The sequence below is a fragment of the Callospermophilus lateralis genome, chromosome 7, assembly GCF_048772815.1.
Source record: "Callospermophilus lateralis isolate mCalLat2 chromosome 7, mCalLat2.hap1, whole genome shotgun sequence".
In the NCBI taxonomy this organism is placed as follows: domain Eukaryota; kingdom Metazoa; phylum Chordata; class Mammalia; order Rodentia; family Sciuridae; genus Callospermophilus; species Callospermophilus lateralis.
The window spans coordinates 141,110,142-141,251,546 of NC_135311.1; the positions used below are offsets into that span (position 1 = coordinate 141,110,142).

The 141,405-nt window shown below is 58.4% G+C and overlaps 1 protein-coding gene across 1 annotated transcript; it reads right to left on the reverse strand.

The window, feature by feature from the left end:
* Positions 1 to 41,420: 41,420 nt before the first annotated feature.
* On the reverse strand, positions 41,421 to 109,601 carry Ajap1 (adherens junctions associated protein 1). Its single transcript, XM_077110094.1, has 8 exons — positions 109,536 to 109,601; positions 108,581 to 108,602; positions 107,045 to 107,243; positions 91,897 to 92,690; positions 50,531 to 50,618; positions 48,316 to 48,558; positions 46,467 to 46,596; positions 41,421 to 41,901 (listed from the first exon to the last, which is right to left on the reverse strand). The coding sequence occupies exons 1-7, from the start codon at positions 109,599 to 109,601 to the stop codon at positions 46,524 to 46,526; spliced, it is 1,485 nt and encodes a 494-aa protein (XP_076966209.1). The 3' UTR covers positions 41,421 to 41,901; positions 46,467 to 46,523.
* Between the last annotated feature and the right edge of the window lie 31,804 nt (positions 109,602 to 141,405).

The following is a 141,405-nucleotide window of genomic DNA, read 5'->3' on the forward strand; positions in this document are numbered from 1 at the left end:
TGGAGGGAGGCTTCTCTATTGATTAAAAAAAACTAAGATTGGAAATCAGAGCGTCTGTCAAGGAGAGTGAGCATGGAAAGTGTGATGGTCACCTGCCTGCCTCTGTGCGTGACGTCACTGGGGGGAAATCCTGCTCGCCCCTGGCCAGCAGCCCTTGAGGGTGACATTGGCCCTGGAAGGAAGCAGCATGAATCTACTTTGTGACGCTCGCTCACTCGCCGTCTGATTCAACCTCAACTGCATCCCGTAGGAGACGATGGGGATGTGGAGGCACCTGGGGTGGCCCCAGCAGCTGCACCCGGGTGGCCTCCATCGGCCCACTAGAACCTTGGGAGGCCACCTTCACTTGCTCCCTCTTTCACAGGAGGAGCAGAGCCTGGAGTTGACCAGCCTGACCAGGACACCGCGGACCAGGCTTCCAGGCACCGAGGAAGCAGACCCTGTGTCAAGCAGAACAAGGCTGCTCCAGAGTGATCCTGCAAGGACAGCTTCGATTCGGGAGCTGAGAGCGCAGGACAGCTCTGGCCGAGGAACAGCGAGCAAGGGTGTCCGGGGCACCTGGGTGACCCCCAGCCCTTTGCTGGGAGTGAATTTGAAAATGGAAACCAGGAGAGAAAGCCATCTGCCAGTTCACCACGGTGGACCCCACAGAGGACACATCGTCTAGCAGGTCCAGCTCCTAGGAAGACCAGGCTCTGGGTCATTTCTAACAGAAGAGAGGACAAGCCAAGACGGCTCCTCACGCCAGCTCCGAGAGGTGACGGACTTCCACTTGGTGAAACTGTGCAAGGGCGTCCACCGGGCTGCGTGTCCAGGTCTCCCTCATCCCCACATCAGCCCAGTGGGGCCGGATCGTGTTCCTCCTTCTCCGATGAGGAAACCGAGGTTCAGAGACACCGCCCAGCTTTCCTCCCACGCCCACTTTCCACCCCGACTTCCGAGTCTCCAAGGTCAAATCCCACCAGTTGTGCCCATGTCAAAGCCACCTCAGTTGAGGCAGAGAGCTGGAGTTGGCTTCCCCCGGGGCAAGCCCTGCGACTTGGAATGGTGGCCGGTGGCTGTTCTGAGTAGGTCCCATCAGCAGGCTCAGGCTCCAGGAAGAAGCCAGCTCGGGGGACACCCCGGAGTGTCGGGAGTCGGAGCCTAAGCTGTGGCAAGTGCATATTATGGTGGTTGGTGAGCTTCAGCTCCCCCAGGCAGCTGACAGACAGATGGGGGCGGCTCTGTTCCCTCATCTGGCGCAAAAGCAATAGGAAGAGAAGCCTCCCCGGCCGTGAATCAACAGCGCTCAGGGCTAACTGGGCTGGCGCCCTCGGCAGCGGGCAGGCACCGGAGCCTCTCAGAGGCAGGAACAGGACCAAGAGCCAGAGCCGCCGCAGGGTGAAGTCTGCATCAGCCTCCAGAGCCTCACTGCGTCCCTGTGCTGTCACTACCGTCCTTGTTACAGATGAAGCCCAGAGAGGCTTAGTCACTTACCCTGGCTCCCAGAGCCCAGCAACCAGGAAACCACACAGGGCTTGACGCTTGACCACCCGGCTCCAGGCAAATCCCTCAGCCCACGGGCTAGTGAAAGGCAGGATTCCAGAGGTCTCTGGTGCTCTTGCTCAACTGAGTGGGAACAAGAGAGGCCAGAGCTGGTGCACCCACCCGGCCCCCGTGACTGGAGAGCCGGAGCTGCCGGCTGCAGCTGACAGAGGAAGGCAGCTGCACAGAGAGCGCTGAGAGCTTGGTTTGCTCTCTTGGTTACGATTCTGCCTTGAGCTGAATCCATCCCAAGATTTTCAACTGCATGAGCCAATAAATTCCTATTTTTTGCTTAAGACAGTTTGTGTCAAGTTTTGTCACTTTCAATAGAAGGAATCATAACTGATTCAGGATTCTCTCATTTTTCACAACTTACACAGAACATGAAATCTAAAGATAAAGTTGGCATTTAAAAGAAATCAAGATAGAAGCTGAAGACAAAACACAACACAAACCCCAAAGCAAAGCCAGGTATGGCCTCTGCAGGCTCCCTTTACAGCGGTGGAGGCAGCTGCACTACCCCACCTGCAGCCTGGGAGCAGGGCTATGCCTTTGCCTCTGGTGTCAGCTTTGGCCACACCCACTCGCAGCCTGGGGAGGAGGGCTGTCACTCCACCTGTTCCCTTCCCCATGAACAAACCTGTGATTTCCTGTGTGATTGCACAATTGGGTGTCAGGAAAATTTACTTTGACACATTTTAGAACTTCAGTCTTGGAAGTCAGCAGGAGTCTGAAACAAGAAAAGAGGTGGAATGAATGGGAAATAGGCAGCAAAAGATAAGCGTCAAGCTGTGCTTTTTATAGACCGGGCTCTGGGCTCCAAGGCCAGCCTCCACAACAGCAGGTGAGAGAAACGAGGTGATGACAGCAAGGGAGCCCCCCTGCAGGGACCACTGAGCCCCCTGGGGCTCCTCCCCCAATGATCATGGCTTCCTTGTGTCCCGGACAGCACGGTGCTTCCTCCAGAGTGATCCATCCACAGCTGACGAGCAGGTTCAGAGCTTCCCCCGAGTATCAACGTGGCTGGGGTGACGGTCACATTGGCATACTTGCTCTCCTTTTGCAGCTACTAAATCACATTTGTATTAATTCATTGATGTAAATTAGAGGTGGTTCCCTCCAACCAGGGTCGATTTCATGGCAAAAAAAAAAAAAAAGTCGAAAACTCCTTATGCTAATGTCACTTCAGCTCAGCTAGTCAGACGTGACGTTAGTGCCCTGGACACACCGAGCGGTGGTGATTGGACCCCTCTGATGACGCTGAGGATTTTGGCAGAGTTTGGAGGAAGAAGAAGCAGAGAGAAGTGGGGGTGTGGGGCAGCAGACCCCACTCTGCAGGCAGGTTCTCAGCTTGCCGGGGGCCACACTCTGTCCTCCTGTGGGTTTGCCACACGGTCCCTGTGACCGGTGGGAGCAGAGGCAGCCACAGCACCACAGATGGAAAGTTGTGACGTGACTGTCACCTCGGGCCAGGTGGCGTTCAGGGCACTGCGCGACTGGTATCAGTGTGAGTCCCGACCTCAGACTTTTCCTCCTCCCTGTGGCGGGAACAGGAAGACGGTCCACCTGGCCCAAACCCCTCGACTGAGCCGGGGTCCAGCCTGGGTCGCCTCCTCAGGTCCCTGGGCTGGGCCTCTCGGTTGGAGCCAAGGGCTGAGTTTCGAGGCCTTGGCTGAGCAGCCGCCTTCACGCATTGGGCAAGTCACATGACCCTGAGTGCCAGAGACCTCGTCTGTTAGAGGTGACAAAGCCCACTCATGAGGCTGTTGAGAGCCTCACGGCCTGATGTGTCTGGAAGGGTGCCGCTGGGTGACCCGGCCAGCAGAAACGAGTACGGACCACAGAGGAACGTGAGGCCATCACTCCATGACCAGCCGGCGAGCGGGCAGAGAGGAAGGGATCCACACCTGCAGTTAGGTCCCTGCTTGTTTGGCTTGAGAGAATCAACATCCTGGGTGTCTGAGTGATGGGCAGACCACGGATGGACGGATGGACGGGTGGACGGATGGATGCATGGAAGGAGAGATAGAAACAGGTGCACAGGTGTAAAGATCAGGTGGGTGGGGGATAGACAGGTACGGCCAGGCAGCATGGCTGACCACCCGGGCACAGGCGTCTGAATCTTTACCTTGAAACTGTCCACTGAGTGGTGACCTCTACGAACACCAGTTTTCCGTTGCTTGAGCCCAACCTTGTGTGACAATCGCCACACTGCTGGGTGTGGGGCTGGACGCTGGGCTGGGTGCTGGACAAGACCCAGTCCCTGCCCTCCTGTGGCTCAGAGCTTCCTGAGGGGACAAACCCAGCTGGACGTTCCAATGGGAAACACAGGCTTACGCAGAAGCACGGCATGATCCTGTCCCTAAATGTGACACACACCCGGGGAATGTGGAGCCTGTGGGCTTGTGGCACAGAGCAGTGTGACACGTGGTCCACACCCACAGCTCTACTCGGCCACCCCATGGCTCTGCGTACCCTCTTGCTCTCCTCAGGTGAGGACTGGGTGCCGGGGGCTGGTCTCCCCCCGGGGCTGCTTCCCTTTCCGGAGCTCCATCCTCTCCCAAGCTCAAGGTCATGGACAGAATTCGGCTCCTTGCAGTGAGTGCCGCAGCTCCTGCTGACAGCTGGGGTCCCAACTCCGGATGCCAGGCAGCGGCTGAGAATCTCCAGGCCATCCCTAGACTTTGCCTGTCATGACCACCCCCACCCCCATGCCAGGGAAGCCGCTGGGTGGACGGAGGCTTGAAGTGAACTGTGTCTTCTTAAAGGGGCAGCCCTCAGGGGCCCTTCATGGAATTGGACATGATGAAGTGTCGGGAGGATGGGTCGGCATGAACTTGTAGCTCAGCACTCCGTCCCCACGGCAGGTCCTCACCTGCTGACTCCAGCCAAGGACAGCCCAACAGGGCCCTGCTCAGACAGATGGGCAAGGTCGGCCCCCGAGCTTCACACCTTCTACAAGAGTCAAAAACAGCTTCTGCTTCAGGGACCGGACCACGAGCCAACGGCCCCTCCCTATCACAGGACGCACTGCCTGCCCTGCAGCTGGGCTGCTGAGTCCCAGGGCAGCCTGGACGGCCAGCTCAGGACCTTTGCTTCTCCCTGGGCATCCTGGCCGTCCATGGGGTCAGTGCCCATCCTGATCAGCCCACACAGCTCGGGTTCAGGGGGAATCGGCAGTTGAGAAGGAAAGACCAGCTGCCCCCATGCAGGCCCCCTGACCGTCAGCTTGCAGGGAGGGCGCCCCGTTTGTGGGGGGAGGCTGGCCAGGGGATTAATGGCGTCCCCTTCTCTCCCTTCATTAAGATGACACCTCTCTTTTATGTTGAGGGAATAAGAACTGTCTGGAGGTTTCACATCCTGACACCTCGAAATTTTTCTCTGTTAAGAATTTGAAAAATATGCAAATGTTCTGCCTAGAACCAGACACACCTTTTTTTCAAATGGGCTGGTTCTGATGAAGACGGATTGGGCTCCAGAGTAGCTGGCCTCCCCGCGCTCCATCACACTCCACCTAAATGAGATCCTGCCGTATTTTGTGCTGAGGGAGGTGTGGGTGGGAGAGGCGGATCTCAACAAATTACCTTGACACAGCGCCTTCCCAGCGTGAGCGCCTCCGAGGAGCGCACCTCAGCCCAGGTGAGCTGCGGGTGCCTCCTTTCAGATGCCCTGTCTCCACTGTGTGAATGAAGGCAGGCCGTCCACTCTACGAGGGGGCTCCTGGGGGCGCCCATGGCCAGAGCGCGTATACACTCTGGTGCATGTGGGAAGCATGCACACGTGTAACACGCACACATGCACAGTCCAGGCCACCAGCACAGGGCCCGAGACTCACGGGCACAACTGGCGGCCACCTAGAAGCCCCCGAAACTCAGCTTTGTAGGAGGAGAACTGGTTATTATCCAGCAAACTTCCTCCCTCCCCACTCCCCCTCTCTCCTCCCTCTTGCTCTCCCTTCTTCTCTTCTTTCTACCCATTTCCTCCTTCCTTTTCTCCCTCTTATCTGTCTGTACAGCCAGGATAAGCAAGGTCATGATGCTGTAACGAGTAGCCCCCAGTCTCATGGCTTAAGGGTAACAAACATCACTGCTCATTCACAGTGGCCTGAGACAACTGCACTCCTCAAGGTCGAAGCTGACAAGAGTCCTCTCCACACAGGCCATGGTCTCATTGAGACAGGAGAAAGGGGAGGTGGCAGATCACGTGCTGGTGTTCTTCTGTAGTTCGCTCACGTTTCTGCCACACTGCCCAGGCCACAGCAGGTCCTGAGGCCACTCCTAACTCGGATGGACGGAGGAATGGTGGTCCTGCCCGACACCCAGAAAGGGCAACAGAAACACTTGGCATCCACCCAGACAACACTCAGCTCCCGTGTCAGAGCTGCCACCGCAGGTAGCCTGGAGTGGGTGGCTCCACCCTGGAAATGTATTGTTTCACAGCCCTGGGGACCAGAAGCCCTGTGCACAGGTGAGCAAATCTGCCCACTCCTCTCCCCGATCCTGGTGTTGGCTGCAGTCCCGGGAGCTTGGAGACGTCTCACCCCAGCTCTGCCCTGGTCTTCACTTGGCCTCCTGAGGGCATGCTCCCTGTCCCTGTGCTCTGTGTCCCTGTCCCCTTGGCATAAGGACACAAGCGTGATTGGACAAGGGACCCCATGACTGCGACTTGGCCAAGGCACCTCCATGAAGACTTTACCTCCCAACAAAGTCGCGCTCATGAGTTCAGGGACTAGGACTCGCACCTGACTCAACCCACACACCTCCCAAGCCCCTCCCCAGGGTGGGTGCCCACGCCGGCTCTCAGGGCCAGAGAAGATGGCAGTCGATCCTGCCCCGAGGCACTCTGAGAATGTGTGTGCTTGAAGAAACGAGAAGAGAACCTTACAGCCTCCCAGGCCCTGATCCGCCATGACCCCTCCTCTGATCTTGACCAGCGGGGGTGGACAGCAGGGTCTCTGCAGGGGCTGCGCCCTCGGAGTTGGAGGTACCGTCTGTGCCAAGGGCACTGTGGGACCTGTTCCTGTCCCCTCCAGCTTCCCAGGGTGGAATCCTATCCCCAGGGTGAGGGGACGAGGGGGCAGGACTTTGGAAAGGGGACTGGGAGATGAGGGCCACCCTCATGAATGTCATTGGCACCTCATAAGAAGGGGTCCCAGGACATCCTCAGCCCTTCCCCTGCACGAGGACGCAGAGGGAAGGTGGCCACCTGTGAGCCAGGAAGGTGAACTCTAACAGACGTGGTCCAGCCTCCAGGACCGTGAGAGAGAAGGCACCGCCGTGGCCACGCCGCAGGGCCGTGGTGTGTCCCTGGCAGCAGGACAGGCCTGGGCGCAGCTTAGAGCTGGGAAGGGAGCACGCCAAGGCTCCCCTGTGCTGTGGGGCTCCAGGAACAAACGCACCCTCTGGTACCAGTGAGTGAGTGTGAGCGTGTGGGGAAGAGGTCCCAAAGGACAGGTCCCTGCCCGGGGACACCAGTGACATGCTCACACTGTCCCATAGACAGGCAGCAAAGCCAAACAGGAAATGGCACGTGTTCTAAAGTTGAAAAAGTTTAAAAAATGTGAAATTATTATGGCGATATAATTCATGGAATCCAGCACACACCAAATGCTGTCGTTCAAGTGTGTCCTTGTCAAAGAGTCACCGAGGGCTCAGTTCTCTGTTCACACTGTCTTCAGAGCCAGGCACGTTTCAATCAAAAGTAGTCGTCATGCCCAAGAGTCACGAGGGGCAGTGGCTGCTGCACTGGAGGGCGGACGGGGACCTCGGGGATGTGGCTCCAGGTGTGGCAAAGCCTTCCTGGGGTGCTCAGAGAGCGGCTATTGAGGGGGGCTGTCTCAGGTGGCCGTTCCTCTTACGCCCCTGGATGAGTGTCTGCCGTAGGAGCTGCTCTGGGCCAGGCAGGGTTCCAGGGGCAGGGCCTCCGAGGACCAGGCAGGCAGCAGGGGGTCTCCCTGCAGCACCTTCCTGCGTCAGGGTCCTGCAGATGCAGGTGCCGTGAGGTGCTGCAGCCCGGTGCCGGCTCTGGAGGGCAGGAGCAGGCCCCCCCTCCTGGCCTGTGGCCCTGTGAGACATTAACAGGCGATCGGCCGCACCCTCACTCAACCCTGTGTTTCCTGGTGTGAGCTGGAATGGAGGCGCTTGTCACCCGCCTGTTAGTACATAAGAGAGCAGATGCCAGTGGAAGGACGGCTAGCCAGCCAGAACCGCGCTGACCGCCAAGGCCCTGCCAGCCGCCTCCACCTCACTGACAGCCGTGGGCAGAGCGCAGGGTCGGGCTCCAGAGCCGTCAGTAGAACGGGGTTAGGAGACAGGTCCTGGGGATCTCTCCACTGTCGAGCCCCAGTCTCCTTATCCAGGAACTACGGATAAACAAGACTGACCCTGGGTCCTTGAGAGAGTGGACAGAGGGCCCATCATGGGCTGCCGTGAGCAGGGACAGTACAGGGACAGGCACCTCCCCCCAGGGCTTCCTGGCTGTGCAACCTGAGAAGTCTCACAGGGCCCCAGGCTAGGGTTAAACCTCAGTCACTGGTGAACGCAGGGCCTGTGTTGGTCTTCTCCCCACCCCACCCCTGGCCCGGGAATTGAACCAGGGCACCCTCCCTCAGAGCCATATCCACAGGCAGAGTCTTGCTAAGTTGATGAGGCTCTGCTGGACTTTGCGATCCTCCTGCCTCAGCCTCCGCAGCTCTGGGATTACAGGCTTGCACCACTGTCTTTAGTGGAACTGAAAATGACGAAGTCAGTTCTCTTTCCTTACCCTAAACGAGCTTCCGGGGGGCGGGGGGTGGCGGGGATTGTCACCTTGCTACCTTGCTGTTGTTCCAACCCTCGGTGTCTTCCGACTTGCAGGGGGCCGTGTGGGGGCCATGGAGGAGCAGATGAGCCTTGGGAGTGAGCCAGGAGGGGAGGAAGGCTCCTGTGCAGAGGTGCCCTGCCTGGGTCCTGCCCCCAGCGGATGTGCTGGTGCGTGGGCACCGTGCGGGAGAAGCGAGGCTGGCTTGCCGACGGAGGACGAGCCTCCTCACCACCCGCCCCTGCACTCTGCTCTCACTGCATCCCCAGGGCGCCCGTGGGGGGTGAGGATCCCAGGGAAGAAAGGACTCAGCACGCTACCCCCCACCCCCGCCCTCCCCGCCAGGGCTGGCAGCTGGGTCTGAGCTCCAGTCAGCCGACTGCAGCGCCTCCCGCTACTCAGAGCCAGGGTCCCCTTGAGACTCGGCAGATGGTGAAGGAAGCGCTCGCGGAGGCCAGCTTCAACCTCACGAAAAGGGAGCAGAGCTGCTGGCGACGCCCCGCCCCAGCGTATTGCCAAGCAAATAAAACAATGGAAAATGAGGGGAGGACATGGCAGATCCAGGACCCCACACACTAATCCGGGGGGCTTCCGAACAATCATGCAGCCATTCTTTATTGCTTGTTTTCCTCCTAATAGGGTCTAAAAAGAAAAAAAGATGATTAGACACAGTTGGAGCTATATATTTAGACTCATAAAATGTTTGATAGCAGCTCTGGAGTTTTTACTGGCAGAGTTATTTAAATTGGCTGGGATTGGAACATTGTCAAAAAGACTGAAGTCTGATGGCTGCAAACAGAGGGTCTTGGTGATCCAGAGACTCAGCATTGCGGGCCCAGCTCTGGGACTTGCAGAAGTTCCTGCTTCTAATTAACTTCTCTGCTAACGATTAAAATAAGAAAGTGTGGGCATCTGAGAAAGCAGAGCCCAGCAGGGGCCCTTGGAAACAGAAGGCAGCCCCAAGCCGACAGCCACCCCCAACCACAGGGTCTTCAGCCACAGCCACGACCAGGCCCCGCATCAGCCAGCAAGCACACCACCAGCAGCAGCAAGGACACTGACCGCCTGCAGGCCACAGTGACGTCAACAGCCACTGGACGTCACCGACAGCCTCCACAGCCACAGTGACGTCAACAGCCACTGGACGTCACCGACAGCCTCCACAGCCACAGTGACGTCAACAGCCACTGGACGTCACTGACAGCCTCCATAGCCACAGTGACGTCAACAGACACTGTGACGCCACCGACAGCCTCCACAGCCACAGTGACGTCAACAGACACTGGACGTCACCGACAGCCTCCACAGCCACAGTGACGTCAACAGACACTGGACGTCACTGACAGCCTCCACAGCCACAGTGACGTCAACAGCCACGATGACATCAGCACAGCCACCGTCACAGTGACATCATCAAGCCCCACCTCGGCCCGACCAGTGGCACCATCCACAACCACCACAGTGACATCCTGAACAACCCCATGTCCACCAACGTCCATGACATGTCAGGAGCACAGTGCAGCCAGCTCCTCATGCAGTGACATCGTCAATCCACCCACCTCCTGCAAAGGGGCCAGCACAGCTGTCTCAGGGACGCCACCGTGACAACGGTGACATCCCCACAGTGACGACCTCTTTATGGCAGTGAGGATCCGGCTCTGAGGATGGCCGTGGGGCCGCGGGGGCCGTGCCTGTGAGGAGCTCCGCCTGCCCCGGCTCCTGCAGGACGCCCTCCAGCTGTCCAGGCTGGACACCAAACCCAGCACTAGGAAAGCCAGTCCCGTGTCCTCCCCTCGGTGCCACCAGGCGGTGGCCCTGAGCAGGTGCGTGCAGCGCTTCCAGGGCCTGAACGTGGAAGCACATGAAGGTGTTTGCAGGTGCACAGCTGGGCCCCCATGGGCCATCTGTGGTGACCAGCATGGGCTCTGAAGTGGTCCCCATCTTCCCACATGGACAGCAGCTCAAGCCCCCAGAATGCAACATGGCTCCCAGAACTTTCTGCAGTGCTCTGCATCTGAGCTTCGTCTGCAGGAGGAGGTCAGGAGCCATGTGGCTCTCAGCTCTCACTCCCAGGAAACAGAGAGAGGGGGCTGACCCACACAGGTCCTGACCGTGGGGACGAGGCGGGTGTCCAGCTGCTGTGGGAATCACACGGCCCCCATCGCCCCGAGTTCACATCTCCAGGAAGTCATGCCCACCATCTCCACGGCTCTGCAAGATCTTCTCACCTGCCCAGCAGGTGTCAGACGATGTCATCTGCCTTAAATAATCAGTGGCTCAGGGGCAGAGTGCCTGCCTGGCACGCATGGGCCCTGGGTTCTGCGCCCTGGGTCCCCCCACACACTCACACTGTCACCCTGGGTTTTCCCGAGGGCTGCCTCGTGACCTGGTTTTTCAACAAAGCCCAGAGGACATGGGGGCTGCAATTGTTCAGCCTCTGCGTGTCCAGGCCAGTGCTCCTCTGCCGCTGAGCCTCCTGTCCAGGGGTGAACTGGGCAGCAGGGGAGCTGCTGTGGGGCCTTCCCTGGCTGCAGAGACCCTCCTGCTTCCTCTGCCCCCGTCCTGTCAGGAGAAGACACCTCCACACTCGGCAGCCGGCCTCGGCACCCCTCATGGTGCCCACACTGGGATTCCATGTGCAAAGAGAAGGACAAGGCTCAGGGGCCAGGGCAAAGCCAGGCTGGGCAGAGGCCCTGGGGAAGGCCTGAGGAAGAGGGGAGCCGTCAGGGGCATGTCCACCTGCCGAGGGCAGTGACGCCTTCCCTCAGCCTCTCCTCTCCAGATGCAGGTGGCAAGTGGGAGGCCAGAGAGCGCTGGCGGGCACAGACCATGGCAAAGCTCCCGACGCCACCGTCTGCACACAGTCAGGTGGGACGCACCCAGCATGGAGCTGAACCTTCCCATAGCCACGCCTCCTGTCCCCAGGCAGTGTGTTAGCCAGAGTGGCACACGTGGCCGTCCAGTCCGTGAAGTGGCCTGCAGAGAGAGAACTCATCTGCGAGAAGACCACACACTCACCACCAGCCAAGCCGCGGTGTGTGGGATACGGCTCAGGACGTGGTGGCCACCGTTAAACCAGGGCTATTTCTTATTATCTTTAACTCTTCCAGAATTGTGGAGCGTTCGGGTGGGAAGGGAAGAAGTGTCCTCCCAGAGGCTAAACCTGTCAGCCAAAGACAGTGCTCTCACTGGACAGCCTTTTAAGACTTTGGACAATAGTGATATTTTTTTTCTCATTTTAAATAAATATTCTCCAGGATCTAATTCTACGTTCACATCTGAACTTGAGGAGGGCCCTGCTCTTGGGTGCCTTGGGCTCCGCTGCGGGGAGGACGCTGAAGTCTCCCACCCTCTAGTCGAGGCCCAGCGTTGCTCGGGCCTCTGGTCTCCCCCTGCAAGGCTGGGCCACCCCTCAGCTGCCCGTCTGCGCCCTCCTCTGGGCTGAAGTTCTGGGCAGGTGGGCCTTCCTGACAGGCTGGGACACAGTGCCCAGGGACCGGTTCCATTCCATTTGGCCAACGAGTCCTCCAGGCCCCAGAAGAGCAGCGTGGCCTCTCCCCACTCTCGGGCTCAGGCCTGACTCCCTTGCACGTCAGCGCCCCAGCTCAGTGTGCACCCTCCCTTCTTCTGATGGCAGCGTCTTGGAGACCATTAGAGACCCACAGGGGTGGGCTGGTCACACCCTCACCCTGCCCTTGGCCCTTTGGCCTTGGCCCTACTGCCCGGCCCGGGAGGGTTCATGGGCACGGCTGGGAAAGGCTGAGCTCCCCAGGATCCTTCCCTCGCTCCTGTTCCGAAGCCTGACTCTCTCTAGCCGGCAGGGCCTGGCGTTCTGAGCCCTCGGACCCTCTGGGGGTGGGCACTGCAGAGAACACTTCCCTGGGCCGAGCTACCCTCTGCCCTCCGTGGCCAGCAAGCAGCGCGCTCTCGTCTGGAGCCCCTGGCCCGACTCTGCGAGCATCAGCAAGCTGCCGACCCATCTCTGCCTCTTCCTGAACATGGCCGAGGCCGGGTGCAGCTCCCGCTGCCGGACCCGGCTCCCAGCTGCGACCCAAGTCCTCGCTGCTCCTTCTCGAAGGCGCCGCCGGTCCTCATCCCTCTGGTCTCAGCGTGGCAGTTCCCATTTCTGTGACCCACTTTTCACCAGCGAGAGCAGAGTCTGCAGCACTGTCACCAGGGGGCCCAGGTGCACTGTGACAGAGCGTCCTCTCTCCTGTCCTAGTTCAGAAGCCAGCAACCCCTGGCCAGCAGGCCGTGCATGCCCAACTCACGGCCCACCCTGCGGTCCCAGGGGTGCACCCGCTGTGGAAGGACAGCTGAGCCACGGAGGGCAGACCCCAGCCAGCCCCGTGCACGGCTCTTCACCCACTGCTGTGGATGAACTGAGGTCACAAGACCCCAACACGCACAAGGACAGATAGAAATGTAGGCACCATCTGGGCAGGCGTGGCCATTGCCTGCCCAGGTAAAGTCCCCTCCTGAGGAAGACCTCAGCCATCTCCCTGGTGACGCCCGCGAGTTCTGTCACCTCCTCTCAGGTGGCGTGCAGCACAGTGCAGTGCTATCGTGAAGACGGGTGAGACACGCACAGACTCGGGTGGCGCCTGCCCGCTGCCCCTCACCTGCACCCACAAACCACCGCGTCCCTGTCTCCGTCACCTCTTTCTAGTATCACGGGTTTGGAGAGAGGCTGACGAAGGCACCTAGAGCCAGAACCAGAAGCAATCGGGCGCTCCCCCTGCGAACCCCGAGTGTGAGCTTGGGCGCGGTGCGCTGTCTGGGAAGGCGCGTGTCTCCCTGGGGGTGGAGGTTTGTGCAAGGTGTGCGTCTGTTTAGGGGAGACCGTGGCTCCCACTACAGTGAGGGAGCAAAATGACTGAGAAACCACAAGACGTGGCCCACTGTCCGGTGCTCACCCCAGAGTGGGCGTGCATGTCCTGCTGGCTGGAAGGGGAGGGGACGGTCCAGTTCCAGAAGGGCCCTCCAGTGGAGACACACAGACCCTCTCCAGCATCTGGAACTAGAACGAGAGGCCACCTGTCAACGTCACAAACCCCCAGGTAAACACCCCCAGCCTTCCACAGCCCGCTCCCTGGTGACGGGCGGCTGCCCCAGGATCCTGCCGTCAGGTAGTTAGTAGTTAAAGTTGGACTAGGACGTCACTCATGGCAGGCCCCACCATATGCCCTGCCCAGGGGGACCTGCACACGCTCCTGCACACGCCCCTGCTCGTATGTCAGTGACACCTGGACCACAGGGACCCTCTTCCATGTCCACACCTTGCACACCCACATGCTCACCTTGCACGCCCACATGCTCACCTTGCACGCCCACATGCTCACCTTGCACACCCACACACTCACCCACCACATGGCGTGGCCAGCTCCCCCTGACTCTGTGCACAGTGTAGAACCTCCTGGACACCCTCACGGTCTCAGGTGCTGCGGTGACAGGACTGAGGTGATGGCTGGCGCTGGGGCCTGCTCCAGTGTCTTGTTCTTTTCCTGGCTTTTGTGCTACGTCAGGTGGCTGCAGCCCTCGTGGGCCAGGTGCCCACGGTCAAGGCCTGTGCTGGTCCCAGGACTGCGGACACCTGTGCCAGGCCCTCCACCTGGACAGCCCTGGGGTCTCTTAAAATGACTCCTGAGGGTCAGACTGTCCTGCTCTGAGCTGAGGGGGGGGCCTGGGTCACAGTGCACTCGGTGCCATTGAGACAGGAAGTGGGTGCAGAGGAAGAAAGGTAGTCTCCGAAGAGAAGCGCCCATGAGCCCTGGGAAAGCAGAAAGCCCCATGAACCTTTGAAATGTAAAACAAGGGCTCCAGACAACCCAGCCTTGTCCACAGCCCACGGCTCGTCCTCGCCGCAGCCCGCTGCCCGTCCTCGCCAGCAAAAGGTAGCCTGATGTGGGCCGTCCGCAAGCCCAGGGGAACCTGGCCAACGTGTGTAACTGTGCCGGACTCCCCTGCACCCTAGCTACTGCCTGCTCCCCCAGACCGAGGGCCTGCCTCTCCCTCTGAGGTGGCCGGTGTCCTTCCTGAGTGGACATCCTTCCCTTCACTTTGCCCACGAGCCTCCAGATCATGTATCTGCTGGAATCCTCCATCATACATGCCAAGGACTGCCATCCTGAGCCGAGGCCCCTATGTGCTAATAGAGAAGACCACCTGCAGCCCATGAGCACAGGGTGCAGGGCATGTCCAGTTCACATCCGAAAAACCAGGCCCCCTCGCCAGAGGCCCACGGAAGGCGGGCCCCCGAGGCTGGACCCAGAGGCGTCTTGATCCTCTTGGCACCTTGATCCCTGGCGATGGATCTCCCATCCTCTGTCCCTGGGCTTCTGCGGGGCCCGGATTTTCCTACCTGTGATGACCAGGCATGGGGTCCAACACCTCAAGCTGACACCTCCGGTGGACACTCAGAAACTGCTGTCCTTCTATACCCTGGCCCAGGGCAAGTCCCCACCCTGAGAGCTCCAGGCCTGCTCTTTGCCTGGTCCCTGATGTTATCTGACCACCATCAGTGCGGCTGCGTCCTCTCTGCCCTCGGCCTTTGCTCTCAGTTCAGCCTCCTGAGCCCCCGCGGCCACCTTCGGCTGGCCTTTCTGTAACTAAATCAGGTAACACGGGACCTGTGCCCGGAGTGGAGATGTTAGCAGTCCAGGTTGGAATAGGACGTCCAGTGCCTGGCCTATGACACAGGGTGACCCAGAGTGCTCCGTGAATAGCAGCCACGGAAGGTGGGTGGCCTGTGACGGTCGCTGTTCAGTAAACCTGGTGCTGTGGAGACTCACCGCTCGGCCTGTTGCCAGCCCAGCTCGCTCGGGGCCAGGAGGTCACCCTCGCTGAGCAGGGAGTCTGGGGCCTCCCTCAAGTTCAGAGTCAGGAGCGCCCCAACCTGGCCAGTCCATCCTCTCCACCCCGGGCTCCTCTAGGAAGGCCTCGCTGTCCATGGGACGCACTCCTCCCTCCTGGGGTCACCATCAGGAGACAATCTGCAGCCCGGGGGGAAATGAATCCAAGGATGAAGGACGGGAGCCTGGGGACCTGGGGACCCTGGGGTGTAGTCCTCTCTGGGCCTCCTTCTCATGTCCATAGAGTGGGAGGGGAGGGAAGGAGAGCCCTGACCGCCCGCCTTGACATTGCCCCTCAGGAGGCGGCTCTGGCCCCACCCCTGGCCAGGGTCTTTCCCCCCTCTGGTAGGGGTCTGCACTGGCCGTCTGCACTGGCTTCACCTGGGACCGTCCTACAGGAAACAAGGGGGTAAACTGGGAGAGTGTGGGGCCACCAGGGGTCACAGAGAGGGGCCCAGTTCTGGAAGACGCCCCTGGGTCCTCTGTCCACCTTCCCGTTTGGCCACCCTTCTCAGTGTTCCTCCCACGGCTCATTCCTGGGTGAAGACCCTGTCCAAGCTCGGACTAGGGGTTCATTTCTCTTCACTCCCTCTGGGGATGGCCGGCGTCGTGCGAGTGGTCCTCCTGGCCCTGGGCACAGGCGACCTGCATGGCCTCTGTGACCACACCTGTCCTGCTGATCTTTTGGAAACTTTCAGGTTGTGGAATGTATCGTGCCACAAAGAAGGGGCATGACGCACAACTGCTTATACTGACGGACAGCTCCAGCACAGAGCCGGCGACCATCGCCCACGTGGAGATGAGCGCGTCGCCCACCCTGCAGAAGGACCTGGGAGCACTGGCCACTCCTGGTCTTTGTGGTGACTGTGTCCTTGTTTTGGATGCTCTTGCTGTAGAAGTCCCACTTCAACGGGCGTCCCCAGCCACCACACGCTAGCTGTGCCTGCCGGGGGCATAACACACACAGAATCGTGCCTGAGTCTGATCCCGTGTCTGGCTTCCTCTGTGCAGCGTCCCCTCTGTGGCCCGTCAGCTGGTTCTGTGGGGTCCTCTTCCCATGGTGCCTCCTAGTGCTCCAGAGGCTGCAGGTGCCCTGCAGGCTTCAGAGCCCTGTCACTCATTATTTTTTGCAGGGGAGTTTGGGGGATTAAACTCAGGGGCACTCAGTCACTGAACCACATCCCCAGCCCTATGTTGTATTTTACTGAGAGACAGGGTCTCACTGAGTTGCTCAGTGCCTCACCCTTGCTGAGGCTGTTTTTGAACTCACTATCCTCCTGCCTCAGCCTCCCGAGCTGCTGGGATTATGGGCGTGTGCCACCACACCCGGCCTTGTCATTCATTTTTGATGCTTGTCCCTGGAACACTCTATGCACTTTGAAAAATCAACTTTGTTAAGGTATAATTTAGAAAGAATAAAAATCATCCATTTTTAAGTACAGACTTTGATGCGTTTTGACAAAGGCGTAGACACGTGTCGCCGTCACCACAGAATGTAGAATGCTGCCGTCACCTGGGAGCCCCCCACCTGCTGCCGCACCGCCCACCCTGCTGGGGTTGGCAGGTCTGATAGGCTCTGTCCTTAGGGGCCAGCTGAGCCCGCAAACCCCGGGGGTGAAGGGCTGGGCTCTGTGTGTCTAGCTCCCCAGGAGACACCCAGGGTGTGTTCCAGGGGGATCCACTGGGAGCAGCAATGTGGGAATGGGCCAGACTCGCCCCTCGCGGGCCTCCTGCCCCATGGCCACCCAGTGCCAGCGCCAGCCCGGTGCTTCCTGAGCTCAGCCCGGAGCACCTTCCACGGCAGGAAGCCTCGACCTCTGTGAGTCGGTGGGAAGGTTTTGTTTGGTTTTTTTTTTAATTGAGTCATCTCCTAATTTTAAATGTTTAAAAAACGGAGTTGGTCATAGTGTGATTTCACAAATCACAGGGTTTATTGCCATATAAAACTGTGTTGATCTTCTTGTTTTAAAAAGCGGGATCTTCCATGTCAGCTGCAGGCCCACGGAGAATGTCTTTGGTTCTCATGACCCAGGGACTCTGGGCTCACCTGAGGCTGTGACGACCTCCACAGAGGTCAACTCGGTCTGTGGAGCATTGGCTCCAGGACCCCTGGGCCCAGGGCTGCAGATGCTCTAGCCCCTTGTGTGGGATGTCGCGGGGATGACTTCATGCTGTTCACGGCCACCTCTGGATCGCTGATCAATGCTCATGGGTGGTCACAGAACCACGTTGCTTAAGGGACACAACAGGAAAAGCACCCTACGTGGTCACCATGGACACTGCCACATTGATTTGGGGAACCTGTGGGTGTGGAGGGCCTGCCGCAGTTTATCCCAAGGCTCATACACATGGAGTCTGGGATCCCTTAAAAGTTAATTTTTTTTTTTTTTTGTACCAGGGATGATTGAACCCAGCAGTGCTTAACCTCTGAGCCACATCCCCAGCCATTTTTTATATTTTATTTTGAGACAGGGTCTCGCTGAGTTGCTGAGGGCCTCACTAAGTTTCTGAAGCTGGCTTTGAATTTCTGATCCTCCTGCCTCAGCCTCCCGAGCCCCTGGGTTAATTTTGATCTGCGGTCTCAGAGAAGAACAGGGGCTGGTATTTGTATGTGATGCTCCTTGGTTCCAGCACCATTTTTTTTTATTTTTAAAAATGTCTTTATTCCTGTATTTATTGGAACTGAGGACTGAACCCAGGGTACTCACTGAATTTCTGAGGCTGGCCTTGAACTTATGGTCCTCCTGCCTCAGCCTCTGGAGCCACTGGGACCAAGGCGTGCATCAGCACACCTGGCCACCATTGCTATTTTTCAAAAGATCACCTTTCCCGTTAAGTTGCTCTGGCATTATTAATGAAAATCTGTTACCGTGTGCAGGTGAGAGCTCATCTCCTCACCTCTGCTGTGTTCCACCGACTTGGACACGTCCCTGTAACTGGGCCACGCTGTCCTGCCTTCCATGGTTTCATGTAAAGTCTTGAAACCCAGAAGTGGTGAGTCTCCCACATTCTGCCCTTTCCCCGAATCCTTTTGTCTGGGACATTTTGCTTTGTCTTGTTTTGCGTTCCTGCACATTTTAACACCACGTTGTCTTCCAAAGGAAAAGCCTCAGGGATTGTTATTAGGATCCCACTGAATCTAGAGACCCATTTGGAAAGAATTAATATCCTAAGACTGAGACTCTCAGCTTTCCAGTGAAGATGTTTCTCTTCATTTACAGAGGTCTCTGGTTTCCTTTAGCAAGGTTTGGTACTTGTTCAGTGCCTGGTTCTCCTGTGTAGGCACATGGCCCAAACACGCGTGCGCGCGCACACACACACACACACACACACACACACAAACACACACACGATGCATACACAACTGTGCTGAGCAAACCCATTTCCTTAGGTGCCACTGTTGAGATGCTGTCGTACACGATATTCTTCAAGTTTCGTTTTCTATTTGTTTTGTCGCTGGTACGTGGAGATGAACTGATGCTGATCTTGGCTTTGTTGACCTGCCCTGGTCTGGAGGGTTTCTCTGGTCCTGCTGCACACTCGGCAGGTCCCCTGTCCACGCAGCCCGCCTTGCCGCCTCCTGTCTGTGCCACGTCCTTCCTGTGACCCTTGCCTGTTCCCCTCGAGGACCTCGTAGTCTGTGGGAAGGAGGAATAAGGATGACCTGGATCCCATCCCTGCTCTGCTCCTGAACAGGTTTCCCTGGTTAAGAATGACTTCAGGGGCTGGGGCAGGGCTCAGTGGGTGGAGGGCCTCCCTCACATGCTCAAGGCCCTGGGTTCAATCCTCAGCGCCACCAAGAAAAGAATAAAAAGAGTGATTTCAGCAATAGGCTTCTTGCTTTGCTCCGAAGACTCCCAGTTGAGGCTAGGGCCTCCTGTTTCTACTTTGCCAGGAGTTTTTAACATCATGGGGGTGAATTTTGTCAAATGCTCTTTCTGAATACCTGAGTAGGACAGTGTGGATCTCCCCTGCCAAAGTGATGGAGTGTATTAAGAGGTTGCTTGAATGTTAAACCTGCTTCCCTCCTGGATAAGACCTCTTTGGTGTGATCATCTTCCTGCAAACCTGTTTTAAAGACTTGTATTAATGAGAATATTGGTCTATGGAGCATTTTCTTTCAAAAACCCTGTTTCCTGTGTTCCCCGTCTTTCGGTTATTGTAAAAAAAAAAAAATATCTGAGATCATCAACTTAAGAGAAGGTTCATTCAGCTCACAGTTTGGGAGGTTTCCGTGCATTTTCCTGTTGCTTTGGGCCTGTGGCTGGGCAGCTTGTCTGAGGTGGGGACTTGTGGGAGAGGAAGCTGTCGCCTCATGGCAGCCAGGATGTGGGAGGGAGGAAGAGACCAGCGTCCCCTTCAGGGGCACGGCCCTGTGACCTCGCTGCCTCCCACTAGGCGCCCCCCTGGATGTCCCACCACCTCCGTTAGCACCAGGCTGAGGACCAGCCGAGCCGCACCTGCTTATCCCCCCGCTGGTGAGAAGGCTGCCCGGGGCTGGCGCTGGGTCTTCAGAGCGAGTGCTGCCACCAGCATGGTCACCGGGTCTGGAGGGTGTGCTCCCAGGTTTCCCCTGCGGATCCCGGTGCTTTGACGGGCGCAGCGTCCTCCAAGGTCTTTATTTCTTCCTGGGTTCTTCTTGCAACAAATCGGCTCCTTTCTTGTGGATTACTGACCTCACTGGCCTGAGGCCACGTCACACTGTTTTACCTCGGGGTGTGTCTTGGACTCTGACCCGGTGCCCCACGTGGTGGAGCAGGTGGCAGGAGCTGAGGTGAGGGGCCTGCGGTGGGTGGTGGGCTCCTCTGCAGTGCTTGCTGTGGATTTCCCGCGCCTGCTGCTCAGGCCCGCCCTCCCGGAGCGGGGTGTTTTCCCTTCCTGGGGTCATCCCTCCATGGGCAGGGCAGTCTGGTCAGCTGGCTTCCCCTGTTGGCAGAGCCCTAGGAGACGGAGTGCTCTGGACCTGTCCTCCTCCCTCGCCAGAGCACAAAGGGACTTTTCTCCAGTGTCCACTGTGAGAACTGGGTGGAGCTCCAGCAGGGGAAGCCCACAGGACCGTCCCCGTGCCCCTTGGTGGGAGCGTGGCTTCCATCTCCCAGACTGGTCCACGCTGAGCCCCCGGCAGTTCCCGGGAGTTCCGGTTCTCCTGCCCGGTCCTGGCTCCTGGGCGGCCTCTGTCCGGCTGCTCTGAGTCCTGCGGGAGCAGCTGGCCGTGACCTCGCCTCTCCTGGGCCTCAGCAGAGCTGCATCTTCAGTCCTCGGCCTCCCACTGTCCTCAGGATGCAGCAGGACTCCCAGGCTCGCCGCATGCTGGCCTGGGAGTCCCTGTCCTCTTTTCTGAATTCTGTTCCCTCTCTCCCTGTCCTACTTTGGGATAATTTAGTATTTTTTAGTATTCCACTTTATTTCCATCTTGGCCATCCCTCTTGAGTTCTTCGTTATTTATTTAGGGCCTGCCATATGCATTTCAGCCCGGCCTGCTCTGACTTCGACTAATAGGATCCCGTCTGGTGGAGAATTTAGCAACTTCACAAAACCAGCTTTGCATCTCCCCTCCGTCCTTTGCCGTAGGTTTTACTTCTATATTTACTGAAACTCCCCAGAAAATGACTTTTTTCTTCTTCTAAACGATGCATTATCATCTTTTAAAACGTGACGGCAAAAATACCCTCCTATTTGCTGCACGTCACCGTCTCTGGTGTTCGTCTCCGATGTCCTTTGGCATCGCTTTCTTTCAGCCAGAAAAGTTTGAACATTTCTTTGTGGCTTATCGGCCAAACTCTCTCAGCTTCTGTTGTCTTTCAAAATATCTCCTACCCCTTTGGGTTATTTTTTTAAGTCTTTTTTGAGTAGAGAATTTCAGAGGTGGCGTCCATGGTCCTGCGTCTCGCATGGCTCTGTGACAGGCCTGTGCCGGGCCTTCTCCTTACCCTGGGTGCAGGGGCCTCTCCTCCCTCTGAATGGGTCTGGGTCTTTCTCTTCTTCACTGTTTTCTCGACAGTTAGGAGGCTGGATGGTGACAAGCCTCTGTGTGGCCTTCTGTGTGTTAATCCTGGAGGATTGGTTAAGCTTCTTGGATTCATGTGCGACCCTTTAATCAAATTGGGAAACTTCCCCCTTCATCTGTTCGAATCTATTTCAACACCTGTCCACCGCGTTGGGGGTATCCAGTCACAGATACGTCACATGGCCCATTTTCCCCACAGATGACCAAGGGAGTATTTTTTTTTTTAGTCTTTTTTTCTGTGTTTCAGTTGGATAATTCGTATCTATCTTCAAATTTCCTGCCATTCTGGGGCACTCCATTAAGCTGATCCAGGGGATGTGTATTTCAGACTCTCCTACTTCTCAGGTCTAGAAGTGCCATTTAGCGCTTTTCAATGTATTCTATGTCTGTCATTATTTTCAATTCCCCTGTGAGTCCTGCACTGCAATCATTGTTCCTCTTTCCAAGAACCTTATTTGTTAGTAATTTGTAATTTCTGGTGTGCTTCTAGTAAATGAGTTTTCTCCATGAAGTTGACCACATCCTCCTTCTCCTTGTGTCTAGTGATTTTTTATTCAATGCTGAACATCCTGCATATTGCACGGTTGACGTCCTGAATATTGCACGGTTGAGTCTCTGTGTTTTGTTGTCCATTACAGACACTGAGCTTCCTTCTGGGTGCAGCTAATTACTCACGGATAAGGTTGCTCATTGGAGACCTGTTTTTCATATTTCTTGGGATAAGTCTAGAGTGGACTATAATCTATGAGAATTTAGCTCTATTTGCAAGGTGTAGCTCTGTGGCATTGAAGTGAACCATGTGTCCACTCCGTATGATCAGAGCTAGGATTCCAGGGGCCCCTCTTGGATTCCAGGAACGGCTCAGTCCCTGGCTCCCTGGAAGTTCTCTAACAACTGTCCTGGAGTTTTGCTCCCTGAGCTTGTGCTCAGCATTTGGCTGCAGCGTTCAGAGAACCTTTAAGCAGATTTCTAGAACCTCTTGACAACACAGCCCTCTGCACCCCAGTCCTTGGCCCAGGACTTCCAGCGTCAGTCCCAACTCCACTTTCTCTCCCTCTGCTCGGGCTCCCTCTCCCCACAGTCTGGAGAGCCTCTCCGGGGAGCCAGAAATCATCTCCCGTCTCCTTCTCTCTGAGACACCGTGTTCCAGGTGGCCTGCTCTCTGGTGCTCCGTGTTTCACCCAGGCTCTGGGTGACTGTGATGGCCCAGAAGCCGGGTGCCTTTTGCTCTGTCATGGAGGAAGCAGAGATCTGTCTGCCCGATGGCTCTCGAGTCGGGGAGCACAGCCAGCCTTTCACTCACTGTCTGGCCTCTCGTCTGCAATTACCTGGAGGACATTTCCTGCCCTGTTATTATCTCTGAGTCACCGTGTTCCCAGGCTCAGTCCTATCTTCCCTGCCATCAGCTCTTCCTTCCAGTCCCCCTGCGTCTGACAAGCTCAGAATCCTGGTCATCTTTAAACATGAACTTAATTGCCCGTCTCCTATTTTTAATCAATTCCAGTTTCAAGGCACACCAATTTTTCTCGAAGGTTTTTTAAAATCAGCTGCTGTCTCCCTATTTCTACTGGAACTTTGTGGGGACGAGTCCTCATCAACTCAATAACAGCTTTCAAAATGGGAGACCAAGGTGGAGGCTGGCGGATGGCCCAGGCGCAGAGGCAGGGGAATACCTCTCGTGACCAGGCTCCTCACGCTGCCATGTCTGCTCTGCACCCTGTGCCCTGGGCACTGAGAGGGCTGCACTCATCCGCTCACCGACCGCTCTCCCTCTGACTCTCCCCAGGGACCCTTCCTCTTCTGAGCTCTCTTCCCACCCCCTGCCACTTCCCCTTCCCACCCAGGGGGCTGGACGCCAGGGCCCACCAAGCTCTGACCAAGGTTCCTGCCCTCATGCATCCACGGGGCCACCAGCCTGTCACCAGCGCCTCAGCCTGGGTGATGACAAGAGTGGTGTGGCCTTGCATGTCTGTGGTCCTCTCAGTGGACGCCAAGCGGAATCAGAGGCTGCGGGAAGTCAGAGTCAGAGAAGACCCCCAGGAAGCTTGGACTGGTCTTCCCTGCCCTTTGCCGATCCCTGGTCAGAGGACAGCGGGGCTGCGTTGGGTCCCCTCAGTAATCGGGGCCCCACTCCTGGCCTCGGCAGCCTGTCCCGCCCGGAGCTGCCCTGTGACCAGAGACTGTGCCCAAATCTTCCTCTTCACAGCCCGGGCACCTGTGCAGACAGTGCTGCAGCGATCCCACCAGCAGCTCTGCAGGGCTGGAGTCCGTCTGCAGCAGAGGGTCTTCCTGTCCTGATAGAGGCTGTCACCACATGAGCAGGCATGTGTCCGGCTATCTGAGCACGGGACTTCTACAGCGTCCTGCGAGAGTGAGCTCGGGTTCCCATCACCCTCCTGGGCACCAGGAGGCTGAAAATCACAGGGCAACACGGGAACTGAGGGAGAGGCCCAAGGAGCCCCTGGTGGGCATGCTCCCAGCTCAAGGGTCCTGGCCACCAGCTGACTGCCAGCGCCCTGCTGAGGCCAGCCAAATCCTGGAGAGCTGGAGGTGCATGTAAGATGACCAGTGGCCTGTACGTCGCAGTTTACACCAAGGGGTAACGGGACCACCAACCTCCTCTCGCTCTGTCCCTTCAGGCCGAAGCTCGGGAAGCCGAGTGCTGGGCACGTGGGAGGGAGTTCCTCACCGGGTGCTGGCCCTGGTACCACCTGGTGCAGCAGTCACCGTGACGGTGCAGTCACAGAGGTAGCCACACACAGGGCGAGGCGAGAGGGACCCGAATGTCAGGACCCACGAGGAGCTGGAGGTGAGCGTGTTCTGGGAGGACGGAAGGAGAGCGTCGGGAGCACGTGCCCAGGGCAGGGCTGAGCAGGCTGAGCAGGCAGCTCAGGTGTGGGCCACAGAGCAAGTGGCGAGGGACCCAAGCCTTGGCCCCACCTTGAAGCATGGGACGTGTGGGGACAAGGGCCAGAGAGGGCGGGAAGGTGGGCAGAGGCCATCCCAGAGGGTGCCTCTGGGGGAGACGGTGGCTTCCCTGGTGGAAGACGCCTGGACCCTGGAGGCCCCGGTCTTGCGAGAGCCCAGCCCCTGTGGGTTATCTTCCCAGGTGTCGAAAGCAAGAGCAATGGGCCCCCTTATCTCAAGAGAGGACGGGGATTTATCAGATCTAACAGAAGGTCTACGGCCGCAGGAGATATGATCCCGACTCGGCCATTTGTATTTCCAGAAGTCCAGGTCGCGAGCTGTCCCTGGGCAGAAGCTCTCCAGCTCTGGGCCTAGCCAGCTCCCTGGCCGCGGTGGGATGCGTGAGCGGGTGTCCGGGAAGGGGCAGGGCGAGGCAGGCGGCCTCCCTGGGTGACCTCGGGGCCTCACACGGCCTCTGCACTTCCCTTGGTGTTCTGACACCGTCACCAGGCAGAGCACGCCTCAGCAGAGCAGGAAAGAGGACATCCTGTGGGTGGGCTTCCCCGAGTTTCCCGACTGCAGAGACAACAGGAGACCCCCAGGGTACAGAGTCGGGAGATGGCCACTGGCCTGACCACACTGGAGTGGCCCACGAGCCCCATGGCTCTGCGGAGGAGGAGTCTCCCCGAGGGGAGGTGGGGACGGTCCTGTGGGCACTCTGCTCCCTCTGTCACTGGTGGTCCACTGTCCCTGCAGCTACCCAGGAGGCGGCTCTTTCCTTGGGAAAGTGACTGAAAGATCCATCCCTGTGCGCAGATGACACACGGCCAGCGCTCCCCAGCTTGTCACCAGGACAGAAAGCAGAGGGTGGGGGCTCCACCACGCCCTCGGGCCAGAAGGGCCACTGAGTTCTGTGCAGAAACCCCTGGAAGTGGAGTTTGTGTTGGGCGTGGGGAGACGAGGAGGATGAGGAGGGACGCCAGTGGGCCAGGCGAGCTCACGCGGGGGAGCGCGTCCTCGTCCACCGGCTTGGCAGAGCCGATCTGCAGGCTGGAGCCCACCACCAGGCACCCAGCTCAGGCCTCCGCTGAGGGTCTGCTTGCTGCATGCCCACGGGGTGCACAGCGGAGGGGCAAGCGGGGAGGACTGCGTCCCCACAGAAGAAGACCTCTCTCCCAGGACCCTGTCCCCAGCTGCTTCAACCTGCAGAGGGAGGTGCCCTGGGACCCACAGAGCTCCTGAGGGCCACGCCTGCTGCCACACTGGACACGGAGTTCCGAGGTGACATTCGGGAGAAGGCCAAGCTTTAAACCGAGGAGTGAAGGGTGAGTTTGGGGTGTGGGAGGACTGGCCCCACCGTGGCACCTCGACCCTGGTGGCCTCCCTTGGCCTGGGCTGCCCCCACCAGGGGCTCTGGCTCCTCGGTCTCCAGACACCAGAATCTTCCTCACTCATGGTCCCTTCCTCTCCTCTGGCCACCTTCCTGTCAATGGGACAGGAGGACTGTGGGGTGCAGTCCAGGGCTGAGGGTGAGAGCTAAGCTGCCCTGGGAGCATCTGGGAGACTCACCCTCTTGGGCCTGGTGCCGGCTCCTGGGGTCTTGCCCCCAGCTCAGCCCTGAGACCTTCCAGCACAGACCTCAGCATCCTGGGGAGCTCCACAGACACTTGGTGCTTGGTCCCCTCCGAGGGCCCAGCCTGATGCAGGTCTGCCTCCGGGGTTGCTTCCCCTGGTGGCTCTTAGCCTGCTCTCTGGCCAGCTGCTCTGCCCATCCCTTCCACCGCAACCCAGCAAGATAGCACAGAACAAAACCGAAGCAAAACAAAACAAAAACGGAACAAAAAATCATTGTATCTGTTTTTTTATATTCTTGACATGTGCATTTGTGGTCTCTCTCTATCTCTTCCTCAGGGCCGAACAACTCAAACCTTGAGCCAACCATTTTCCCCAGTTTGCCTGAGAAAGTTCTAGGGACAGGCAGCTTGAAACAAAACCAAAACAAATCAAAACAAGAACACATTGTTTTTTGAAATGGTCACCCATTCTCTCGCCCTCCCTCAGGTGCGAGCAATTTCACTTACCCCCAAGCTTTAGGCGTCCCCCGCTCGGGCCACCAAATGCCGCAGTCTGGCTGGGCACAAAATAACTGAGCCGCCAGGAGGCACTTGTAGGTTCAAACAGGAACTACTTTATTGCCCGAACTCTCACCCGCACTCCAGGAGCACTTCCCAGGAACTCTCTCACCCTCCACCGGGCTCCAAGAGAACTCTGCAAGAACTCAAAAGTAGAGGCAGCAGGAGCCGCCCTATTGCTGGAGCCGCCCTATTGCCGGACAGCAAGGGTCTATATACAACTGAATACACAGCCTGTTTCAATCCAGCATCATCCAGTCATAGCAATTATACACAGCTTAACTTAATTATCATCATCTTAATGGCTCCCTGGAGTCACCTCTCAACCACTCCTTCTGTCAAAATGCTAGGCGCCATACCAACTCAGCTGTGGCTCTTAACAGCCCACTCTGCTTTGCTGATTCTGCCCTCTCAATGACATCTCTGGGCTCCAAAGCATAAGGGCTCCCAGCACCTGGTGGTGTAGTTCTGCCCCTGGGGGGTACAGAGAAGTCACCTGGGAGTCCAGCAGCTTGTGGCATGCTCCCCTCTTATGACATGGGGCAGTGGCAGTGAGGGGCAGCTCCTGGGAAGCCTGACACTACAGTGTGCTGGGGCTGACTGGGTGTTTGGACAGCTAGGTGCATGCACTTCTGACTTCCAATGGGTTTCCAAGGACACAGTCCCTTGGTAAGTGGAGCAGCACCTGTCCACAGCAAAGCCTGGCCTCGGTGCTCAAGAGGCAGCTCACCCCTGCCACAGAGGACCCAGCCTCCTCTGAGCCACATGGCCAGGGCTGGAGCTGGGTGTCCTCTCTGGAATCGCATCTCTGAGTGTCCTGGAGAGGCAGGCAGCCAGTGCAGCACCTCAGTCCCCTGGGGACAGCCTGCTCCTGCCTCGGGCCCCCCAGGCTGCTCCCCTGTAGCTTTCCTGATGCTGCATTGCTGAGCACCTGACTCAGGTTCCCTCCCTTCCCAACCGTGAGTCTTCTCTCCAGAACTTACCCTCTCCAAGGACTGTTGGTTGAAAAAGGCTCTCCTCCAGGAGGTCTGCCAGAGTCCCCTCAGCTACCACTGGCACAGAGCATGCAGCGTGGCCTGCAGCCAGGTGGCTCGGCACAGTGGGGAGGCACAGTTGCTGGAGTTGAGCCTTCTTGGTCCCAACAGGCTGTGTGACCTTGGGCATGTTACTCAGGCTCTCTGCCTCCGTTTCCTCGACTGTAAAGCAAAGAAGACTCGAGCAACTGCTTGCACTCCCTGGAGGGCTTCAGGACATTCCTTCTCCCCTGCAGAAGGTGGCCCCAGGGGACATTTTGCCTTCTTCATAAAGCCCAGAAGGGAGGAAGAAAGGTTCCTCCCCCTTCAGCTTGCAAAGGCAGACCCTGTATCACCAGGCAGGTGACACTCTGGCCACAAGGGCCATGGGAGAATGAGGAGAGGGGCTGCAGGAGGCTGGCACGGAGGACACCCAGCCCTGGGTTTGGATGCAAAAGGCCCATGGAGGAAACAGCCACGTGCCCGCACAGGCTCCTGGTCCTGGCTGAGAGGAGCCGGCAGCTGTTCTTGGCCCCTCCGTCGGCCCTATCTGCAAGACAGGAGCTGAGCTGCTATCCCAGAGAATCAGCTGTGCTGCCAATCAACGTGAATGTCCAGGAAAGTTATGATGATCACAGGACTGGGCTAGAGCAAAGCTCCCAGCCACCTTTCCAGAGAGTTCTGCGCTGAAGCCCTGCGGGCAGATGAGATGCGGCTGGTGGGTGAGCGTCCCTCAGCAAGCAGGGAATTAGCCTGCACTGTGTGAGGATGCTGTCACGTCGGGAGCAGCCCCGGGGTGGGGGCACTGGAGCACACCTGACTGAACCTGTCAGAAGAGCCCCCATAGACAGGACCCAGCACCGTCTCCTTCACAGAGCAAGCAGAGGATTCTGATTTGTAGACTGGAGCATCTGGCACCTGGGATTGGACAGGCAGGAAGGGGGTGGGTGAGAGGTGACGTCACCAAGGAGGGCCTGGGGGCACTGGGACCCCCACCAGGGAAGGGTAAGGCTGAGTTGGGCTGGTGCCTCTCCTATCACCCTGTGCTTCACCTTCACCTCTGTCCCTGGCCACAGGCTCCACCCCATGCCCGTCATGGGCCCTGGACATAGGAATTCACATTGACCACCCCACCAAGACCAAGGGTCCTCCTCCCCCACACACCCCTCCAGCCCGCCTTGAAGTGGAGTTTAAATATAGAGACAGCAGAACTCCTTGTAGCTTCCTGCCCATCCCCAGTACCAGATCCTTCCAAGTTGGTTTCCTGTGTCATTGATTCCAGAATGAGATGTTCATTTTCTCTTTGAAAATAACATTCAGAACCATTGGAACAAGACTCTTCAGCTCAGATAAATCACAGAGGGTGCAACGGGCGCGCAGGCTTCATTTCACTTAGAGGAGCCCTGCTCTCCTGGAAAGCACCCAGGGCTTCCCAATTGAAATACAGCTTCCTCCTTAATTTCATTCCGCAACCCCCTGCCCACTGTCAGTTTGATTTAAGTGGTAATTCAATCCCAAACTGAGCCACATCTTTCAATGGTTCTCATTATTTGTCTGCATAATGTTATCGGGCATAAGGACTTGGGCCAGGGGACACTCACGTCATGACCATCACTCAACCACAGTGCATGGTCTCTGAGCCCGGCGAGGGTCTGGGTGAGGGAATCAGATGGCTGCCTTGTTCTTGGAGTGGTGGGGATAGGATTTCTTTTCCAAGAGAAGAACAAAGCTCAGCCAGATGCCTACAAATAAAGTGTCCTTACTGTTTCTCCTCCATGATCCAAAGAAACCCAGCGTGAGGAGAGGTCCCCTGCTGAGCTGCCTTGGATACAAGAGAATTCTGAACCAGCGCAGTGCAGGCCTCGAACAGTGTCCTTGTCACCTGGTGCTCTCACCACGCCTGTGACAAGTCCCGAGGAGCCTGCAGCTTCTAATGGGACCAGAGATCCCAAGTGGTTTGCTGTCACAGGAAGGTAGAGCCTGTGCCATGGTCCATCCCATGTCATCTAAACCCTCTTGCCTTGAGTTTCATGGGAGCTTGCGTTGGTGAGGAAGGGTCCTGGTCAGTGTGTGCTGGGACTATCAGAAGACTTCTGTTCTTGGGTTCCAAGGACAGGGTGGGAACCCAGTCTCCCTTTCAGCACCACGGACAGCTCCAGGCCTGCAGCCTTTGGGGCTGTCTTTGGGCAGGAGAGCAAGCGGCCAGGAAGATGCTAGAGTGGCACACTGCAGCCTGCCTCCCCTCGCCCCTGCCTGCAGCCCCTGCCCCTTCTGCCTCACTCCCAGAAACATGGAGAGTCCAGAGAACCATGGCTCAGAGGCCAGAGATGCTGCTGCATGATTCCAGCCAAGTGCAAGTTTGAAGAGGCAGGAAACTCAGAGAGCTTTGGAGAGCAAGGAGCCTCAGGACCTGGTCAGGACAGAGGGCATGTGCAGGACTAGGTTGGGCCCTCAGGAAGCAGAGGAGCCTGGGTGGAGAAGCCCAGCAGACCCTTGGCAGGTTGCCCCGCGCCTCGCCTGCCGTGGGGCCTCCTTCCCCAAGTGTGGCAGCAGGGACTAGAGACAGCAGAACAGAGAGCCCTGCGCCTCTCCACGCTGCGGGAGCGGTGTGCAGGGGCCAGACAGGAAGTTCAGGAATTCAGGGAGGAAGGGCAACAGGAACGAGAAACCACAGTTGCAAATAAAGAGAACAAATAAGAGGCGAATCTGGCCTCGCAGCTGCTGCCTGTGGGAGCCTGTGCTCGGCACCCCTCCCCCAGGCGGGGGCTCATCCCAGCTCTCAACCTCAGCTGCGTCACCTGTATGTGACAATCAGAAGCCTCACAGGGTGCTATGCTGGGGACGGTTTCTGTAAAGGAAGCTGCTTCCCCTTCCGAGGCCCAGCTGGGTCTCCAACTAGAAACCCAGCTGCCTTGGGACGAAGGTGAGGCTGTCACTGCCCCCAGCTCTTCCTGGGATGGCCTCCAGCTTCAGGGGGTGGATAAAACTTGAAAGTCTTTTCTGACCCACCCCCCACCAGTGTCCTCACTTTTTCTTAGAATATAGAGGGAACAAAGAAAACTCAGCTCATTCCAGGACCATGTGACCTCTCACCCTGGCCCCAGCGTTAAGGACTGGCTCCCCCGACCCCTTTCTATGTAGAAGTCCTGAGCCCCAGTGCTCCGGAGCATGAGCACCTTTGGAAGCTGGGTCTCTGCAGACACAAGTTGAGATGAGGTCATACTGGACCAGGTATGGGTGGCCCCTAATCCAATAGGACAGTGTCCTTACAAAGAGGGGAAATTCAGACACAGAGGCACCCAGGGAGAATGCCGTGTGCAGATTGGGGTGATGTGACCACGAGCCAAGGAACTTCCAGAAGGTGGGAGAGAGGCCAGGAACAGGCCCGAGCCATCAGAGGGAGCACGGTCCCGCGCTCCCTGACCCGACTTCCAGACTCCTGCACTGTGAGCCTTACGTTAGTATGGCTTTAAGCCACCTTATTTCTGACTCTTCGTTTCATCATCCCTAGCAAACGAATAAACTCAGGCTAAAAAGATAAAGCGAATCTAGGAAAAGTGCTCTTTAAACACCTCATTCCCCAGAAGGGCTACTGGCTGGGGTCACTCAACGGTCCATCCCAAGAGTTGCAGCAGATCCAGTGTCTTTGACAGTGAGTGACCAGTCCATCCCCAGCTCCCTCTGGAGAAGGTGGACCAGCTGCCTGGAGCAGGTTCCTGGACCTCACTGCTGCAGCGTTTGTGGCCGGGGCGATTCTGGGGTGCGCTGTCCTGTGCACTGTAGGAGGCCTAGCAGCACCTTGACCTTCTAGATGTAGAATTCACTCCCACAGCTGGAACAACAAAAAGTCCTCAGACAGTGCCAAGTGTTCCTGTGGGAGGAGGGGGCTAAGGGTGCAGTCCTCCCAGGGGGCGGCTGTCATAAGGGACCCTGCCATTGTGTCATGGTGCATCTTAAAACCCAGAATCTCGGCTCCCAGGTTAATCCTGCAGGTGAAGCCCAGGCAACGTGTGGCTCTGGAAGGACGGAGGAATGCGGGGCACCAGCAAAACGGCGGGCCACCTCCCCAGGTGGCTCCGGCTGGGCCACAGGTTTTTACAGCAGACCCAACGTGCACCTCTCCCAGCCCGTTGATTTAGTTTTCTCTCGAGGGAAGGGAAGTGGGGAGTCTCTCTGGGCTTCCCCGCCTTCTTGGCCCTCCCTGGGGCAGGTAGGGACCCCAGCTGTGAAGACCCTCAACACGCCCCACGCACGCTCAGCCCTCTTCCTGCTCTGTGGACCTCCGGGGGCCATGCTGTACGTTGTGTTTGGAAACCCATCGTGGCCATCTCTGCCCAATTTATTCAGCTGTATTGGGGCCCCCTGTTTATTTTTTTGGCTTCAATTCAAAGGCAAGAGCTGTATGCTCTAGAAAATGGATACTAGAAACCCGATTTCCCTCTCACTGCTGAGCAAATTGAGTTTATTTTAATGGCATCCAGACTGTCGATATGTTTAACTCAGTAAATGACCAAGTGGTGCTGTTCTTTCTGCTTGTTAAAGACAGTTCTGCACCCCTGCAGCAGCGTGTCCAGGGCACTAGCCCCTCACTGACTCAGGGGAGGTTTCCCTGGGGTCATCTCACCCATCTGCCAGCCCACAGCCTCACCACTAAGGCGCTCCTGGGCGTGTATGGCAAGACGGAGGCGCCCAGGAGCTGGGGCAGTGGGGAGGGAAGCGGGGTTGTGGGGGGCTTGTGAGGGGTACCAGACGAGGTACCTGGCCCGGCTCCCTGTGTCCTGGGCCTGGAGGAGTGGCCTGGAGAGCTGCCTGGGAGCCAACGCCCTCCCGTGTGCTGGCAATGCTCTACCCGCCACCTGCAAACGCCGCCACGCTGTGTCTGAGCTGTTTCCTTTGAAGAGAAGCGGGCGAGGCCTTGGTGCCCAGCGCAGCAGACCTTGGCTGTGGGGCGTTCTGAGGTGTGGCCCTGTCTGTTCTGCTTCTGATCTCCTTCTTCCACTGTCCTGCTGCTGGTCCTCGGCCTCAGTGGTGGCTTTGCTAGGAAGGAAGAGGCAGCGAGCAGCGACGGTTCTCGGGGTGCACAAGCACTTGGCGAGGTGCTGGTCCAGCTTGGTGCCCCTTCCTGGCTTACTGGGCCTTCGGAAGCTGGGTGCCCTCTTTGGGTCTTTTTCTATCCCATGTAGCCAATGGGACAACGGACACGTCTGGCTGTGGGGACGTGTTACATCAGCCACCTCGAAAGGCACTTAGCAGGCGTGGGGACACCTGGGCCACGTGGAGGCTTCCCTGGGTCAAGGCCACCTTGTCCTCCTGCCCTTGTAGACTAGCCTCGATCCAGCTGGCCTGGGGGCAGGAAACCCTCCGCATCTCAGAAAAGGGCTTCCCTTCCACCCCTCGTGGGGGTAGGAGCCCCTCCCCACAGAGCAGGAGAAGCCCGCCGTCCCTCCAGGGTCCCGAGCACTGTGTCTCAGCCTTGGCACCACTGACCTCGGGGACCAGAGAAGTCTTTGATGGGAGCTGTGCAGGAAGGGTTGAGCAGCGTCCCTGGCCCCTCCATGCCCAGTGGTGACAACCAGAATCGCCTCTGAGGATGCCCGACGTTCCCAGGGCGGGGGAAGCATCTCAGCCCCCACTGGGAACCCTGGGCTGGAGGGAACCTGGGCAGAGATGCTCACACCCCAGCCGACCAGAGGTGGCCTGTCGGGTGTGGTCAGAGCTCGCCCTGGCCTATATACGTGCTGGTGTGTCCCCTGGTACCTGACTCTGACCGCACAGGCCCCAGGGCGCTTCTGGCCTGGGTGCAGATGCCCAGCCTGGACTCGACCCATCGTTCTGGCATGGAGTGTCTCCTGAGCAGGATGCTGCAGATGCTACCTGGCTTCTCACTACCTGTCCAGGAGGCCTGGGCACTCCCTGACCTGGGGGATCTCCAGCACCACCTGTGGCACCTTGGGGTCAGCCTGGACTCCTAGAGCCAACCCAGGGCCTGGACACCATGTGGCGATGCTTCCTCGTGGTTTACCTGGTAGAGCACCGGCTCGGAAACCGCGGAGCCCCAGGGAGGACATGGCGGACTGTGACCCAGGGCCAGGAGCTTGGATGCCGTGGTCCTAGAGGAGGTCTCAGAGAGCAGCAGCACAGAGGGAGTAAATGGATCCATTAAGGAGAACCCTCTTGAGGCCGTAGCCTGAACTCACAGAGAGGCTTTTGTCTTTTTTTATATTATTTTTTAATAGCAATATCAGAGTACTAAATATACACAGGAAAGTTAATATATATGTGTCGCATTTACAATGTTTTCCAAATACATAGCTTTGAAATACAGAAACGACTTTTAAAAATCTGGAATAAATGCCCCCCCCCCCAATCCCGTAAGGAAATGACACCCACCCGAGCCCCCTCCCCCCACCTGAATATTTGTGTTGCTCCTGTTTATTGACATGATTATGGTTTGCATTAAAGGAAAAACACAGCATTAAACACAATAATTCAACCCTTCCAAGAAGGAGATGAAGACGTGTGTCCAGAGACAGCCACAGGGGACGTGTGGTGGACATGTAAAAAGGAGCACGTGATCCGTGTCCAAGTACAAATAGACAGCCAACGGTTTATTGTATCAGAAAATAATTTAGTAAAATCAAAATAAGCTCGGTTCTGCTGTCCAGGAGCGGAGGGAGGAGGGAAGGTCCACACATTCGGCTCGAGGCCTGGGGAGGCAGCCCCTGGGCCCTGCTGCCCGGTGGTCCTGGCGCCTGGGTGAGCTGGGAGGGGCGGGGGACCACGGGCTTTGGCTGAGTTCACGTGACAAGACCTGGTGAGCTCAAGCCGGACTCCAACACCCTGGGAGTGTGCAGTGGGGAACGGAAGTGGCCCTCTGCTCCTCAGGTGTGTCCATCATCTGGGTGTCTCCACCATCCTGTGTACCCACCCCCATGCCCAGATGGGCCCAGTGTCCACGGCTTGATGGTGTGAAAGCCCAACGTCCTCCTGGCTGGCTGCCCTCTCCACCTACTCACAGAGACACCCTCAGGGTCGTGGCCAGTGCAGTCTGAGGCCAGTCAACCTGGCCAGGACGCACGGAGCGCCCCCTGGGCTTCCTCCCCTCACAGTGCAGGCTGGGGCCAGATCCAACCTGCGCGCCACTGTGTTAAGCCAGCATTGAGGGAATGGTTTCCAGAAAATTAAACAATGAGTGAAGGATTTCAGATGTTCCCTTCTGTTTGGCTATTGGCATTTTCTAAGTGTTCTGCAGTAAACACGTATTCCTTTTTTGGGGAAAAAAATCATGAAAGACTTAAAAATATATTATCGATGCACTGCCTTAAGCTTCCTCCAGCACCCAGTTTAACCCTTTCTGGGTCTCGCTTGGAGATTCCCCAGCAGCGAGAGGCACAGGGATGGAGTGACGTGTTTACAGACCCCTTGATCTCCATCCATCCATGGACTAACGGTAAATCAAATAAACGTAATCAATGAGGCCACTAAAGTTCCTTTTCAACTGGAGGGTAACCCTGCCCTGGACCCAATACCCGCCATCTTGTTTGTTGAGGAAAGTAAGAGGAATAAATGGTCCTAAGGGGACCACCAGAAAATGAGGAAAATCAAAAAGCAAAACTCTCTAGTTTTTTTAAGAAAACAACTTTCAGATGCTCCAAACTGATGATTTTCACCAAAACATAGTATTTTCTATCAAAATGTCTCCACCTTTCCCTTTCACGTCCCTCTTCCGTGGGCCACAGACTGAGTCCTCTGTCTTCACACTGACCACTGGGACATGTGACACTGAACCTATGTGTCACCCAGGTTGGAAGTTCAACTTTAAGGCTCAAAGTCATCAAGACTCGGTAGAACATTTCCAGAGCCTCTCAGTCCCTGGCTTCACGGGAGGTCACCCAACTGTGACACCGCAAATCCCAGAAAACACGTCTGCAGGTCCTGGGAGCCCAGTCCAAGGGGGGTGGGCCAAATGCCTGACCTGTCCTGCATGCTGGTGTGTCCAACCCAGCAGCCCTCCTTGTCTTCCAGGCTCCTGACGGGGAGGATTGTGCTTGCAGGTGGATGTGACACCACATCCAGGAGCACCACAGGGAGCTCACTCCCAGAACTTTCTAGGGCCATGTAAACTGGCACACCCAAGATTAAGCACTCCTGTTGCTTTGTGACCACACGTCGTAGGTGGCCACATAACCTGATATTAGGCATCCACACACCCCCAAGAGAAATGACGCAGGGGAATCCCACCCAGCAGAGACTTTGGGGACAGAGGAAATAGGTTCCTTCTGGACGTGGTGGCTGCCAGGATCTAGAAACCCTGTCAAGCGATGCTCTTGGCTTGCCACCATGTCGCACGTGGCCTTCCAAAGACCAGAACGTCACCCCTCCTCCTTCCATTCCCAAATCATCCTGCAAAGGCTGGAGGTTGGGATGGCAAGCCACAGTGGGTTTGAGATCGCCCCTGTTGGTTTAGGATGAAGGATGGAGAAGGATGGGAGGATTCCATCAGGAGTGGGACTGTGGCCTCGGGATGGTGGAACAACATGTTGGTGCCTTCAGTTCCCTACACGATGATTTGGGCCAATTATACACAGATCTCTCAAAATGCCACCTATTCTAGATTTCTAGTGGCTACAAGTCTTCCCGGGACATAATGGTACCAAAACAGAACTCAGGACTGCATAGTGTTCTTGCTTCTTTCGTGGCTAAAGCTATCCCTGAGTCTCTGGAAGCGATAATTTTCCCATTATCTGACATTTGCCAACTCAAAGCTATAAGCATCGCCACTACAGAATTTTATTGCAGAATTTCAAAAATCTGGCAAAAGCTAAGGAGCCAGGTGACCGGCTGGGTTTCACCTGCATCAGGACGGAGCTTCCAGGGGTTGTCTTGGGTATTCAGTTCTACATGGGAACGCTAGTCTCCAGGACATTCCATGTAAGAGAAAACCCACCGGAGACAAAACTCATTTACTTATAAAGGAGAATGTCCTACACCCCGATGCTGTTTGCATGCACGCCTGCTACGGAGCCGACGTTGTGCTGTGTGATTCAAGAGACTGGCTGACAAGAGCCACCGCAGCCCTCAGGGAGGCTCAGCCACTCCCCGGGCTCAGCACAGGAGCCCAGTCTGTGGCCCATGTGCCTTCTGATTCCAACCTACAGAGGAGACACCACAGCTGCTGCACGTTAGCGTCCCCTGCCCCACGTCTCGCTCTCTCTACTCCAAATGGCCTAGATGCACAAGCTGGCCGCACTTACACTGTGCCTTACACCAGGCCAGTAGGACTCAGGCCTGGGTTCAGACGGGAGGACTCTTGTCAGGAGGACAGGGCAGTGGAACTGCTGGGAGGATTGACGTCACACTCCCAGCACCAACACGGGCTGCATTAACACGAGCTGACCACTCCCCTGGGTTGTGTTCACAACTGGCTGCGGCCGTGTGCTCACAGCTGGACTGTGGATCTATCTCAGGTGTGTAGGGCAACCCCTGAAGAGAAGCCCAGTCCTGCTGTCCACACGCCATTGCTCTGAAGAGCCCGGGGAGGCTCCCAGCTGGTTCCACACCTGGCTGTTCTGGTCTCGGGGTAGGCAGAGGCTGCCCAGCCCCTGACAAAGTGGCAATCACGACTTCCGTGAGCTGTGCAGAGATTCCTGGCTCAGGACCACCTGTCCACACGGTGACCGCCCTGAATTCTGCAGCCTGGCCCCTGTGTGCTGGCTGACTGGGATCTGGAAATGGCTGGAGGGCAGAAGCCTGCACTTCTGTTTGATGGCCAGGGATGGAGAAGAGAGCCCTGCTCCCCTAAACCTCTCTACTCGCTCCTTACACCCAAACCCGAGCTCTAAACCAGAAATCAGGAGAAACCGAGCACCACCAGCTTCACACTCCTTGGAAGGAAGGGCGGGTGGTGTATTCCTAAGTGCCAGACAATCACGCAAGGCCTCTCGGGGAGCCCCACAGACGATGCGGAGAGTAACTGACACACTAACTTGGCTCAGAGTGAAGGAGCTTGTCTTCCTCCCAGAGCATCCACGTGGAGACGGTGGGAAGAGTGCGCAGAGAGTCTCCGACGACGTGAGCCTGGCTCATTTATGTGGGCTGTGCTGTTTACATTGGAAAACAAACAAACAATCAGAAAGCAGGAGGGCAGAACAAATTGACAAACTGCACCAAAGTAACCATTCCAAAATTACATGAATCACGGCCTGTTTTGGAATAACTGCTTACTTAAAAGCAGATGTTGTTTAAGAAGGATGAAGGGAGTGTGCTCTGTGTTGGGAGGAATTTCTGAAAAGGCAGCTGCCTTCCAGTACCAGAAAAGATGGCTGCCTCTGGCTGGCTCTGTTGGCCAAAAACCCCGTCCCCCTTGAGACCCGCTGACCTGACTTGGCAGGCGGAATGAGCATGAGGAGGGTCCAGAGCAGACAGAGGGGCAAGTTCATCACCTGGACAGCCTCAGGGTCTGGCCCTGCCTGTTTCCCCTGGAGGACGGCCTGGCTGCCTGGCTGAAAGCAGCGAGGGTCTCGGTGCCAAGCCAGGCAGAGCCGTGGTGATGACGGACGTCCTACCCTCGGGGTGCACTGCATTCTTAGCCAAGAGGTAAGAATGGGCTCTCTTCTTGCCCCTCCAACCCCACACTGTCCTTCAGGGAGCTAGTGACGATTCCCCGGGGGAAGGGTGGCAGGAGGACGCACAGACACCCGCTCCCCTCCGGCTGCTCTGCTGTCCCTCGGCCTCTTTTCTCGCTCTCGAAACTGTTTTGGGTGCTTCTTTGCTAAGTATCTGCTCCTCCCATGGTAGAATGCACCTCCAAGGGCAGGACTTTGCTCCTCTTGCTCCCAGCCATATGGCCACCATGGCGAACAAGGAGTTCTTGTGAATAAGCGGATGGACGCACAATGGGCCAATTATGGTGAGTCTGGAAGAGCCGCCTCCCTTCCATCTGCCTGTGTGAGCAGCGTCTTGTTAAAGAACTCACCAACTAAGCAAGAATGGCTCCAGGAGTCAGGAGTCTGGGCGCCTTTTCCATCATGACTGGAGGGATGTGTTTGCAGAAAACGGGAGGAGAATAACCCAGTGGAGCACCAGGCTCCATGATGCTGAGACCTCCCTGGTGAAACAGGGGGATGATGGCGACTGAGGGAGAAGGGAAGGGTAGGTCCTGGCGCCATTTTGAAATGAACCCCTGGGAAGATGCCGCCTGACTGATGCTACTGGGATCCCAGACCCAGGGCTGTTTCCCTACTTTGTCTTCCAAGACACTGGAGTCAGCTCAGCTTTTTCAGCTTTGGAAGATTCCGGACCATCTGGAAGAAGCTGAAAGGATGGAATCTCTCTCCATGGGCAAGAGAGTCAAAGCAGAGACAGTCCACAGTGATGTGCTCATCTTATGACCCTGCCGACAGACTGGACATCTGCGCACAAAATGCCTGGATATCCAAACCCGTAAGGAAGGTTCTGCCTGATGTCAGAACATGGCTGTGAGGAGAGAAGGAAGATGAACGCAAGATGGCGAAAGCGCAGTGGTGATGGCTGATTTCCTGACGGTGCGATTCAGAGCTGGAGAGGTTCTGGTGAGTCTCAGTTTGAGTGTGAAATGCTTCAGGAAGGACAAAGATGCCTGGGCACTGAAGGCCGCAGGAGGAATCGGCTCAACCCAAGCCTGGGGAGGGCCAGAGCAGGAATCCAAGGGTGAGTCCTTTCTGTGCAAGGCCCACCCTGAGCGGGAACCCCTACAGCCCCTACCCCGGTCTCCACAAGTCCACACAGAGCCCCAGAGGGCTGAGACGGAAGGGTGGGGGCAGGCACAGGCTTGGCCTTATCTTGGACTTGGCTGGAGCCAGGCCCAGTGAGGAAGGCTGAGGATGCTTCCCTTTCACACTCCAAGCTCAGAAACAAAAGCGATTACGCTCGTACTCCAGCCAGATAAAAGTGACATCAGGCATGTAAAGTGACCGAGCCTTCAGGAAAGAGCAGGTATCTCTCAAGAGCTAAACCGACTGTTTCAAAAACTTAAAGGGTCAACAGGTGGCCAATGGATAGTGACCAGCATGCTGCTTTGGGGACTTGTGACAGGGAAGCCAAAGGTACACAGGGGAATAGACAAAAATCTGGGGACCTCACCAAACCATGTCACCCTCTCTTGGATACTTCTCATGAGGAAAAAAGCCACAGAAAAGGCAAGGCCTGGGGCTTGGGGTGTCCACTGGTGGACGAGTGCTGAGCCTGCACGCGGCCTGACGCAGCGCACCCTGAGCGGCAGCTGGGCATCCCTCACTGCGGTGGGCTGAGCCCTTTCCTGTGCCATCCCCAAGGCCACAGATGTTCCCGGGGTCAGAGGGTGTGGCAAGCACCTAACAGTGGACATCTCTGCCTTCCCTCCCTCCTGTACCGGGACAGTGGCCAGGGAGTGTTGCTGGAGCAGCGTGGACTCTCTAGACTGGTGTGCACTGGGCCACCTTTGCTTCTCTGGGCTCATCCCTGGGGGGAACTCGCAGCCCTGCCCTGAGCCCACGCCCAGAGGCTGCTGCAGGGTGTGCGGAGGGTCAGCCTCCTGACTGGGCTCCCTGGCACTCAGAACACCCAAGTCCAGCTGGGCCGCCTCTGGCCAGCCGCCAGCCCTTGTGGTGTGCTCACACAGAGCTGTGCTCGCCTAGAGCAAGGGAGGCCCGGCACCCACCTACAGGGAGAGAGGGGCTCGAGGGTACAGGTGACACTGCACAGATGCCATACAGGCGAGTCTCAGGAACCCAGGACAGCCAAGGGCCAGGGGCAGATGCTGGCCATGTCTTGGCAAGTGCCAAATCTTCAGGGAAAAGGACAAAACAAAGACCAAAAACCAAAAGAACCACTTCCCTAGTTCTGAGCCGTGCGTGGATGCGGCCTGCGGGAGGACGTGGTGCGGGAGCCCTTTCCCTCCAGGGACAGCTTCCGTATCCACATGCTTCAGGGTGTCTCAGGGGGAGACTGAGTCCCCTACTAGCTGGGGACGGGGTGGGGCACAAGCACTGCTATCTCTCTGGCCTTTAACCTCAGTTAAAGGTCCCTCAGACTGGTCACACGGTCCCTCAGTCTGGTCACACATTCTACTAGTGAGATGGAGGTCACGCTGGCCACACAGGAAACTCATCCTTTGGAGAATGACCCTCAATCTGATCTGGGCTCCTGCCTTTAAGGCAGGACGTGGGGCCAGGAGATGGATCCCCAGGTCCCTCACCAAGTGCCGACCAACAGCACGTGGGGCCCAGGGAGCCGTATTTCTAGGTGGGGGGCATTCTCTGTCACCAGGCCCCAGCCTGGCCCCGGGTCCCTGGGAAGGTGCCTGCCGGGGTTCTACACCAGGAAACGCAACACTGGCTGCGGCGACTTGCTCTGGTTCCCACTGACCTTCACAGCCACCCTGGGCCCAAGTAAAAGTGGCAGCGCCTGCCCACCAAGGCGTGGGGGGACACTCAGAACGTGCTGGGCACCGTCTCTCCACGCTGCTTTTCATCCCCAGACTGGGGCCCAAGCACTTGCGTGTGGCCCCCAACGTGCGCGCGCACACCTGGAAGGATGTATGCTTCTGCTGTTTGGAACTGGAAAATTTCTTTAATTCAGTCTATGCTGTATAACACAGATGTCCAGGAACCCACCGCCCACCCAGCCTGGGGCCAGGCCCCTCCTCGGCAGCCAGCCACGCAAATGTGCGCGCAGCCGTTAGATCGCATCTTCCAACAACTGAATGCAGAGGGGAACATGGGTGCACAGGTGTGTACATATGTATAGAAAACCGTGGTGTTCTTAATTCTGGCCCAGGATGACAAATCACACGTTGGTGGCACTCAGCAAGTATCTATGTCACTAAGGGCCTCGTTGCCTGGGCCGAGGCTGCCCCCCAGGATGCATGAAATATCAGGTCACCAGGAAGAATGAAGACTATGCTCACCTGTGGAACTGTATTTCCAATATAGGCGTATATATGCGTGTGTGAGTGTGTGTGTGCAGGGGTGTGTGTGTGTGTACGCGCTAGGCGTGTGAGGTTGCCAGAGTAGAAAATACCAGTTTATTCTGTTTGTACTAAGCATGTTAAATAAATTGGATTTTGTAACCTATAACACAAATTTTTTTAAAAAGGAACATTGAAGGTCTTCAAAAATTGCTACAGTACAAAAAAAGTGCGTGTGTGTGTGTGTTTGTGTGCGTGTGTGTGTGTGTGTCTGTTGGTATTTATATATTTATATATGTATATTAACCAGAAATAGTGACTCTATCGGAAGAGAACCCCACCCCTGTTTTCTGTAAGATTTCGACGCGTGATCTGCTCGGCTCCGGCTCTGGGCCGAGGCTCTCGGTCAGTACATGGCACATAATGGTATTATTGGCACAGGTTCAGAATCGTGGTACAAATCCCAGGCTTTGGTGGCCTCCTGTCCTTTCCTCTTGGCCTCCCTCTGTCTCCGGTCCCCCTTCTTGCATTTCTTCTTTCTGTTCTCCAAAGAAAACTCTGGAAGAAGGCAGTCACCCATAGGCGTGAGCAATTTTTACAAAAATAGATTTGGCCTAGAGCGTCCTGCTGTGGCTTTTCCCACCGGCAAACAGAAGTGGGAGGTGCGGGACCTCCCCCTCGGAGAGTTTAGTTTTAGATTTTGTGTTTTTGTTTGTTTTGTTTTTACAGGTTCACCAACGGAATCCTGGGTGGGAAGAACACAGAGAGGTTAAATGGCAGCAGGCCCAGGCACAGGAGGCCCAGGGGACCCCGCCACACACCCAGCCCAGGGGCTCTGGTCCGTCCACAGATGACCGGTGGCCACAGAACACCAAAGGTTCTCTTGAAGTCAGCCACCAGGAATGGGAGCAAATGCTGGGAGCCCCGGGGCCGTGACACGTGCCCAATGCTTGTGTTAGCTGCTGCTGTCCACGCAGGCCTGCTTCCTAAGAGGGGCTGGGCCCACCTCCTCCACTGACCCCCGGGCACTGCACCCAGGCGTGCCATTAGTGGGCCTGAGTGCACCACCCCGCGGCCACTCCCCGCCCAGCTCTGACCAGGGAGCCGAGGCCTGGCACGGTGGGCACTTCCAGTTCAAGCTGCATCTAGCTCTTGGGTTGGGTGGGTCCCCACCTGCACCTCACACCTCCAGGCGACTGGGACCCTCAGATAGACGGGGGCTGGCGTCTTCTCAGCGCTGCCCCCAGCAAGTGGCCAGACAAGCCCCATCCAGCATCTGAGGAGCTTTTCAGAAACACAGACTCCTGGGCCACCTCTGGAGACCCCAAGCAGACTCCCAGGTACGTCCAGTGATGTCCCCCGTCATCCTCAGGGGACACGTGTGTGGCTTTCTGCTTCCCTCCCCAGTGACTGGTGAACCTGAGGTGTAAGGGCGCCAGTGTCCTGCCCCTGTAGGATGCAGGACACAGCTGGCAGTGTCCGGTGAGGATGGGAGGTCTCAGATATGGCTCCTGCTCAGCGCTGGCTCCCCGCTGGCCGTGGCCTCAGCACCCCCAGCCATCCAGTTCAGGGGAGCTGCTGGCCCCCTCCCCACACCCCACCTGGATAATGGCAGTCCCCACCCAGCCTGCTACCTCCCAGCCACACATGGGCAGCTCCATGCGGCCTACAGTGCAGAGGCCACACAGCCCTGTGGACTGTCCCCCTGCCATGGTCTGATGTCCCCTTCAGTCCAGCACTGGAGCCCTCTTGGAGGCTTGCTCTGCTTAGGTCCCCTACCCTCTCCTTCATATTTCCAAGATTTGGGAGAGGGAGGGGTTTCAAAAAAATGAAGTGATTTAACACAGAAAGATCTTCCTCTGGCAGGCCTACCTTCATCTGAATTTTTTTGAAAGTTAAAAAAATATATATTGCATGATTCCAACTCATGTGAGGGACCTGGAATCGTCATATTCATAGAAGGTCAGCAGACCGGGTACCCAGGGCTGGGGAGGAGCCCGGGGAGACGGACATTGGTGATAGCCGCTCGACAGCATCTCTCTCTACCCCAGTGTCTCCAGGTAAATTTAGAGAGAAGAGAGAGGTGGCTTCAACCCTGCATCTATAATGGCCATTTGAAGACCAGTGTTGGCTCCTTACAGATGTGGGGGGTCCCCTGCAAGCGGGGGCAGGTACTAGCATCAGGCCAAGGAAGGGGGAGCCCAGGCTGCCAGGGCACCTGCAGGCACGCCCTCAGTTCCCGACCGATCCTGCTGCTTCAGCTCTGGCCCAGGGGGAGTGCTTTGATTTTTCTGTTCCAAAGTCTCAGTACAAAAGCCTCAGGGGCACTCAGCCTGGAGAAGGAGGCGGAGCCCAGGTTGGTGGAAAAGATGCAGGAGGTGGCCCTGACCCCCAGCCTGGAAAAAGTTAGGCGAAGGCAGAGAAGCTGGTGCGTCACCATCCCCGGGAGCAAGATGTGGGATGCATTCTGCCCTCTGCTGCCTGGAAGGAGACTTGGGCTGTGAATGTCCCCGGGGGCTCCCGGGTTTGATGCTTAGCACCTGCTTTTGTAAAACAAAGAGAACAAGCTGTCTGCAGCCAGGTCCCCTCTGGGCCCAGCAGCCACTAGTCGGTTTCTCCACAACCCCACAGGGTGTTCTTGGTGCTGGATTTCAGAGAGCACAGTGTCCGGAAGGCCCCGGCTGTTGCTTTAAAAGAAAGTGTTGCTTGGGATTACAAAAGCTAGATATTCTATCAATGCATTTTTTAAAAATAAAAAAAAAATAATAATGTGGGAAGGCTCAGGTACATTTCTTACTTTTTTATTTGCAACGCCTTCAATGTGTTTTTGAAAATAATAAAACAGTGATTTATTTCTCACTTGCTCTGGATTCAAGAGCCCTTATGGCTTTTGAGGCTCCATTTAAGATGAAGTGGCTTTGGCAAATGGGAAGAGATGGAGGAACTCTAATGAGGTGTTGTCAAGTTTACCTGGTCTATGAAAAATGGCAGGATAGAGCCCATAGGCCAGTGACAGGTGTGGGTCTAAGGTCCCTTCCGTGGAACAAGGAAGGCCAGGCACAGTCCTCTATGTCCAGAACTTTCTGCCCCACCGCAGAAGAGGTATGAGGCAAGAATCATCTGGAGCCATATTTCATGTCAGTGGGGGAGGTCCTGAAACAGCTCCTAGGGCAGAGTGGGGAAGCAGGTGCCCAGGGGCCTGTCTGGGGCACCCCATCTCATGCCCTCTGTGCCAAGAGAGCTCACCAGTGCTGTTGGTGGTGCTGGGAGGGGACAGCCAGGTTGGGGAGACAGCTGATCCCTGTGGAGGGGTTTCTAGAATAGAGGAGTAGGTACAAGTCCACTCCATCCCCTCAATTTTGTGTTTTTGTAAAAGTGGTGTGCTGTGGCTTCTTGCTCCTGGACACAGGAAGTGCCCCAGGTCAGGCCTCTGGATGCTCAGGAGCTGGCCTCCGCCTGCAGAACTGGGCCTATGGAGCCCCAGTCCCTGATTTAGCCAGCTGGGGCTGGCTGGGGGAGCAGGCACAGAGGCCCTGCCAGTGGGAGGGCTTGGTCATCCTGCAGGGGGCTTGGGAAGCAGGGCCTTTGGATGGGTGGGCAGGGTGCAGCCCTGGAACAGGCAGCTAGGGGTGATCCTGTCCCTCCACTGACAACCTGACCAACCCTGGCCAAGGCACTTAACCTCCCTCTGCCTCCGTTTCCCTCCTTGAGAGTGGGACTGCTGGGAGGAGCGAGGGAGTCCTTGGGCCCAGTAGTGGGCTGCCATCGGATCACACGGATTAGGGAACCTCCCCCTGAGGAGGCCACCTGGAGCAGAGGTGTGTGGCCTGCAGTCTGAGGGCCACGGCTCCTGGGAGAGGGGAGCAGAGAGAGGCCTGCGACATGCATGCCCAGCATGTCCATCAAAGCCACCTTCAAGCTGCGAGGGACACTGGTGCCCACCTGGCCCTGGCACCTGCTGGTACCTCACCAGGGTGCCGGGGCCTCCACTGCCAATGAGCAGTGCCCTGTTGCTAGCTTGATGGGGTCACCAAAGGTGGCCGACTGCAGCCCCAACAAGGGGAGGCACGTTGAGCAGACAAAGGCCCACACTTCAGAGGACGCGCATACCCGCGCTGCTGCCTGATCTGGGGCTGGGCGGCCGCCCGCCCTGTGCAGGAGGCTGTTTCAGTCTGATCTGATTACCCTGCTGGCCTGTGGGCAGAGCAGTCTGGCTTCAGGACAGGGAGTGAGGGCTGGAGATTTGATTTGGGCTTCATTAGCACTGGGATTAGGAACCCACCACTTCATTCCTGCTCTGCCTGCAGCCCGCCCCTCGGCCCCAGCCAAGTGCTGAGAGCCGAAGCCCGTGGGGCTGGGGGCTCTTGGCCTCACTCTGGCCACTGCCTTTCCCACTGGCTGTCTCATGGGAAAGGTGAGGGACAAGCACAGAGATTGCTGTCAAATGTGGGGCAGCGGCTCCTGGGAACAGGCTCCTCCTCTTGGAAGGCACTGAGGCCTGGTCTGGAGGAGCGTGTGCAGAGGGCGGGTGAGGGTCCCCAGCAGGCCTGGCATCGCAGAGAACACAGTAGAACAAAGCAAACCCCCTGGCTGGGTGCACGCCTGTGGCCTGTGCATGTGGACACTCTCTCCCGGGCAGCCCCACGCTCAGAGATCCAGACAGAAGAAAGCAATTTAACGTCAGCATCCACGTTAATATCGCTGAAAGCCAACGAAATGTCCCTACCCAGCAGAGCGTGGAAGACTCATCCTGGTTTGGTGCTAGTCCCTGGCTTCAAATTAGTAGATGCCTCAACTCTTCACTTTCTTTCTTTATCATGCTCTTTCTTATCTCTGATTTTCATATTTCAAAATTGTATTTTAATTCCGCCTCCCGCCCTCTCCCAGGTGAAGTCGTGTGCCGGGGGTGCCATGCCTGCCCACGCAGCGGTGGCCCTGGTCTCTTCCTGTGGGGGAAACCGAGAACTGGCAGAGCTGGTTTCCCTGCCACACAGGCCTGCTTGGGTGGCCCTCTTAGGACGGCTGGAGAGACACAAGCCACCTTGCTCCTGGGGACCCAGAACCTACCTAACACAGCACTTAGAGACCACCCTGTGGACTGCGTCCAGGGAGCCTGGCAGCAGGTGGGTTGGCATTCATGGGAAAGCCACTCCTGGGAAAAGGACCCCCAATTACCCCAAAGTACGGACAGGGAGAGGGCGGGGACAGGGAGAGGGCGGGGACAGGGAGAGGGCGGGGACAGGGAGAGGGCGGGGACAGGGAGAGGTAGGGGTAAGGGGAGGACACTCCCAGAGCAAGAGAGGAACAAACCTGAAGCAGACAGGTGGCATCCGCCCTGCCCCCAGGAGGTAAAGAGCCTTCCGCCAGTCAGCAGGAGATCTCAAACCATTTCTCAGACACAAAGGCCACAGGGATGAGATGCCGGTCAGCAGAGGAGGGCCTGTGGAGAGCAGAGGGGGCTGTGAAGTCCTTTACAGGACTCTGGGTCCCCAGGAGGGTCCTGAGAACCATGTGTAAGGGACGCCCCGACTCGGGGCAGGGAGAGTTCTACACCCGCCCACACTTCCTTCTGGCCTGGGGGGGCTGCAGCACACAGGCCCAGGTGCGCCGACGCTGGTGTGGGGTGGAAGGCTGGCGCCCCACTCGCAGGCTCTCCCCAGATTTCAGTTTTGGAATTGCCAGGGTGAGCCTAGAGCTCAGGCCTGTGTCTCTGAGGCAGGGATTTGATGTGCCTCACTGACCTGGATGGGGCTTGTGAAGTGGCTCCTTATTGCATCACCTTGGAGCCCAGGCCACTGTGTCCCAAGGCCAGTGACATCCAGCAGAGAGCACCTTGGGCCAAAGACCAGAACCCATTCCGGCTGTGCCTCTACGCAGGGCGTGAGTGTGCTGCTGTGCTGACCCCACCCTTGGACTCAAGCGTGCAGGGGAACAGCACGAAAAACAAGCCCCTGCCCAAAGCCCCCTCCCCAGAGGCCGGAGCATGGGTGCTGGGCCAGGACTCAGCTAAGCCAGTGCTTGCGCTTTCAGTGGGTCGGCCTGAAAACCCCTCTGCTGGTTCTTTGTGAACACAGCCCCTGGAAGGCCAGGGTGTCCCCAGCGAACTCCCCCGATGTCCACGGGTGAGAGCAAGGTGGTTCAGAGCGGCGGCTCTGGTCCTCTGTGCAGGGCTGCCCTCCCCTGGGTGGAAGGAGGGAGCCTCAGGAGAGTCTACCCGGGCGCCTCGAAGCTGCTTCAGTAAGTCCCCACTGCAGCATCGGGAGCCCACAGAACCGCGGACACTAGAAATGGCCACAGAACTGCGGACACCAGAGGTGGCCCTGGCAGCCCTTGATTGCCCAGGCCCTGCCTCCCTGCCCCCAAGCAAATCAGAGACAGGGCAGGTGGCCTCTCCACCTGTCCCCAAGGCCACCCCAGGTGAGGCGGAGTGCTGGGGTGGGTCCTGGCTGCCCTCCCTGTGGGGAGGGGACCTTCAGGGCAGCTGGAGCCTGCTCCCTTCTCCCTGAGGTCTGTAAGCTGTTGGGTACTTTTTAAATTTACAAAATGATGCATGAGGGCTGTTCACTTTAAAAAAATAGCTTATTGATATTTTAATTTAATTCTGGACAAACCTTGAGAAGCTGACTCAGGGTTTCTCCAGCACCCCAGGGGTGGCCGGGAGGGTGTCTTCTCTGAGGGATTGCACGGGAATGATAAAAAGAGCATTTAATAAGCCGCGTCTGGACTCTGATTGGCATCCGGTCTTTCTGCCCCGCGTGCTGCTGCCGCCGATGCTTACCGCAGGGTCGCGGAGACCCTGGCTCTGGGCGGGGCCAAGTCTAACGTGTTCATCCTCGGGAGGGACAGCTGCGTGGCTGGCTTTGAACCCGGGGGTTACGGGCACTGCCTACCCCACGTAGCAGAGAACGCAGGGGAGCCCGCGGCTCCTTTCCCTGCCCACACCTGGGGATTCCCGCCACGCTGCTGTTCCCAGGAGGAGGCAACGTGCCCATGGGTACCTACCACCTTCCTCTTGTTTGGCCAAAGTGGCTGTCTGCGTTGCTGGCCCCTCAGTGGTCTGTAGGGCCACCTGACCTGTCCAGGGGCTGCGGCGGGGCCACAGCCAGCGCCAGGGTCTGACCCAGGAGCAGCGCGGGGGACCTGCCCACACTGAGCTTACCGGTTCCCATTGAACGTGGACTTGTACTCCCCCGAGGGGTGCAGCGTCTCGTCGGTGTAGACGGGCACGGACGCCCTGACACACTCGTGGGAGCACTGCAGCGTCTCGTTGTAGGCCGTGAAGATGTCCATGCTGCTGGGCACCCGGGCCGCGGTGAAGTCCGTCAGGTTCTGGCAGCTCTCCTCCTGCTGGTTGGTCTTTCGCTGGTGGCTGTTCCTCCGGGTGTTCCCGCTTTGGGCGCAGCTAGGAGAGAGAGGGCTCGGGGTGGGGGGCAGGCAGGGCCCGACCCGCCGCTCGCCCGCTGCAGGGTGGAAGCGTCCCTCAGGCACGAGGCAGACGCCATTTAATATTAGATGGTAATTCCCAGCCTCTTCAGAAAGATCAACCACAATCAAGCAATCAGCGCTTTCTTAAAAATATAAAATTTGAATTTTAAATACGGCCATTAGCTCCGGGAGCGCTGTCGGCTGAGAGGGGGGGCTGCAGGCCTTGCTCCGCTGAAGGATGCCGACGGACCATGGAGCTGACCCCGGGTCCCGCAGGCACCTCTCAGCATGCAAACTGGTGGTGCTCGCTGCCGGGGGGGCCAGATGGCGGGGGACCCCTGGGGTCCAGTCGGGGATGGGCCCTGTGACAGTCTCCAGGGAGAGTTGATAAGGAGGGGTTCCTCGTCCTCAGCCCAACCAATTCACAAGCCAGAGAGGAGCCTGGTGCGTCCTTCGTCCCTGACAGGGTCTGCAGGGCTCTGCGGCTTGTCGTCCTCGGCCTCATCCCTCTACCTGGACCTCAGGGGCTTACAGAGGCCCCTGAGGGTGACCAGGGCACTCCTGCCCTCGTTCATGGAGACAGGCACTGAGCAGGCACTCGGTGGCCTCCTGGGTGCCCCTTTAAGGACAAGTTTGCGAGGAGGCTGAGTGGGTGGCTGGGGGACCTTCCTGTAGCTTGGGGAGCCAAGGACACCCCCTGTGGGGTCCGTCTCCCTTTGTCCCCCTTTTATTCTCAGAGCCCGGATGAAGCGAGGGGCCGCGCTGGGGGGGAACCCTGTCTTCTGGAAGTCCCACTCACTCCCCGGCTCTGCCTCCTGCAGTGGCCTCCCCACCCCAAAGGAGAAGGTGAGCACAAGGCCGAGGCCACAGAGGAGGCCCCTGGTCATGGCCCCGCGCCCCCTCGAGGTTTTCCCAGGACTCTGGCGTCTTCCTGCAGACCAGGTGTCTAAGAACCGAGAGGACGGCTGGGCCACCTGCCACAGAGAGGGGGCCATGCCCTGTCCCCTCTGAGGGCATGATGCCCTTCCCAAGAGGGCCCGAGGGGTTTGTCCTGCTAGACGTCCATCTGATGCAGGGGTTTTAACCCCGGCCTGGGCCAGCCCTGCCTGAGACGCTCCACTGCTTCTGGACCACCTGTGCTGTCCTCGTCTCCTGCCCCGAGGACAGGTGGGGCCCCTGTGCTGGCTGCAGGAGGCGGCAGCCTGGAGGCCCGGCATCTGGGAGGGGCTCCTGGTTGTGTCAGACCCCACCAGTAGGTGCCTGGTCTCCTGCTCCAGGCCTCCCTGTCTGTTTCACATCACGGCTGCAGGCTGGCGGACCTGGGCCCAGCTGCTCCGCGGGGGACCTGAAGCGCTAGTGCTGGCTGGAGGCACCGTGCCTGCAGGTGGCTGCGGGCGGCAGGGTCACCCAGCAGCTCCCTGGGTGGCTCAGGAGTGTGTCAGGTGTGCGAACCCAGTAAGGCCGGCCTCAAAGTAGGCAACTTTCCAGGAGGGACAGGTGAAGGCAGGCTGCCTGTGGCAAAGCGTGACCTGCTTCAGAAATAGTGGCCACGAGAGGGCAGGGGAGGGGCTGGGCAAGGCTGGCCAGCCACTGGCCACCCAGACCGTGAGCAGGTGGGGTGGTCCCTGCCTTTCCAGGGAAGGGCCTGGGGGGTGATGAAGTAGGGATTGTGCTGGGGGCACCCAAAGGTGCACAGGGATCCAGGGGCAGAGCTGGGGCGGGGGCAAAGGCGTCCTGGGAAGCTGCAAAGGACGCCACAGCAAGTCCACGTCATGGAGCAGACTCAGCCTAGCCGGCGGCCAAGGGGCCCAGGCCAGGCTGCGTGGACCGTCCTGCCCCAAACGGGAAAACGACACAGAGGCTGCACCTCCAAGCCGGAGTCGACAGGTCAGCGCCTCGCTGTGCACACCTCCCTGGGGACCCCGCAGCCCCCCATTTCCAGGCCTTACCAATTTTTTAAGACAAGAGTTGTGATGAGGGCAGCGATGACCATGATGAGGGAGACGGTGATGGTGATGATCTGATGCACAGCCAAACCTGGAGGAGGAGACAGCGTCAGGGCCGCGCCGGGGCTCCCGCCCAGCTGCTCCCGCCTGGGTCAGGAAGGGACGCTCTTGGCCTGGGCTCGCAGGCCCTGAGCCAGGACTGGCCCCAGGTGGCTGTGTCCTTGGCCTGCTGCTGTTACTGGCTTCAGGTGGGCCCCGAGGAGACCTTCCCAGAGGACCTCCTGTCCCCCCTTGCACCTGAGTTCTGCTCCTGAATTCTGCACCCATGAGCATGGTGGGGGGTGAGGACAGGTTTGGTCTAACCCGGAAAAGGCCAGGGTGGCCCAGGACCTGAACACAGATGGTCTGCCCTCCCTGCCTGTCCCTCTCTCTGGTGGAGGAAGGAAGGCGGGTGGGCAGTGGGCTCAGCAGAACAGACGAACAGGCTGCTTCAACAGCAGGACAGCCAGAGCCTGGCCAGGAGCTGTCTACTGACCATGCAGGCAGATGCCTGAAGACAGGGCCTCCCTCTCCCTCCTCCCAGTGCCCCATCCACAGGAGCAAGGGGCAAGGGAGAGGGGCAGGCTGGCAGCAGCTCCTGCCTCTGGCCCCCACCCCAGGCCCATCCTTCCTAACCACATCTGTCATAGCCTTCCTGGGACATGGGCACTAGGATCATTCCTGTCTGAGTGCTGGGCCAGGGCCATCTGAAGATCCACTGCCCTGGCTCTGTCCTTCTGCTGTCGGCTAGACCTACATCTGGGGAGCTGGAGGACAAAGGCCTGCCCACCTGCCCCACTGATCTGACCCATTCTCAAACTTGTGGGTGCCCACCCTGCCTCCAGGGGGCACCCCATCTTAACACCCACTCTGCAGAGAGCTGCCTGTCACACCTCAACAAGCAGGTGGGCGCAGGCTGAGCGCACATGCGCACATGTGCGTGTTCCTGTGGGGCAGATTGCAGAGTGTCGAGATCTCTCTGGTGGCCTCCCAGAGAGCCTCACAAACAGATGTTACCTCTCTGCCGAGAATGATCTCGTGGGGGAAATTGTTAATAAATAATTAAAAGTTGGCACAACCGGAAAACGAGCTCTGTCTCCCCCCTCCCCACTCTGTGGGGGCCACTGCCGTTTGTCAGGAGGGATTCCCATTCCCAGCCCACGGGATAAGCACCACCAGGGAACGGGCAGCTGACACTGGAGTGTCATGGCGCAGTTCATTCGTCTGCCACGCACCCGCTCACCATCTGTTTGCTGTGCACCTGCTGTGTGTCACACAGTGCCAGTGGTGACCCTCTCAGCCATGATGCCCACTCCTAGGGAACAGCTGCTTGGGCACTTCTTGAAGTTGCAGGATTCTCTGCTAGTTCTGACCCACAGCCTTCTGTACACCTGTGCCCAATCTGTGGCACCTGCCGTGACCCTCCAGGTGAGTGAGTTTCCCTCCCTCCAGGGCTGCCAGGTCAGTGTGCCAGCGGGGCTGAAAGCTCAGGTACACCGCAGGCACCACGCTCAACCGCACCCAGGTGAGTGCTCCCCCACCGGGTGCCCTGAGACCCGACAAAGACCTGTGGGCAGAGGAAGTGTTGAAAGGACGCAGTTTAAGGGACAAGCATGGAGGGTGTTGCCTGCTCAGTGTCCACCTACCCTCCGTCCACACCCTCCCTCAGCCTCGTCAGGACACAGCCGTGCTGCCAGCAAGAGGACGAGCCTTTCCTGTGTCTGTGCTTCCTAGGATGAGGAGTAGGCTGACGTGTTGAAAGGGAAGGTGGGGATGGCAACTGAGGTGGGGCGGTGACAGTGTGGATTATGGTGATGGTAGGATGACGGTGATGATGCTGACAGCAATGGTGGTGGTGATGGTGATGATGATGTGATGGTGATGATAATGAGGATGGTATGATGATGATGGTGATGGTGGTGGTGATGATAATGAGGATGGTATGATGATGATGGTGGTGCTGATGATGGTGATGGGGGTGGTGATGGTGGTGATGATAGTGATGATGATGGTGATAATGGTGATGGTGGTGATGATGGTGGTGGTGATGGTGGTGATGATGGTGGTAATGGTGATGGTGGTGATGATGATGGTGGCAATGATGGTGGTGATGATGGTGGTGATGATGGTGGTGGTGATGGTGGTAATGGTGATGGTGGTGATGATGATGGTGGCAATGATGGTGGTGATGATGGTGGTGATGATGGTGGTGGTGATGGTGGTGATGATGATGGTGGCAATGATGGTGGTGATGATGGTGGTGGTGATGGTGGTAATGGTTATGGTGGTGATGATGATGGTAGTGATGATGGTGGTGATGATGGTGGTAATGGTGATGGTGGTGATGATGGTGATGATGATGGTGGTGATGATAGTGATGATGATGGTGGTAGTGATGGTGGTGATGGTGATGATGATGGTTGTGATGGTGACGGTGATGGTGGTGATGGTGATGATGGTGGTGGTGATGGTGGTGATCATGATGGTGGTGATGATGGTGATGATGATGGTGGTGACGGTGGTGGTGGTAGTGGTGATGACAGCAATGGTGATATTGTTTGTGATGATGATGATGATGATAGCGATGATGATGGTGGTGGTGGTGGTGATGAAGGTGATGTGAGAAGAAAGATGGTGATTTCACTAACATCATCATCATTCCTGTCCCCATCACCATCCCTATCATCTTTATCATCAGTGTCATCCTGTCATCACCATCATCAACATTATCATCGTCACCGTCATCGTGATGGTGATGGTAGTGATGACGATGGTGGTGATGAGGAAGGCAAAGGTACTGATGGTCACAGACATGCTCAATGAGCTGTAGCAACAGTCGAGTGTGTTCTTATCCCATTTGTTCCTGGCACGAGTCACAAAGGTAGACAGGGTCATCACCACTACGGAAGGGAAAGCCATCTGGGAAGCTGGTGCGACTTCCTCCCGTTCCATGGGATCTGCTGCTTCAAAGCCGCACTGAGAGCAGAGGTGTCCCACCACCTTGACTCCCTTGCAGTTAGCCCAAGGGTCTGCTCAGCCTGGTGGGCTCCCTCCTCTTGTCTCCACGTAGAGGCCGCTCCTCTCCCTTTCCGGAGCTTCTACCTCGCGGAGGCAAATGCTTAGCCCCACCCCCTCCTGCGAGGGAGGCCCCTTGAGGAGTGCTTTCTCAGGCCCGTGCTCGGGGTCTCTCAGCCGTTTTGTGTCAATTCCCACAACAAGAACTTGGTCTTTCTTGGTCTAGAGCTGCCACCACGCTCTCGGCCAACACTGAACACGTTCAGAGCACAGAGTGAAGAGGGCAGGGTGAGCCGCAGGGAGCTGCAGGACGGACGGACGGAGAGGCCAGCCCTCCAGAGGCACAGAGCGTCCCCTGGGAGAATGGCGTGCGTCACACGTTCCCTAACCTCTGCAGGGCCACAGAGGGCACCTCGGTGTCTTGACCGCTGATTGCCAAGGGAGCTCTTGGTTGGGTGGAGTCCCCGTGGGGCTGGAATGCTCTGGAATTCTCAGAAAGGCAGGGGGACCCTCAGTGTTCAACTCCCTGCCGTCTCCTGGGGTGAGCTGGGAAGGCATGGATTTTCCTCTTCTGAGGAATCAAAGACACCGAGAGCAGGGAGGGGAGCAGCTCTGACCACTCGGAACAGAAGCCCAGCTCTTTGCCTGAGGCCCTTGTGCACCTTGGGGCCCCTTATAAAGGACCAAATCTTCCTGACTTTTATACCTGCTCCCTTCCTTGGGCACGCACAGTACCTAGCATGGGATCTCGCAGCGGCCGCTGAATGTCATATTATTACACTTACAACTGAGAAGTCCAAAAAGAACCAGGGGAACAGGAGCAAAGACGATGACGGTATTTCCAACGTCGGCTTGTTCTGGGGGCCTTTCCCCCGCCTTCCACGTGAATTCTCCCTCTTGGACCTTCCCAAATTAAAATTTAGAGGAAGCAGTGTGTGGTTAATGGCCGGAGGAGAGGGTCTGGACGACTAACGTGATGATGAACGGCTCTGCTTCTTGAGTGGATGCTTCTCCGCGCTGAGCTCCACGCAGTGGTGCCCCGAGCCCCGCCTCCCCCTGTGCTGTTTGTACCCGTCTGACTAACCAGGAGCCGAGCCTGGAGAGGGAAGGGCCCTTTCTCCTGGTCACCTGGCAGACCCAGGATGAGGGCAGTTGCCTGCTCTGGAGTCACTGAGAAAATCAAATAGCTAAACCCCAGCCCAGCACATCGGCAGCCAACTTTTGTCTGTAATTGGTATAGATAAAGGCTTTCCCACTCCTATGTACTTTGCTTGCAAAAAATCCAGCTTTGTGTTTCTAAGTCTCACGCCTGGGCTTTGACGGGCTCCACACCACAACTATGAGAAGAACCTACAGACCCTACCTATGGTCAGGGAGGGGAGAGAAAGACTGGGTTTTTTTGGAAACATGATCCTAATAATATTGGCAGGAAGCAGTTTGGAATATGGAAAACCCGAAAGGATTCATCATCCCTTTCTCAATTTGGAATGCTGGTTGCTAGTCAGAGAACTGAGCATGGTGAGAGAAGTTGTTTATTGTCTAAATCATCTGTCCAATCATTTGGTCCTCTCTAAATGCCAGGAGCCACTTCCTAATTGGTGTTGAGTCCCTTACTTCTTCACGTGGATCCCAGACAACTTTGTCATAAAGGACAGGACAGTAAGTATTTCAGACTTTATAGGAAATATGGTCTCTGTGTTAGTCAGCTTGGCAGTACTACAACCAAATACCCGAAGCAGCTAACTATAGAAAGAGAAAAGGGTTTTTTTAGCTCACAGTTTGGGTTGTTCTTGGTTTGGATCTTTGAAAGAGTTTGAAAGTTTAGTTGAAGCACCGCTGGGATTCAAATCCCCGATCTCCTGTTCTAGACCTTCTAAGGAAGGTGTCATCCGTTGGTTTAGATCTTAGGGTCTCCCAAAGCCTCATGTTGAGAAGGCTTGGTGCCCGGTTGTTGGTATATGGGAGCTGGAGGAACCTTCAGAGGTGGAGACCCAGTGGAAGGAGATTAGTGGGCTGGGGTGTGCCCTTGAAGGAGCGGTGGGGACCTCCGCTCACACTCTCTGTGCCTCTAGCTGCCACGAGGGGAGGAGGTGGCTCTGCCCACGCCCCTCACGTGACCTTGTGCCTCACCACCTTCCCACAGCGAGGGGGACAGGCAGCCGGGACGGAAACCTCCAAGACGGTGGCCAAAGTAAGGCTTCCCTCCTGTCACACGCCGGGTTCATCTCAGGCCCTTCCACAGAGGCAGAGAGCTGACCAGCCCAGAGGTCCCAGGTCATGGCCCCCACCCGAGCTCAGATCTGGGAGCTGTGTGACATGGCAGATGGTGACGGGAGGTGCACACACGTGCTAGCAGATGACTTTGGGAGCCAGGGCAGAGAGGTTAGGGCCCCACGGGCCCCAAGTCCCCAGTGAACGCAGGACCTCCCATGGCCCACCTCCTAGAGGTTCATGCCACCACCCTGGGGGGACCTCCCTGGGAGGACCTCCAATCCCACGAGTCATACACACCATGCCCAGCCCAGCAGGCTGTCACAGCTACTCAGCTGCTGTCCTGGTGCCAAAGCAGGCCACCGACAACATGTCAGCCAATGGGTGTGGCTGTGTCCAGTAAAACTGTGTGAACAAGAACAGACCCCAGCCACGTCAGCCCACGGACCCCAGTGTCAGACCCCGTTCAGACGAATAGCCCAAGTGGCCTTGCTTATAAATCAAATAGAACTACAAATCTGCTTTGCATGATCAATTAACACTGAGACTCAAATTGCTGTCTTTTGGTTTGAAAGATTAGCACCTTCCTGGTCATTTCCACCCGGCCACTGTCTGCTGGGATTTCCACTGGCCGCTGTCAAGACGATTGCAAAGACAGCCTTTAACTTAGGGCCAGCCCACAGCGTGGGGCAGTGGCGGCCTCTCCCCGCTGGGCTGGACCTTGTGAAGCAGCCTGAGAGCAGACGGCTTCGCTTGACAGCCCCCGGCAGAACTCAGACAGACAGGATTCTTGATTTTGGGCAACTCAGGGAGAAAGTGGCCAATCTGATCCCTTCACTGACCCTCAGAAATATTACAGCCACACCTCCCCCTCAATGTTTTCCATTTGCATTAAAAAGAACTGCCTCTTGGAAAGGTGTTCCGCTCGAACCCTTTCCCGGGAGAGGACCCCAACCCACTGACCCTCCACAGGACTTTCCCGGCTCTGCACGTGCGCCTGTCCTCCGGAGGAAGTGCCCAGGACTGCCCTTTCCCACGGCATCTCTACCCACACCTTGAACACTCTGGTGAGTCTCTGGAGGCCGCTAGATAACACAGGCAGGAACATCTGTCCACCAAGCTTACAGACCCTGGCCAGGCAGCTCGGGAGCCATCTTCCTGCCAGCTGTCAGGAGGGCTGTGACCAGGCCGACAGGGATGTCACCTGAAGGGCACGTGCTCACCACAGCCCCAAGAGAGGAGAAGCACCCAGCTCTCTCCTCTCCACTTCCAAGGTCGACGCTGAATCCCATCGAGAAGCTCTTTGCAATGCAGACCTGGTCCTGGAGCCGGGAGCCCGCTGTGTGTGGATCTCGCTCCCCTTCCTGACAGGTGTTATTGCTCCTGCTAATTTAGGGGCTCTTTCTGCTCCTGGTAATTGCCACTGTATACTAATGTGCTGGGAATCAGCTGCCATCCTGATAATGAAAAATTATACCCAGAATAATGGATGGGGACAGATGGATTACCAAGCTCTGCATCAATCAATAGGGCTTTTATGGTTATATTTGTGGTGGATTGTAATAAGATCAGGCCCGGAAGATTGATGTGGAAGTTCGTAATCCATCTCTGGGTCTGAATGAGGTCTTATTAAAAGGAGCCGGATCAAACACGGGCCACCGTCCACTGCAGAAACAAAGCCACCACAAGCTTTCTCTTCCAGCCCTTGAGGAGGTAGGTGGCACATTTGGCCGTCACGCTTGGATGGAGGCGGGAGCAATGGCTCTGGAATTTGCCAAGGTAAATGGATGACAGTTCTGTGCTTCTGGCAGATTATTTTACAACACAGGGTCTCACTTGCCTGAGTGATGGGAACAAAGATCCCCAGTCACTCAGTGCAAGGCTCTCCATCTTGCAAGGTTGAGTTTGATAGACAAGAGGTGACACTGTGTACCCCAAAATGCCAATTTTGAAGTTTTCAAGGAAAAATAAGGCCACTGGCTTCTATGGCAGGAACGCCAAAAAGTGTGCTGTTTTGAGTTACCTGGCAGAGGCTTCCAAGGGCTAAGTATAATAGTCACAGTTCTCCAGAGAAGCCCAACAAGCAGGAGATACATAACATTGTATTATGTCAAATATGCACATTTAAATTTAAAAGGAGATTTACTAAGGGCATTAGCTCTTGGGGTTCCAGGAGCCAAGAAGTCCCTTATGTGCCATCGGCAAGCTAGAGGGCCAGGAAAGCCAGTGGTGTAGTTTGGTCCAGTCACAAGAGCTAAGAAGGAAGCCCAGGCCCAGGAGGAGAGTGGACACTGCTGTGAGTCCCAGAGTCTGAAGACCCAGGAACCAAGGAGAATGTGGGCGTCCCAGCTCAGGCAGAGAACGTCCTTCCTCCCCTGCCCGAGTCTTCAATGACTGAACGATGCCCGCCCGGCCTGGGGAGGGGTCTGAGCTCAGTCCACTGGCCCAAGGGCCCATCTCTCCCAGTGTCCTTCAGCCCAGCCCAGTGGACTCACAGAACTGACACAGAGGTGGCCCCAGCTAGGGGGTGCATCAAGCCTAGACTAGCCTCCACTCCTCACAGGGAGGAGGCACCGCTGAGGGAAGGCTGTGCTGACATCACATGGGGCGGTCTGCCCAGTGAGAGGGGACCTTGGGGGAGCACCCACCAACGACCAGGGCCAGCTGGAGCCCTGGCCTCACTGGGGGCTCATGTGGCAGTGCCTGGAGACACTTGGTATTCAGAACTGGGGCTGGGGTGGTTCTGCCGGCGTCCAGTGGGTCGAGGCCAAAGAGGCTGGTGACCAGCCCAGGGAAGGAGGCCCAGCAGCCTCGGTGACAGGGTCAGGGGTGTCCCTTGTTCACACCTTCTGTGGCCTCAACCTGCAAAATCTGAGCGCTCTCTTGCCCCCTCCGCTCACACTCCTTTCTGCTCCAGGGTGGAAAGGGCGCAGGAGAGTGGCTTCCTGCAGCTAAAGTGACCCTGACTTCAGGGCACAGGGCCAGGTGTCACCGCCACCAGGGGCTGCAGACCACGGGGAGGGACACAGGGATCTCCTCCAGGTGGCCCAGCGCAGCACGCAGGCCAGGCATTGCTGGAGGCGCGTGCAGAGCTGAGAAAAGCCAGGGAGCCCGGAATTCTAGCTTCCCGCAGCTGGAGGACACAGGCGAGATTCAGCCGTGGGAAGAAGAGCACGGGCTGGGTCCAGGAGAGAGCGGGGGCGAGCTCTGATGGCCCTCCAGAGGGCTGTGGGCAGCGCTGACAACCCGCAGTGGGTATTGCTAAGGACCGATGCTCACCTGAGCCTCGGTGGCCACAGCTGTTGGGGATCAACATGCAGAGATGGTTGAGACCTGCACGGCTGACCTAGGTGTCCAGCCCTCCACAGGCCTTTATCTGGCCTGGCCCGAGGCTCCCAGGTAAACAGAGACTCTTACCATTCAGGACAGCCTCCGCGCGGAGCCTGGAGCAAGGACATTTTAGGGCAGATTGATCTGCACATAAGACACAGCTCGTGGGAGACTCAAACCCAAGCAGGCCCCTCCAGAGCCCGGCTCCTCACCACCACCACCTCCCTGCACGGTCCCTTGGAGAAGATGGTCCTTTCTCCCTGAGGCCATGGTAGCCTGTCCGGGAGACCTGGGGATCACGTAGGCCTGGTGCTGGCCACGGGCACTCACAGTCCCGACGCCAGGCTCAGCTAGGACTGTCGTCTGTGGGTTGGCCACGTCAGGAGCGCTCTAACAGGGAGAACGGCCTCGGCTTTTGGAGACATCTCTGAGCAGCGTCGCAGCCAGGAACACAGAGAGCTGGGACCCTCTTGGCAGAAAGACCACATGGCAGCCAGCTCCCGACCGGGAGAAGCCACCGAGCCACTTCCACTCCTCAGCACCGTCCCTGGGGGCCAAACTGCAGCTGGAGCTGCCGCTCCGCCTGAGGAAGGGGCTCGGCCTGGGTGCGCAGTGAGGGGAGGGACCTGGCGGGCAGGGGACCTTGGGGACCTGTTGACTGACGGAAGGCTCTGCCCTCCAGGCTGAGAAGCTCTCCTAAGGCCTCAGGAGACCCTCCCAGGAGGCCAGAGCCCTCACCTGTTTGCAAAGTCATGACCCCCTGAGAGCCAAGGCTGGAGTCCAGCTCTGAACACACACACTTCTCTGGCACCTGGGGGTCGAGCCCGTGGACAAGCGGCTGAGCCTTGCTGTGGTGGATTGATTGAATGGTGCACCCCAGAACCCAGGTCCACCTAGAACCTTCAAAATGCGCCTTATTTGGCAGACTTAATTACTTCAGGATCTCGAAATGAGATCATCCTGGATTTAGAGAGGGTCCGAGATCCAATGGCTGGTGTCCTTACAAGGGACAAAAGAGGAGAGGACAGAGAGACACAGAGGAAAAGAACACACGAGGATGGAGGTCACCTCTGGGGTCCTGAGGCCACAAGCCAAGGAAAGCCAGAGGCCGCCCGAATCTGGTTGAGGCTGGAAGGATCCTCCCCTGGAGCCTCCAGAGGGAGGCTGTCCCCCGTGACACCTTGTGAGAAGACAAACGCCTGGTGTCTTCAGTCCTTCGTTAGTGGTCGTTGGTTCCTACAGCCCTGGGAAGATGGCGCATCTGTTGGACTGGGTTTTCTCATTTGCACATAAAGGACAGGGCGGGCATCTGCTCAGGAGATACGTGTTGACTTTCAGCTCTGCACCCCCTGTGCATGGGGGGGCCCTCAGTGGGCAGCTGTGTTCCCCAGGGTGGCTCTAGAGCTAGTTTTTAGAGTCAAACCCCCATGTCCTCCAAGGAGGTGATGAAATGCCCCTGTGAGGCCTGAGAGGTGGCCCACTACCTGAGGTTGTTAATAAAGTTTTATTGGGACTCGGCCCTGCTCTTTCATTTCCGTGCTATTCCTACAGCCCCTGCGGCAGGGTGTAGCTCAGCGGTTTCACAGATCACTCGGCCACCAGCCTAGAACACTCATCTGACCCCTGAAGAAAAGGTTTGTGACCCTGCCCTAGAGGACCCCAGAATTCAGGTGGGCACTGTGGTGTGGGGTGACTTTAGGGGCCGGGAAACCTTTATCCTGGGCCTCTCCCTCTGCATGACCACAGGCCTCCCGAGGGTGCAGCTGGCCAGGCCACCCTTCGTGGGACACAGTGAAATGCTTGGCATTTCTGAGCTCAAAGAAATGGACTTGAAAATGGGTCATGAACAGAAGCCAGCCCTGTGCACTGCTCCTCTGACTCCCACGGGTCGGCTGGTGCCTGGCAGCTGGTGGGGTTCAGGGAGACGCTCCCCTGGCCTTGGCCCTGCTTCCCAAGACCGGATAGAGGGGGGATCAGGAAGGTCCTTGACAGGCAGCATCTTCCTGGAACAGAAAGGTCAGCAGGTCCCAAGGGAACCCCAGAGGCTCTCAGAGAGGGGATTAGATTCTCAACTTCTGGGCACTTTCCAGTCCTGAGCACACACGGGCTGGACGTATTGCTCATCTGGTTGAAGAGCAGAGCGGCCGGGGCTTGGATCTGCATCCAGCAGCCACGTGGGGATGACCCACTTCTCTCACTTAAGCCCCAGCAACACTTGAACGTGCTCCATAGGTGTGTGCAGGACAGCCAGCCTCACCCCGTGCCAGAGAGGGCAGGGCAAGAGCGTCCAACACTTAGACAGCAGGGGACCTCCTGTGGTCATGGCACCCCTGCTTGAGGGCCTGGGCCTGGCAGGAGAGCTCTGGGTCCACCTGTCAGCTACAGAGCCAGCACCTGTCCAGCACCTGTCCAGCAGAGCCAGCACCCTGTCCCAAGGGGCTACATTTAGCCCATAAATAGCAAATCAGTGCCTGAAAAGCGGTGAGGCTCAGCCTCCCACGCCAGGCTGTGCCTCCCTCTCAGACCCGTGGCGTGTGGTCTCACTGGTCCCCTTGTGCAGACAGTGCACGGTGCTAGCTCTGGTGGGCAGGAGATGCCCTGGAGGGAAGCTGTCCAGACTGGAAGCCCACACTAAGTATGTGCTCAGACGGCTCCGGCCTTGGTGTGATCTTGGCGGAGTCTCCACAGAGGCTAGAGGCTCAGGTGGACGTGAGGGTCCTGGTGGTGGCCCGGAGCAAACTGGGTCTAAACAAACAGAAGGCCTCAGGCCTCAGGCCTCGGAAGCCCAAGGCACTCTGTCCAGAGTCAGGGGCTGTCTCCCCTTTTGTCTGGGGCTCTTTCTAAAATCTTGCTGTTTCCTTGACACCAATGACCCAGGGGGACCCCGAACACAGGACGTTGCCTCCCTGTGGCTTAAGCCTGTCACCAACTTTTGATCCTGGTCCAGGATGGACAGGCTGCCCAGCAGCCCCCTCTGAGAGGAGCAGATTGAAGCATGACCCTCACGGTCAGCACATACAAAGGGAGGGACAAGGGATTCCCAGACCTGGCCAAGTGCCAGGAGCCTTGGCAATGGCAGTGAGAAGACCCCTCCTCCCACCTCCTGGTGTCACAGGTAGAGTCCTGGGACAGTGACTTCCGTGGGGGACTGTGTCCCCAAAGTCCACGTGTTGGAGGCTTAATCTCCAGATTCACATGCTGGTGGCATTTGGAAGGGCCTCTGGGAGGACATTAGGTGTAGATGAGGTCATAAGGTAGGGACTCCCCTGATGGCATCAGTGGCTTTGTAAAGGACAAGACCTGAGCTATAGGACACTCACTCCACCTGCCACAGGACACCCTCGCCTGCTAGGGAGCAGTGGGAGGCCCTGGCCAGATGCAGCCCCCAGAATCCTGAGCTAAATGCACCTGTGTCCTTCACAAATCACCTGGCTTCAGGTAAGTTTGTAACAGACATGGAACATGGTTAGGATGGCAATCAATGAGATAATGAGCTCCAGGCCTCCCTGGGCAGGCCTCTCCTGGTGGGAGGCCCAGGCAGGAATCAGAAGCCATGCTCTGACTCCATGTTCAGGGACCCCAGGCCTCTGATGCAGCTACCCAACCCATCAGTGACAGGGCCTCTGACCAAACATGAGTCAGGCTCCGAGCCTCCTCCTGAGCCCATCTGTGCACCCAAAAATCCAGACTTGCCAAGAACCGTGCCAGGTAGGCGAGACCCCACCCCCACACCGGATCAGGTTCCCACCCTCCAGGCCCCCGGGTGGTGTCTGGGCACCCCGTCCAGCTTTAGCAAGAGCCCTGCACTTCAGCTTCCCCAAAGCCCCCGCCCACAAGACCTCCTCTTTGATCCTGTCCACCCACTGAATCCCCTGCTCCTGGGGAAGCCCCAGCTGTCCATGCCGTATTCAGAGTGGACCACAACCTCTTCCCCACCACAAAAACCCCACCTCAGGGTTCTGGACCTATCACCATCCCCCGAGTCCTGAACCAAGGCCCCACCCAGGGTTCAACGAGTGTCCTCCGAGGAGCTCTGCCTCCATGTCACCACCCTCCTCCTCCAGAGCCAGAGGCAAACCTGGAGGGTGGAGGGTCCAGTTGCCCTGAGCACAGCCAGAGCGGCCAGCAGGCCAGCTGCAGGCCTCGGCCTTGAGTCCACAGGCAATGCCAGCAGAGCACAGGAGGGACACATCCCCCAAAACTGCAGCCACCAGAGATCTGGGGCGGGATGGTGGAGGGCCACGCTGAGCCAGCACAGCTTCCCGCGGGTTCCCTGAGGGCTCCGCGAGGGCTTCCAGGCGGGGCCCAGGGTAAAGGCAACAGCCATCGTACAGAAACCAGCAAAGAGATAAATAGGCCTTTGAAAGGCCCCAGAACCCCTCCCTTCCCATTGTCCCTGGGGGCCCTCTGGTGGCCCTTTGCCCACCTGGTAGCAGTGGGCAGTGTGTCCAGCTGTGCTCAGGGCCTCAGGGAAGGGCATGTGTTGAGAACTGCTGTGCCCCCACTGCCCACTCCCAGGCCAGCTCCCGCACCAGGCCAGCTGCTGCAAGTCCTGACGTGAAAGGCCCAGGACATGGTGGCCATGGGCAGTGTCCCCAGGATGGCAGGCTCCAGGCTGGGACGGGGTGGCGGCAGCAGGGAGGAGGATGGAGGGGTGGGACGCCCAGGGTGGGGCAACCATGATGGAGAAAGAACCAAACAGGAAACACCCCCTGATGCTCAACCCCCCCCCCCCCCGCCCCGGACATACTGACCCTTGTTTCCAAGGAGGCCTTTCAAGACCCATCAGAAGACCAAACTGAAACACAAAAGTGATTCACGCTCAGACTGGAAGATCAGAGGCCAGCAATTCCTGTGAGTTTGGAATACAGAAAAGGGTCCTCCTCACTACAAATGACAACCGCCTAGAGCCCAGGAAGCATCCATGGGCCAGGGAGCGTAGAAAAAACTCTCCCAGGAGGACATCCAGAAAAGGGCAGCGCCTCACTGCCCTCCAGCCCAAGCTGGCTACTCCGACAGAAAAAGTGGGCCCTCTCCTCCCGAGGGTGGGCCCTGGAGAAAGAGTCAGCACCTCCCCTGCAAGGGGCCGGACACTGTCTCTGTGGCAGCTGCCCCCACCCACCTCTGAGGCTCAGAAGTAGCCAGCAACAACTCTGCAAGAGTGGGTGTGGCGGAGCCTCCCTAAGATGGGCTTCTGAGCTGAAACTAAGATTTCAAATAATTCTCATCTGCTATGAAATATTACCCTTTTGTTTTTTTAAAAAACATTTAAATATATGTCATTCTTAGCTCTTGAGATAGACAGCATTTGGCCCATGGGCTCCTTTGCTGAGCTCTGATTTAGAGCCTTGAGCTTTCTCTATGGCTTGTCACACACCACGCCCTGCAGCCGGCACATGATCACCAGGCGTACTAGAGGACAGGACCCAATGAACGAAAACCAAGGAGAAAACAACAGTAGACCAAGGAATAGCCTCACAGAATATTAGAGTTAACAGACACCAACTTTAAAATAGCTGATTAATATATTGAAGGAAACAGATTACAAGTTAAAGAATTTCAAGAGAGAACAGGGATGCATATACATACTGATATGGCATAGAAAATAATGTATATGAATGACATATTGAATAATACATATGAATGTTTTTTAAGAAAACGGAGTTTATTCCTGCTAATCCCTGTGTTTCTGGCCTTGGGCAGTTCTTGCTTCCTTCCCCCACCTGTGTAATGGAACCAGGTGTAGACCAGTAACCCCCAAACTTCTCTTGAGCCCTAAGGTTGTAACTTCCAGGGGCAGGAGAGGAACAGGGAGAGAGCTTCGGGGCACCCACTCTGCACACAGCGCTGTTTTTCATGATTTTCCGTATGGAAGAGGCAAGCTCTTGCTTTGAAAGTCCTCTGACTAGCACACCAGGGCTCTTCCAGGGGCAGTGGCACAGGAGGCCATCAAGGGGAGGTGACTCATGATGAGCTCCAGCCAGCATCAAAGAGGCAAGGCTAGGGCTGGTGAAGAGAGGGCCAGGGGAGGGGACACGTGGGGTGGCCCAGAACAAGAGCACTGTGGCCGGGGAGCCCAGGGCTGGGCTGGCAGGAAGTCTGGGGAGGGCATGAAGAGGCTCTGCAAGGCCTTCCTTCCTTGGATGACCCAGCTTTGGCCTCCTGCCTCGAGTTCCACCCCTTGGGTCTTGGAACAACATCTTTCTTTGGGAAGCAAATTCTGCTTGGAAGAGTCAGTCACACGGGCTACAGTGCTACTCAGGGTCGGGCTGGAGTGCATGGGAGCCCACGAGTGTCTCTTGGTGGCTGTGGGGATGCAGAGACATGAAGGTCCTGGAGCTCTATTCCAGTGGTGGCATCAAGAAGTGAGGGAAGGACAGAGCCAACCCTGCCGACATGGCTGGGAGCTTCCTGGTTATCTAATGCAAACTGCACCGTGCAGCCAGACTGATCCGCACCCGCCACGTGCCAGGTGGGCCCTGGGCCTCGGAGCGCTCTCTGTAAGAGGGGAACACCAAGCCCCGGAGGGCAACGGCATTCCTCCTGCCCGATCCAGTCTGCACCCACCAGGCCGCCGTGACCTCGCTTCTTCCCCAAGCACCTCACCCCTGCGTGTCCACGTCACCACTCCCTTCCTCGTGTGACTGGGATGGAGCTTTCCTCATCCTCTTGAGCGTTTTACTTTGCACGGGGCTCCCCGCTAACCCGCCGTCTCTTTGCAGCCTCCATCACCACACAGCAAGATGGCTGGTGCATGGCGGGGCGGGGACTGGTTGCATTAGGACCAAGGGGTGGGCAGGTGCCCACTGTCCAGCTCCTCAGCTGCTGTGTCCCCCATGGACGTGTTGGGTGCTCCAGTGGCTGTGACACACCCTCACTGTGCAGGGAGGGGGATGTGTCTCCCCCCTGCTGGGCCACCGTCCTGACTGCCCACCAGGACTCTGTCCTTGGGATAAGGTGGCCGGGTCCTGGATATGGAGACCCCAGTCAGAATGGGTCCAGCCATGAGGGTGGCGGTGCTGGACCCTGAGCTCCTGGAGGGGGCTCTGCGTCTGTCCTGTCTGCTGTGTCCCAAGCAGCAGCCACGCAATAGTCATTTGGAAAGTGATCCACCCACTTGGGGATGAGTGGGGATAGCTCTGGCCTCCTGTCCTTCCTGGGCCTCCCTGAGGCACAGCTTGCTGCAGGCTGGGCGCCTCCCTCAGCTCCTGTGTCCTGTGTCGGGGACCCAGCAGGTATGTTCCTCGTACCAGTGACACATGAAGTGAGCAGTTAGGGAGCTCAGTGGTGGTCTCCATGCGCAGTGGTTGGCAGGCTGGATGAAGCCGACCACTGGCCAGCACTGTGCCCTCCTCCAGAGGTCTGCAGGGTGTGGTAACAGTGCCAGGGAGACAGGGTGGTCTACAGGATGGGCACCTGTTGGACAGGCTCCATGGGTACCCATTGGCATGGGAGGCCCAAGGGAAGGAGGACACTGTGCTGGAGCACAGACAGTCACTGCCAGCTGGGTGGCCTGCCGTGGGAGACTGACCGCTCAGAGGTAGGTCCCGTGCTGGGGAGCCTCGGAAGCCGGCCTCCTCCCTCCCTCCAGGCCAGGTCGGAGCTGCGGTCTTGGCTCTGCTTCCTGGCAGCTCTACCGGATCTGTCCCCGTCGCAGGGACAGTGAGAGTGGCCATTTCCCTGGCTCTCTTCTCTCTCTCTGCAGGTCAGATCCCTTCTCTAGTTTCTTCAGACTGAATCAGGGCCACCTGGCCTTCTGCGGGGACAGTGGCACCCTCCGCGGTGGTGGGGGAGGAGGGGTTCCTGGCATCCTCTCGGGCTGCCTGTGCCCTCCTGCCGGTCCTGACCCGCGGGCTCAGGGTTCTGTCACAAGGGCGGCAGCATGTGCACTGTCTCTCCAGGTTCAAAACCCGTTTTCAAATCCATGGTGAGGACGGCAAGGCGCCAGGACCTGTGGCCACTTCCTGTCCTGTCCCTTGCTCAGCATGTGGGTCTCCAGGGGCGTGGGGAGAGCAGTTGAGTGCATCCACACCCCCACACACGTGTCCATGAAGCCCACTGCCCTCGGCGTCTGGAAGGCAGGTCCGTCTGCCTCGGGCTGCGCAGGCGGAGGGAGGGCAGATGCATCCTGGGAGCCCACCCTGCTGGGCTTGTGACTACCCTGTCCTGGCTCTGTGGCCAGCCCCAGGTGGCTCTCGACATTGCAGATAAGGAGACGGAGGTTCCACGGAGGGGTCTGTGCACACGGGGGCTCTGAAGGTCAGCAGAGAGGGCAAAGGAGGACACACTGTCCGGTTTGTGGGTGGTGCTGGGAAGGTAGGAGGGCATCCCGGGCCATGCCTGGGGCATGGCCATCTCCCCCGGGGCCAGCAACTGAGGACTTGGACAGCACCACTGGATCAGGGTCAGACTGCGGGTGGAGAGAGGCGAGCAAGAGGCCTGGGAAGGAGGGGCACGGCCAACAGAGGTGATGCGGGGACCAGTGGTGGAGATGGCTGGAGAGACCTGGCCTCTGGGGATGAGGTGGCCCAGAAGCTGGGAGGCCGTGGTCTCCTGGGCACTGACATGACATGGAAGGTGTCGGGTGGTGGCATAAGATTGCGAACTGGGAGCCAAAGAACCAGCGAAGGACAGCTGGTAGTGCCCAGGAGGGGAGGTGGCCAGCCCCACACACACCTGGAGGAGGGAGGCTACAAGGAAAGGGAAGAGCTGAGTCCCTGGAAGACGAAGCCCCAGCCAGCCTGGCCCTGTGATGGGCCTGGGAGGAGCACCAGGGGCACAGGAGAGGGCAAAGGTGCCAGGCCTGGCCGAGGGGAGGGAGGGGCCTGGGCCAGCGAGATCCAGAGCTGAGGAAGACAGTGGAGAGGTCAGGCCATAGTGGGAGGTGCACAGAGTCACCAAGCAGTGAGCACAGGCTGGTGACCATGACATGGGGAACACTCACTGCCACAGGGTGCCTCCCTCCCTCCCTGCCCAGACGCCCTGTGGACACCTGGGACTTCACACTGTCCTCTCAGGCTCAGTAGCTTTGGTTTCCGGTCACGAGGAAGGCTAAGTGAGAGTGTCTACTGTGGACCCAGCATGGCCGGCCTGGTCCTGCTCACACTGCAGGGAAATCTCTCCTGTTTAGAAGGACCTGGGACCATCCCACTGTCCCGCAGCACAGGGCCTTCCCTGACCTGGTGGGCAGGGGTGGTCCCTGGAGTGCCATGCTTCTCTCTGGGACACCAGTGGTCACCAGCCGCCCTGAAGGAAACCCTGCCTCCAGGGAGGGCCCCTCCAGGCCGTGTGTGGCGGCCCCAGGAACAGCAGCAGGGGAGGCTGCCCCCCACACGGGCCCAGCCTGGCCCAGCCTGCTGCCCCCACGCCCGCTGGAAAGGAATGGAATCCAGCAGGAATGACTTGTCCCAAATAGGCCACTTCTCACTCTGAGCCATGACATCATGCAGGTCCTGGTGGGAGTGGACCTTGGAGTGAATGGGAGAGGCTGAGGGTCAGCTGGTATTGTCCCTTCCTCCGGTCCCAACCACAAATTGCCATTTGCTGGGTCTGAGGCATGCCAGGGTCTCTGCTGGCCCCACACTACTACTGCCTATCTTAGGGTGACAATCTTAGGCGGTAGGTGTAGGGGCCCAAATGGTGCCCCTACCCCCCAAACACTCCCCAGTCTTAGCTCCACGCACCGCCCCTGTGACCCTGTTTGCAAGCAGGGTCTCTGCAGATGTGATTTGATAAGGTCTCAGTCACCCTGGATTCAGTGGGGGCCTAGAGTGAAGGTGTCCTTATGCAGACAGTGTGAGCTGGACACAGTTAGACACCCATGGTCCCTGCTGCTGCTCGGGAGGCTGAGGCAGGCGGATCACCAGTGTGAGGCCAGCCTCAGCCACTGAGACCCGGTCTCAAAATAAAATAAGAGAAAAAGCACGTGATGGACAGTCCCAAGACCACGGCGACCTGTGCGTCACAGTCTGGGGCTTCGTTCCCGGGAGTTCAGTTTTCTTACCTCACACAGACTGGGGGACACTGCAACAGAGGGCAGGGCCACCACCTGACCTGGCTGAAACTGGAATAAAGCAGGGCGGTGTCTAAAAAGCCACCTCCCCAAGGCGATGCCAACGTCCAGCCCTCCTGTCCTAGGCTGAAACCTCCTGGAAACAGGGCCTGCCCCTTGCTCCGCCCTCAGGGCGCCCACTCTCCTGAGCCACCTCAGGCCCCATGTGAGCCAGCAGTCCTGTGTGCTGGAGGAACATGGTCACTCTGGGGCATGGACAGCCCAGATTTCTTTCTGCTTAAGTCCCAGTTGCCTAGGTCCAAGGCCAGGACCTTGCAGTTTGGGGCTAACAAGGGGTGGGAGACTCGAGATACCTGGAGGCAGGCAGAGAGGTCATGTGAGGACAGAGGCCACCATCCAAGGGACACCTGCAGCCCTCGGAAGCTAAAAGAGGCAGGAAGGGCCTCCCTAGCACCTGTGGAGGGAGCTCAGTCCTGTCACCTCTTCCTGTCAGTCTTCTGTCCTCCGGTGGTGGAAGAGGACAGCGTCCCCAGCCTTGGCCTCCTGTTGTGCTGTGTTGCTACGCAGCCATGGGAGACCTAGACACGTGGCTTCTGCATCTTTAGCTCACAAGGAGAGAAGTGAGGCCGAGAGGCTGAGGTGCCCGTACAAGTCACGAGGGGTCCAGGGAGCGTCAGAGCCTGATCCGCAAGCCCAGGCTGTCTCATGGGTCCTGGAGTCCCAAACACCGAAGCAGACCATCTGCCCCAGGACTGGCGTCCTCCTCTGGCCAGGCTCCACCTGTGGCCTCAGCTGACCCGCTCACCCTGGAGGAAGAGAGCGCTGCAGCTCAGGAGGGGGCCTTTCATCTCTGCTCCCCGCAGGGCGCCCTGGGAGTCCAAGGCATGATTCAGTCCTGAGCCTCTGTCGGCCTCAGGAGCACTGCTGAAGGTGGAGAGCTCGGCCGCTGAGCAGCACGGTCCATTCTGCAGTCCACACTGGGCTCCGTCACTCCCTGATGAAAGCTCTGCAGAGCTGGGGCCTGTGTGGAGGCTGGAGGGGACGGCCTGGCTCCCACGGGTGTACAGAGAAGCTGAGGCCTGCCCCAGGGGCAGGAAGACAAGCCCTGGGTACTCCCTCCCTCGGGAAGGGAGCCAGAGAGAGGGGGCGTGATCAGGCTCCCAGGGCCCCAGCTGCTACTCCCAGCACAGGCTGAGGCCAGGGGCCCCAGAAACCATTAATTTAGGAAATTGCTTTGTAGATTCTTCAACAAATCCTGGCCTTGGAGGGTGTCTCTGAGACCATGGTTACTGTTACATGCTATTTAGCAGGTTATTGTTACATTGTTCTTTAGCATGATCCCATGGGATTAGTTTGATTCTTTCTGTTGTAGCTGCAGAGGGGACAGCCCCTGGAGGGTCTGCGTGGGTCCACCCAGGAGAGTTTCTCTAAAGAGCTCTTTCCCTGGCGCAGTGGGGCCTGGGGAGGCACAGAGGGTTGTGGACTTCTTGGACCCTGGAGGGCTGTGCAGCCCCCTGAGGTCTGCAGCTCCCAGCCCAGTGGGCCAGTTTCCTCTGCCTGCCCAACATACTCACTGATGCCCCGTGCATGTGCAAAGCCTCACGCTCAGCCCGATCCAAAAACCACCTCCGTGGGCACGTGTGTGTGCACACCTGTGTGCAAGAGTTGTCCATGTCTTGTGCTGGCATGTGTGTTAGCACATGTATGAGCGTGCATTCAGCATGCATGTGCTGAGCGTGCATGGGTGCTTGCACGGGTGCCCTGTGTGCGCACCGGCTGTGCACCTGTGCCTGTGACCCTGCCGGCCCCCTTCTTTCTCTCTCCCTGGCGAAGCCCAGCTGAGCCTATTCCTGCACCACAGGCCTCCTCCGTCCTCATCCTCGGCTGTGCACTCTGCAGAGCTCAGCAGTGGCTCTGCTGGTGGACTCTGCCTTGGGCAAACCCTTAGGCTCTGCCTGCTCGCCTGCCAGGGGAAAACAGCAGGAGTCCCTCAAAAGACACCCGGCATTATACAAACAGGGCGTGCCCGGGAGACCTCAGCAGGCAGCTGCAGGCCACGTGGGTCTGACGGGCACCTTCTGGAGCATGCTGCCGTGAGTCCTTTGCAGGCACTGGAACCTGAAATCACAAAGCCACCCTGCATCTGAGCAACCCCCCGGCAGCCCAGGGCCAAGTGTCCCCACCTGGTGAGGCAGCTGTGGGTGGGGCACTCCTACAGAGGGCCCGTTCCGCTGCCCGGGGAGGCTCCATGTTTACTCACCCAGGTTCCCACTCCATGCAATGGCTTGGGCCATGGATTCTTGTTTTCCACCAGAAACCACCTTGGGTTTGGCCACAGGAGCCTTTCCAGACAGTCTCAGCCTCTGACCTGTCCCCATCGTCCCTGGGCACTTCTCTACTTTGAGGGGCACAAACACTCCAGGCTTAACTTGCTTTTCCTGCCCCAGTCCTGAAACCGACCATTTGTGTGAGAGCTTGGATTCCTTTGAAGGACAGTCCTGGGCCCCAAGGCCTGGGCGTGGATGAGCTCATGGCTGCAGGGGCCTCCTCTCGGTAGGGCCGGGTGGTGTGTCTCTGAGCACATGGAAACCCATGGTGGGCACCAACGCCTCTGGCCAGGTTGAAGAGCGTCCCCCATCAGGTCTGCCAGGAGGCAGCCTTTGAAGACGTGCTGAGACCAGGCCCCACGGGGCGGAGGTGGATCCTAGCTCCAGTGACTGGCTCGTCACAAGGAGAGGAGATGTCACAAGAGGCCCAGGAGCAAGGCCACATGAGGACGGGGCAGAGACCCAGCCCTGAATGTGCGGCCCCCAGAGCTGGAGGAGGCCGGAGGAGCCTCCTCAGCCTGGCTCCAGAGGGAATCTGCAGACACCTCTTCTGGGGCTTTTGGTGTTGAGACCCGTGAGAGGAAACACTTCTCTAGTGTCCAGGCACCCACGGGACTTGGTCACGGCAGCCACAGGAGACCTGGACTTGCCCAGGCCAACGTGACAGTGCTGGGCTCGCTCCTGCGCCCCTCCTGCTGCGGCTCTCTCCTCCCGCCAGGAACCTGCTCCCAGCACCTACTCCCTGTGCACTCAGTTCCCTGCACAAGGCTGACCTCAGCCTCCCCACCAACGGCCTGCATGGATGGCACTGGCCACCCACTGCCTTGAGACGTCACAGTCCAGGGCCCAAGAGCTGGGGCACCAGGAGGCTTCTCCGGCTCAGGTGCTTTCTGAGGGTGAAGACCAGGCCAGAGCAGGACACCTGGTCCTCACAAGGAGAGAAGTGAGGCTGAGAGGCCAAGAAGCTGTCAGATCCATTTGCAAAAGTTGTGACAGGAGACACACGGCACTCAAGTCACCACAGTCACTGTCTCAAGCGGACAGTGCATCCAGCAGTCACGGTGTACCGCCGTCCCCACTGGGCTTCTCCAGAACCTTCTCACCTGCTCCAGCCGAGACTCTGTTCCCACTGAACACTGAGTCCCCGAATCCCTCCTCCCCGCCCCAGTACCCTCCATCCTACTTCCTGTCTCTAGGAGTCCGACCACTCTGGGTCCCTGTACCAGGAGAGAACCGTACGGCATTTGTCCTTTGGTGTTGGGCTCGCGTCACTGAACACAACGCCCTCCCCCTTATCCACCCGAGGCTTGGGTCGGACTCTCCTCCCTCTCAGGCTGGAGGACAGGCACTGCAGATGGCCGGCCTCCTGCTCAGCCCTCACAGCTGGCGGACACGGCTGCTCCCCTCGGGCTGAGCGGCGGGGCTGAGGCTGTGGTGTGCCAGCTCGGCCGAGACTCTGCTTTCGATTCCGTGACACAAGAGGCCCCGAGCTCCTGCGCCTGCCCAGGGGACACCCTCTCCAGCCGGTGTGGAAGCCCCCGGGAGGGAGTGGGCAGCGCAGGACCCTGCAAGGACACCGATGCCACGGCTTGAGAAGAGACCCTGGGCTGTAGGGGAGGAGCGCAAAAGGAGTATGCGTGGGGTCAAGTTCCCAGTTCAGTGTCCAGGGGAGGGACAGGGTGACCCCCTCAGCCGCGAGGCCCCGAGTTCCCAGGTGCAGAGGAAAAGGGAGAAAACCTCAAACCAGAACCGCTGCCTCCCCTCCCCCACGGCTTTCTTTTTAAAAAAGAAATAAGCTGCAAGGGTCAGTTCTGTGCCGTCAGAGAACGAGAAAAACACCAACAGCAAACGCCGGCCAAGGGGACTGAGAAAGGAGACGGATGCAGATCGGCCTCCGCCTCCTGGGAGCCGACTTAAGAATCTGTTCAAAGTCAAATTAACTTTCCCACTTGTTTCCCCAGAAAGCTCTGAAGGCAGCAAGGAAACCTGCAGTTAGCACCCAGTGGGGACTTGCAGCACAGGGCCAGCAGCAGGACCTGGCTGTGCAGCCTCGGGCGGGTGGCTCTGCTGCAGACGCCAGGCCTGGGATGTTCCAGGTCTGTCTGCCGACCGGAACCTCAGCCAGCTCTCTGTGCCCTTAGGAACCAGGTACCAGGAGTGTCCCTGGTGCCCCTGGAGAATCCCTGCTCCTGGGGTGAGGAGGAGGAAAACAGCCCTGGCCCCACCTCCCAGTCCTCGCCCAGAGCAAGCCCACACCCAGGGGTGCCCTCCAACCCTCTCCATCACAGCTAGTGGTAACAACGTCCGCCCTGTCACCCGGCCCAGCTTCCACGCACCCTCTCCTTGCCCTGTGGGGCTTCCTCACCACTTCCTCCATGAGGAGCCTGGCCGCCTGGCCACCCACGCTTCCTCCACGCAGGGCCCTGGCCACCTGTGTTTCTCCCTGGACCAGGATCCCCCCAGGCCTTTGCTCCCCACAGGGGACCTTGGGGAACAGAGCACAGGTCCTGTTGCTCCCCGGCTCCAACCCTCGAGGCTGCTCCCTGTTCTTGGTACCCCTGAGTGCTGCCCACAGCTGCCAGGCCTGTGCTGGCCTGGCCCTCAGGTCTGCCCTTCCTCTGAGCCAGGCCTACTCTGCTGCCACAGCTTCCTCCTGCTGCACCCACGCCCCGGCCCACGGCTGCTTCTCCTGCAGCCTGGACCCTCGGCCCCCAACCCCTACCTGCCCTCCGCTCCCGAGGCAGCCCCCTGTGCTAGCTCCCCAAGCCAAACCGCGGTCCCCGAGGGAAGACTCCCCAGGGGTCCCCGTGGAATGGGCTTGCTCCCTGGGGATGTCCAGGTCATCACCCTGTGGGCCTGCCATCCCCACCATGGCTGGGCCTCACTGTGTCATGAGGCACATCCAGGGTTAGGGGTGGGGGTAGGGGTGGGGGTAGGGGTGAGGGTAGGGGTGGGGGTAGGATAAGGGTGGGATGGGCCTGGGGTGGAGGTAGGGGTGAGGGTAGGGGTGAGGGTAGGGGTGAGGGTAGGGGTTGGGGTAGGATAAGGGTGGGATGGGGGTGGGGTGGGGTAGGGTTGGGGTAGGGTGAGCAACATGCATGCTCTGTGCATTGAACTGTCACACTTGGGGGCCTGTGTCCCTGCAGGCCCCTCGCACAGGGCAGGTCCAACCCACTTCATAAGCCGTAGGTGCCCCGAGGGAGTGGCCACACATGCTCACTGGGCAGTTGCGATCTCTCCATTTCTGCCCAAACTCATGAGCGCAGTGGAGACCCCAGCTCCACGATCCTACTGTGCATGGGAAGGGGAAGACGGGCTCTCCCTCACACGCTCGCTCGCCAGGCACCGTGCTCTGTGCCACCTCCAAGCAGGTGCGGAGGTGCCAGGGTGGCGGGAGCTATGCAGGTGCTCTGCAGAGCCCAGGGCCTCCTCAGCCCACCTCTCCCAGGGCCTCTGAGCTACCCGCCTGCCGGGGTCTGCTAAGGGCCTTCCAGGCCCAATGCTCTGTCCGCCACCCTGGCTGTAAGTGGCGGGCGGGGAGGACAGAGGTCCACCCAGTGGCTCTGCACCTCTCCTGATGGCAATCCCACAGCCCTCGGTACCCACAGGCTCCACACCCATAGGCTCCACCAACCATGGGCCAAATGTTTAGGAACAAACACATCTGAGCTGGCGGCGGGCAGGGCAGGTCTCTCCCTCGCCCTTGTCCCCAACACAGCGGTGCATGGACTGTCATTCAGTGCGTGTGGCCGCAGGCGCTGTGAGCCACCTCATGGGTTCAATCATAAGGCAGGGCACACCGTTCTGCATCCTTGGGGGTCCAGGAGCTGCAGACCCCGTCCTGCCCCAGGCAGTGAGGAGGCCTAGGGTGTGTCCAGGACCTGCTCTGTCGTCCCTGTCCCTCCCAGCACAGCTGGACTCCGTAAGGCCCGCGCCTGACCAGAGTGCACACACGGCCCTCCCAGGATGCCCACAGGCTCCCCGAGCACCAGGAGCCACCCAGAGACCCACATCCCTGCACCGGGGCTTCAGACCCAGGGTGGCCCACAGCCTGTCCCCCAGCTACGCCTTCCGACTCTGGAGGGGCCACTGCGCCCGCTCCTCCCCACAGGAGCTGTGTGGCAGGCTTCCCTGCCCCTCTTCACTCACTTATTCAATCAACACTCCCTGGGCGCCACACGTGTGCACACCCCTCTGCAGTGGGCTACGTGGAGGATTAAAAATAAAGGAGCCCACCAAGGCTCTGGCCGGAAGGAGCTTATGGGTTAATCGGGAGTCAGAGCCTCACTTTTCATCTTATTCTGCAGTTATTTGTGTATATAAGTAGAACCAGGGAGGCATCATGAGCACTTAAGGAAGGAACAGATTACTCTGGCCACAGAGGATCAGAGGGAGATTGTGTGAGGGGAGCGTTTGTGGTCGGTAGCTCCGGAGAGCATGAGGGGAACACGGCTGCGGAGCAGGGGCCAGGGGCTTCCTGGGGGCCACCTGCAAAGGTCGCAGCCTTAAGCCACATGAGGGAGTTTGGAGTGTCTCTGCGGGCAGTGGGGAGCCATTGACAATTCCTGAGCAGAGGAGAGGCCACATCAGAGCTGCTGTTTGGGAGGAGCAAGTGGCAGCTGCTGTCAACTCCGTGGACACCTTTGTGGCTGGTGCCATGCGACAGGCACGTGCCGAGCACGCCTGCTCCATGGAGAGGCCCCAGGACACGGCGCAGGGCGGGGCTCACCACCTCCGTGTCCTGAACCTCGCCCTGACTGCGGAGGGCAGCGTGGAGAAGAGAGATGCTGGCGAGGACGTCCCAGGCGCCCCTGGATGGTGGAAGGCACAGTCCCAGCCTCCCAGGACAATCTGAGTGGGGACGGGGCGAGGGCAGGAGCAATTCTTCGAGAGCCTTTTGGCTGCGACGTCTCTCCAGACTCTGGGGACAAAAGCGGCTGTGCCGTGGGCACCTCCAGCCTGGTGACGTGACCGGCACCCCGTGCTGCGAGCCCTGGAGCTCCGCGGCACAGCATCCTGCTCCCGAAGATCTGGCCTCCGTGGGCCTCCTGTCACAGGCTGAGCTTTTGGGGCCACCCCTGAAACCACCAGCTTTCCTCTGCCAGACCCCCACCTGACGTTTCTGCCTTGGAGCAAGCGGACCTCGGACCAAGACCTCTGAGCACTGGCCAAAATAAAGCCTTCCTCCTCCTTTTTCTGGAAAGTACCTTGGTCACAGCAACAGAAAGCTGCCCAACACACACAGTCAAGAGCATCTCTGCTGTGCCGAGCCAGGGAACGGACGCCTATGAGTGAGACCAGGGGGCTGCCAAAGAGAGCAGGGGCGTGTCTGAGCACAAGGGAAAGGAAGCTGCAGGCCAAGTCTGATCCAGCCAGACAGGGGGTAAGAAAGCTCCAGCACAGAGTGTAGGGAAAGTGGGGCCGAGGGCTGCTCGGTTGATTCTTCTTCCCACGAGCCTCTGGGCACCCAAGTCCCGGCTGTACCAGGCAGGCATCCCGGGAATGCTGGTCTGGAAAGAAAGCCGGAGCTGCCTCGGTCAGCAGATTTGGTGCCCACGGGCGGAAAAAGCTTTTGTTCTCCCAGGAAGGTGCATCTTCTGGTTGGAAGGTGGGCACTGCCCTTGCAGGGTGCAGAAGGCAACCTCTGGGGGCTGCCGTGGCCCGGGGAGCTGGAGAGGCTGCGTGCCTACCAGGAAGTGGTCAGCACAGACCACGTGCCTCAGGAGGAGCAGAGGCTGGGGTTTGGATGAACATTGGTAGAAACAGAGACGCAGTGGATGGCAGGGGCCCTCCTGCTGCTGGCCACCTACCCCCGTGCCAGCCGGTGAGTTGCGGGTCGGTCCTGGCTCCTGCAGCTGCCCAGCCGCTCTGCCCAGGGGTCTGTGTCCACGTCCTGTGAACCGTTTTTACCCAGAAGCCAAAGGTAACAGTAAACTAAAAGTTGATGAGGCCCCACGGTGACCAGGGTGGCCCGTTCCGTGGCTCCCCGTCTGCCCCAACAGGCTGAGAGCCACCTGCGGTCCAGAAAAGCCCCAGGGATCTCCATTGCCACAGGTGAGGGCCTGCTGGTGTCTCCTCAAGACTCCTGCTCCGGCCACCCGGGGTCGGTCACTCGGCAGTGGGGTGCAGAGTGCAGGCAGAAACCCCCTAAGGTACCCCAATCCTAACCCCACCTGTGCAGGCCGCCTGGACTGGACAAAGAGCCTGCAGATGTGATTAAGTTAGGGCCTGAGCTGGGCCACCCAGGACCATGAGGGGGTCCCTAAATCCGTCCTCTCCCTCGGTGCCTGTGAATGTGACCTTGGACAAGGCCTCTACAGAGGTCGGCAAGTTAAAATGTGGTCATTAGAGTGTCCCCAACGACCGGGCACAGACATACGCATGGGAAGAGGAGGTGAAGGCAGAGTCTACACGCCCCAGAGACCCAGAGGCCAGCAGGGCGTCCTCCCTCGGCCTCAGAAGGAGCCGACCGCCCCACTGTGACCTTGGACCACGGGCCTCCAGCCTGTTGTTCAGGGGACTCAGGCTGCCAGGGTGCTCTAGGGTGACCCCAGCAGACCCTCGGGGTGCCCACTTCCCTCGGCAGAGGCACCACTTCCGCCCGTCCCCCATGAGGACTTTATGTGCCTCCACAGCGAGTCGGGCCCTGGACAGCTCTCGCAGGCCATCCTGCCGGCCACACTCAGAGCCTTGGAGCTGAAGAGTGCAGTTGGGCGAGAAGGGCCGGCGGGGGAGCTGCAGGGTGGCGGTCCCCAGCTCTGCACCTGACTCTGCGCCCACTGGGGGGGCGGGTGGGGTGGGGCCCACACACAGTGGCCCAGGAAGTGCCCCCTGACCTGTGCCCCTCCACAGGAGGAGGAGGACTGTCCGCGGCCTGGTCTGAGAAGCAGGCTGGCTAGTTCATTCTCCGCGGATGCCACTTAGGGTGCAAGAAGGCCAGCCGGCTGGATTTGTCACCTAACGACCCGCCTCAGCTTTGCGTGTGACTTGTCCTGAGGATTCTTCCCAGGACAGGTCAGGCCTGCCAGCTGCGTGCCAGCCAGCGCTGCAGGGACCACAGGGGCAATGGGAGCGTCCTCGGGACCCAGGGCACACTGGGGGCCCACCAGGGGCTAATGGGAAGACAGACACAGGGTCTGCGGCCGGGGCCATCCACCAGTGGGCACGCCTGAAAGCCATGGGTCAACATTCCTCCTGGAGCCAGGGGCCAGTGACAGTGAGCCTGTCAGCAGGACCACAGGTGGACCCAGTTCCAGGCCTGGGCGGGTTGGGGACCTGAGGACCCGAGCAGGACAAGGCCACTCTCTGAGGAGCCTGGGTGCAGCTGTCTGCAGCACAGGACAGGAGCTCCCAGCAGCCTGCAGACTGACCGTCAGCCCCAGGGGACCCGTGCTCCCCGGCTGCGCCCCACTGTGCCCACTGGGCCTGGCCTCCTTCCCCTTCCCCTGAGCAGGCTGTGGCCCACCGAGCTCCAGCCACGTCCCTCGTGTCCTGACTAGCAGGAGGCCCCTCTGGCCATGGAGGGACCCCTTGGGGGGAAGGGAGCCCAGGTAAGTCACCCCCTGTACTTGAGAAGGGCCGGCTTCTCAGCCAGGGTTTCCAGCATCCCCGAGACCCACCAAAAGCCCTGCATGGCTTCAGGAAGTCCCTCTGTAGCCCCCGCAGCCAGGAGTCATCCCCTACATCAAGCCATCAGTACGGCACTCCCACCCAACGTAAAGTGGCGGCACCTTGGCACGCACCACCCAGCTCACCACCCAGCTCTCCACCCAGCTCTCCACCCAGCTCTCCACCCAGCTCTCCACCCAGCTCACCGAGTGGTGCTCTCCACCACATTCCTGCTGGCCAGTCATCCCTCACGGCCTCTCAGGGCTCCGGGTGGCCCCCAAGGCTGTGCGACGGGTGGTGGAGCTCCACCTCCCGCCCGCCCCCTCGGCTCCAGGAGCGTTCTGCTTCACAAGCAGGGAGACCCCCGAGCCAAGATACCTGAGGCGCTTGGCAGGGAGGTGCTGGGGCCTGAACCAAGTGTCCCCCGCTTGTGAGCTGAAGTCCTAAGGGCCGAGGTGAGCAGAGCTGGGGCGCAAGGCTGGCAGGAGGTATCCGGCTAAATGAGGTCACAGGCAGGGCCCTGTCCTAGTGGCCTGGTGTCCTCATAGAAGAGGGGGAGAAACCACAGGCTGCACAGAGAGAGCCGGGCAACACACAGCCAGAGGTGGGGACCCGCCAGCCGGGGACAGGCCTCGGGGAGGCTAACCTGTCCACCTCTTAACCCTGGGCTTCCAGCCTCCAAGATGGGCAGACAATAAATTTCTGATGTTGAAGCCACCGCTCTGGAGCACCTTGCCAACAGCCAACAGTCCCGGAGACCTCTGCTCGGAGGGCTCAGCAAGCCAGCACCCAGGAAACGGCTGGTGGCCCAGGCGAGGCCCTGGCCCCCAGGCAGAGACCTCCGAGGTCTGGCTTCTCCCTGGGACGCCGTGGCTGCCACAGAATGGACAGGGCTTCTTGGCAAGTCCTGGCCCCTCCTCCCTGTTAGCTGCCTCTTCCTCAGCCATGTCCCACCCCCAGGGACCCACCCTCAGGACCACACCCCTCTCTAGGACTCCTTAGGCTTGGGAGGATGGCTGGGGCCAGGCTACAGCGACTGTCTGTCCACGACGGGAAGCTCGGTGACGGGCCCTGGCCTCTACTGTGCTCCACGCTGTTCCCCAGGCCAACCCCAGGGTAGCTCACAACTCAGGACTGGGCCAGGCCCGTCTTGCTCTGCGATCAGGAAGACAGAAAGGGCTGGTGGCTGGCACGTGGCAGCCCTTCACTGTCCGGCCTGCTCCCGGGCCCCAGGCCCCGGCCTCCAGGCATCTCCCCTGGCCCCTCCGCCCTCTGCCCACCCCCACCCCCCAGGCCCCGCACTTCCTGTCCCACGCAGCCTCTGAGGACCAGCCTCACCCCCGCCTCCCTACCTGGGGTAGGGTGCGCAGGTGAGGCTACCCCAGGGGACGGAGCTCTCTCCCACGGGGCCTCCTCTTCTCCTCGCGGCTGTCGGGTCTGAGTTGTGACTCCATACCTCTGTCACTGAAGCCCCAGAGGCGCCATGTGTCCAATAAAACTTCTTTTAGAAAAGCCAGCGGAGGGCCACTTTGGCCCGGGGCCACCACTTGCTAAGCCGCTGTGACAGAATCTGAGGAAGCCCTGTTGCAGACGCCCTGAGGCCCACTGGGGACTGGCTGGGCGTGCTGACCCCAGAGCCGCTGGACCCCAGAGCCGCTGGAAGGCTTCCTGAAGGTCAGCGGTGGGACACCATCCAGCACACCCGCACTCAGGGTCCGCCGCCAGACAAGCTGGACACACTGGGCTCTGCCCGCGAGGAGGCGCCTGCCGGCCCTGGGCACACAGCACCCCAACTGTGACGCGCATGTCCCCATGGCTGCTCCAGGAGTCCAGCACTAGCAGAGCTCGCCCACCTTGTCCAGGCTCATCCCAGACCCTTCTGTCCTAAGACAAAAGTCTTAACCTGGAGTCGGCACGTGCAGGGCGAGCCCATGAGGGCTGTGCCTCAACGCAGCTGGGGCTGACCTGGATGGAACCCAGGGTCAGCTATGAGCATGCAGAGGACCAGCAGAGAGCACAAGCCTGTCCGAGCTTCATGACACTCTGGAGGGAGGTTGGTGTCCCACAGAGAGAAAGCCTGTTGCTAGATGTCTTCTTGCTGAGATTTCTCACATGGCCACGGGCCAGGCACAGGGCACCACGAACAGGCAGGACATTGCCCATGCAGGGACCTGACAGGCCCCGTGTGTCTGGCGAGGAATGGGAGGGGACAGTGGACTCTGCCCAGGATCTGAGACCTTCTAGGGACCAGTCTTGAAGTGACCTCCCACCTGCTGCTCGTCACAGCAGTCCCCCTGGACAGCCCAGCCTTGCTCCACCCTGCTGGTCAGGACCCCCTGAGGCCTGGGACAGCCTGGGCTGGCACAGTGTCACTGGTCACCTGGACCCGAGTGGGAGGACGGGCCAGGAGCGGATGGCCACAAGCACACCCAGCCCTGCGCCGTGCCCAGAGCAGGAGGGCAGGGTCCTGGGGAGCAGTGTCCCCTGCATCCTGCCCACGGAGCCTCTGTAAGCACAGAACCCATTGCCAGAGCTCCCCCTTCATTTCCTCTTCCTGTCACCTCAGGTCTAGACCCCAGGCATCATGGCACTTGGGAACCCCTCGTGGCAGCGGTGCCCAAGCCCAGAACTTGCAGGTGGGAGCTGGCCGTGGCCCAGACGCAGTGCAGGAGTCGGGGCCTGAGGGCTTGCGGGACCTGGGGTGGAGGTTAGTGGCTGCCCCTCAGGAGTCCCCGCATGAGGGGACACCCTTGGAAAGTACCATGCCCCAGGGGATCCGGGGCAGGGGCAGCCGGGCCACACAGCTGAGCCAGTGTATGAGACGAGACGTTCCAGCAAGTTCCAGATGACGGAGACCAATTCCCTGGGGGCCCAGAGGTGGGGGCCTCAAGGGGAAGTGGGTGGATCTGGGGGCTGGGCCAGCACTGCACCAAGGAGGAGCAGAGGACTCGGGGTCACTGCCCATGGAATGACACAGGCCCAGGGACAGGAACATGGGGCGTGAATCTGCAGGACATCTTGGGAATGTGAGACTTCTGGACCCGTCCCTGCCCAGCCTCAGCTCAGCCTCCTGTGTCCACCCCATGAAGCTCCCGGCAACAGCGGGACAGGGAGAGCGCCTGCCGCAGTAGTGGACAAGGCCAGGGGAGGCCTCTATTCCCTGGTAATCCCCAGGAGGGACTGGACGGTCCAGGCCCCCAGTGAGACAGCAAGCAAGCAGCACTGCCCTTGGCCTTGCCCCTTGAAAGCTGGCTGGGGACGGTGTCCCATCCAAAAGCAGGCCTGGGAGGCCTGAGTGGGCCCTGGTGTGTCCGCCCTCCGGGGCCTGAAGGTGCCTGAGCTGGCCAAGGTCTGACACCCAACACCAACCAGGATTTGGGGGGCTTATGTCCCGCTCTCGTACTAAGCCAACCCTGGGTCTGGGGTCCACTCATCCTAAATGTCCACCCAGGTCCCATGGGGGCTGGTGGAACGTGGATTCCTAGGCCTGGGCTTCAGAAGGCAGAGTGTGGGGCTGTCGAGGTCACCTCCCGGGCAGCCTGAGTGTCGCCAGGAGCAAGGCCAGTCCTGGTTGTGCATCAGAGGAGGCCGGGACAGGGTGAGGGTCCTCCGGCTGCTGGGCAGAGGCTCCGACAGAGTAAGGGAACCAGACTACATGAAGGACAGGCCCAGAGGACGAGGCCACGGGAGTGGAGCACTTTGGTCTTATTTGTGACGACAGCAAGGCAGGCCCTGCTGTGTCCAGGCCCAGGGCTCCCTGGCCTGTGGGCAGCTCTGCCCTGGACTGTGCCCTCCCTGGAGCTGCCTTCCTCTCCAGCAAAGCCCAGATTGCAGCAGGGTGAGTGGGGGGCTCTGCAGGAGAAACCCCCACCCTCCCCACCCCAGCCAGAGCTGCTGAGAGCCCCTCCAATTGTAGAGGGCTTAGAGGGCCCCCTAAACACAGAATGTCCATCCTCTAACACCTGGACCCTGTGCATGACTCTCCTAGACAAAGGGTCTTCACAGGCGTGATTAAGATAAGAATGTCAAGACAATGTCATCTATTTTCCAGGAGTTCCCTAAAATCCAATGGCCGGTGTCCTTAGGAGGGGCAGACCCTGAGACATGGGGACCAGGGTCACGGGAATCAGAGCCGAGACCATGGAAGAGATGCAGCCACAAGCCAAGGGCTGCTGGGGGCCACCAGGAGCTGGTGGAGGAGGAAGGACCCTCGCCAGAGCCTTCGAGGGAGCACAGCCCTGTGGCACCTGGATTTCGGGCTTCTGCCCTGGAGCTGTGCAGAGGAATTGGTACTGTTTCAACCTCTGCCACCAGGGTGCCTTGGAGGGCAGCCCAGGGCACTGGGACACAGAGGGAGGCTGGGCCTTCAAAGTCCAGGGTGTGAGCAAGACCACAGACTGAGGCTGGTCCTGGGTGGCAGGCTGCCTCTGGAGCTCAGGACTAGACTAGAGGCTCTTGGGAGGCTGGGTGTTCAGAACTGAGGGGACACACGTGGCTGTCACATGACCAATTCATTGAGGAGGACGAGACTCTGTGTGCTGCCGTATACAGGACAGATGTGACCACAGGGCCCGGTTCTCAGGGAAACTGCGCGTGGTGGCAGCCGAGGGCAGGCCCTTGATGGTTTCCTGGGCAGCTTGGATGCCACAGAAGAGAGGGTTGTGATGGGGCGGAACAGTCCTAAGCAGTGGGTAGCCGTTCACCTAGGGTGACTCCCCGAGGGTATGAAGGACACACAAACCTAGTGGCACATCCCCTGCTCAGGCACCATCTCCCCAACGCAGTCCAGGCCAGGTGGCTGCAGGTGACCTTGGGCCTTCAACTCCATTAGCATCTCCGGATGCTCACGATGGCATCAGCCCTTCCCACGGTCGACCTGATCCAGGCTCAGAACAACCCGTGAGAGAAACCACCTCCCAACCGCGCAGTCCAGGAGGCCGAGGCCCCAGGAGGTCACAGCACAGCCCAGGACGCGTGCTGGCCAGCCACGGTGGGGAGCCTGGGTGCAGTGGCCGGGCAGGCGCTCTCATCTGCACCAGGTGTCCCCCGAGTAGGATCTCCATGGCCAAGTCTGAGCCTCTGTCCCCAGGAAAACTGCAGCTTCCCCCCGCAGAGAGAAACTTCTGGAAGGAAAAGCTTCCTCCTCTGTTACGCTGATCCTCACAGCCTTGCAGCAGGCTGCAGGACAGAGACTCACTGACCCACGTCCAGAGCAGAGGCCTCGCTCCTGCCGAGGGCGCCTCTGTCCACCACCCGAGTGTCTGATGTGACTTTGGTGGAGTCTTGGACCTGGACGGCTGCAGCTGGCGGGAGGCCTCCAGCGGCACCCGGAGCTCGCCTGCTGCGTCTTCTGCAGGAGCGTGCCCGTTGGCCCCTTTCCAACTGCACGTCACCAGGCAGGCCACTCCTGGGGGCTTGGGACAGGGTTGACCCCTAAGGAAAGATTACTCATCACCCCAAATGGCAGCTCTAAAGTCCAGTCCAGAGCATTTCCTGTCAACCACTGAGCTCACTGTCAGGCCCTCAGGACGGCCTGCCCTGGACATGAGGAGGGCCACCCTGGGAGGGCACCCTGCCCCCAGCATTCACCTTGTAATGAGAAGAGAATGAGGAGGGGCCTGGGCAGGCCATTGCCCTAGCTGTCCACAGGTGGCATCCAGGGGCCACCCAGCCTTACAACAGTTCAGGGCTGGGAAAGGGGCTTCCAGGGGGTCTTCTCCAGCCTCTGGGGCCAGGACCCTGGGTTCCAGGGCTGAAGCCCAACTCAGCTCCTCGCAGGATCCAGACTTGTGGAGGCTCTGCCCACTCTGCCCACCCGCCTGCCACCTCTGCACAGCATCTCTCCCTGGGCCACCCACTCCTTCCATCAGAACTTGGCCCCTGGAGGCCTGGTCTGGCCCCTGCCACCCACAGCAGACTCTTCTTCCTCTGACTACCGCTGCCAGAAAAATTGGACAATTGATGAGACTGGCTTCGTGACATTTCCTGCACTGTCCTTGCCCATCGGCTCTCTCTGTAGGGATGCATCCTCATCTATCTTGCTTGGCCAAATAAGCGTCTAAACCCCTTGAAGAGATGGAGAGGCCCCATGCCCCCAGCAGCTCGCCCTCCTACCCGGGCGGGCACTTTAGCACCGACTAAGTATAAAGTTGGCGGTTCATTGCATAATTGATCAAGAAGCCAGAAATTCTAAAACTGGTCCTTTTAACACAGTCAAATAAAAATTCTAAAAATGGTGTTCTGTCTAATATTCAATCTCAGCGCTCAGGATTGTTCCCCTGCACGCAGACGAAATCATAAATTCAATCCACAGAACGTCCGACGGCTCTGTCATCCTTCCGGCACTGCGTGTCCCCCACAAGGCAAGGGAAGACACGTTCCACAGGAGCACTGGCACGGCCCCTCCCCACCTGCTCGGCCAGTGACCCCACAGCCCCTTAGAGGCGATCAGAGCCTGGAGGGGGTGTCACAGAGGCCCCTCCCTGCCACATACCCAAGGCGGCAGCAGCATTTGAGAACCTGGCAAGGGAAAGGAGCACTGGAGAGTGGCCTTCCCGGGCCCTGAAGAACTGGCCCTGTCTCTACCGCTCTGCCGAGGAGGACGAGGCCCTGGGGATCAAAGACGCTTAAGAGGCACTGACTGCGTTAAGCCAGAGCGGCGCATGGGGAATGGGAAGGAAAGGAAGCGGAGTCTCCGGGCAGAGTCAGGGCGGACTCCACGCGTCCACTGGGTGTGAACTCGGCTCCGCTCAGCAGAAGCACAGGGCTGGCGGCTGGCACCCGTCTCCACCTGCGATCGTGCTCAGTGTGTCCTTGGTCACCAGCCAGAACTGCGGCCCTCAGGATGTGCCAGGCCACCCCTGCCACTGAGACCGTCCCACTGAAGACGCTGAAGACCAGCCTCGGTGTCTGCGAAGTCCAGGGTGCTCCGGGACCTCCAGCCGCTCATTTGTTCTGTGATGCTCTTATCCCAATTAAGCGACTCAAAACTTTTGAAGTTCATGAGTCATTTGCTTCCAATATCTTTAAATTAAGGAGAGATTCACTTTCCTGGTAGCAAACACCCAGCAACTTAATTAAAAGGGGTTCAGCATTTAAGCTGCCACCACGGCTTTCGACGGAAGGGGAAGGAGCTCGCTTCTCCCCGCTGCCTCTCCGCGGATTCCCTTCCACTCAACTCTGGCATTTAGGAGGTATCTCACTGTCACAGGACTCGCTCCCAGGGTTGGCCGGCCCCCACCGCTGCTCAGGTCAGCTGGCCATCAAGGTGCAGAGGAAGTAATGCCAGCACCCCTGCTTACATGCCTAAAGGACACTGAAGGCCCCCTGGTGACACGGACAAAGCAACCATCCAACTAGCCTTGGGAAAACGCATGAGTGAATTGCAATGTAAAAATTACCAGGCAGGGCTCAAGCGACATCTGAGCTGCTGCAGCCTTGAGCTGCTGGATGTCACGGACACATGACTGATTAAATGGAGACAAGCCTTGAAAGACACTGGGACCTGCAGGGCTGCATGGCCCCTCGTGGGTGGTGCACCTCCCGAGAGCCCCAAGCTTGCTCAGCTGGGGAAGTCTAGATTCATCTGAGCAGGCCAGGGAGTCCCAGGGCAGGTGCCAGCAGGCAGGGTCCGAGATCCTTCCCGAGCACTGACCTTGCTAAGCACAGGCCGGGGCCAGGCTTCCTTGCCGTGGCCTGTCCAGTAACCAGAACCAGGCGCCTTGACACGCACACACTCGCCATGAGCTTTAAGACCAGCACTCAAGGAACTACCCTCTGGCTCTCTCCTACGAGACACTGTGACTCCAAACGCAGCGCATGACAGGCAAGAGGCTGACACAGGCAGACGAGTCACACTGGGGGCCTCCTGATAGAGCCTCAGGCGAACTTCTGACCCATCTGACGTCCATCCTCTGCCAGCACTTGAGAGAGGCTGAGCTGCGTGCCTCTGCGAATCCACGCCAGGTGATTTTCCATCCCAAGCAGCTCCCAGCTAGAGCTCTAGCTACACCTCTGCAGAAAGCACCAAGGTCAGGGACAGGCCCTGGGACCTGTGAAATGATCTGTCAAAGCTGGTAGCAGCAGATCAGCACATTAATAGCAACTGACATTATCGTTACCATCACCACCACCATCACCACCATCTTTATCACCATCACTACCAACATGAACACCATCACCACCACCATCACCGCCAACACTACCACCATCACCATCAACATCACCATCACCACCACCATCACCACCAACATCACCATCACCACCAACATCACCACCATCACCACCATCATCACCACCATCATCACCACCATCACTACCACCACCACCACCATCATCAACACCAACATCACCACCAACATCACCATCACCACCACCATCACCACCATCACTATCACCATCACCACCATCATCACCACCATCATCACCACCACCCTCACCACCACCCTCACCACCACCGTCACCACCATCATTATCACCATCACTACCAACACGAACACCATCACCACCACCATCACCACCACCATCACCGCCATCACCGCCAACACTACCACCATCAACATCACCATCACCACCAACATCACCATCACCACCACCATCACCACCATCACTATCACCATCACCACCATCATCACCACCACCCTCACCACCACCGTCACCACCATCATTATCACCATCATCACCATCATCACCACCACTACCATCATCACCACCATCCTCACCACCACCCTCACCACCACCCTCACCACCAACCTCACCACCACCCTTACCACCAATATCACCACCACCATCACTACCACCACCATCACCACCATCATTATCACCATCACTACCAACACGAACACCATCACCACCATCACCACCACCAACACTACCACCATCACCATCAACATCACCATCACCACCACCATCACCACCAACATCACCATCACCACCAACATCACCACTATCACCACCATCATCATCACCATCACCACCACCACTACCACCACCACCACCATCATCAACACCACCCTCACCACCACCATCACCACCATCATTATCACCATCACCACCATCGTCACCATCACTACTACCATCATCACCACCACCCTCACCACCACCCTCATCACCACCCTCACCACCACTATCACCACCACTATCACTACCATCACCATCACCACCATCACCACCACCATCATCACCACCACCATCATCACCATCACCACCACCATCACTACCACTATCATTGTAATTTCTAGAATTATAGCATTATCATCACCACCAAAAGCACCACTACCAACACTACCACCATCATCATCACCATCAGTGCCACCACCACCATCACCACCATCATCATCACCATCACTACCACCATCACTACCACCATCACCACCATCATCATCACCATCACCACCATCATCATCACCATCACTACCACCATCACCACCACCATCAACACCACCATCAACACCAACATCACTACCATCATTATGTGACATCACCACCACCATCATCATAATTACTAGTATTATAGCATTACCATCACCACCACCACCACCACCATCATCATCATCATCATCATCACCATCACCACCACCATCACTGCCACCATGACGTCATCATCACCATTACTAGTATATAGCATTATCATCATCACCACCACCAACACCACCACCAACACCACCACCATCACCACCACCATCACCATCACCATCACCATCACCACCAACATCACCACCATCACCACCATCATCACCACCATCATCACCACCACCCTCACCACCATCACTACCACCATCACCACCAACATCACCATTATCACCACCACCATCACCACCAACATCACCACCATCACTACCACCACCACCACCATCATCAACACCACCCTCACCACCACCATCACCACCATCATTATCACCATCACCACCATCGTCACCATCACTACCACCATCATCACCACCACCCTCATCACCACCCTAACCACCACCATCACCACCATCATCACCACCACCATCACCACCACCATCACCACCACCATCACTACCACTATCATTGTAATTTCTAGAATTATAGCATTATCATCACCACCACAAGCACCACTACCAACACTACCACCATCATCATCACCATCAGTGCCACCCCCACCATCACCACCATCATCATCATCACCATCACTACCACTATCACCACCACCATCACCACCACCAACACCAACATCACTACCATCATTATGTGACATCACCACCACCATCATCATAATTACTAGTATTATAGCATTACCATCACCATCACCACCACCCTCACCAGCACCATCACCACCATCATTATCACCATCACTACCAACATGAACACCATCACCACCACCATCACCACCAACACTACCACCATCACCATCAACATCACCATCACCACCATCACCACCAACATCACCACCATCACCACCACCATCAACACCAACATCACTACCATCATTATGTGACATCACCACCACCATCATCATAATTACTAGTATTATAGCATTACCATCACCACCATCACCACCACCATCATCATCATCATCACCATCACCACCACCATCACTGCCACCATGACATCATCATCACTATTACTAGTATATAGCATTATCATCACCACCACCAACACCACTACCAAACCACCACCATCATAATCACTGTGGTCACCATCATTGCCATCATCACCAACATCACCAACACCACCACCATCACCATCACCATCACCACCACCATCACCATCACCATCACCACCACCATCACCATCCTTCTGTTCATATTAACAGCAGCCAACACTGATTGAGCGGGCCCCGTGCACCAGAAGGTTAGCACATGACGTGCACTGTCTCCTTTAACCTTTGATGACAATGTTAGGAGATGGTCAACACCACTGTCCAACTGAGGCACAGAGCAGACAAGCAGGTTGCCCAGGTCACACAGCTATATGAGGACTATGAAGCCAGGTAGCGAGGGGCTTAACCATTATCCTAAAATCCGGAGAAATGTCCCAGTTATTCCACCTGCAGGGTGATTCCTGAGGGAGGGGCTTTCCGACAACCGTAGCGGCTATTTCTTGGAGCCTTAGTTCTGCGGGATTTCACAGTGCCCTAGATCACCCTCCCCACCCCATCTGTCCCCAGGAATGCCTGTGCTCCAGGCAGCAGGAGTGGGACCTGCCTGTCCCTCTACATCTCTCCACAGAAGCAGGAGTAGACCCCGCGGATCCCCAGGCCTGATCCCAGAGGCCTGACCTGGACAGTGGGCCATCTGGGGGATGCTGGGGTCATGTCCGAGGCCGGATTCTGGGTCCAAGGTGTCCCCAGGAGCGAGTGGCAAGGCTGGGTGTGACTCAGGTGACAAGACTCTCAATCCCTGGTGGCTGGTTCTGCCTTTGACAGCTGTGGCTCTGTCCTCCGAGCCTCTCTTGCTGCGTGAAAGCAGCTGACGTGTGGGGCCATCCTGGGCACCGGGGGCCACTTTCCACGCTCAGCAGTGACCTGCTGAATCCTCACAGCCACTGTCCAGAGGAGAGCCTTGCAGGCTCTGGGTTTGATGGTGAGGACAAGGACATCGAGACCCTGCCCAGGGTCACAGAGTGACATGCTGTGGAGCCCAGACTCCTGCCCAGATGCTGCAGCCACCAAGCAGGGGCCATGCAGCTTCCCAGACGGCAGCCCGGGAGCCCACAGGTACCTGCTGCGCAGGTCCCAAGAAGCGTGAGCAGCGGCCAAGCTCCACCCCGCGTGGGGCCAGGCCAACCCTGATGACTGCTGAGGCAGGAGGGGTCTGAAGGGGTCTGCAGGGGTCTTTCCTGCCACCCTCCCACTCAGAAGCTCATACAGAGAAGGAGATTACACCGCCTGCCCTCAGGAGCCCAAGAAAATAGCTCACTTTAGAGTCATTAGCCAGTCCTTCCCAGGGTCTAACTTGAATTACTCCTGCTTGGATCTAATTAAACTAGGTAGGGCCAGCTGGACTGTGATGAGCCCAGTTAGGAGAATCATCTCAGCCTTTGCTCTTCACCCTCTTCCCTTGACTTAGTGAAGCTGCTCAGCCCCTGATGAGGGCCCGTTCCCTTCTCTGCCGTCCGGCGGCGTTTTCCAGAATCAACATTTCTCTGCATTAGGAGCAAACACACACATTTTCCCCCTTTTAAATTTGCTTTGCTAAACAAATTAATCTAGTACCAGATTATATTATGAAGAAGCATAAATCTTCCCCGAGATAAGCATCTGTGGCTGGATTAGCAGCAGCCAGTGGACTGTGGATGGATTTGCTGAGCCCTGTGATGCCGGCTGGGCGTTTAACTTTAGTAATAACGAATGTAATTAGGAGTCAATGAACCTGACTCCTCATCCACGGCCACACAGCAAGTGGCGTCTTCAGAGGAGGTGACAGGGGGGCACCTCCTGTGTCTACTGAGGTCAAACTCTCAGAGCCTCTGACCAGAGCCACGGGTGCCATGCTGGGGTGGCTGAGGTGGCCCCCGGGCCCTCCAGGGAGCTGCCGGCTCCTGGCCTCGCCCAAGCCTTGGAGGTTTCTCAGGACTCCGCCCAGGCCTTGCTCCGGCAGCACCAGTGTCCGCGTCCACTCTCAGGTGGATGGGAAAGAGGGAGGCCCCCCTTTCACGTCCACCTGCTTCCCCAATCCTGCTGACTGCCCGGGCGTCCCCGACATGGGACACCATCTCTCCCTGCGGTCCTGCGCCTGACCCCTGGCCTCTTCCTTTTCAGTCTGGCCCCCTGTGAACCGCCCTGCACATCTCAGGGTCCCTCCCTCCCAGCCGCACACGCCCCAGCCCCCAGACAGACCCAAAGCTCCGTGGTGGCCGCCTACCTGAGGTCTCCCCCAGAATCCGGGGGGGCTTGCTGTCTTTCCCGTGGTTGCTGGGCCTGGGGGAAGGCTCCGTTGTGCTAGCCCCAGCGGGGACCCTTCTCCGGGGATCCGGGGAGGCAGTGACCCCCTTGGTCTGCAGCATGATGGAGGTGGCCGTGGTGGCAGCGATGGTGGTGGTGGCCACAGTTGTCTTCCGTGTTTGTAAGATGGGGACCGTGGTGGGGCCATACACGCCCGGGAAAGTGTTGGCCTCCGGGGCCTCCTCGTCCCCCGTGGGCCCCCAGGCGATGAACTCTGTCTCTGTCGTGGGCCTGCTGCCCCTGAAGTCGAAGCTACTGAGACCAGTGTCCTGCACGTGCCTCTTCCCCCGCCGCAGGAGACTCTGGTGCTCGGGGGCCCCTCCGGCCACCGCCGAGGATGAGGACGAGGAGGAGGAAGTGAGGGACGGGCTGGATTTGGCAGCAGCTGGGGGCTTGGCCAGCCCCCCTTTGGGCACGAGGGAGGCCACCTGGTCTCTGGGCCTGTGGGCTCTCCTGGCCCGGGGCACCTGCCCATGGGCCCGCTCCGCCCGGGGCGCCCGAGGGCTCCACACAGGGGCAGGGAGCCGAGACGGCTGTCCACTCCTCAGGCTCCACAGCCGCGGGGGCCTCTGCGGTGGTCGTGGCAGGAGCCGGAACTCGGGGCCTGGGCCCAGGGACTCACAGGACGGGAAATCCACAGCAAGCTGCAGCATGGCTATCAGGATCCAAGCATGGCTTCCAAGGGAGCGGCCCGGCCAGCGGATGGACATGGAGCTGCGAAGGAGAGAGAGGAGAGTGGTCAGCAGGGCGGGCAGGGCTCTGGCGGGGCCAGGACGTCATCCTCCACCAGGACAAGGCCAGTCTTGCAGGAGGAGCTCAGCCTCAAGGGCAAACCCCTCCCTCTGAAGGTCACTGGAGCACCTCCCTCTCCACCTTGAGAAGACAGTGCCCCCAGGTCCCCAGAGCTGCACCCAGCCAGCTGACAACCCCGGGGCCCATCTCATGGGGGGAGGACCAAGACCCAACGGACCCCCATCACCCCCAATGTGATGACCCGATGACCTGCCAGTCCCCTCCTTTTGTCCATAATGACAGGCGGCACCAAGAGGACACAGACTGAGAGCCACAGGACTGGCCAGCCTCCAGCCGGACTCCAAGCCCAGGTGCTCTCCTCTAGGAAGCACAAGAGGCTCACTGCCATCGGCCATCGGCTCTCCCAAGGCCTGGGTGGGACGAGGTCTGACTCGGGGACACTCAGCCAGGCAGATGCCGGGCAAGGAGCAGACAGTCGGTGGCCGCTGAGCACCACCTGCATGCACTCTGCAAGGCCCCTGGCCCCTGCCCTGGCCCCTGAGGGGAATGTGACTGTCTTAGAGCTGCCAGGACCTTCCTCCCTGGACACCAGCCGCCCGGGCTGGGCCTCTGCCGATGTCACAAGGGACCTGGGACCTGCTCCAGATAAGCTGGGGGGTTACTGACGCCGAATTCTGGTCCTGCTGACATTTCCACCCCTGTTGGTCCCGGGTGCAGGTGGCCTCTGAAGCCTTCTGTCTACCTCCTAAGCCCTGGGAGCTGGAGAAAGGCCAAGCCCTGCAGAGCCTGGGGGAGGCCGAGCTGGGGAGGCCGGAGCTCCGGGGAGTGTGGTGTCCACGGCCCATAGAGCAGTCCCCAGAGAGCACAGGCCTGGAGCCATCTCCAGGAAGGTGGACGCTGGAGCGCCACGGGAACATCCAGAGCACAGCACAGAACCACATGGCAGGCTGGGGGACGTGGGCCCACGTGCCCTCTCCCACGGCTCAGGTAACTGAGGACTGATTACAGGTGCCATTCAAACTCAGCTCTTGTCACAACCTCAGGTCTGAAAGTTAAAATGAATCCCCAAACTCCACGCTGCTGTGGTGGGGGTGGGCAGGGCGGCCAGCCTCCAGGACACGTAGGCCACTTTTCCTTATAGGCGTCATGTGACTTTAAAAAGGACGGGATTGGGGTGAGTGTGAGCACCCTCTCGAGTGTGCACACACACCGTTGTGCAGCAGCGTGTGCAGCGTGTGTGCTGGGTGTGACTTCGACAATCCTGTGTGTGCCTGTCTCGAGGAAGAGACCGTGTGCATGTGTGGGTGTGAAGATGCGTGTGACTGTGTGTCTGCAGATGTGAGTCAGCCTCACGCACACTGTGCCTGTGTGTCGGTGTGAGAGGGGAGTGTGCTGCTGTGCCCCGTGTGTCCCTGCATCTGCCCATGTGCACCCGCACGTGCCCACGTGTGAGACTCCCTTGTGCTTGCATGTCAGTGAGTGTGCAAGGCGTGTCTGGGAGTGTGTCAGTGTGTGCAACTGTAACTGGGTCCCAGTGTGTGTACAACCCTCTGGGGCCGAGACTTCCTAGCACTTGGGAATGAGCTGGTCCCCAGGGGTCATTGAGATGTTGACAGAAAGAACCTCACATTAATGAGCATTAATTATCAAAAAGGGCTAATCCCCAAATAATAAGGCCCTGGTTTTTTAATCAGAATCAAAGTGCTTTGCTCCAGAAATTAGGAAGTGTTCATTATGCTAATGCCTCCGCCCTGGGTTGCTGTGTTGTGCAATTTCCCTGCACAAGCAGCCGAGCTTGTGGGACCAGGGCCATCATCACTGCCCGGGGACATCTAGGTCAGTGTGAAAGACCCCGCATGTGCTAAAGGCAGCTCCTCTGGGGCTGCTGGCGACCTAGCGAGGGTGGGAGATGGTTGAAAACACAGCTTTCTCCCCTGCCTGTGCAGCTGGGTGGGAGTCTGGACCCAGGGGAATGAGACTCTGGTTGGAGTAGGTGCTGGCCCCACCAGGCCCCACCGGGCCCCACGGGGCCCCTCCAGGCGCCTCCAGGCCCCACCAGGCCCCACAGGAAGCCATGAGACCCTCCTTCCAGGCCCCACTAGGACTCCCGAGGTCTTACCAGGCCCCAGGCCCCACCAGCAAGCTGCACTAAGAGCAAGCAAGGGCACACCTGCCGCCATCCAGGCTTGGAGAAATATCGCCCCAGGAAATTAAAACCACAGCACCTAAGCCTGGGCCTGCCTCCCCGGCATAACTTCACACACAGGATATTTCTGTGATTTTTCACCAATCACGGGCTGTAATTGGTTACCATAGAAACCCCTCATTTCCTAGACACCCAGCTGTTATGCAGAAAACCAGCCATGGCCACGTGGCAGGGGAGGTGGATTCGCTTCTCCCCAAGTCCAGCTTCTTCTTTTTAAAGTGACGCATTTGTTCAGAGGGAAAATAGAGGGCTGGTGGGCGAGTCAGGACCAAGCCTCCCCCCTCCCCGGCATCCAGGAAGCCCTGCAGGGACCTGCTCCCCCAGGAAGGCCCAGGCTGATGCGTGGCCTGCGCACGGGCACCAGGGGCCCTGTACAGGGGCCAAAGGCCCCGGACTCTGCTTGGCCCCGGGCCCAGCCTGGCCCTGAGTGCTATCAGGAATTTCTTGGTCTGGAGAGCAGCCCTCCAAGGACCCTGAGCAGCCACGCCACTTCCCCGCGGCCCCCGCCAGCTCTGAACCAGGCCGAAGCCCAGGATGCTCTCTGACCTGCGCAGGGCTGGACGCCCCCAGCTGCTCTCACTTCATGAGGAAGCCGTCTTGGAGGGGCTCACCCAGGGAGGGACCAGGGTGCTGTCAGCCATGCACCAAGAGGTGGGGGACCCCCACACCCGAGGAGGGAGGCCCCGCAGCACGGCTGCCCTCCGTAGTGGCCCCGGAGGCAGGCAGAGGTGGGGTCAGCTTCCCCAAACTCCGGACCATCCACAGACCCCTTAAGAACATGTCACGGCCTCACACCCACAAGGAGAGCACCCAGCAGAAGGTGGACAGTGGTCAGTGCTGCAGGGGGCGAGCCCGTCACGGTGGTGGGAATGCACGCGGGCGGCGGGAAGCAGCTGGTGAGTCCTGGAAACGGAGTTAGCGCTGCCCAGCAGCTTCACTCCCAGAGGCCTACGGGTGTCCAAGGCAGCACCTCAGTGACCCAGAGAGAAAACTGCCCCAGCGCCCATCCAGGCGCACAGCTGGGCACAACAGAACATTGTTCATGGATAGGCCAGGGACAGGATGGACCCTGAATATACTGCCCTCGGGAACCCAGCAAGTCACATTGCTGCGCGTCGGCTGGTTGCTCCGTGCAGAATGTTCAGAACAGGCAGATCCAGACAGGAAGTGGGCTGTGGCTGAGGGTGGGGAGGCCGGGAGCCACTGGGATTGATGCGGTGGCTGCGTAGCCCTGAGAGCATCCTCAGACCGCTGGCCTGACTGCTTCCTAGGGTCCACGCGACACACGACCTTCAAAACTCATTGCCAAGAAAGGCAACGGGCAGAGGAGGGGTGTGTGCAAGGGTGCTGAGGGGCCAAGGTGGGCACGAGCCGACTCTAGACCCTGGCCGGCAGGTGAGAGGGAGGCCCCACCGCCTCCCTGACCTGCAGACACCACCACATGGGCAGCCTGGACCTGCAGGTGCCTTCCCGCAGTGCTCACTGGGACTCCAGGAAGGAGCAGGACCCCTCCCTGTTCAAGGGCAGCCCTGCAGGGCCCGGCCAGGGTGGGCTCACCTGGCAGCCTCTGATGGACACTTTTCTAATGAAGAATGACACCGGCCAGCACCCCGTGCCCAGGGGGAGCTGCCCGTCTCCCCGTACTTTCTAGTGTGCAACAGTCCTGCTTTCCTTCCTTTTAGATTCTTACTGAAATTTCCTTTCCCCAAGAATCTCCTAAGAAGACCCAGAGAACTGAGGTTCAATTCGCTGCCTCCGTATGTTTTCCTCACGGAAGAAAATCAGCTCTTTACCCAGGGTCACACCTTATGGAGACCTGTGGCTAGCAGCGAGCATGGGCCTTCTAGAGGCTGCCGGTCCCTCGCATGCTGGGGCACCGGGGCAGGGAGGACCCGAGCTGGGCGAGCCCTGGGATTGTGCAGCCAGGGGCCACCTCAGAATCTTCAAGGTGGGACGAGACCTCAGAGCCCTGCAGCAGGTGGCCGGTCCACCCAGTTCTCTGTGGATTCCCGCTCCCCTGCCTCTTCACACCCTGGCCCTGAGCCCCTGAGAGGTCAGAGCTGTGTGTTGGGGGAGTCAGCCAAGCCTGGGCTTGCTGCTTCCACTCTGCCACCCCCAGTGTGCTGGTCCTGCCCAGGGGACACTACAACAGGTGTCTGTGTTCTCCTTCCCTTCTAAGAAGACCAGGTGCCTGGCATCGACAGTTCTCAGGGCAGAGCTAGGAACAACCCGAGGTGCGTTCAAGGACTCGGGGGGCAGCACAGACAAGTGTTGGTCAGTCCATCTTCCTCTGTGGAGTCCCCACGTCTGGCAAGGAGGACCCCTCACCTGGTACACAGGACTCACCGGGGAAACTTGCTGGTCCTACTACCCAGTCCCCAGGACCCTGTACCCAGTGCATCGGGACTGCCCCCCACCCACTTCAGCGAGCTTGCTAAACAAATGTTTCATCTTAGAATAATTTTTACACAAAAATAAGAAGAGTGTAGAGAGTTCCTGGGACTCAGCTCCCAGCCCCACTGTGGGTCATCTGGGTCCCTGTGCACCTGTCACAGCTCGGGGGTCAACATCAGGACAGCCGACCACGTGCTCAACAACACAGCTTGCCCAGATCTTGCTAGTCCACCACGCATCCTGTGCCTGGCCCGGGTCCCCACCCAGGACACGTCACCTTCTGTCCTGGGCTCCTTGGGATGCTCTCGGCCATGACAGTGTCTCAGACTTTTCTGCAGTTGGATCTCGGTGACTGTGGAGTCTGGGGGGCTGTCCCTGCCTGGCCCTCATGGGCTCACCTGGCACTTTTCTCACCTCAGACTCGGGTGATGGGCTTGGCAGGTGGCCACAGGGAGGCAACCTCCGAACCCCTTCCCATGCAGGGCACCTGCCCACTACAGCCCCTTCCTGTTGAGGCCCACCTTGACCACCACATGGAGGTCACTCTGTGGGCACCACTGGAAAGCACCCCTGGCTCTCATCTTGGGGACAGGCCCCTGGCACAGTGCACCCAGGGGTTTCCTGCCTCTTCACGATTCCCCACTGAGAGCCAGGCCAGGCAGGAGGGCAGGATGGGAACTGTCCCCACAGCAGGTTCCTGTGCCTTGGGAAGTCCCTAGGGAGTCAGCAAGGAGAAGCCTAAGCCCCAGGGCACCTCACTGACCCGGACTTGGCCAGGGAAGCGGCGGAGGCCTGGGAGGGGCGGGGCCCGTGCAGAGCCCTTCTCCTGGAGGTGGCGGTGGACTGTGCTCTCTGCCAAGACGAGACGGTAAGGGGTGTATGTTGAGAGCCACAGCCGAAGGGGCTCCAGCAAACTTTCAGACTGCCAGTCTGAAAGGGCAGGGATACAGCTCAATGAGCATCTCCACAGAGGAGCCAATCAGCTAGGTGTTGCTGGGCCACTGTGAGCCAATCATCAGCTGGCAGTCTGAAAGTTTGCTGGAGCCCCTTCGGCTGTGGCTCTCAACATCTCCCCCTCTCTGTTTAAACAGAGAGGTATATATACAGATCCTGGTGTATATTTACAAATTGCTGTAGATGCAGTTAAGGCATGGAAGACTTTACAAGGACATGGAGGTTTACAAGGTCAATTATCTAAGATAATACAAGGAACTAATGAATCTTATGCTGAATTTGTAGATAGACTTATTCAAACAGCCACCAGAGTTTTTGGGAATACAGAACAAGCAATGCCATTAATAAAACAACTGGCTTATGACCAAGCGAATCGTTGGTGCAGAGATATCATTAGACCATGGAAACATGAAGATTTAAACACATATATTAAATTATGTAGAGACATTAATGAACAAGAGCAAGTCATGGCAGCTGCAGTAAAACAGGCTTTAGATGCCAGAGACATTAATGAACAAGGGAAAATTGTGGCAGCTGCAGTAAAACAGGCTTTAGATGCCAGAGACATTAATGAACAAGGGCAAATTGTGGCAGCTGCAGTAAAACAGGCTTTAGATTCCAGGCCAAGAACATGCTACAATTGTGAACAAACAGGGCATTTTAAAAGGAATTGCCCCATAGGAGGAGGGTTTAACAAAACTAGGTATCAAAGGAGTAGAATACCGGGTATTTGCCCACGATGCCGTAGAGGGAGACATTGGGCTAATGAATGCCGTTCTCAAACCACCATAGAGGGTACTCCATTATCAAAAAACGAACAAGGACCAAGTGTTTATCCACGATATCGTGGAGAAAGGCATTGGGCTCCATTGCCAAAAAATGGACAGGGGGGCCCAATGCTCCGGGGCCCAAAACCACAAATATACGGAGCACTGGAGGAACCCAGCAACCCTATCAGGGTAGTGCCCAGGACACTGGAGGAACCCAGCAACCCTATCAGGGTAGTGCCCAGGACACATTGTCCATCAGATCCCTCATCAGACAAACCAGAGGGAGCGCAGGGTTGGACATCTGCGCCTCCGCCAGATCAGTACTAACTCCAGAGATGGGAGTTCAAATCATTCCCACAGGGGTGAAAGGACCTCTTCCCAAAGGAACAGTAGGCTTATTATTGGGACGCAGCTCTTCTACTCTAAAAGGACTTATGATAAGTCCTGGGGTAATTGATCCCGATTATGAAGGTGAAATAAAAATTATAGCCAGTTCTCCAAATGGTATATCAGTAATTTCACCAGGAGATAGAATAGCACAGTTACTAATAATACCAAGCCTACATGATAAATTTTCCAGTCGTGCTATAGAAAGAGGTTCCAAGGGATTAGGCTCCACAGGTGTAGATTGGGCTATGCTGTCTTTAAATTTAGATTCTCGCCCCATGCTAAAACTAAATATTCAAGGACATGAATTTAATGGGCTACTGGATACAGGTGCAGACCTTAGCATCATCTCTCGTCAAGAATGGCCAAAACATTGGCCATTACAACAAGCCACTCAAACGCTTCGAGGCCTAGGAGTGGCGACTAATCCCCATAGAAGTGCAATGGTATTAGATTGGAAGGATCCTGAAGGATGTGAAGGAACTATACAGCCATATGTATTGGATCATCTTCCTATAAATTTATGGGGACGAGATGTCCTAGATCAATTAGGTTTGACATTAACAAATAACATCAACCAAAATGCACCCACTATTATGACTAGACAAGGTTTTAGGAAAGGAAAAAGATTAGGAAAACAAGAACAAGGTATAGCAGCACCAATACAAATAGATCAAGGAACAGACAGACATGGGTTGGATTTTCAGAAAGGGCCACTGAGACAATAAAAATTACTTGGAAATCAGAAAGACCAGTATGGGTTCCTCAGTGGCCCCTGACTAAAGAAAAGATACTAGCAGCCCATGATCTGGTCAAACAACAATTAGCAGAAGGACATATACAACCTTCTGTATCTCCCCATAATACTCCCATTTTTGTCATCAAAAAGAAATCTGGTAAATGGAGATTATTGCAAGATTTAAGAGCCATTAATAATGAGATGATTATTATGGGACCTGCACAATCGGGGATTCCTCAATTGTCTGCTTTGCCAAAAACTTGGTATGTTTTAGTTATAGATATTAAAGATTGTTTTTTTTCAATTCCAATTCATCCTGAGGATAGTCCACGTTTTGCATTTACTATCCCTGCACTGAATCATGAAGGTCCTGATCAGAGATATGAATGGAAAGTACTCCCTCAAGGGATGGCTAACAGCCCAACTATGTGTCAAATTTATGTTGACAAAGCAATCCAGCCACTTAGAAATCAAAATCCTGAACTACAAATATTTCACTATATGGATGATGTATTATTAGCACACAAAGCTAAAAACACATTGCTAGACTGTTATGCCACACTTACAAACTTATTAAAAAATTATAATCTAGAGATAGCAATAGATAAAGTACAATTAAATTTTCCAATTAATTATTTAGGAGTTCTATTATCCTCAACCATGGTCCGTCCACCAAAAATTCAAATACGAGTAGATCAACTCAAATCACTTAATGACTTTCAAAAGTTATTAGGAGACATAAATTGGATAAGGCCTTATCTAGGTATACCAACAGGAGAGTTGGGACCTTTATTTGATATCCTAAAAGGTCCATCAGATCCAAATTCACCCCGAATGTTAACGCCTGAAGCAAGAAAGGCATTAAAAATCATTGAAACATATATGGAAAATATGCATTTGGATAGAATTGATATAAGTTTGCCTTTATTATTTATTGTACTACCAACAAAAAATATTCCTACAGGAGTATTTTGGCAAGAAGGCCCATTATTATGGATACATTTATCTTATTCTCCTAACACTATTCTTACTAGGTATCCTGAGGCTGTAGGACAATTAATACTCAAAGGAATAAAAGCAGCAAAGGGAGTGTTTGGAATTTCTCCCAATAAAATTATTACTCCATATACTATGAATCAAATTGATGAGTTAGCTAATGAGTTAAATACTTGGGCAATAATCATGTGCAAATCTAATGTTTCATTTGATAACCACTTACCATCTAATCCTTTATTGTCTTTTTGGTCATCGCATCCTGTAATTTTTCCAAAAATGACAAGAAAAACACCTATCGGGAATGCTCCAAATATATTCACTGATGGATCAAATAATGGTACAGCAGCAATAGTTACACCTGATCGAACTTTTACATTTTTAGTACCCAAACAATCAGCTCAAAAGGTAGAGCTTAAGGCAGTATTACAGGCTTTTGTGATGTTTAAAAATTCTGTATTTAATTTATTTTCCGATAGTCAGTATATAGTTAATGCTATAGTATCCCTTGAAGATGCTGGTAGGATTTCCCCTTCCTCTACTATTTTCTTTTTGCTTTCCACTATACAAAGTCTAATCTGGGACAGAAAAGATCCATTCTTTATAGGACATATCAGGGCACATACAGGATTGCCTGGAGCCCTTAGTTTGGGCAATGATTTAGCAGATATAACTACACATGACATACATATTTTCTCTACACTAGAAGAAGCTATAAATTTTCATAAAAAGTTCCATGTCAATGCTAATACTTTACAAAAGCGTTTTAAAATAACTAAGGAACAAGCTAGACAAATAATAAAACAATGTCAAAATTGTGTGACCTTTTTACCACAAGTTAATCTTGGAGTCAATCCTAAAGGATTGATACCTAACCATATTTGGCAGATGGACGTCACACACTTGCCAGAATTTGGAAAATTAAAATATTTGCATGTTACAGTTGATACTTCTTCTGGATTTTTGATGGGCTCCCTTCATGCCGGAGAAAAAACTAAAGATGTTATAGCTCATTGCTTACAAAATTTTGCCACTGTGGGCGTTCCAAAACAGTTAAAAACGGATAATGCCCCTGGTTATACTTCTACCTCTTTTAAACAATTTTGCTCATCATTTGGCATTACTCATATAACAGGAATCCCATACAATCCACAGGGACAAGGCATAGTTGAAAGAGCTCATCAAACTATTAAAATGTACTTATTAAAGCAAAAAGAAGGAATTGGGAAGGGGTATATATTCCCCAAAGATAAACTTAAAATAACCCTTTTTACTCTAAACTTTTTAAATTTGGATTCATCAGGGCTTAGTGCTGCGGAAAGGCATATGTGTCCAAAAAATGTATATAAGCCCAAGGTACTTTGGAAGGATATTCTAACAGGACAATGGAAAGGTCCTGACCCAGTAATTGTCTGGAGTCGGGGGTCTGTTTGTGTGTTTCCACAGGGAGAACAGCAGCCGATTTGGATTCCAGAGAGATTAACTAAGGTCCTGACCCAGTGATTGCCTGGAATCGGGGGTCTGTTTATGTGTTTCCACAGGGAGAACAGCAGCTGATTTGGATTCCAGACAGATTAACTAAAGCGATTTCTACAGACCAAAAAGAAGATGTGATATCCAGAACTCCAGTTTGGTTATTCTTACATCTGCGACAGAACCAGAATGCTTTTTTCAATATCTATTTTATTATTGCCCTTTCCCATATTTTTTTTTTTTGAGCTCATACAGACCTAGGTTAATGTTTTGCTGATCAGTTCTATTTTTTGACTATAGAGTCAAAAAAAAAGTTATAAGGCCTTTACTATTATGTTATGTGTCGTATGTATTATGTGTGCACACTTGTGTTTTGTGTTTGAATGTACGTATGTCCATATGTCATATATGATGAGCGCTCATGAAAAAATGGATCCAAATAATTTTTTTTTTTTATTCACGTGATTTAAATGGTTTAATTTAAATTGGGTACACAGCTGTTGAAGATTGTTTTAAAATGTGAACAAAAAAGGAGGTTAACAGATCTGTTTGTTTACTTTCACCTTTCCTTTTCATTATATTTAATAATTCTCTTAAAGATAATGTAAATTGTTAAGAAAATTGTTTTCTTTTAATGCCTTCTGGGACGTTACATAATTTTTTCTTTAGCCATTATTGCCAGAATTCCTATCTTCAGTGAAGACAATGTAAATTGTTAAGAAAATTGTTTTCTTTTAGTGCCTTCTGGAATGTTATATAATGTTATATAATTTTTCTTTAGCCATTATTGTCAGAATTCCTATCTTCATCCCAGTGCATGAAGACAAAGATAAAACCAATCTACAGCTTCTGCTATAGCCATCACTGAACTGCTTGCAGAACTTGCCTGGACTATGTATCACTTATATGCATTGTGAACTCACTTGTATGCATTGTGAACTATCTGTTAGTGCAGCAACTTCTGGTAGTGTTGGGGTATTTATGCTGATGGTGTCATCAGTGATACAATTTTTCCAAAAGGAGCCGTCAGCTGGCTTGGTGTATCTTCCTCCCTTCTGTTTATCATGATCGTTCAGCTAAAATTTGGGGGCCAACAGAGGTGAGGCAAAGAACCTCACCCCCCCGCTGGTACGAAGACCTCTACACAGGTGTGGCTGTATACTGGACTGGTAGTCAATGACGGGTAAGATCCAATTACTATGGTACCAACCTAAGACAGGAGGCTGACGCCCTGAGGTCAGCTCATCCAATAACGGGTAAGGACCATATGTACTATTGGACAACCTAAGGCAGACACGGTCCCTAAGCCACATGCTTCTTGTTTAAACAGAGAGGGGGAGATGTTGAGAGCCACAGCCGAAGGGGCTCCAGCAAACTTTCAGACTGCCAGCTGATGATTGGCTCACAGTGGCCCAGCAACACCTAGCTGATTGGCTCCTCTGTGGAGATGCTCATTGAGCTGTATCCCTGCCCTTTCAGACTGCCAGCTGATGATTGGCTCACAGCAGCCCCAGCAACATCTAGCTGATTGGCTCCTCTGCGGTGATGCTCATTGGGCTGTTTCCCTGCCCTTTCAGACCACGGAGCTGCTCATTGGGGGACTTTTTTGGCTCCGCCCATGCAGCCCAGCCAATCGGCCTCAAGAGCAGGAGGATTGTGGGAAGAAGAGGTTGTGGGGGTGTGTGGCTTGTGGGAAGCCGGTGGTGGCAGTTGGGCTCTGAGGGTTTTTTCCTGAGGAGCTGTTTTGTTTATCTTGTGTGGTTCTAAAAATAAAGTTAGTTTCTTTTGACAAGTGGCTCCTGAATTGTGCCCAGCCAGACTGCGGCAGGTGTAGGTTGGAGTCCAGGGGCTGGAGGAAGAAGTGACTATTGATGTCCAGGGAACAGTGGCCACCATGCCCAATGCTAAGCTTTGGGAGAGTGAAGCTTCAAGGTAGGCGGGCCTTCCTACGGTCGGAACCTTAATGACCCCAGAGGCCCACGTGGGAGAGGCTGCGCCCCAGCTTGGTGCTGCTGGGAGCGGGTGGGACCCTTAAGAGGTGGGGCCTGGTGCCGGGGGGTGGACGAATAACTTGTGTATCTTGATGCAGCAGGAATGGAAGCCCCAGAGTAGTGGATTTGGGAGAAGTGGATTTGGGCAGAGAACGTAGATTCCCCCAGAGCGTGTTTGTAGACGGCCGGTGTGAGTTCGGGAATAAAGAATTGCTGTTTGAATCTACAAGCTGTGTGGAGACTCGTGATTTGTGCCCAGCCAGAGACTGCGGCAGCCTGGTGGGAGGTCCTTGGGTCACAGGGGGTGTGCCTGAGGGGGACTGCGGGACCCCAGTCTCCTCCTCTCTCTCTTTTCCTTCCCGGTCGTGACCTGAGTGGTCCTGCTCCACCCCATGCTCTCACCATGATGTCCTGCCACAGGGCCGTCCACCGTGGACTGACCCCAGCACCATGAGCCAGCAAGCTCCAGTGTCTGGGTGGGGAGCTGGAGTCCTCCCGGCCTCTTGCCTCCACCCTGACCTCTAGAGAGGTGTGTTCCACGAGGACGAGAAGCTGTGCCTGAGGGGAAGCGAGGCCTCGGTGATTGGTGGGAAGTGGACCCCCCCCAACCTCTCCTCAGAGCCCAGAACTTCTGTGCTCCAGAGCAGGCTGCCGTCTCCCCAGCACCTTCCTTTCCCCTTCTCACAAGAGGCTCCGGCTGCCCCGGGCCAGAGGTCCCCCAGGCTGCCCGTCCAGGAGGGTGCAGGTGGCCGCCCACGGGAGCCCGGACAGCAACCTCCCTGCCCTGCTCGGGGACGCCGCCCTGCAGCTGGCTTTCCTCTGGAGGCAGCGCGGGGCTGCTCCTCCCTGCCCCTGATTCATCCTGATGTCATTCCGATGTCCCGTCGGCGCCGTGCCTCTCTGCCTCCCATTTAACATGATGGAAAACATCCCTCCTTCCAGGAGGGAGCCACAGCAGCCCCCCATGCCAGACGCGCACGCCATGGGTGACTCCCGGGGAGGCAGCGGCACAGGGTGACACGGTGGCCGCAGACGGGAAGCTCCGGGTGGCAAGAGGCCTTCCGAGGCCCCTCCCGAGGGTCTGCCTTCTTCCCCCTCCTCACCCCAAGTCCTGGGGTCATCTCAGCGCCCACCCCCGATGGCCGGGCCCAGTCCTGCTCCCAGGTCAAGGCCCAGGACTTCCCCTGCTCCAGAGGTAGCTCAGAGCCAGGGGTCCTGGGGCAGGGATGGGGCACACACTGAGGGCCGCACGGGGCAGCACCTGGGGGGAGGGTGTGCTGCCGTGGCTTGTCACCTCCCCTGGCAGTCACAGGATTTTCCAGCTGAAAGGGACAAGGACAGCGGTCCCACCCGGCCTGCTCCAAGACGAGCTCCTTACCCTGGGGCCCTGCTCCCAGGGGGCTGGTGGGCCTCAGCCAAGGGCTCCACAGCCACGCTCGAGGGGCCGTGGGCCAGGCAGGGGCTCCTAGTTCTGCACGTGAAGCCGCCACATTCTGCCGAGCACGAGCCGGGAAACAGCTGCAGGCCAACCCTCCGAGCCAGACGAGGCCCCTGTGAGACCCACAGATGGACGGCCTGGCTGGGACCACAGCATGGTGGCCTCAGACCTGGACCCGGAGTCCAGGACCCAGGAACCTAAGATGTCTGTGCTCAGGAGCTAGATCCCGGGCACCTCTACCTGCAGGTCGAGGGACCTACTAGAGAAACCAAAACCAAAACCATAACCTAGAAGTGGGAGACCACTCCTGGGCAGTCTGCGTGATGGCATGGTACCCGGGAGGTGCCCAGGGCGTGCACCGCACCCAGGGGCTACCCCCGTCCCGTGGCACAGCAGGCCTCAGCAAACCACCCCAGAGCCTCGGGCAGGCCATGATGCAGGGTGTCCTGTGGCTACGTAGACCACGTGGACACACCGCTGGTTCTCACCTAGGAATGACCCTGACCCTCCACAGCACATGCGGAAACGTCTGCAGACACGGTCGTCACTGTCCGGGGGTCTGTGGCATTCTGGGGTGCAAGCCAGGAGTGCAGGGAACCCCTGCAGAGCAGAAAGCCCTACCTCAGAGACTTCTCCCACCCAAACGTCCCCAGGGCCAAGGCTGCGGAATCTGTTGCAGGACGTCTCCTGTCCTTCCCACGCCTGACCAGCCAGAGTGGTCATCTCCTCCTCAAGATCAGGGAGGCCCACAGATGACCCAGCTCTAAAGCACATGGCGTGGGGTCTTGGCATCTTGGCGCTGAAGACTACCAGCTGTGTGAGCTCGGGTGCTCCTGTGACCACTCTGTGCCTCTGTTTCCCCACCTGAAAGGCAGCCTCAATGCCTGTGCCCTGGTGGCAGGGTGTCTTGGGGACAATGCAGCCTGGCTCTTTATAAGAGAGCCCGCGGGACCCTGTGGTTCCTCCACACCCTTCTGAGGAGCCGCACACGTGGAGGAGCCCCTCCCTTTCCTGGGTGCTGGAGCAGGGAGCCTGCAGGGTGCTGGGCCGGAGGCTGCTCCACAGCCTTCGCAGGGGCTCGAAGGAGAGGAAGGATAGCAACGCGCTGGCGTTCTGGTTGCCTGGGCAACGTGCCCGCAAGCATTCCGGAGGAGTGAAGTGGTGACAAGCTGTGGGTGGGCAGGACAGTGGGTGGCAATGTTCTGGGGCCCAAGTCGGGAGTCTGGCTTCTGTGTCTAGCTGAGCCCCCGCCACGGTGACCCCACCATGGCCCCTACGGAATGCCACGGCGGTCAGCGGGCAGGCCCACCAGCTCCTCGGCAGGTCTCCGGGCCTGCTGCACCTCCCACTTCCTCTCACGTCTGCGCTCTTGGGGCAGCTGCCCAGCTCCCCCTGGGCCTCCCCACCAGGAACCCTGGACCACGCCTCCTGGGCTCCTGGCAGTGAGGACAAAGGTCCAGGACTGGCCCCTGCACAAGCTGGCCCATCCCAGGGTCGGGCCCTGTCCCTTCTCCATCTTACCCTAAGCAGACAGACTTGGATCAGGGCTGGACCGTCCCTGCTGATCGGTACTTCGCTCCGGAAAGTCAGCTTGGTGGGTTCTGCACAACCCCACAGAGTTCCGGGCTGGGGCTTCCGGGGGACCCTGGGGAGCAGAGGGCCCTGTTCAGCAGACGCAGGACCCTTGTCCCAGGAAGGCCCGCGCAGCAGCTCCGGGGGAGCCCAGCACGAGTGTGTCTGAGGCTCCCGGGGGGCACTGGGGGAGACCTGGGCACCATGGGACCCGGCCCCTCCCAGAGCCTGGATCCCCTGGCCAGGGCTGTCTGGCCAGGAGGACGCTCAGCAGAAGGTTCTGAGCCATCGCGCAAAGACCCAAGAGCCACCGCAAGGATGCATATTTAACTACAAGAAAGCAAACCCAGGACCGAGGGTGGAGGGAGAGACGGTGGGGAGCAAAAATACACCCCGAGGACGGATGGAGCCTCGCCCGGCACGGAGCCCGCGCCTCGCGGGAGCGGCTCCTGAGGTTCTCTCAGGAAAAGCGGCTGCTACTCTCCCCCGGCAGAGAAAATAAACACACCAAAATAGTAGCCGTGCCTCTCTGCAAGGACGCCTCTCAAAAATGCGCGGAAAGAGGGCGTTGCCCGGAGGACCCAGCTAGCCACAGAAGTCCTCCCGCAGGGACGCAAGATGCCTCCCGGTCTCAGGTCCCGGGGTGGTGCCCTCCTAGTGGACAGCGTTCTGTGCCTCACTGAGGCTGGCCCTGGGGACAGCCTTGTCGCTCAGCACTGAGATTCTGTCCCCGAAGAGGGGACTGAGAGGGAGTAGATGTCAGGGTTTCGCCGACTTCCAAAGCACCCGCTGCAAGCCCCACATCTTCACAGGAAATGTCTACTTTGGGTCTGTGGCCATTGTCCTGCTGGTATCTACGAAACTGCATCTGCTTGCCTGGCCCCCATGAAGCCAACCACGGAGGCTGTAGGGAGAAGTGTCCCTCAGAGCTCACGGCTGGCCGGGGCCTTCAGGATCTGCAGAGACAGGAAAGGGGCAGTACTGACCGAGGCGGGGTGTTGGCGAGGGGACCGTGAGCGAGAGGCTCCAGGGAGACACTCAGGGCCAGGTGGGTTTGAGCCGACAGCCCTGGCCACAGAGAGTGCCCTGACCACTTGCCTGGGGTGCGTCCCTTGGCCTCTCCTGGCACCTGGTGGGTGTGACCGTGCCCAGACGCTGGCAGAGCCCTTGCAGAGGCCCAGCTTCACGTGTTAGGAAGGGAGGCAGGTTCTGGACTCTGGCCACAGGAGGCTGCGGTTCCCAGAGCAGCTGCGTGCCCAGTGCTGGAGGGACAGTGGCCGAGGCAGCAGCAGGAAAGCTAAGGCCGGGCATCCTCAGTTCTCTCCTCTGCTCTCCAGCCAGCCCTGCCCAAGCTGCTCCTGGGGCCTCCACGGTGTCCCAGGGACCATGGTGGGAAAAGCAGGGAGAGAGGGCGGGCCTCATTCTGGGTGCCACTGAGCCAGGCCCCCAGGTGGGGAGGCAGGTCTGTGCTTTAAGATCTCAGGCTGGGCCAGGAGCGGCTGGAAACGGGGCTGAAACCACAGAGGGACGCTGGAGGGACTCAGGACCTCTGGGGCTGTGACGCTGAGCACCATGCGGGGGAATGAGCCGCCCGTCCAGCTGGGGCGGCCGAGGGCTGAAACCCACAGGTCCTGCCAGTCGGTGGTGCCAGAGGGGACGGCGAGTCGGGCCCTAAACGCCCAACACAGTGCAGCCCACCCTCAGGGGTGCTTGCTGCCCCCAGGCACCGCACCTCGGGGACCACGCGGTCCTCACTCCTCAGGAGGCCTTTGCAGGGAGCCGGGCGCCTAACAACTCCACTGGCGGACTTGCAGCCGCTGAGGAAAAGCACAGCCCCACAGAGGTGCCGAGGCCACGTGTCCCTAGCCCCAGGACCCCTTGTGCCCCACCTGTACCCACTGAGCAGGTGGGGAACCGGTGGCGGGCAGCGGCTGGAAGGGCCGGTCAGGGCCCATCTTGGCAAACCATGCACTGTGGGCCGCTCCACCTCATCCTCAGCTGGAAGGTCGCGGTTCCCACCAGGAGACCGAGTGGGAAGGAAGCCCTGCTGCTTCCCGGCTGTCGGGGCGCTGGCCCGTCCCCGGGGTCTGCTCCTCCAGCCTGCCTGACACTCCACACTGGGGCACAGCAGGGGCCCACAGGGCCCGGTGGGTCCTGGGCTCCTGCATCTCCTCTGGCCACTGACCTGCTGCCCTGAGGAGCTGCCCCTGGCAAGGCAGACGCAGGCTGAGCCCATCCGCTCTGGTCACCAGGACGGGCCCCAGGCTTTTCCAGTTGCTCCCAGGGCTGCTCAGACCCTCCTGGGATGAGCCTCCTCCTCCGGACAGGAGCAGTTTCTTCTCCTCCGCGACGTCCCGAGAGGCAGCACCCTGAGGGCACTGCCTCCGGCCTGAGGGCCCCAGCTCGGATGTGCTGCCCGGGGCCTGGCACCTCGCAGCTGCACAGGTGAGGCAGGCCCCGGCCGTCACAGCAGGACCCGGAGGAGCCACCTGGGCAGTCACGCCCACTGTCACCACCAGCAACGGCTTCTCAGTCTCTGCTTGAACACACACGATGGCCCGGGGCTCCCCACTTCCACAGACACCCTGTGACACAAGGCGGCCCCTCAAAAAAGCCCTCCTGTGACGCCGGCATTGCTTCCTGTGACTCCTGCCCCAGTTCAGGCACCCAGGGTTCAACTAGCCTCGCTGCCCTGTTCAGCTCCCCCTGTCCACGTGACCCACGTGTGAGCACACAGAGCACAGGCCAACGGTCACACCTGCACACAGACACGCCACCACGCGCATACACAAAACACAGCCGCCCTTCACTTCTCCCAGTGTCCCCTCCGTGGCCAGCTGTGAAGTCCTTCCATGCTGGCCACCGTCACCCAGCACAGGCCGCCCCTCACACCAGTGAACACGGCTTCTCGGGGGTCTGCTGTGCTGGCCTGGGAACTGGAAGCTGCAGGTTGGGGAGTTTCTCCCCAAAGGAACATGGCGGAGCTGGCCCGAGTGGCCAGGCACGGTCACTCCCCAGACTGGAACTTGCAAGACTTCCTGATGACACAGTCACGTGTTCCTGGGATGTGGGTGTCAGGGTCCCTCACAGCAGTTCCACTCGGCCCTGGGGCTCCTGGGCTGAGAGTTGAAGGGGAAGCACCAGCTGACCTCTGGCCCCCTCTGCTTTCCGCTGACCAGGGGCCACGCCGCCCACCCTGGAGGCCTCCTCGCCCACCTACACCCAGGCACCTGAGCTCCAGTCCACTGGCTCCGAGGAAGGGCCCTCCATGCCCCCCGAGCACTCCCGCGGAGTGTGGTTCAGACACTGAATGCTGCGCTCCGGGGCCCGACGCCGCTCTCGGGGAGTTCTAGAGCAGGAGTGTCTGACCGTGGCTCTGTCCCTCTTGCGTGTGAGTTCCAAGCTCCAAACACAGAATTCCAGCAGGCAGAATGGCTGCTCCCGTGTACAGACGGGATGTGGGGCTGGAAGGTGACAAGGGGTCATGTGCAGGGAGCTCTTGGGACAGAATGGGAATCTGTCACCTGGCCCACCTTCACCTGTCACCTGGACCACCTGCCGGCGAGGCAGTCGCCTCCCAAGGTGCTGGGGGCCTCTCATTGTGCCCTTAGCATCACCATCACAATCGGGACCTCCACAAGGCCACCCATCCAAAGCAGACCCTGGGCAGGACGGGGATGAGTGACCTCCTGAGGACCAGTGGCCTGGCTGGATTTACCCAAGAGGAAGGGGAGGGTGGCTGTCCACTGAGAGCGCCCCTTCCAGGCACACCCTTCATGGGGACGACACCTAGTGCTGTGGCACAGTGACAGGTGCCACTTGCTGCTTGGGCCACAGGACCAGCTCTCCCAGGCTCATGGCCACCCTGGACCCGACTTGCTCCCGCCCGCTCTGACCAGCCCCCTGGCCCACTCTATGGGAAGAGTCGAGGTCACTCACAACTGCCACATCTTCAAGCCCCATGACGGGCCTCACCGAGGTGACCTCTGTACTGACCTCCCCTGGCCAGCCCTGGCCAGATGACCCTCAGGGCTAGCTCAGAGCAGAAACCCAACACAGCCCTCAAGACCCTTGTCAGCTTCAAGATCACAACATGGATGTGCCCAGGGGACACAACCATCACCAGGCGGCACAGCCAGACATCTGCAGCCACGCGGCCAGGCTGTCCTCCCACCCAGAGCACACCGCCTTCCCTCCTCTGGGGGTGGGGGGGCTCTGGGCCTCTGCACTGTTGGGGTTGGGGCAGGACTGCAATTGGCTTGTCAGGGTTTAGAGGTCCATGTCCCCACAAGCTCACAGGTGAGACGATGCAGGACACCTGGAGGGGAATGGCTGGGACAGGAGACCCCCAGGGTTAACTGGGGGTCACCACAGGCAGGTGGGGTGTGGCTGGAGGAGGCGGGTCACTGGGCTGTGCCTTTGGGTTTAGATTCTGTCTGCGGTGGGTTCTTGGCGGCCACGTCCTGAGCTGCTCTCCTCCTCCACCCTCTTCCACCATGAGGTTCTGCCCCACCTGGGCCCTGGGAATGGGCGCGGCCATCTGTGGACAACCTCTGAAACCACCTTTCCCTCCTCTGGTTGTTCTTGTCAGGCCTTTTGGTGACGTGGATGAGGAAGCTGCCTACCCACGGTGGAGGCGTGTCCCAGGCGCTGGACGCTGCAGCCCCCTGGCGCTCTTTCTGCACCCACGAGATGATGGCGCAGGCCTTCCCTGAGCCCCGAGCCAAGGGCACCTGTCCCTGGACTGGGAGAAGCTGTCCGGTGACGGCTCCCCCGACGGGCGTGACGCAGCCGACTCCCCCGTGAGCCTGGGAATGGGAGTGAGCTCCAGGGCTGGAAAGCGACTGTCTTCTTTACAAATCACCAGTCTGAGGAGCTCTGCTGGGCAGCAGGCAGCGGGCAGAGCAGGCTCCCGAGGACGGGGACGTGCTGCAGGGAGGCCGGCAGCTGCTCCGAGGCTCTGTCCTCAGAGCAGGAGGTCACCCGAGTGGCTGGTCACCTCTCTGTCTGCAAGCCCTGCTCAGGCCCGGGGGCCTCAGGGTGGCATGGGGGGGGCACGGGGGTGGCCGGCAGCTCTGCTGAGGGGACAGTGAGGGACGGCAGGGTTGACCTCAGACTGGGAAACCCTCCTGTGTGGGCCCACGGGCAGCCCCTGCTCAGCTGCCCGGGGAAGTCCTGAGCTTCCCTGTGGCGGCCAGTGGGGTGGTCCTGCCCAGGCTCTGTGTCCCTCCAGGGAGGGACAGATGCACCTTTGTGAGAGTGTGGGAAATAGACCTGCAATGGCCAGGTGGGTGCCAAGCGCCCACATTTGCCAGGGACTAGGGGATGTTTCAGGGTCACGGGGGGCGGGGGGGAGGGCGGCAATGGAACCCCGACGCTGCCCCAGGCCTGGCAGCCTGGCTGAGGACAGGTGCACTTTTCCTGGTCTGAAGGAAAGTCTCCTGCTTGACCTGGGCAGGTGTGGACCCAGAAGGAGCAGCACCGCCTTCACCTCCCCCTGGATCCTCCGGGGCTCGCAGGGCACAAGGGTCTTTCACCTGTGCCGGCTGCTTCCCAGCTGGGAGGGACACGGCCTTCACACTCATGCCCAAGGTGACCGCCCGGGAGCAAGGTGGGCCCTATAGTCCACATTGTAAGTTGAGCAAACTGAGGCTCAAGTCCCCCCACCGACAGGTGACACCACCCAGGGACTGAAGCCACGCCAGGTCCTCCTCCCCATCTGCTTCCTGTCCCCACGCCACCTGCCCCCACACCCAGCCTGGAGTCCAGGGGAGGGAGCTGGAGGCCGGGCCATGGTTGCCCTCTGTCCTGCTACATTCCCGGGACTCTGTCCACCCTTGGCCTCCCCTGGGTGGGCTGCTGGAGGCTCCGTCCTCCTTGACATTAAACCAGAAAGTAGGTATTTGCCACAAATGGGTTCTCAGTGGTGACCGGGCAACCCTTCAGCAAGGGAAAAACGATGGAGCCACCTCAGTCAGCTGAGTTCCTACCAGCGCGTCCTTCTGACGGTCGGTAACAGTTTCTGAAGCCTCTTTGGGGACAGGGATGTCCCTGTGCTTCTCTTCTGTCTGCCAGGGACTGTTCTAGACCTCCCTTCCCTGTACCTGACCTAGGGACATTCTGAGGACACAGCCCCCGGCTGTGCTCAGTCGGCACTGCCCACCCAGAGGAGGGATGGGCAGGAGAGGACCCGACTCCGGCCTGAGCCCACTTCCTGTGGCGCCTGCTGACCCAGCGCTGGCCCATCTGTGGAAGGGGGACTGGGGCGGAGGATGGGGGACCTCCCTCATATCTACAAACCTCTAGGGGGATCTCTGCAATCAGGGTCCTTGTTTCCCAGAATTCCATTCTCATGCTGATCACTTGTTTGTTTTCAAGTAAGAAGCTGCACCTTAAATGTCCTCACCAGATAAGGCCTCGCTCTGTGCCCCCAGGATGTCCGTGTCCTCTCCCTCCCCATCTCTGCCATCCCCTCGTGCTCCTCCCCTTCTCCCTCTGTGCTTTTCTGGTCACCAGGCTCCAGGTCACCGACGGCATACTAGTTGGGCCTGGGCCTGCCAAGACCCTGGACAGACCCCGAGAGCCCCCAGGATGATGTGGGGTACAGGGAGGGCAATGACCTTGGCCAGGAGGCTGCTGGAGCCTCCACAGCCTGCAGCCCACTTCTGCACCCCAGAAATACCCTTCCTCTAAAGCACAGCCTGGGAAGCCCAGGATTGCTGAGGCACTCAGAGCCACAGACTCTGCCTTAGCCACAGCCAACGTTTGTCCTCAGCCTCCTCCTGGCTCAGGGTCTCTGTTCACCTTAGTGTCCCCCAAACCAGCACACAGATGGGTCGACAAAGGGGAGTTGAAACTCAGAGGGAGGCCTGAGTCCACGCCTCACGGGAAGGCCTGCAGCACGCTGCCGGCATGGACACCCCAGAGGGGAGCGCGCGGTCCAGCAGCACCTGGGGGCCAGGTAGGAACGTCCCATTTACCTGAAGAAGCCAGGCTACCGGGAGACTCCTTGACTGGCACTGCCCAGGCGTGGACACACCAGGCACCACAGGAACGCCAGCGTCCCCAGGAAAGGGCAGCGGTTCCCAGACCACAGGGGAGTGGACCCTCAACCCAACACGTGTCCAAACCGAAACCCTAACCCCAAGCCCACCTAGGAACTGCCCAGAACTAACAGACCATGGGACTGATCCAGCCACACTTCTCCCTAACCACACCCCAGCACCACCACCGACCCTAAGACTGGAACTCCCCCAAACCCAACTCTAAATATGTCCCTAAAAAAAATGGTACATCTCAAATGCCCCTGTCTTTAAAGCAAAGCTGGCCTGAAACCTAACGGTAAAGCGAGTGATGACACGACCCTCCGAGAACTGAAGATAACAGGTTAAAAAACAGCATAAAACTAAACTTCCAACGAGTCCTAAATCTACGAATAACCCTCGCCCTAGGATCACTCCTGAGAAAACAAAAACCTGAGATCACACTTAGGACTGAACACACACACACATACACACACACACACCTAGGCCTAGAACTAGCCCCAGGCCTAACCGTAAACCCGACCCTAGAACTCGCCCTAGCCATGCCCCTAGACCTGGCCCTCACCCTGGCCCTAAGAGCCCAGCCCTGCTCCCACCCCAGGCCTCACCCCACCAGGCCGCCCCACACCCTTCCTGCCTCTCTCCGCGAGGAGCACCACAGCTGACTCAGCACGCGGTGGCCGAGGAGCCGCGTCAGGCGTTTTCTGCTTTCTCACGCTGCTCCTCCGGGGACACTTATCTCCACACATCAGCTGAGACAACAGAGAGTTCTGGAGACCGCAAACTGATCCACAGCTTCCCAAAATAACCCCCCCTGGTGTTCCACTAAACGGCGGCGGTGCCCACGCGGGCTTCGAGGCGTTTTCGGGTCCTCAAGCCTAGATTCTCCCCGTGATCTTGACCGTAAACGTGAAACGATTCCCATGCTGCTGGAGTGTTCTGCAAAGAGCAGAAGACAGGCAGACGGGGTGCAAAGATGCTCAAGGGCGGCCAAGACGGAGGTTCCGGGGGAACAGCAGCGCCCACCACCAGCCGATATCCCGCCACCATCTGGCCTGCAGGGAGGACCCAGCCCTGAGGGGTTGGCTGTGTCCAGCGGCTGATGGGGCAGCCACGGTCAACTCAGGACAGAAGTTGGAGAGGGCCCTCCGTGTGGCAGGTGACATCTGAAAGAAGAGCTCAGGGCCAGGACATTGAGAACCAGAGTCCTGACCCTGAGACCAGAGGGCATGTGACATCCACAGCGGGAGGAGGGCAAATGGACAAGGGGGCTCCTGCCCTGAAGCCCATGCCGGGGCGAGGTGGTGACCACAGCCACAGAACGCGGGGACATTCCTGAACAATGGCACTGTCCACCTGAGCCCCTTCCTTCCTCACCTCCAGGCCCCGTGGTCACTTGGCCAGCAGAGGGGACAGATTCCTAACCAACCCTCCTGCTAAGAGAGGTGGAGAGGCCCGGGGTGAGCTCGGCCCCAAGGACAGGGTCGTCACGGTATCCACTCGAGGGAGCCCGGCATGGAGGTGGGCTTCCTGAGGCCCAAGGAAACTGGCCAGAAAGAGCACCTGAACACAGCTCCCCGAACCCAGTCCAGCTGGGGGAAGGACAGGGTGACCCAGGTCAGGACCTGGACCCTGTCGCCCGGCGGTCCTGGGCTCCCTGGTTTATGGTAGGCCGTCTGCCCTTTGTGACCCTCGGCAGCGGCACCTGAGTATACACGTGAGGGGTGCTGCCCTGGAGGCTTCAGAAACAGTAGGAACGATGGGCGCCAAGTCTCTGGCCGCTGCAGGTTCTCCATGTGACGATGCCATCGTACATCAGACTGAACGGGGGTCCCCAGAAGTTATATCCACTTCCTAGACCCCTGATCCTGTGAAAGTGATGTTATTTGGAAAAAAAAAAAAGGGTCTTTGCATACATAATGAAGTTTATGGATGACACCCACCTGTTATCCAGGTGCACCCCAAGCCCGAGGACAAGTGTCAGGGAAAGACAGGGGGAGTTCTGGGATGCAGGGGAGGCCGTGGGAGGACGGAGGCAGCACTGGGAGCCAAGGAGCGCCTGGTGTCTGCGGGGGCCGGGAGACACAGGAAGGCCCCTCCCAGGGCCCTCAGGGAGACCCGGGCCCTGCGACGTCTTGCTCTGGACTCTGGCCTCTGGGACTGCTGCTGTCGCGAGCCACTTGATCTGGGTTAATTTAGCAGGAGGCCCAGCTCCGAACTCGGTTGTGCTCACTTACGAGCAGCAGCAAGTGCAGGGGACCCGCAGGCCTCGTGGAAGGAGGAGGACGCGGCCAGCACCTCTCCTCCGTTCAGCTGCTCGGGCCTGGCCCAGGCTAAAGCTTGGGATGTCCCAGAGAATCAAGTCCCTGCCCCAAAGACCTCAGCCCACACTGACCCAAAGAAAGCCCGTGGCGCCCAGAGGAAGGGGATGTGTGTGCCCATGGCTGCAGGTTCCCTTCACCTGGCACTTCCTGCCCCCCAGTCTGGCTCAGGGCTGCAACCGCCAGCCATCACCTCAGGTTGATCCGGGGTGGGCCGGAGGCCTCTGGTGGCAGCTGCACCCCGGGGGAGTGGACACCAGGACAGGGAGGGCCACAGTGTATCTAAGGGGGTGACAGACATTCTCTGTGGCACTTGCCTGTCCCCTGCTCGGGAGGGCAGCAGCCAGAGGGGTCCTGGTCCTGGGCCCTAGGAAGAGGCTCCAGCCACAGAGGCTGACTAGGCCCTGCTGGGAGATCCATGAGGCCACCAGCAGAGACTGGCTGCCACCAGATGAAATCCAGGTTGTCAGCAGCTTGCAGAACGTTTGCAAATAAAGGAGGCCATCAGGGACCCCCTGAGTGAGCACCCCAGGAGGTGGGCCTGGGCTCCTCCATCCCCTTCTGCTTGACACTGGCTCTGTCCAAGTGGAGCCACACCCCTCCTGGGTGGAGGCCGACAGGCGGCATTCACAAGGGCCTATCTGCTGATTCTCACGGGGAATTACACAAACGTAATGTACTGATGGTGCAGCGGGAACCCAGGCCGCGTCCTTGTTTTCCATGATTTATGGGCTTGGAGCGTTTCATAGCTGCAGGTACTGGACATGCTCCTGCTAGTGACACTGTACCATGCCGGACACTGGATGGCTCAGATGTGCTGGGCCACTGTCCCAGCCTCCAGGGAAGCCCTGCTGAAGGGGACATTGGCAACCATGGGCTGGCCGGGTGGCTTTGTCCTTTTCCCTCCTGCCACGGTGACTTAGGGGACAAAGCAGAAGGAAACTGCCCAGGATTAGGTCTGTGACTCCATTCACCACAGCCACCAATGGGCCCTGTGGTCCCAAGGAAGATGGCGGCTGCTCTTCCCTCCCCGGGTCTGTGGCCCCTCTGACATTCTAGTGGAGAGGCTGGCACCTCCTGGAGGCCTGGCCAGGAGACTTGACAGAAGGTCTGTTCAGTCTCCATGTCTGCCCTGGACCGGAGGACGGCCCCGGCCTCGGCGGCCCCCTCTGTGAGAGGGGGAGAGGGCGTCTGTCTGGGAGGGCGCAGTCGCCTGGAGGCGGACAAGCCGCGGAGGCACCTAAACCTCACCCAGGCCGGGGTGACTTGCAGGAGAAGACTCCCGGGGACCGGGCCTGGCTAGGAGCGTGCTCCAGGCTCCCATGCCACCCAGGGCAGTCGGGCTCCCCGACGCTGACCCCAACCTGTCCCCGCAGTTCATTAGCACAGGCCCCAAAGCCAGCGCATCCCCCACCCAGGCACCTGGACTCCCAAACCTGCCGCTGTGCTGATCCCGAGCCAAGAGAACCGAGAGCTCCCATCCACCAGGAGAATCTCCGCCTCCACAGCTGCCCCACAGCAGGCTGCGCTCCCGCCCTGCATTCAGGTGACAGCACCATGGGAATCCCGGGCTTCCCAAGCTGCGGCCAACCCCCATGACCACGCCCAGACTCACCAGGGGCCTCTCTTCCTCCTCCCCCCACCTCCTCTGCACCCCCCTCACCCAGTCCCATCCAGGCGCCGGGACGGACCCTCAAATGTGCAGAGTGAGCAGAAAAGGAGAGGAAGACGGGGCGGAGCCAGGTGAGTCCCAGGAATCCTCCAGGCTGAGTGCCCTGGGAGGCGGGGACCGCGCACCAAGCTGCTTCCGAGCCCAGGACCAGCCCTGCCGCAGCTCGCCGCTCTCCTGACGCAAGGCCACGTCTGCCTTTGCCACACTATCACTGAGGCCTTGGCTCTGGGGTCCTCAGGAGTAGGGACCCCAACCTGGAGGCATCACCGGGATCTGACAAGAATTGATGAGCCACCACTGAGTCAGAGAGCAGGTGTGGACCCTGGGAACCCCTTCAGCAGACTCCAGAGCTCTGAGGGCCAGGTGAGGACGCCGGCCCGTCCAGCTGAACACTGAACACCTCCGGCATTAATGAGCGCAACCTTCCTGCACCCTGAAGGACAGATGCTGCCGTGAATCCTGATCTACAGATGAGATAGTGACACTCAGAGAGGGTGAGAAATTCACCCAAGATCACACAGCAGGTAGGAGGCAAATCTGAACCCTGGATGTTCAATGTTCACCGTTGAGAGAGTCGGATCTCCGTCAAGCAGTACAGGATGCACCCCACCTTGCCACTGGACACTGAGGGGCAGAAGGAGCACGGGGGGCCTGGGCCAACATGGGGGGCTGGACAAGGAAGCAGTCCTACTATGTGTAGCACCTCATTATTGTCATCTTCTTCGTCATCCTCCTCATCCTCATCACCACGTCCTAAAACCCCAGGCAGGGCTCAGCATGGCTCTGGACGCCCCTGAGGAGAGGGCTCAGGAACACACAACAGGCTTGGGCTGGAAGCCAGGCCAGCTCTGCAGGGGCCACTGAGCTCAGACGGGGCCAGGAGACCAGGGTCAGTGGGGAATCCAGCTGGCCTGGAAGCACCAAGAGAAAGGGCCGAGGCTGGGAGGAAAAAAGGCGTCATGGACACAGACACCGAGAAGGGGTCCGGGGGGCAGCTCACAGGTGGCCAGTCTCAACTGGGGAGTGGACATGGCGTCTCTGAGGGTCAAGGGCAGGGAGATGCTATTCCAGCACCAGCCGGTGACCATGGGCACCACCTGTGGCACTCTGCATTTGCTGCCTCTCTCAGGGGCCTGAGAAGCTCCCTGTGCCCACACGGAGGAGCCACGTAGCAGGGGAGCCCGGATGGGTGTCCAGCCCATGGCATCCCAGCGTCAACAGGCGACAGGACATGGGTGGCCGGAGCCACACTCTCTAGGTGGATCCCAGCCCTGGTGTGTCCCGGCTGTGTGGCCCTGCGGCTCCTTGCCCTGTGAGCCTCAGCTCCCCCAGCTGTACACGCAGGTCATCACGGAGTTGCAGTGAGGATGGACGGGACCTCAGAGCTGCACCTGGAACAGCAGCTGGGAGGAGCTGTCGATGGCTGTGGTCACAGCCAGCGCTTTGCAGGTGGGAGACTGAGGCCCAGAACACGAGCGAGATGCCCAAGACCAGCAGGACCACTGCGCCACACTCGGGCCCACCTGACGCGGAACACGGCCTCGCTCAGCCCTGCCTGTCCTGGAGCAAACTGGAGACGGGGGTGTGAATCGGGGACTATTTCCAGAGAGGCCTTGCTCTGTGCAGTGCTGGTGGGGCAGAGCTCTGTTGGAACGGGCAGGACAATTCTGCCCCCAGATGTGCCTTTAAGCACAGGCTCCTGCCCCAGCTGGACTGGTCGGATGAGCGGGGCAGAAGAGTCTGGAACACAAACAGGACTCTACCCTTCTACAAACCAAAAGAGGAAAAATGCCGCCCACATCCGAGCCTCTCCCCAGAGCCCCCGTCTGCCTCGCGGGTCTTCCCAGGGGCCTGCCCTGCGGACGGGCGTGCCCAGCACCCGGCCTCCTCTGCTTGGCCTGGGGCTGGTGGCAGGGAGGTGGACAGTGTGGCCCGTTGGCGCTCCTCTCCGCTGCAGTCTGTGGCGATTCTGCACACTGTCCGTGCTGCTGAAAACACGGGCTTCCCGAGGCCGGGGCGAACACTGTGGGCATTCAGCAGGCTGCGGGTTAACAGTGGGGCGTTTCATCAAACTGTCTGAAATAACACTTGATGTTTGTCCAGTCTAGACAAAGGGATTTTGTATGAGTCTGGCTGTTTAATCTAAAAACTGCACCTGTCTCTTTGATTTATTTAACTCTTCCCCCCAGGATTTTAAACCAAGAACGGGTGCGAGGGAACACTCCATTTCAAACAGAACTTGCTCAGAAGTTTATCTTTGCTATATTTCCAAATCCTCCCGAATTCTAATGCCAAAGACCTATTATTTAGCTCATATACTGCACAGGTTATAAGACACTAAAATGTAATCCTGCGGAGAAATGGGCCGTTTCGTCTCCCCTTCAGCCGAAAGTCCATATAAAAACCTGCCAGAAAGATGCTTGGGATGGAATCAAAGATCCTAAGTAGCAATGCTACATTGAACTTCACCATTTTTACGGGGATGGAAACAAATTTTACATGTCCATAGAAAACCCCCAGTGCACCTGAACACGCAGCTGTTGATTCTCCTGATCTGGAAAAGTCTCTGGGCCCAGCATTGCTGCCAGACGCGAGCGGGGCTTGGCAAGAGACAGGCATGGACACTGGTGGCCTGGACAGTGGCCAGAGGGTCCTCAGTGGCATGCATCTGTGAAACTCCCCTGAGGCGAGCCACCGAGCCAATAGCGAGGGATGGAGAAAGGCCCCCCCAGGGCCCCCTGCCCAAATCCTCCCCACCTCCTCCACCGTGGAGGGAGCGCTGGTTGATCAGTGCCCCAAACTCACATCCTCTGGGACCTCAGATTGACCCTATTTGGAAGTTGGGTCTGTGGCGATGGGCTTAAGATGAGGTCATAGGATCAGGGGGGCCCAGGCCCGAGGACTAGTGTGAGGGTAACCGTGTCAACTGGACTGGGATTCCGTGCCCAGACACTGGGTGGAACACGACTCTCGTGTCTGGGGTGCCTCTGGATGAGACGAGTCCAACGCAATGGACTCGCCCAGTCCTCTGAAGGCTTGACCAGCAAAGAGGACCGGGAAATCCTCTCTGCCTGAGCTCTGGGCTGGGACCTCGGTCTTCGCCTGTCTTCTGTGGACTGGAGCCCTGGCTCTCCTGCTGGCCGACTGCAGATCACCTACCTCTCAGCCTCCACAGTGCTGTGAGCCAGTTCCCAAGATAGACCTCTCTCCGTCCCTGCACACACGGGCACGCACGCACGCACAGAACGTTCCTGGACTTAACAGTGGGGCTGCAACCCAATAATCCTGTCCGAGCTGAAAACCCCGCTGTGGACGGCTGAAGTCCAGCCCGCGCACACCCAGGGTCCTGGGCAGCGTGGGACTGCATCTTGAGGCTGTTGCCTGCACTGTAAGCAGGTCACACCACATGTCACTAGTTCAGAAAATGGTCACACTCCAAGTGTGCTTGCTACGAAAGACACACACTTTCACACCACTGAGAAGGTAACAGGTGCTAAGGGGAAGCCTCTCAAGCCAAGGACCATCTGTGAGCACACAGGTGTGTGCACGTGCATTCGCACACACACATATGCACACACACATGCACGGTCTGTGGGCTCCATTTCTCAAGAGAGCCCTGACCAGTACGGCTGTGTCTTCATCAGCAGAGGAGAGGACGTGCGGACAGGAGGCCACCTGAAGACAGGCAGGGCCGGGGGCGTGGCCGTGTGCCAGGAGAGGAGCACTCAGCCTGAGCCCGGGCAGAGGAGGCCCTCCCTGTGGCCCCAGCACTGGAGAGAATAAACCCTCAGGGCAGCACTTTGCCGGCAGCCCAGAGTCTCACTGGAAGAGCCTGAGTCAGCAAGGTCCATCCTATGGGGGCCCTGGAGAGGGAGGAGGGCGTGCGCATCACTCACGCACCTCAGTCCATCCATGCTGCCGAGGGCCTGCTCACCAGGATGCACCTGCCACCTCATGGAGTCCAGGCCACAGGGAAAAGTCACAGAAGGACACAGAGCCACAGGAACTGGAGGCTGAGCACCAGGAGGCTGCTCTGTGGGTCCCGGGTCAGCTGAGGACATGTGGCGTGGAGCTATGTTCTGAGCCAGGTCTTAGTACCCGTGTCTCCAGGGTGGACCACTTAAGGGTATGGGTGGCCGGCTGTGTGCTCTGAATACTTGCTGGGTAGCCCTGGGCAAGTCACTTAACCTCTCTGTGAGTGGGAAAAGGACAAGAGCGAGACCCTGGGGTTATTCTGAGGGCCGCAGGAGGTGTCCAGTAAGGTGCATGGACTTCGGGTCCAGCTGAGGCCAGGAGCGTTGCGGAGTGTGTGGCCTCCTGAGAAAACAACTGATCTCTGTGGAGGCAGACTCAGGAGGGGCTTAAGGCCCCGCCTCTGGTGTCCACACGGGGCACAGTCCACTCTTGGGGATGGGCAGGACCTTGACTGGCCCGTGACCCCTAGAAGGCTGCAAAGGTGATGAGGTCACGTCCATCTTGCTGGGGGCCGGCACCCACCCTGCTGGCCTGAAGACGTGCTGCCCGCGTGAGCTCCCACTTGGGGGGCATGGGGCAAGGAGCAGATGGTCAGCAAGAAACAGGTCCCAGCCGGCAGCCTCCGAGGGACTGCAGGCCACCACCAGCCTTGAGAGTATGGCTGCTGTCCCCCTGCTGAGCTGCAGATGAGACCACAGCTAGCTGCATTCCAGGGGACCTGGCAGAACCCTGCCCAGACTCCCGGCCTGGAGCACACGGGTGTGAAGTGTGTGTCCTTTTAAGCCACCAAGTTTTCAGACATTCATGACAGTGACAGACGTTCAGTGTGGGCACAACCTCGGGCTGGAGCCCGAGGGTCGGTGCCACCAGTGTGCCCAGGCTGCCAGGCTGTTCTCTACTAGGGCTGTCCTGCTGGGCCATGCCTGAGAGTCCACCGACTCCGGGCCCTGAGCAAGGTGCCTAGGGAGCTGGAGGAAGGGCACCCACAACCGTCCTGCCGGCAGGTGGTCCCCCACGCGTGGTCTGAGCATCAGCCTGTACCCGGGCCACAAAGCCCCCGCGCCTGGCCCCCGCCTCACCCACGCCTGGCCAGCCTCCGAGACAGCGAGCTTCTCATGCCAACGCGGGCACTCACCCACCCGACACTTGGATTTCTTATGCTGACCATGGCCTGGCACTCCCACTGAGAGCAGCGGGTGGCCCAGCACCAGGGGTGGAGAGCAGTGGCCATTTCACCATTCATAGGACGGCGTGGCTCCAGATGCCCTGAACACACGCCTTTCCGCCTGCACGCGGGTGGGTCATCTGCCCCCGAGCATTCGCCAGAGTCTCTCCTGCCCCGTGACATCCTCCAAGTGACTTCAGGGGTTTCTCCCTCTCCACGGCTTCCGTCCCTGCAGGGCCAGCTTTGGTTCCAACCCAGGGCGCTTTCAACCCTCCTCCTCAGTCTGTCCTCCACTGAGCCTAGCAGAGTGGGCCAGGAAGGGAGGATCCCCTGTGGGAAGAGGAGGGAAAGACCCTGGCCAGTTCCCAGGGAGGCCTCCTCCGGTTGAAGAATCCATTTACTACAAAGAAAAGCAGTTGATCTCGGTGGCATGCGTGACAGCGCCCCGCTCACCCAGGTGGCCTCTCCATTAGTGAAGGCAGGTGCCAGGTCAGAGCCCCCACCTCCCCTCCGGAGCCCTGTGAGCTGGATCTGGCCTAGATCACAGCCGTGACTGTCCCCGGGCGTGCCTTGGCGCCGTCCCTGCCACTGGCCCTCGGCCTGGGCCTGCTCTCCACTGGCCCCCGGCCTGGGCCTGCTCGCCTGCTCTCCACTGGCCCCGGCCTGGGCCTGCTCGCCTGCTCTCCACTGACCCCCGGCCTGGGCCTGCCCACCTGCTCTCCACTGGCCCCCGGCCTGGGCCTGCTCGCCTGCTCTCCACTGGCCCTCGGCCTGGGCCTGCTCGCCTGCTCGGTGGAGCTCACTCTCCTGGAGGCTCCTTCCCCTGTCCCTGCAGCAGCAACCTCGCTGCCCACTGGAAGGTCCTGCCCAAACCATCCTGTCCTGGGGTCTGCACACACTGCTGACTGCCCTCCTGACCTGTGAGGCCCTGGCCTCACCCCAGCTGCCCCTCCTGGACAACCTCCTGGATGGACACACAGCTCCAAGGTGCACCTTCTGTCACCCATCCTGCACCCACGGGGCCAGCAGACCCTGTCTGGGTACCCAGGGGCATAAGCCAGGCCTGGGCCAGGTGAGGGTCCCAGGAGGCATGGGCTGACAAGGACCCCTTCTCCTGGAGCCTCTGTCCCCAGGGAGGGAACCAGGCAGCAAGCAGGTCCTCGGGTACCGACAAGGCGACACCATATGGTCCCAAGAGTCCTGCAGACAAAGGGGTGTGACAGGGAGCCCAGACAGGCCCTCTGCATGGCCTGGCCAGAGACAGCCATTGCACCAGGGGCCTGCGGGCAGGAGTGGACCAGCCGCGAACAGCCACAGTGTCAGGCACGCCACACAGCGGCCCCTGCCTCTGGAACGTTCCCTTCCTATTCTTGGCATCACCAGCCTGGCCTGGTCCTCTGCCAGGGAACAGGAAGGAGCGTGGCAGGTGGGGTCAGGAGCTTTGTCCTCCTCCGCCCTCCCCTGTGGGCACTTCACTTCCTGGACACAGTCCATCTCCGCCACCTCTCCCCTGGGCCGGCTGCACTCCCTGTTCGTGGGGGGGCCGGGGGCATGCAGGGGTCCTCCCGAGCTCGCCCTGGGCCTCCGCAGAGCTCTTCGCTGCACACTCTCGCTCCTCCCCAGCAGGGCGTAAGCCCCTGTGGCAACGTCCCACCCCTCCTGTCCAGGGGACAGCAGTCCTTAGTGGCATTTCTGTTCATGGCTTTTGTTTTTTCTGACTTCGGGAGCCGACATGTTGCGTTAGGTTTTCCTGCTTCTGGCACCTTAAAGAAGGCACACGACACACCCTTTGATGTCGGGACCAAATCCCACACGCCACGTGCCACTCGGGCCTGGGTGTGCACCCAGAAGACCGCTGGAGGCACGTTGGGGCCCTGAGGTCCTCTGTCCCCCTCGGGCCCACCCCCACCAGCAGTCTCTGGGCTGGACTTCCCAGAGCGCAGCGCTCTTCTGCCCTGTTCTCACGCGGCGTGGACACCGACGTGGCGGAGTCCCTAACGTGGCACTGGTGTGAATGTGGGCATCTGGGCCCCAGGGGGACAGAGCAGGGTCAGCGTCTCCCCAGCAGCTGGGCCGGAAGCGAGTGCAGTGACGCAACCCAGCGGCTTCGCAGCCGCAGCCGCCCCTGGGCCTCTTTGCCAAAGTTTGGATTCTACTGATTTGTCGTAAATAAACTCAATTTTCACTCCCTTCACACAAATTATCTTTTTTTGGAACTGGTTTAAAAAAAAAAAAAAAAGCCAGCAAATGCACAGGAGAGGAGCAGCAGCAGGAGCGTGACCAGCGCCAGCCGGAGGGGGACGAGGCGGCCGCTGACCCGCCATCTCTGCAGCGCCCAGAGTGCACCAGGCTGGGCAGCTCCCTGACACGGAGGGTCCAGCGGCCAGCAGGAGGGGTAGGCGCAGACCGGCCACAGGAGACCTGGGCAGGCTCTGCACCGAGGCGCGAAGCTGGCCCACGCAGGGCTTCCACCCTCAGTGTCTGAGCCCTGAGGACACGTGGCCCCTCGGCCATGGCTCTGCAGCCGGCAAATGTGCCTGTTGATGGCGGAGGACCCCCGGGTCTCCTGGCCGGCTCGTCTGCCTACACGGCCTCCGGGGAACTTTGGCTTGGGCTACCCCACCGTCAACCGTGTGGTGGGGAATTTGGCTTCACCCAGCAGAGTGGCCTCTTGGCCCCTGGTAGGCTGGCCTCGAGGGACATTCGACCCTTGAGGACTGGAGTCCAGGGTCCGCCATGTGACCATCAACCGCACTCATGTGTCGGGATCCGGTGTCTACTCTGGACACACAGGCTCCTGGGAGCCCCTGGCTGGCTGTGGCCTGGGCATTGCTGCCCGTTGGTGCCAGGAAAGCAGTGAGCCCCACCACACAGGAGGTGCACGGGAAGAGCCCAGCCCCCTGGCTCCACTCTGCACCCGCCCTGCCATGAGCTGCACCCCTGAGAGGGATGGCCCTCGGCGCCCCTCGGTGAGCTCTGCAGATCTGGCAGGGAGCTGTTGAGCCTGGGATGCCCTGGGCTCGGCTGGTGTTGAGGTGGGTCTGGCCCTGGGGCGGCTCCCTCTGCTTCCCACCGGCCTCTCCCATCACAGCTCGGGTGCAGGGGCGGGGCCAGGCTGAGCTCCAGGCTGCAGCCCACCCTGGAGCCCCGGTGGCCGTGCTGCCCCGGGGCCCAGGCACAGCGTGTTCAAGGCTCCAGGAAGAGGCTGGGGCCAGGGCCCAAGACGACTTCTCCGTGGCCACACGCTCCGTGACTCACGTGGAATCTGTGTTTGAAAACGCTGAATGTCAAAAAGGAAGCTCCGCAGCAGCCGCGAGACAGAAATAGGCGCGCGCAGATGAAAGCAGGCCCTCGTTCGCACGGAACTTTCTGCCAGAGCTCCCTAAACACACAGCAGAGGCAGAGCAGGGCGCGGCGGCTCACGGTGCCCTGTCCTCCCTCCAGGGGAGAAGGGGCGCAGGACCCCGGGGGCAGCTGCCCACCATGTGGGCCTCGGGCCTCTCGGCTCGTGGTTCCAGGATGGAGTGGCCTCGCATGGGTCCACGGTTCTGCTACATCAGTCACAGACCGGGGCCGCACCTCTGGGAAGCCAGCGGCACCCCAGCCACAGCCCCATTCCCTGGAACTGACTTTGGAGAGAGCCTGCGTCTGCCATGGATCAGGGGGTGTCTCAGGTGGTCTGCTCCTAAGACCCCAGGCTGAGAGGCTCCCAGTCCATCCTGAAGCAAATATGAGGTCCTGGTGCCCACCTCACGTGAGCAAAGCCTGTGCCAGGGCGAGGTCCTGCAGGGCTGCCGTGCGCCCAGCCTGGCACATCAAGTGTGTCTGGGCCTCTCACTGGTGTGTGGGCTCCCAGGCTCCAGGCTCCAGGGGGTATGGTGGCTCCTCTCTTGGCAGGGGTGCCGGGTGCTCTTTCGTGTTGCATGACTTGCCTCCGTCACATCTGTGGCAAGAAAGCCCAACTGGGCAAGGCCTGGGTGACCTGGCCGCTCCCTCCACCTGCCCGAGCAGGAGTGCCCTGGACAATCCCATAAAGACCGCACGCTGGGGAGGCCCCTGGAAGCTCCAATTCAATGCAAGAATTTCAACAGGATCCACCAGCAGCTCTGGGGACCTAAGAGCATCAGGATGCGGCTGACAGGAGCCCAGGGACAGGGCTTGGGGTCCGCAGGACGCTGCCAAATGGGGAGGAGCAGTGCCGGCTAGAGTGCCGGCCTTAGAAGGTCTGTTCTTATCAGGCCCTGAGCACGGGTGGAAGACTCGAACTCAGGTCCCAGTGAGACCATAATGGAAGGAAAGGCAGACTCTCACCAGCTTCCCCAAGAAACACCGTGTTCCTGTTAATTACGTTTCCTGGTTACCCAGGGATTCGATTCCGCTCCATCTCTGGATTTACAAAGCAGGAAAAAGAATGGGCTAATATCTTTTAGATGAGGAGCAGGGCTAACAAGGTTTCCATGTCATCGTGCCAACATCCTTTGATGGATGGGGACATGATGGGGACACAGAATTGGGAGGAGCACTGGGGAAGAACTGAAGGACCTGGGCTTGTCCACCAGCCTCCTCCTGGGAGCACCGCACTCACTGTCCCTCATCCGGTGGGAAGGCTGTGGTCCCGATGCGCTAGGTGGGCATGCACACAGTGCCCACAGCGGCACAATGTCCTCCCCGCTCAGCTGCCATTCCTATCTCAAGGAACACTGTCCTGATGTCAGTGTGGTCACCATCACTCACCGGGGCTCAGGTTCTAGACACAACGTGCAGGGGCACCTGCTCAACCCACCTGAGCTGCACAGGGAGTGGACGGTGCAGGAGTAAGGGGTAGGACCTGGGGACACCCCTACGAAGGCGTTTTCTACAAACTCAAATCCCCAGGAGCAACTTAGTTGTTTGTCGTTTTCTTTTCCTCTTTCCTTGCAGAAAGGGGAGGGTGAAGCATTCCAGAACCTTCTGGAACACCCCACAAAGCTGCGCCCTGGTTATGTGGGTTGGCTCCTGCGTCTGTGTGTTCTCCTCAGCTTGTCCTCTGGTGGGGCCCCGCAGTAGGGAGCTGTAGGTGGCGGAGGCTGTGGGCCTCCACCTTGTGGCTGCTCAGTGTCGGGGCTGAGCGGTGGGGGGCAGGGAGACAGGACAGGGGAGCCCCCACCCATGGGGCCCACACTCTGAGCCGGGAGATGCTGCTCCTGAACAAGCAGGCCGTCCCCACCAGGGAGGAACGTGCTGAGCTGCGGGTCCTGCTCCTGTGGGTTAGGCCGTGTCGGGCTCAAAGGATAAACGACAGCTTAGGTGTTTCTCAATAGACTCACAGCTCAGCTCAGCGCTGAGGTCCTGGAAGAGGGGAACGTGAACGTCCCCAGAATAAGATTCATCCCAGGGGCAGCTGCTCTAATCCACTCCCCAAAGGGCTCCATATCCCTCTTTAGAGCAGAGCTTAGGAGAGGCGGCTCCCTCACCGCAGCCTCCTCCCTGGGGATGTGAAGGAGTGACAGGAGCAATGCTTGGTGCCCAGGGCACCCACATGAGGCCCTGGGGCCCGTCTGTCCTCTGTGATGGTGGCTCTGTCACCAAGCAGCGACCATGTACCACAGAGCCACCACTACCCGCAGCCCAGTGTGGGTGTGAGTGAAGACCTCATCCGGGGCGGGGGGGGGCACCCGAGGCTCACAGAGACCCTGGGAATATCCCAAGACTGCACAAGCTCTCCGGAGCCCCCGCCAGGCAGCAGCCAGAAAAGCATGTCTGAGAAGTGCTGGCCCTCTGTACCCCCGGGACTGAGAGAAGGCCAGACGCAGCCGTGCACAGGTATTCAGGACAGCCCAGCTCACGGTGGCCAAGGGACAGCAGCGGGCAACACGTCCACACATGGCAGAGCTGTCACCGGGGAGGGACCACTACTGATTCCTGCCACAGGGTGAGTGAGGCTCAGGAGCACCATGCCAAGGAAACACAGCCCGGTCCAAAAGGCCACATGAAGATTCCATTAATACCCAGTGTCCAAAGTGGGCCATCCACAGAGTCAGAAAGCAGGTGAGCAATTACCAGGGATGAAAGTGGACTCCACCAGGGTATGGAGCTTCTTTTTGGGATAATGAAATGGCTGGGGAAATAGAGCGGTCATGGCTGGGAATGAATTAAGTGCCCCTGCAGTAGACTCTTCAAAACAGTTGACCTGATGTCAGGTGAACTTCACCTCAATTAAAAAAATCAACAAAAAGGAAATGCTGAATCTGAGTCCCTCCTGTTGGCTGAGCCTGAGTCTCCCTCCTGTTGGCTGAGCCTGAGTCTCCCTCCTGTTGGCTGAGCCTGAGTCCCTTCTGTGAAGTCCACCCTGTGGACCCTGACATAAACTCTGCCTGCTGTGACACAGGAGGAGCTCTGGAATTCCCACATAAAAGGAGGTCTTAGAAGAGTGGAAGGGCTGTGGGATCATGGAGGGACAGAGTCATGAAGCAATCCCTTGGTCTCAGAGCTTCAGGGACTTCAGACTCTCTCTGAAGTGAGTGAGGACTGTTGAAGGCAGCAGGGCCAGCAGGCCTGCCCAGTGCAGGCCGTGTGCCTCGGACACGCAGGGCGTGCGTGGAGACCCGCTGGCCCTCGCCTCCTTCTCCCAGGACGGGGCTGGACGGTGGCTGGGGAAGAGTTAGGGGCACGTTCTGTTGGTGTCCAGGCGCTGCCCTGCTGACTTCCGTGACCTCAGGACAATGGCAGAGGCCCCTCTGCCTCCGTTTACCACAGGTGAAAGAAAGCCAAGGCTCCTTCCTGACCTTGGCCTCCGCTGGGAGGTTTTAACTGAAGTCTGTGAGCTGCTCGGCAGCTGAGGAGGAGGAGGGCAGACCTGCAGTGGGTGGTGACATCCCAGGTCACCGACACCGGACACACGCTTGCCACACACCCACCCTGCACGAGCCCCTCACGCCACTTGCCCTGGTGATGGAGGAGACCCAGCCTCACTGACACCCAGGTTCAGCCCCCACAGGGGCTACGGAGCCCACCACCCTCTTGACATTGGGGGAGGAGCCAAGTGCCCTACGTCTTCTCTTGATGGAACGTCGGTACTGACCAGGGCTGCTGGCCCCACCTGGCACCCCAGGCTCCTCCCCAGGCTCAGTAGCCCGGCTTGGGAGGAGGTAAGTGGCAGGGGTAGGGGCTGCCTCTGGGTGACCAGGTCCCCAGGGAGCCACTGGGTGGGGTTGGTGAAAGCTTAGCCACTGGAGCTTTGAGGGTGGGAGGACAGCAGGGGGCCCAGGAAGGAAGGGCCGGGCCGTCAGCAGCTTCCCCACGGGGGCCTCCGACACCGCTCCAGCCCAGGGTCCGGGGGCATGGCCCCCTGGGACTCATCCCTGTCACAGCCCCCAGGCTGCCTTTCCTGCCTTGCCCCCGGCACTCGGCCTCTGGACTGGCGGTGCCCCTGGACCCAGGCTCTGCCTCCCTGCTTCTCCTGGCCTGCTCAGCCCACCCCTGCACCTTCCCTGCCAGGGCCATCTTTCTTTCCCCCTGGACACACTCAGGCCCAGAGCCACCCCTCCTTGCCCCAACCCCTGTAGCCTGCAGCCTCCAGGACCGCAGCCAGGGCCCAGGACCTCTCCAGCTGCCTCCATTCCACTGCCCCATGGGCCCAGCACCGCACACTCCCGGGAACCTGCCTCCTCCTGGGGGCGGGCAGGGCATCCTGGGCAAGGTGTGCAAGTGCCTGCTCCGACACTCACAGCAAGTGTGCAATGATGTGCAGCAGTTACCCTGCCCACTGCCTGGGTGTCCCTCCCTTCCTCTTGGGCCACCTGGCTTCCCTCCACCCGTCCCCTGAGCCTTAGGCCCAGGGTCTCTCCCTCCAGGAAGTCCCGAGTGCTCCAGGGGGCTCCTCCCAGCTCCTGGGAGTCCATCTGCACCTCCCCACCCACTCCCCTCAGGACTCTGGAGACACCAGGAGATGGGTCCTCCTCCTGCCCAGCACAGTGCGGAGCTCAGCCGGACTCACCTGCATCTGCTGGGTGTGCGTGCCGGGCCCACAGCCAGCTCCTCCCTGGACAAAGCTTGCCTGCGGCCTGCCTGGCTCTTGTCGGGGACAGCAGGCCCTCAGAGCCCCCTGGGTGACTGGTGCTACAGAGCCACAGCCCTGCCCTCTAGGTGAGACCCCCAGGGACACATGACGGGGGGAGCGTCACAGATTGGGTTTGCCGGGAGTAGCCGGCTTCTGTAGAAAGAATCAAACTGCAGCCAAGTGCTGGGGGCGGGAAGGAGCTGCAGCCTGGGACTCCCGGAGCCCCTCTGGGTGGTGCTGGGCAGGGAACAGCCCATTTCCAGGGCTTCAGCAACAGCCCAGGGCCCTGGCAGCCTGCAGGGGCAATGCCACAGCACCGGGGGACTAATGGGGCCAGTCCATCAACATTTTCTGGGATTTTGAAATGCAGTGTCATAAAAATAAACATGCTTACTCTTGTCTTGCATAATTGGCTCCCTAAAGAATCCTTGCGCCCGGGAAGCCGCTGTCCTCGCAGGAAGCGCGGCTCTTGTCAGCATCTGGGTAGAGTCCTGAATCTTCTCTGCGAAGACGAGGGGTGGGGCCTGGCTGAGCACTGCCCCCCCCCCGGGGTCCGTCCCCCTCCTGTTGACAGCTCCTTCCCGCGGGGAGAATGCAGGCCTCGGCCTCTCCAGAGGTGAAGGCTCAGGTCTCAAAGACTGGCCTGGTGACCTTTTGCTAAGACCCTGCCTAGGAGTGGACTCTTAAAAACAAATACCCGCCCCCCCAAAACCAGAGCTGCACGCCCAGAGGCCTCCCAGAGTTCATGGGAATCCCTTCCCCCTTGCTCAGACGGCTCCTTGTGACAACTCGCAGTGGAACCTGTGTTCCTCCTCAGGGTGGGCGGTCTGGGAGGGTGGCTATGGGACACTGACGTCCAAGGTGAGCCCAACTGCTCTGATGCTCCCGGGGAAGCACCTTGGCACCTAGTGGAACGTCACCACGGTCAGGCCCAGGAAACGGAAGCAAGGGTGGGCTGGGCCCGCCCCACACCTGCTCTCCCCAGAGCCATTCCTGGCCCGCTGGGTGGCACTGCAGACCCACAGCTGGCAGGTGGGCACGGGTGGAGGACCCCTAGCAAAGGTGGGAAGAGCGGAAGGGACGTCCCCACATGGCTGGCCTCAAGCAAGAGCAGCCCACGCGTCCCAGGCCAGGCCCGATGGACACTGCCCTGACCACCAGCACAGGCTTCTGCTGTCCAGGGCGTCCCACCACTGCTGTCCCTCCACCAGGCTCAGGCCTTCACCTCCGTGTCCTGGACTCTCTGTGTGTAGCTGGGCTCAGCCGGGACATCCTGTTCCTCAAATACATTCAAACCCAGTGGGTCACCTTCTAGAACGGGAAGCTCAGGATGTCCCAGTTGGGAGGATGATGCTGGAGCCCACTGCCTGCGGCTGAGTCCTGGCTCTGCTGTTTGCCTGCTGTGTGACCTGGGACAAGTCCCTCAACGTCTCTGTGCCTCCCTGGGGGGAGGGGGAGATAACCAAAGCACCTGTGTCACAGCAGTGTTGCAGGGGTGAGCTGGGACGTGCACAGGACATAGAAGGGTGGTGGCCTGCAGGGTCGCCCCCCACATGCCCTCTGGTATACTGCACACGTGGCCCTGCGCCCGGCCCTCCTGCACAGGGAACCATCTCCCACCCGTGCCCAGCCTGGACAGGACCATGGTCTACAGCATGTCTCCCTCTCCACGCCCAAGACCTCAGAGTCCTTCTCAACCTGGGGCTGCCCAGCAGTTCACAAGGGGCAGCAGGGTTAAGATGTCCTCTAGCCCCAGGCCTAGAGTCCCTGTCCACACCCGCTGACAACCCACAGCCAGGGCCCTAGGGCAGCTGGACCCTGACTCACATCCACTCATGAGGGGCCAGCCCAGGAAGGACACCAGGAGCCCACCGCCACCCCAAAGCCTGAAAGCCAACGTGGCCAGAGCCGGGGCCTTGTCCTCCCGTCCCGAGATGCTCGTATCCGCTTTGGCTTCCCGTCTAAGAAAACAGGCTCCACGTATCGGCCGCCACTGGAACGCACTGGGCATGCAGGTGAGGGAGCCTCCCGACCTGCTGCAGGACAGGACAGCGAGACCCGAGCTCTGAACTAGCCTGTGGCCCACCACTGCCTCTTCCCCAGACACGTGCCCAGAGCCCTCAAAGAGGACTCCATGGGACAGAGGCCCCAGTGGCTTCCTCTGAGGACGTCCAGCCTGGGTCCCAGGGCCCCACCACCCGTGTCGGGGAAGAAGGCCTGGTGTGTGTCCTTTAAGACTGGCCAGCAAGAAGCCCTTGTTCCCGTGAGTCCCGGTGCCCCCACCGCAGCGTCTCTGTACCAAGGCAGAATGGAAAGTTTTGTCCTTGTCTTAGTGTCACCGGGACGCTGCACCGTGGAGCTCACACTTGACACCCAATAATGTTTACTGAATGAGAAATGAGGACGGGCGCGGGGGGCTCGGCCGGTGCGCCCACGGGGAAGGAGCGGATCTGGCACAGAGGCGCGACCCGGCACCAGGAGCGCTGTGGCCGCAGCGTCCACAGCGTCCACCCAGGGCAGGGAGCACGCAGGCGGCAGGGGAAACCCACATGGTTCCCGGCAGCGCCTGCACCAGGCCTGGAGGGGACGCAACCGCCACGTCCACCAGCGCCTGGAGGGACACACCGCAGTGTCCACAGTGGAGCCTGCTCAGGGCAGGGAGGAGTGACGTCACGCGCCCCAGGGACCTCAGGCCACGAAGGAGGAGGCCGGCAGAAGGACCGCAGGAGCCCGCTCCACCCCCGACGGGACGGGCGGTAAACAGGCAGGTGAGCGGCTCGGAGGCCCGGGAGGGACGGAGGGGGGGGGGCAGGCCAGGGCTGCGGATGCCCCACAGGGACAGCACCCAGCACTGGGCACACTCACCCACGGCCGGCGCCGTTTCCCAGGAGGCCCCCAGTGCCGCCCGCGCCCCGCAGCCGACCACTCCCCACCTTGCGGTGGAGCGTCAGGAGCGCTTTCCCGAGCCCTCTGGACTCGGCGACATATTTATTTTTAATTATTAAGCAGACTGAGCAGGAGTATCTGTGTCACGGAAATGTCTTCATCTCCCCTCGGCATTCCGTCAACTCTGCGCCGTGAAATCTGCTCTCATCTTGAGAAGCCTCTGGCTGACACCTGGGGACGGGGAGACTGGCCGGTGGGCTGAGCGCCTGGGCCAGACCCAGGTGCTGACTCGGCTCCGGAGCAGCAGCTGTTGCTTTTATCTTTTATTATTTTTTTTAAACTTTGTTTTCTTTTCCCCAAAAGGACAATGTGTAACTTAATAAACAGTTTATATAAAACAGAAATAGAAATGGATTTTATCTAAAACATGAATGCCACAGGGATGGAAGAAAGTGCATAAATGGAGTTTGGAGTCCCCGAAATCTGGATTCAAATCCCAGCCCTCCCTCCAGTTAGCTGTGTGACCTGGGGCAAATTACTCTACCTCTCTGAGCTTCAGTTTCATGCTGTGTACAAGGAGAGCAACAATTTGAGCCTTACAAGGATCATGTGCATGAATGGAGACCATGTATGTAGGGGGGGTGGACAGCTCAGTGCATTTTGGTCATCTGCCACAAAGCCTTGGTTATGGAAAGTCCTGGAAACATCGCTGGTTTGGGCACCTCCAAGATGGGTGGGAAGACAGGCGGAGGAGCGATAGGTACTCCTGGTAAGAGCTAGAGGCTCATGGCTGGGTGGGTGGTGCCACCGGGCTCTGCCCGTTGCTCACAGGGCCCCGCCCCAGTTCTCATCCTTCAGACCCAGTGAAGTGAGGAGAGCAGAGCCGCAAACCAGCAGGCACCTCTGACAAACCCGCAGCCCCGGCTTCACTGAACCAGAAAGAAGAGGCCCGCGGTCCCTGCCTTTGGCTCCGGATCCTCCAGCCTGGTCTCGAAGCACCCTGCAAGCCAGCCGTGGAAAGTGGGACTGACCCGAGCAGCCTGCTCTATTTTCGGAGCTGACCTGATTTACGTAAGGATCTGGACAGCTCCTCTCATCCCGTAATTATGCACCGGGTCATTTATGACTGTCACTGATGATGGATCTCCTCACAGCAGCAACGTGCACATGCTGCACCCTGTCCCCAGAGCTGTGCAGATGCCGCCCCGCCTCCTGCGAAGGCTTTGCAGTGCGCTGGCTGCCGGGGAAGCCGTGCCCACTCCCACATCACCGCTGACCGCGTTCTGGAAGAGGGAAGCACTGCGCACCTGTACCCGCCCAGCTCCCCTCCAGATGGCAGAGAAGGCTGCTTCCTCATCACGCTTGCCTCATCTGCCAACTGTCGACTCGGGGACCCGCAGACAAGCACTCAGCCATCCCTGCACCCCTGACCCTAGTGGGAACATCTTGCAAAACAATCGGGTCATTGACAGGCATGCGGTAAAGGTGACATTTCCACGGCCACAAAAGTCCCTCCTGTTACCCCACCCTTGTATCCCTAGAAACAACTGTTCTCATTCCTAGGACTTTGCCACTCCAGTGCTGTGGGATCACCACGCCGTCTGCCCCCTTTGGGAATGGCTCCTTTCTCACTGGGCATGGTCCCTGGAGGTCCCTGCAGACAGACTGTTGGGTGCACCCGTGACTCTCGTTCTTACCGTGGAGCACTCGCGGGGCAGGGTACCAGGGGAGCTGCCGCAGACTCTGTCGTCAATGTCTGTCTGTGCACACACCAAGAGGGAGCACGCGACTGCATGGCAGGTGTGGCTTGCTCTGGTGAGAAGCTGCTCTTCTGGGCAGCCGGAGCAGCTTCCTTCCCTACCAGCACCCTAAGCACCATCTAGTTCCTCTGTTTCCTGCCAGAACTTGGTGATCAGGCGGGTTTTGCTCCTGCCTTCCAATTCCTTTCACTAATGGCCAATGGAGCCCGGCATCTTCCCACCATTCTTTGCAATCTGAGTGCCCTCCTCTGTGGAACATCCTTCTGATTTCTCTCCTCCCATGAAGAGCCCTTCATACATCCCCGATGCGACTCTGCATCAGATGTGCAGTTCAGAAATATCTCCTGCTCCGTGCATTGTCTTCTCAACTGAAGAGCCTTCTGTAAGGTGCATTTCATTCTGAGGAGGTCCAATTTATCAATTTTTCCATCAATGGATGTTGTTTTTGGTGTCAAGTCTAAAAACTCTTTTCCTGAAGAATTCTTCCTGTTTTCTGAAAGTTTATAGCTGTATATTTTGCCCTGGATTCTAGGATCCGTTCTGAGTTAATTTCTGAAAAAAAGCCTGGGACTTGAGGTGCATGGATTTTCTTTTTGGTGACGGATGTCTGGTAGCTCCGGTGCCCTTCTTTGAAAAGGACACCTCTTCCCCACTGATCTGGCAAAGTTTAGTGGGGCCCACCTGCAGGGTCCCCTCCTGCCTGCTTTGGTCCACAGATCTCTGCTCCTCCTCTGCTGAACGCCGTCCCACCTCCTGCGGCTCCACCAGTCTCACAATCCGCTGTTCTTGTCCCTTTGCCTCTACCTATGAGTTCAGAATGATCTTTCTTATATGTATGACGTTCTTGCTGAGATTTTGCTGTAAGAGTGGCATTAAATTCTCCTGCAGTTCGACAAGTGACATCCTGGGTGGGATGCATCCTCCATCCGTGAACATGGCGCGTCTCTCCGTCTACTGACAATCTTAGATCTCTTTTATCAACTTGTGTCATTTTCAGCATAAAGAAAACTCAGGGCAGCTTTGGTTGGTTTATTGCTTCAACCAGGCATTTCATCTGGGCAGCTATGAATGACGTTTGTTTCAGGCTGCATCTGGCATGTCTGCCAAAGGCCCCAGGTTGGCGGTCGGGAGGAGGTGGAGCCTTTAGACGGCGGGGCCTGCTGGGAGGAAGTGAGGTCCCTGGGGGCATGGCCTTGAAGGGGACCCAGGGACTCTGCCTCTCCTTGCTCTGTGGCTTCCCAGCTGCCATTGCGGGAGCCTCTCCTCTGCCACACCATCTGCCGTGGTGCACGGTGCTTCCCAGGCCCCAGCAGCACTGGGCGGAGGCCTCTGAAGCCATGAGTCGGAATGATGTCCTCCTTTCAGGCTGATTCGTCCCAGGTTTTTGCTACAATAAAGGAAAGCTGGACCTTTGGTGCTAGTTTCTGATCTCCCTGCTTGTTGACAGGAACGCAACTGATTTTGTACAATGAGCTTGTGGCTCCGTGACCTGTGGAACCGCTGGTCAGGGCTTTGCTGAGACATGGTGGACAATCCTACCATGCCCATGTGGACAGCTGCGTTTTCCTGCTGGCCCTCGTCCCTCAGTGTTCCTGTATCACACTGGTTAGGAAGTCGTCCTGGTCTCCTGGTAAATGAAGAACGGAGTGTGAGCAACAGGTCTGACAGGTGCCCCCATGGGGTGGAGGAAGCGCCCGTTCCTACTGCACTGAGGGGTGCGAGCACAGGTCGGCCATGGTCGGTGCCTTCTCTGGGTTAACCGATGTGGCTCCATAACTCTCTCTGTAGATTTCTGACATGGCAGATAGCACTGACTGATTTCCCAGCATCAAACCATCCTTGTATTCATGGAATGAACCCCACTTGGCCATGGCGTGGACTTCTCTTGACATATCACCGAGTTCTATGTACTAATATTTTATTAAAAACTCTTTGCCTGTTTTCACAAACAATATTGCTGTGCTGCTCTGTGGTTTGATGTTTCTTGTGCTTTGGTTGGGCTTTGATTTCAAAGTGATGCCAGTTTCATCAAATGAGTTGAAGGCATTAATGTTTAATGTCATCTCCTGGTGCCAGGCTCTACCCATGGGGATTTTCCCCTCCTTCAGTCTAAACATCTTCCAAAAGCAGGCCTTCCAGGAAACAGCGTGAACGCACCCCACAGCCCCCGCACACCATGGCTCCTCCGCCAGCACAGAGCCCTCTGGAGACCCTCCGACTGGAGCAGCCGGTACCTGAAGCCTTCCTGGCCCTTCAAGATGACAGACAGCAGGATCCATGTGTCAGTCAGAGGAGGTCTTCGCATCAGCTCTTGCTGTAAGAAGCTGCTTGGTTTGATGCTGTCACAAGGTTCCACAAGTTCAAATCCCAGGGTCTCAGCGGGAATCTGCCCTGCTTAACCCAGTTGGTACATTCAAAACAATTTAAATCAGATCAATCTGGAAGCTATCTCAGACCTTAGAGAGCTTATGTTTAAATCAGATACAGCTCCAAATGGGGGATTTTCCTTCAATACAAATTACTGGGACCTAAGGAAGGGCAACCATGGGGGATCCCAGAGTCACCACGGCAAAGGCCCCTGGGAACCCATGCTCACTCAGCCCACCTTTCAAACGCCACCTCCTGGGGGCTGTGTCTGGCAGCAAGCCACCCAGCTGGGGGCCTCACCCCGGTGGGCCTCACCCCTGGTGGGCAATACCAGCTCACCCTGAGGCCCACTGTCCTACCCAGCCCTGGCCAGCCTTGCAGGACCAGGTGCCCCTCTGGTCCTAACCACGCCTCCTGCCGTGATTCTTGGCTCAGATTCACAGAAGGAGCAAGTTTGCAACGCAGCCCTGCGAGGCCGGGAGATCTGAAGAACTGGTTGTTCACTTGGCGACAGGGTCCCGATCATGTCTGCGCCGAGACCTAGGACCCCAGCTCCTCACACGACGTGCTCACCTGCACCCCCCCCACACACACACACCACACACGGGCACACTCACATGTACACAAATGTGCACGACCAAGTTCCTGGCGCAGGCTCTCGGGAGCTGACATTCAAACCAGGCCTCTGTGCCCCTTTGCCGTGTCCCCTCCTCCTTGACGCCCAACACGGGAGTCTCTGGGCCTCTGTGACGTGCTGGGTGCAGGGGACAGGGCCAACTGAGCCTGTGCAGATGAAGCTCAAGGGACCCTGGGACGTCTGACCCCTGGGGCATCCAGGAACCGCGTGGTACAGGCCCCGTGCTGCCTGGGATGTCCAGGGGGGGACACGTGTCCTCTGAGAGGCCAGCTCTCCTTTGGCAGCCAGCCCAGCCTCTGACCCACCTGCTGGTCTCACCGTCGGTCACCTGACCCCTCCTCCCTGACTTGGGGAAGCCTATTACACCGAGCAGTCTTCCACCCCCCACCCCAGGACCCGGCGGCTGTGCTCGTTACACACTGGTGTGAGAGGTGCCCCGGGGGTGCAAATGCTCAGCTGGCACAGCTCTCTGGGCCACAGGCCACAAAGATAGCAGCCACAGCTCCCCTTGCTGTCTACTCTGGTGCTGGCACATCCTGGATAGCACGGGTGCTCACAGACACCCCAGCGGGTAAGGAAGGAAGCTGCCCTGGTGGCCTCCGGCACCCACGCTGGACAGGGACAGTGCTGAAGGCGGACACTCGGGGGTGTCTAAAGAAATCACTGGTCCTAAAGACACGGCTTCTGGGTTTCCCTCAGAAATGTCTAAACTGACCCGACAGTCACCAGTCCCGCGTGGCAGTCAGGAAACCGGAACGGAGATGAATTCTAAGAATAAGTCACACACCTGCTCCCAAGGCAGTGAGGGACAGTGTACACTCAAGCCCACTAACACCGTTTCTCCTGGGTTCACATTGAAATGACAACAGTTGGGTTAGATTGGGTTAAATTAGATACATTTCCAATCTTTTCCATCTATTTTCTAACGCAGCTCCTGAGAGTTTGGAAACACCGACGTGGCTTGTATTTCTGTCTGCAGGGTAGTGCCGGTCTCTCCCCGAGGAAGACTGTTCCCTCCCTGAGGGCAGAGACCGGCTGGCCCGTGGGTCGGCCGTGCGTCTGCTGAGGACGGTGGGTGCCCCGACCCGAGCACCGAGGAAGAATGAAGGGAAAGGACGAGGCTGAGAGCAGAGGCCAGTCCCCAGGACACTGAGAGCAGCCGCTTATCCAAAGTGACTTCTGAGGCTCCTGCGGGCCCAGGAGGGGGCAGTTCAGAGTGAAACCTGAGCAGGTCAGACACACACACCCAGCGCTCCCTGCCCAGGATGGAGACCGAGGCCTCTCTCTCAGAGGCACCTGGCTGCCTCCATCCCCCTTTCCCCAGTGGAGCAACTGCTCCCGTCCCCACCAGGGCTGCAGGCAGGGTCTTCAGCCCCATCTGCCATGGCCTCAGGTCTGCGTCCCCACCAGCAGCAGCTCTTCTCCCTCACCCACAGCCAGGCCTGCACCGCCCCCTGTTCCCGCCCACGGCACCCCCTCCCTCCAGGCAGCTGAAGGTCTGACACTGTCACTCCTACTGAACTGATAATGACGGCAGGCAGAGCTGATGGCATGGTCTCTCCTGAGCATCTCTGTACTCTCATCGTGACAAAATCCTCGAGCCCAAGGAGCCGTCGCTGTTGGTAGGATTGAGAGCACCAGGGAGCCAGGCTGAAGAGCGAGCCTCTATCTGGGGCAGGAGAGCACCCAAGCCTGAGGCTGGGAGCGCGTTCCTGGATCTCGGTGCACAGCCGGGCACAACCCGTGACTCGATGAAACAGGGGCACTGTGCCACGGCGACACACTTTCCATCCACAGACACCCCAGCGTCTCCTAGTGCCAGACCCTCCACGACCCTGCCCACAGGGCTGGCAAAGACGGGAAGGCAGACAGGTGGGGTCCCGGCCTGGCCTGCC

Excerpts from the sequence above, each read along its gene's own strand:
- Ajap1 (XM_077110094.1), bottom strand. The coding sequence starts at position 109,601 with ATGGGCCCTGACCGGCCCTTCCAGCCGCTGCCCGCCACCGGTTCCCCA. Across the intron at positions 92,691-107,044 it reads GTGTGCGGCTCCTCAGAAGG|CTCCATGTCCATCCGCTGGC; the intron begins GTGTGGAGGAAC and ends TCTCCTTCGCAG. Across the intron at positions 50,619-91,896 it reads GATTCTGGGGGAGACCTCAG|GTTTGGCTGTGCATCAGATC; the intron begins GTAGGCGGCCAC and ends CTCCTCCTCCAG.